Below are 137,267 nucleotides of genomic sequence, written 5' to 3'. Positions count from 1 at the left end.
ATTTGCATAAAAACATTTCCAGGAAGGAAAGGGGCTCGGTGGGAGTGAGGGATACCTTCCCCGTGTCCTGGGGGGCTGCGAACGCAGCATACCCAGTGGGCGGAGCCACAGTCCACCCAGGACGGCAAGAACCACACAACTAACCAAGTAACTAACGGCTTGAAACCAGGGTCAACGGGAGAGGGGGTCAAAGTTCGCTGCTAGATTTTGCTTCAGCTTAAAGATAAGCCCATACAGGGCCAAAAGGGGCAGCTGTCCTCCCCCAAGTCCAGGCGGCACGTCAAAACAGGGCGCGGGGTTTCAGCCCCAGACCTCGATGAGGTCCCCAGATTCCATGCCCAGATCAGCGGGCAGCTCCTTGCCTGAAAGCTTTGTCCCATCAAAGAAGAAGGAGAGCTTGTGGCCTGAGAGTCCCATGGCCTCCTCGTAGCGGGACATGAGGGTCTTGAGAGGAGAATCCTGGACAGAGAAGAAAAAAATGGATGTAAGAATTCGAAAAGATGGGGTGGAGGGGAGGGGAGGGGGTGCCTGGACGGCTCAGTCAATAGAACATGTGACGCTTGCTCAAGGGGTTGAGCCTCATGTTGGGTGTAGAGGTGACTTAAAAATAAAATCTTTAGGGGCGCCTGGGTGGCGCAGTCGGTTAAGCGTCCGACTTCAGCCAGGTCACGATCTCGCGGTCCGGGAGTTTGAGCCCCGCATCAGGCTCTGGGCTGATGGCTCGGAGCCTGGAGCCTGTTTCCGATTCTGTGTCTCCCTCTCTCTCTGCCCCTCCTCCGTTCATGCTCTGTCTCTCTCTGTCCCAAAATAAATATAAAAAACGTTGAAAAAAAAAATAAAAATAAATAAAAAATAAAAAAATAAAAATAAAATCTTTAACGGGTTGCCTGGGTGGCTCAGTCGGATGAGCGTCTGACTTCGGCTTGGGTCACAGTCTCACGGTTTGTGAGTTCGAGCCCCACATTAGGTTCTGTGCTGACAGCTTGGAGCCTGGAGCCTGCTTTGGATTCTGTGTCTCCCGCTCTGCCTCTTCTGCTCATGCTCTGTCTCTCGCTCGCTCTCTCCCTCAAAAATAAATAAGCATTAAAAAAACAAAAAACCTCACAATTAATAAAAAATTAATAAACATTACAAATTTTTAATTTAAAAAAATCTGAAGAAAAAAAGAATTTGAAAAGAGGGGCTGAGAACTCATAGAGATGGACAGAGGACTCAGGACAGAGAGGACAAGGGGACAAATCAAGTCAGAACCCACGGAGGGGAAGGCGAGTGGACAGAGAAGCTAGCACAGCCCGGTCCCTCTCTAGGGGACCGGGCCACAGAGGCTAAGGCTTAGGCTGCAGGCTCCGGGTCCGGTGGGTTCTGCAAGCCCCAAGCTCCTCACCTACCAATGGGGGCGTCTGTTGCAGTGAAGAAGACAGCCCAGATCCTAGAGTGAGGATGGCCCGAGCTGCAGGCCAGGCTCTCCCACTCGGCTCACGTGTGACCTTGGGCAAGGGCCCTGGTAAGTGTGAATGTGACCATTTCCCATTTCCAGATGGGAAACAGGGCCTTTGCGGATGTAATCAGGTGAAGTCAAGGGCACACTCGCTGAGGGTGGGTACCAGCGTCTGGCATCCTTGCAAGAAAACACACAGGCAGAGACACACAGGGAGGACACCCCGCGACGACAGAGGCAGACACTGAGGGAGGGGGCGGGCGCAGCTGCAGGCCAAGGAGTGCCCAGGACCGGCGGCTGCCTCCAGGAGTCAGGAAGAAGCAAGAAGCGTTTCTGCCCGGAGCCTCAGAGCACGGCCCCTGCTGAGCACTCAGCTTCGACTCCTGGCCTCTAGGACCGTGTGAGAATACGGTGGTTTTAAGCCACCCGGTTTGTGGCGTTTTGCTACAGCAGCCCCAGGAACAGACACTGCAAATTATCCCGCCTCTCTAGGCCCGTGTCCCTATGTGTTAAATGAGGGCAGCGACAGGGGTTTCCATGCAATGTCACCGTGAAGTTCACCAACACCCTGACTGGGAAGTTAATTATCTCTAGCGTGGGGACTGTCACTCAGAAGCCTGGCGCTGTTGTTCTGTTTCATTGGTTACCGTCCAAGGGTCCTTTCCATTTTAAGCAGGAGTCGGGAGACTAGAGCAGAGGTTCCCAGCACGAGGGGGAGCCAAGCTGAACAGTGGGCTCTCCCCACTCTCTAGGAACCCAAACTGCTCGGGACTCGGGGGGAGCCACCCGCTGGTAACCGACCAGAGAGACACGGTCGGCAGAGGAAAGGGTGAGGGGCCCGGACAGCCATCTCTCCCACTCACCGGAGACAGCGAGACTTCCAGCATCTGGTGTTTCTCCTTGCCCTGCACCCGCAGCTGGAGCAGGCGGGACATCTCTGAGGTCTCCGGAGAACTTGCTAGCACCACGCAGTCTGTGGGAGGCAGGATCGGGAAGCCAGGCTTAAGGGGGGGGACCGGAAGCAGGGCCCCCTCTGGGCCTTTTCCTCTATCCCCTCCCTGTGGCCAAAGCCTCCTCAAGGCTCCACCTCCCTGCCTTCCTCTCACCAATGATGTCAGCCACTCCAAGCTTTAGGGTCCTGGGAGTGGCAGTAGGGGACAGCTCTGTCTCTCCGAAGAGCAAAAGGATCCTGCTTGGGGACACCCCGAGATGGGTGGCCATGTGGTCCACCACACTCTGTAGGGGCTCCGACTGGCGAGGGGACAAGAAGCAAAGGAGGCCACCTCCTGACGTGCCCCGTCCCCCCCTCCCCCACCACGTTTCTGGCCTTTGCTACCCGCTGAGCTCCTCAGCTGGGAGTCCCATAGATTTACCTGGCAAAGTACAGAATAAAGTCACGTCCATATGGGGTTCGGGGAGGTAACACAAAGAAATGAAGCAGCTGTGGGAAAAGGGCAGGGGTGGGGAATGCGGCAAACTGGATCTCATACGCCCCCTCTAACAGGCCAGCTGTCCCCAGCTCTGGCTGATGGGTGCCGTGTGGGAGCATAGGCCAGTGCAACTACTCCTTCCTATTTAAGAGAAGCCAGGCAACTGGTCCTTGGGATGAAATCACTCATTGAGGTGGGTGGCAACGAACACACGTCTGAAAAGCATTCTGCGTCCACGAGACAAAAAAAGTAAGACGCGCTGTCGATAAAAGCCATGAGCTGCGTGTTCGCAAGGCCTGGCTTCGCTGCTTGCCTGACACGTCGCTGCTGCTCAATAAATGGTTATTTCTGTTGTCACTCTTGTTTTGGAATTGGGCTCATCCCTACAAAAATAGTCGTTTCCACCAGGAAGCTGGGGGAGCTCAGAGTGAACGGGTGACATCTGTGACTAACACAGTTTAAAAGCAGGCACCACGGGCGCCTGGGTGGCCCAGTCGATTGGGCGGCCGACTTCGGCTCAGGTCATGATCTCGCAGTCCGTGAGTTCAAGCCCCGCGTCGGGCTCTGTGCTGACAGCTCAGAGCCTGGAGCCTGTTTCAGATTCTGTGTCTCCCTCTCTCTGACCCTCCCCTGTTCATGCTCTGTCTTTCTCTGTCTCAAAAATAAATAAACGTTAAAAAAAAATTAAAAAAAAAAAAAGCAGGCACCAAGGGGCAGCACGGGGTCCGAGGGAAGGAACGGAGGAGGGGGCTACCAAGCAAAGCTTCTCAGGAGGCTTAAGTGGAGCCTTGAAGGGTGGGTGGGAAGTTTGCTGGAGAAGAGAGAGTGAGGGAAAGACAATGGAGACAAAGGGAAGAGCGAACCCAAGACGTGGGGGGGGGGGGGGGGGGGGGGGCGGGGAACCTGGAAGGGCACTGGCTGGATGGGGAAAGCAAGACACGGTCCCTTCTGCCCTGACACCACACTCGCCCACAGGCAGCTCCGGGGATCCCTCTCCCACGGCCCTTCAGGCACTTACCATCCTCATGGGCAACCTGATCACATCAGCCCGGCACCTGATTTTCAGTGGGAAGAGCCGGGGGCTCGATGGAAGGGTGGGACCCTCCACTAGGACCACCTCATCCTCTTGGTTCTGGTGATCTTGGCCCTGGCACTGCTTGGGACTCAGGCAGGAACGGAGATCTTGCAGGCGTTTGTTCACCTCCCTGGGGTGCAGGAAGGACGGTGGGTCAGCCAGGGCGGGCCACCCACCAAACCGCCCCTCTCTACCCCGGCGAGCCCCCTGCCCTTGGTACCTTAACTTCTGGAGTGCCCGAGTATGCTTCCTGCTTTTGGTTCTCGGAGGAGGCGGAGACAAAGGAGAGGTGTCTTGAAACCTACAAAGAGAAGCGAGGGCTGGGACGGAGGAAGAGGAAGGGACCCCAGTCCCATGTGTCTCCTCCTGAGCTACCAAGGAGGTAGCTCTTTGGTCCTGGGCACCAACATGGGGAAGTGGATTATCAAGAGGGAACACCTTCCAGTGACATCATCCTGTGGACACGGGGAGGTAAAGTCAGAGAAAACCTGAGCCATCATTTGTATACCCACGGGACCCAAATATTAGCAAGGAAAATGCCTTAATTTTTAAGGTAAATTGCTTTCCTTGGGGCGCCTGGGTGGCTCAGTTGGCTAAGCGTGTGACTTCGACTCAGGTCACGATCTCCCAGTTCGTGAGTTCGAGCCCCCCATAGGGCTGTCCGCTGTCGGCACAGAGCCCACTTCGGATCTTCTGTTCCCCTCTCTCTCTCTGCCCCTCCCCTACTTAAAATAAGTAAATAAACTTTAAAAAAAATGTTTACGGGGCGCCTGGGTGGCGCAGTCGGTTAAGCGTCCGACTTCAGCCAGGTCACGATCTCGCGGTCCGTGAGTTCGAGCCCCGCGTCAGGCTCTGGGCTGATGGCTCAGAGCCTGGAGCCTGTTTCCGGTTCTGTGTCTCCCTCTCTCTCTGCCCCTCCCCCGTTCATGCTCTGTCTCTCTGTCCCAAAAATAAATAAACGTTGAAAAAAAAAAAATGTTTACAAAAAAACAACTTCATTCCTCCCTGAGCCTCAAGACTCCCTCCATCCCTTCTCCTTACCCTTTCAGGAGCCACCCAAGGATCCTGCCCACCTCAGCCCACGCCTCCGGCTCCCCTTCTGCTCCTGGGGTCCCAGTGCCCCAGCCTCACTCACAGAAACGCCTCCTTTGTCTTCTCTTCTGCATCTCTACTCCTCAGCTTCTTCTTCCAGGGCGAATCTGGAAACGGGGCATCTTCAGCAAGCGGACTGCTACAATCTGCCATATCGGCCTCTGGGAACAAAGGAGGACAAGTGGAAGGGGTAGGCTAAGAGAGGGCAGCGAGAGGCCAAGGAGAGGCAAGTCAGGGGCTTCACAAGGTCCCGAGAAAGCTGGAGACTGAGGGGTCCCAAGAAACACACACACACACACACACACACACACACACACAATTATGCTGGGAAAGTGCTCAAGGGGCAGGAGTCATAGGGAAATGCCTGGTGCAGAGAAAACTATGAGCGGAGGTGGCTGAACCTCATGCTAAGGCACGAGCCGGCACGGAAGTGGGGACGATCGGAAGGTGGGCCACTCCAACTAAGTTATGATTAACTTAATCTCCTTTTTTGATCACACGCCGCCCACATATAAAATACGCACGATCTAGGAAATATGTTATTTACTTAATACACACGTGTTCCTTATGACACATGCACATACTACCGTGTATGTGACAGAACAAACTTCAAACCAGATGTTGGCAAAGGATGATTTTTTTTTTTAATTGTTCCTCTTATTTTCTTCCTGTACTGGATTGGATGGGCATAGACAGACCACGTAGGTATGGGGCAGGAGGCGGCATGGCACAGGGAGGTACGGAGCAGTATAGGCCCTCTGAGCCCAAGTTTCTCAAATTTCTTCCATGTGAGCATGATTACCACATTTTGTCATATCTCTGTAATACTTAGTATCTTTTTTTACTCACTCAATTTAACTACAACTCCTTATAACAGGAAACTAGAGGTTTATTCTAGAACACAGAAGCTCTTTTTTCATTTGTTTGCCATTAACCAAAGATCATCATTAACCATATAAATAAACCCTGCAAAAACAAAGCAGTGATAATACATCCTAGATCGGTGGTTCTCGACCAGAGGCAATTTGGCCTCCCAAGGGATATGTGGCAATGTCTCGAGACAATTTTTGTTGTCATGATGAGGAGGCGGAGGGAGTCGGAGTGTGTGACGCTGGCCCCTGGTGGGTAGAGGTCACAATGCTGCTACACATCCTACAATGCACAGGACAGGTCCCCACAAAGAATTACTCAGTGCAAATGTCAGTAAGGTCAAGGCTGAGCAACTCTGTCCTCGATAACTGTGGCAGCCGGTAGACACATGAGATTCTGCATTTCTGCCAAGCTCCCGGGAGACGCCTGGCGCACCTGGGCCTACATTTGAAGCAGCAAGGACAGAGGTACCTTTGCACGACTACGTTCCAGGTACCGTCCTAACCATACATGTAGCCCAAGAGAGAGCTCCTTATGTATACTCTCTAATTAATTCTCACCCAAATCCTCTGGCGTAGGACCACTATTACCCCTAGTTTTCTGGTGACGAAACAAGGTCGCACAGCTACTAAAAGGTAGAGCTGAGATTCAAACCCAGGCCAGCTGGTTCCTAAGTCAGCTGTTGATCACCCTACCATACTTGCTCCCGGTAGAGAAGGCCTGGCCCAAGGTCTGCATTTGCCCACTGGATCCCTTCCTCATTAAACTTGACTCCTATTCACTGCCTTTGGGTGGTTCGCAAAACATCACATCACTGAGGGAGGACCAGTTCTGATAAGATTCAAAGAACACCATGCTGGCTCCAGAGTGTTCCCAAGGAACTTGTTGCAGATGTACCAAGATGTTACAGATTCTCAACCCCTCCTCCTCCCCTGCCCCCAGGAACACAGAATCAGAATCTCTGGAGATGGCCTAGAAATCTGGAGATTAGCACACTCTTGTGCCTATCAGGCTGGGGGAAGGGCAGTTTGACAGCCCTTTCTGTGCCTCCTGGTGAACACTCATCTCATTTCAGGACAGAAGCTTTTGTCTGGCTAGGTTGAAGGAGTCATGCCTTTCCCTTGAGCCTCAGGAAAAAGATGAACCGCAGGAGCGCCTGGGAATTTCTGGCGTCCGTGGGTGGCTCAGTCGGTTAAGCGGCCGACTTCGGCTCAGGTCATGATCTCACGTTCTGTGAGTTCGAGCCCCGCGTCGGGCTCTGTGTTGACAGCTCGGAGCCTGGAGCCTGCTTCGGAGTCTGTGTCTCCCTCTCTCTCTGCCCCTCCCCTGCTCACGCTCTCTCTCCCTCTTAAAAATAAACAAACATTAAAAAGAATAATAATCAACCGCAGAGATGTAAACTCCAGGAAGCTTCCTCAGAGAGGCCAGCACTGGGCTCCTCTCTGGAAGTCTGCCCCTACCTTCCTCAGCTTCTGGAGGACAGAGTTTCAGGAGGGACAGGTGATCTGGGATGAGATGAAGGCTGCTTTTCACCTGTAAAGACAAAAGTGAATCAGTCCCAAGTCCTCCCTCTACTGAAAGGGAAACAGGATGACTCATCCCGTCCTCCAGCTCTCAAGTCCAAGTCCTCTCTGGGCGAGTTAGGAGCCCAGCTTCCACAAGATCCAAATTAGAGTACCCTTACCGCTACAAGCCCTTTCCCTAAGGCATTAGTTTTTCTTTTACGCCCTTACTAGGTTGCCAGCCATCCTGCTACCTTGGAATCCTGGGGAATCCCAGCTTCCTAGCTCACCCTCCCACCAGGGGACCCAGCTTCCTGGAGTCCCCAGTCTTCTCTGAACTTCCATGACCCCAGCTTCCTGGATCCTTTAGCAATGGGCCCCAACCTCAAAACCCAACATGCCCCAAATCCCAGCCCCAGGTCCTGCCAGCCCCTCTCAGAGGCATAAGGGATCCCGGCCCCTTAGCCTCTCTCTGCTTCTGACACTCCAGCTCCCGGGAATCCCAAACTCCTAACACACTCCAAACCTCTTCACCTCTCCAAACTGCAGAAACCTCAGGAACCCTGCATCTCTCTGCTTCCAAGGCCCCAACTCCCGCGTCCGTTTAGTCCCCCAAGACCAATCCCAGAAGCCTAATCTGAGCAGTCCCTAGACCCAGCCCTTCTGCGTTAGCCCTCCCGGGGACCGCGCTGCACCTTCCCGGAGTACACCGGAACAACCGGTGCCTCCCCCGGATCCAGCAGCAGCCGCCGCCGCCGCCTGACCGGGGCCCGCGGGGCTCCGGCGGGCGGTGCGTCCGCCCCTTCGCTGTCACTGTCGCTGTCGTCCCGGGGGGCAGCCGGCACTGGGGGCTCCGGGTGAGGGACTTCGACCGAGTCCGCAGCGCTGCGCGTTGTTGCGACCTCCAGGATATCTTCGTCGCTGTCGCTGACCAAGTCCACAAACACCGAGTCCAGGGTGGGCCGGCCTGGAGACCGAGGGACGCGAGGACGCCGGCCCCGGCCGCCCCGGGACCCGCGAGCCCCTCGGCCGACACCGCCGCCCCGGGATCGGCGGCCCCGTTTCCTCACCGGCTCCGCCATGGCACACACCAGCCGACCACAGTCCACCGCCTCTAGACGCCTCGCCCGGCCCCCTTCAGCGACCTGCGCTCCTCATTGGGTAAACCGTCTGCTAGTCAACACCTCTCCCTGCCCACACCCCTTGGCTCCTCCTCCCCGCCTTCTCATTGGTCGCTACATCCGCCCACCATGCATCCACCACTGAAACCAAGGCGCCAAAGATTCCAATCAGCCTCGGCGCAATCAGCGTGGCTTTCGATTCGTTCCGGCTCGCCCATTGGTCGTCTGCCTCTCTTCCTGACCAGCCCACTCCAGGCCCGCCCATTAAATCGACGCGTGTTCCTGGTTGGTGAGCGAGCGGGGCATCCTGGGAATTGTAGTCCTCAAGCCCTCCGACTACAAAGTGAAGGAAGACGGCCTCCGAATTTTTAGAAACCGCGGAATCAAGCTTTAGTCCTCTCCATTATCGCCGTTATCGTTTCCCGCAACTACGTTGTGGGCTAATTCCACTCATCGCCACCCGACACACGCGCCCCTGCTCCGTGCAGAACCCACCCGGTACACACCCCGGCCCAGCACTTCAACGCCACTCAACTCTGAACCACCTCCCACATCACACATAATCACACATACCCTCCCTCACACCCGACTGCCCCCACAGACGGGCTTCACGCGCAGTGTTAACACAACACACGCCCTCGCGCAACACCCGCCCACAGCACACACCTAAGCACAACACGCCTCGAAAACAACACCTGGTGGGACAAATCCAAGTGAAAAATGAGAGGCTTGATTCTCCCTGTTGAAAAGAAGGGGTGTGACTTCCCTCTCTCCCACGTTTGTTTCAGAATTTCTTTCATCGTCCTTTTAAAATGATTGTAAATCTCTATTGTGGCTAAATAAGCCTCTTGCAAGTCTCAAAACTCAGGACTCCCGGGGGCTGAAAGCCATCTTTTTGAAATGCAAACCTCCTAACGATAGATGATAGATCCAGATCTCCCAGTTCCTGGGAGAGGGATTAACAGCCTCACTTTGGTGGGGGCCTTGCTATGATATACTAAACTACCTCAGGTCAGTAACAGGCGAGAAGCTTGTTTCTCCCCTGGATATAAGCCAATAAACCATAATAAAGTTAGGATGAACTAGACAGGACTAAAGACGGCGGATTTTGAAATTTTTATCTTGAAAACAGGACAAGGGGTTGTACCTGCTTAGCTACCTGTAGAATTGCTTGTGTGAAACTGAAGGAAAACAACAACAACAACAACAAAAACACCTTATTCAAAATGAAGTTGGGGGACATCTGGCCAGCTTAGTGGGTAGAGCACGTGACTCTCCATCTCCATGTCCTGAGTTCAAGCCCCACGGTTGGTCGTAGAACTTGATGTGGGGCCACGAGCCTACAGGTCAAGAAAAGAATTCTTGAGATATTCTGGGTGCAAAGAGGTGCTTTATTATAGCAGGGGACAAGACCCGTGGGCAGAAAGAACTGCACTTTTGCTGTATGAAGCGGGCGGTTATATGCTTAATGCTCAAGAGGGAGGGGACATGCAAGTATTAGATCATAAATGTTTTCTTTGAATTTCTACTCATAAACCTCTCAAGATTTCTCTTATCATTCAGTTCGATATTAACTACGGGTAGGTTGTACAGGCAGTCATGAGACCCTTTAAGAATGTAGCAGCCGTGGGACACCTGGGTGGCTCAGTCAGTTAAGCTTCTAAGTCTTGATTTCGGCTCAGGTCATAATCTAACGGTTCATGAGTTCGAGCCTAGCATGGGGCTACTCGCTGACAGTGGGGAGCCTGCTTAGGATTCTCTCTCTCCCTCTCTCTCTCTCTCTCTCTCTCTCTGCCCCTTCCCAGGTCGCGTGTGTGCTCACTCACGCTCTCTCTCAAAATAAATAAACTAAAAAAAAAAAAAAAAAAAAAAAAAAAAAGAATATAGCAGCCAGCACGTATTTTAGCCTCATCAGAATTATGTAGGCTTTGGATCAGCCTTCCAGGCTAAAGTTGAACATTTTCTGTTTTATCCCTCATCAGAGCTTACAAAAAAAAAAAAAAAATGAAGTTGGGAAGCCAGAGTGGGGGAGCTCTCATATCCTACCACTCCTTACAGCCTTTTCCAGAACCAGCAAGAGACTTAAGTTGTATTTGCAAGAGGCAAGAGCCTACCCAGCAGGAGATTTTCTCCTCACCCAGCAGGAGCCCGGGTCAATGTGAGACTGGCACAACTCAGCCAATGAGAAGCCCCTATGCTTGGAACCCCCAGTTCAGTCCAATGAACTCTGTTTGTAACAGCCATTCTCCCAAGGCCCCCTCTTTTCCTCTATAGAACAGCGGTTCCTCTCCAGCCTTACATATAATTTTGTCAGAGCTTACAAGTCTTAAGTAGTATTTCTCTGCTATTCCTGAATAAACCTATTTCTGCTGGGAAAAAATAACTGACACTGTTACTCTCATTTTTAATTTATTTTTTTCAGACCGAGAGAGAGAATGAGCACGAGGGAGGGGTGAGAGAGGAAGTGGGGGAGAGGAAATCACAAGCAGGTTCCACATTCAGTGTGTAGCCCAACACAGGGCTTGCTCCCATGACCCTGAGATCATGACCATCGCCAAAATCAAGAGTCGGATGAGCGCCCTTAACAGTTTTATTCTTTAAAAAAAATATTTTTGGGGGCGCCTGGGTGGCGCAGTCAGTTAAGCGTCCGACTTCAGCCAGGTCACGATCTCGCGGTCCGTGAGTTCGAGCCCCGCGTCGGGCTCTGGGCTGATGGCTCAGAGCCTGGAGCCTGTTTCCGATTCTGTGTCTCCCTCTCTCTCTGACCCTCCCCCGTTCATGCTCTGTCTCTCTCTGTCCCAAAAATAAATAAACGTTGAAAAAAATACATAAATAAATAATTTTTTTTAACGTTTATTTATTTTTGAGACAGAGACAGAATGCGAGTGGGTTGGGGCAGAGAGAGACAGAGGCACAGAATCCAAAGCAGGCTCCAGGCTCCGAGCTGTCGGCTCAGAGCCTGACGCGGGGCTCGAACTCATGAGCAGTGAGATCGTGACCTGAGCCGAAGTCGGGCGCTCACCCGACGGAGCATCCCGGGCGCCCCAATGGTTTTATTCTTAAGGTTAACATCTGTAATGTACATACCATTCTGGTTTAATGCTTCCAGTAATAAAGTCTGTTTTCTGTCTCTATCACCTGGGTGGGGGGTTTCTGCATTGGAAGAAGATTTTTGTTTTTCCACACCAACACACCCACCGACAGCATCGTGCGCCTCGGGAGCTACATATCCTCCACACATCTACCTTACTGGCAACTCTTGGACATCATGCGACACTTCACACCTCCCACATCACCTCCAACCGTATGGCCCCTGACACCTCACCCGCGCCACACCGCACACACAGTACAGACACAAACACACACCCAGCAGGTGGTGCTGTCTACCAGGGGACAAAGGCACCTCGGACCCAGTAGACGGGACTCCAAGGACCTCGCAGTCCCAGGAGATCTTCAGCCACTCTTGGTAGCCAGGCTGAGGGCACAGAGATTGCACCAGAAACCCTTTGGCCAGCCTCGAGCCCCACCTCGAGGCCACTGCAAACTAGGGAGGCAGAGGGTAGACCTGAGGACTTCCCTCAAGCCTCCTTCTTCTCAAACCTTGTTCAAGAGCTATAAGTCGTCCAGCCCCTGCCAAAAAATTGGGTCCTGTGGATGTGGAGAAGCTTTGGAGTGTGACTTCCTCCTGGGCAAGGCCCTACACCGGAGGAAGCCTCCGTGCAAACGATCTTGGTGCCCTCTGGCTCCGGGCACACGGTAGGCCCCTAATAAATGCCGAATCATAATTAATATTCAGCATGCTTGCTATATAACCGTCATGAGCTTTACATCTAAGACACATTAAGGTAGGTAAATCACCGCTATTTTACAGACCTCCGAACCACAGCACAGAGCTTGAGTCACACAGCTAGAGAGGGGTGAGCTAGGGTGCAAACCCAGATAGTCTGACCCTTTAAAAAAAGAGGAGGGGGGACGCCTGGGTGGCTCAGTCTGTTGGGCGTCCCATTCTTGGTTTGGGCTCAGGTCATGATCTCACGGTTCCTGAGTTCCAGCCTCCCGTCAGGCTCTGTGCTGACAGCGTAGAGCCTGCTTGGGATTCTCTGTCTCGCGCTCCCTCTCTGCCCCTCCCCTGATCTATTTCTCTCTCTCTAAATAAATGAATAAACTTAAAACAAAAACAGATAGTCCGGGGGTGCCTGGGTGGCTAAGCCGGTTAAGCATCTGAAATTGATTTCAGCTCAGGTCACGATCTCAAGGTTCATGAGTTCAAGCCCCGCGTCAGGCTCTGCACTGAGCACGGAGACTGCTTGGGATTCACTCTCTCTCCCTCTCTCTCTGGCCCTCCCTTGCTTGTGCGCTCTCTCTCTCTCTCTCTCTCTCTCTCTCTCTCTCTGTCTCTCTCAAAATAAATAAAATAAACATTTAAAAAGTTTAAAAAAAAAAAAAGAAAGAGAAAAGAGCAGATGGTCTAATTCTGGAGCACTGGGCTGGAAGTGGCACTCCTCTGTTTCCCAACTTCTGTCCACACTTCCCAGGAGCGGCTCCAGCCTGTGTGCTCTGAATCCCAGGGCTTCCTGCGTTGTCCCTTCACTCCTCCTTCCCCACTTATTTCTGGAGCTCCTGATCTTTGCCGTCTCCCGGCTAGGTACCAGGGGCACAGAGAAGACCCCGGCATGGATTTGCCCTCGAGAAGGCAGGATGTTTTTACCCGGAGTCACGTGCTCGAATGCTTCAGGCACAGGCAGGAAAGTTCAATGGACTGAAGCAGGTGGATGAAAGGTAATAGGGAAGGGTGGGGATTATGGCGATTTGGAGAGCTTCTTTTGACTGAAGGGTAAGGTGGGTGTTTGAAGGCTGAGCTGGATCTGGATTTCTTATTCTTGCATTTTTTTCTTTGCCACAGAAACTCCATTCCAAAATGGATACCCCAGGTAATGCTGGAGGTACATATCCCACCTCCCACACTCCAAACATATACTATGCAAGATATAGGAAGTTTGCTTTTATTTTGAAGATTTTGTTTTTAATTTTTTTAATGTTTATTTTTGAGAAAGCATGAGCAGGGAAGGCGCAGAGAGAGACGGAGACAGAGAATCCGAAGCAGGCTCTGCCCTATCAGCGCAAAGCCCAGTGTGGGGCTCGAACTCACGAACCATGAGATCATGACCTGAGCTGATGTCGGACACTCACCCGACTGAGCCACGCAGGCACCCCTAAATATTTTATTTTTAAGTAATCTCTACATCTGACATGGGGCTCCGTAATCAAGAGCTGTGTCCGCTACTGACTAAGCCAGCCAGGCACCCCTCTTCTTTTTTTTTTAATTAAAAAAATTTTATTTATCAAACAAAATTTAATGTTTATTCATTTTTTAAGAGACAGAGAGAGACAAAGCACAAGCAGGGGAGGGGCAGAGAGAGGGAGACACAGAATCTGAAGCTGGCTCCACGTTCTGAGCTATCAGCACAGAGCCTAACGTGGGGCTCAAACTCATGAACTGCGAAATCATGACCTGAGCTGAAGTTGGCCACTTAACCAACTGAACCACCCAGGCACCCCTAAAAAAATTGTTTTAGATGTTTATTTTTGAGAAAGACAGAGTGTGAGCTGGGTGGGTCAGAGAGAGAGGGCGAGACACAGAATCTGAAGGAGGCTCCAGGCTCTGAGCTGTCAGCACAGAGCCTGACTTGGGGCTCGAACTAATGAACCATGAGATCATGACCTGAGCCAAAGTCAGATGCTCAAGTGACTGAACCACCAAGGCACGCCTTCTTCTTCTTTTGAAAATAGATATCTGAGCTCAACAGCAACACAATCTTCCTGGTGCTTGAAATAAAGAAGGAAATCAAAGCCACAATGCTGAGAGGCGGCTGAAGTCTAGCACTCCACGGGGACACCGAGATCCCTAGGATTGGGGTTTTCATACCCACAAGGGGACAGAGGTCAAGCTGAGGCCCCAGGGACAGCAGAGAAAGGAAACTGAGTGTCTTGCCCAAAACCAGGAGCTGAGAAAGGGCTGGGCACAGAAGACAGAAAAAAATCCACCCACGGGCCCTGGGATGCAGAATGGAAGCAAGTCACCCAACAGACAGTGGAGGGAAAAAGTCACTGCTGGCCCCCAGGCAGTGGGGCCCAGGAAGCTCAGGAGAAACATGAAGAAGTCAAAGAGACCTTGACATCACCATGGGGAAATTCAACCCATTATACAGATAATGGTAACCACACCATGCCCCCTCCCTAATGCTATTAGACAGTCGGGGAAACTGAGGGTCCCTGAACTTAAGTAAGTTACCTAAGGTCAGTTAGCAGGAAGTACTTAATTTCTCCATGACTCAGGCTTCCCAGGTGTAAACAGAATAATTTTAGCGTCCCTCCCTCAAAGGATTGTTGTAAGGATAAAATGAGATGCTACCTGTAAAGCAGTTATTAGCACAATGCATGGCACAGAATAATAGTGTTAACACACAGAAAGTAAGTTGTAAAGGTTGACAGATAAAGAAGGAAGACGGTCTCGAAATAACAAGGCATTGCGAAGAAAAAAACGGGTACATTAAGCGAAATTCTGGCAATAAAGTGTGTAAGTACTGAAAACGCTAGTCAGTCTTCTATAGCACATTGAACCTTCTGGAGCAGGAGAGGGACTGGGTCTCCAGTCTGGCACGGGGCTCCTCTGCCTCCGTCTCTGTCCCTCCCCCACTTGTGTGCCCGTGTGCGTGCGCACAGGTGCATACGCTCTCTCAAAAATAAATAAACGTTAAAAAAAATACTTTTAAAGATTAAATGAGTTAACTGGTGTTGGAACATAGGAGATGCTCAGTAAATTTTTTTTTATGTTTATTTATTTTTGAGAGAAAGAGCGTGCGTGCGGTCAGGGGAGGGTCAGAGAGAGAGGGAGACAGGATCTGAAGTAGGCTCCAACTGTCAGCTCAGAGCCCAGTGCGGGGCTCGAACTCAGGAACCATGAGATCATGACCTGAGCCGAAGTTGACGCTTAACCAACTGAGCCACCCGGGCACCCCAGGAGATGCTCAGTACATGTCAGCGATGAGTGCCAACTCCTGGATGGCTTTCTCTTCACTGGGCACCCCCAGCTGCTGAATGAATGGTGGCTAAACTGGATGAAGAGAGCGGCAGGCAAGTGAGGGCAACAGATGCAGGCCAAATCACAGGAGGGAAAAGGCCCCATCGTACCCAGGATGCAGCTCTCCGTCCTCTGCTGGATTCGAGAGGGGAGTACACACATCGTCACCTTCCCTCCCCCTCCCATACAAGGGCATTTACATCATAGGATTAGAAGAAGTCACTGAATTTATTTGGAGTAAGTAAAGGGAGCCAAAGTTTCATTGGTGCACACACACACACACACACACACACACACACACACGTGCGCTCACACACACAGATATACACATCCGAGTCAACGCTGCTCCAGAAGTCGACACTGTCTGCTTGGGGTCCCAGATTTCAGAATCCAGTATGGATCTCGGGGGCCTAAGGAGGCCCAGGCTATGTAGAAGAAATGGTGACGAGGAGGTTCCAGGAGCCCTTCCCCTGAACCCCAGGCCTCGGGAAACCTTTCCCCTCTCCCTCCCCGAGGACCACATCCACCCCTACTCCTCCCCCGCTTTCTCCCCCTTCCTTAGAGGGCATTTCCCAGCTCACCTGGAAGGAATCACCTAGTGCTCCAGGTGCCCATGCGGCCCCCTCCTCCCCATGCTGGTTCTGGCCCATTGGGATTGTCCATGTTCTCATAAGAGTCTGCATCTGATTAGGACCGGGAGGAGTAAGGTACAGGTGGAGACAGAGTAGACTGAGAGGGGGTAAGTCTCAGAGGACAGCAGGGACAGCAGGAGAAGCACCCACCTTCCTCATGATTAGGACCCGGCTGGGCCCGAAGGGAGCGGAGCTGGGGGGCTGCATACAGGATCCCTCTCATATCCTCGTAGGACTGGGACCCTGCGTGGGCAGGAGAGTTGGGAGGCCTAGCGCCATGCTGGGGGCTTGGGGAAGGGAAGTGTGGCCTGACATACAGAGGGAATCTGAGAGGCAGAGGAAGGTGGAAGGCTTGATCCGTGGGTACTAGGAAGGAGTGATTACGGTCAGGTATGGATTAGATTATAATCCATGTCAAGAACCCAACCGGAAGAAGTCAAAGTCAGAGTCACAGTCATGAGGAGGTTGTAGAGACAACTGGGGTCAAAGCTGCCGTTTGCGCTGGGGCTGCAGTGAGGTGGAGGTCAAAATCCAGGCTGGAATCAGATTGGGATCAGAGCTGATGTTCACAGTTGGGGATGGGGTAAATACTGGGATCAGGATTGGGGTGGAGGTTAAGGTTAGGAGTCCATCTAAGACCAGGATTAGGCCTGGGGTCGGAGTCAAGGTCAAGGTTGAGTGTGGAGTCAGCGCTGAGGCCAGGTCAACCCAATCTGGGCAAGGCAGGAGGGTCCCTAGCCATTTCTCACCAAGAGAGGTTGCCTCCCTGCTGGGATCCCAGGCAGACCCATGGGGGCTCAGGAAATCTAGAGAAGGAAGAAGGAAGTTATTCCTGTTGGCCTCCAGGTCACCCCCTCCACACACACACCCACATTACCCTGACCATCCTCACACATACCTGCTGTCCTGGCGACTGGCTGGGCCAGCTCTTCATCCTCGTTCTCATAAGACTCGGCTGCTGCAGGAAAAAAAGAGAACTCCAGAGACCACTCCTGCCCTGTAGGGGCGCCACAGCCCTCTGGGTCCTCCCAAGTCGCTGAGGCCCCGCAAGGACCCCAACTGACCGCTGGAGAAGGAGTCTTCATCCCCGGGACCCAAGGCGTCGTCCTCAGGGTTCTCATAGCCGCTGCCATCTGGTGGAGAAGGAAGGGGGTCCAGCGAGGGCCCAGAGCCCGCCGCTGAGAAGGTGGGGCAGCCGCGGGGAGCGCAGTCTTACCCTGGGAGAGCTGGTCCTGCCCGAGGTTGGAGTCATTCTCGTAGAACTCGGAGCCCTCCTCACTGTCCGGCTCCTCATAGGCTTCTCCTTCCTCTTCTTCTGGGCCTGGGGTTTGGGGACACAAGTGGGAACCGAGTCACAGCCCCCGCCCCCCCCGCTCCAGGCCCCGGTCCACTCTTCCTGACACAGACCGCTCCCACACGCTCCACGTGGGGACCCCTGCCCAGCCCCGCAATCACCTGCTGGTGGCGGGCTCCGGGGCCCCGCGGCTCCGACCTCCTGTACGTCGCTGCGCGGGTTTCCGTACGACTGGACGGCGGCCCCCAGGCCTGCAGCCCACCTTAGGGCGCGTCCTGGCGGGAGGAACGTTGTAACGGGGCGGGAGAAAAGAGATGGGGGCGGTCAAGGCTAAGGGTCTGCGAGGCTGGGCAAAGGAGAGGAAGCTGCGGGCTCGGCGGGGCACTGGAGGCTGTGCCAGCAGGGGGCGTGGCCTACGACTCCCGGGAGCTGCTGCTCTCGGAACTGGACCTCGGGGCCCGCGTCCTGGGGGCGGGGCTATTAGCCCTGGGGTACCGCCACGGCGCTAGGGGCGGGGCTCCAATCTGGGCGGGACCCCGCGCCCGGGGGCGGGCTTTTTCCTGAAGGCGGCGCTCGGAGCTCGGGAAGGCCGGGCCCTCAGGGGATTGGAGTGACCGGGGAAAATGGGTGGGGTTCTAGGAGTCAGAGAGCGGGCGGTGCCTCCTACCCGTCCCAGAGGTGGGCGTGGGAAGGGAGAGCACGTTCCCGTACTGATTCTGCGCCCCGCTTCCCGGGGAAGGCGTCACTTTGAAGAACCTGGCGAAGGAAGAGGAGTTGCACAGTGAGGCCAGGCCGTTGGAAGATAAGATGTAGCCACTTGTGTTTAGCTCCTGTGTTCTGGCACAGCCTATTGAGGGGTTTGGGATCACTCCAAGGAGGTCTTCACAGAGGAGGTAGCTTTGGAGCTGGGCTTTGAAGCTTGGGCAGTATTTCAACGGTAGAGAAGGGGGAAAGACGTGCTGAGCAGAGGAAACAGTAAGTGCAAAGCATAAAGCAAAAGTGCAGGAATGGGAGACTGCGGGTGCGCTCGCATCATTACCTTCTGGTGGGATCGGTCATTCGCTTTCTTTTCTTCCTGAGGATCAGGGCTGGTGGGAGTTAAGAGGAGTGATCAGAGGAGGCAGGGTGAAGTTTTGCGGGGCACCGGGGAGGCCACTTGGGTCCATGGAGGGGATGGGACTTCAAAATCCAAGGGGCCCGGTAACTTTGGAGGGCGGTTAGAGGAGTTGGGGACAGGACTGGAGGCCTGTGGGGAAGGTATGCGAGGGGAGAAAGATGGTTGGTTGTCAGACTGGCCAGTGTTGGCTGTCCTGAGGAAGATGGGGTGGGTTAGACAGATGGGCTGGGGGACACGACTCACCTCTTCGAAGATGAACAAAGCTCACCAGGGAACCCAGGCAGATGATCAGATAAAGTAATGGCACAACGGGGACTTTCCAGCCACCAGCCTCCAGCAGCCAGTGTCTTACTGATAGGGAGAAGCAGGTATGAGACGAGGGCCCCAGGCTGGCATCCTGCCTCCCAGCCTCGGGACCTCAAAGGACCGTAAATCTTGGGAACATGAGCAAGACACAGGTCCTCAAAATCACAAGCCACAAGGAGAGCTCTTCTCCCTCCCTCTGAGGTCACAGACTGTGCCCCAGAGCCCGACATGGGGCCTGGGGCAGAATCTATTGAACAAACCATGACTATAGTTAGACTCTATGTTAGGATTAAGGGGAGCATGTTAAGGACAGTCATTTTCAAAGTGAAGGACAGAGTCAAGTTCACAGGGTTAGAGGTGGGAAGCCACAGTGTGATGGGAGTGAAAGTTGAGGCTGAGTTTGAGAACTGTGGTTGGGGTACCGCAGGAGGATTGTATTAAGGGGGACAGAATCGGCAGAGCGCTTGTGACTGGGTTGATGGATGGGTGAGGAAAAGGAAAGGTACCCAGGTTCCTGGCTTTGGCCTGTGGGCAGGTGGTAGTGCCCTTCACTTACACAGGGACACCCAAAAGACTACACTCCAGGAAGATGTGGGGTTTGGCTTTGTGTCTTTTGAGCCTGCAGTGTCTGTGGAACCTCAAATGGCAGTTCCAGGAAATGGCTGGGTGTGAGGTGTATGGAGCCCGGAATCGAGTCACTAAGGCACGGTGGCCTAAGGACCCATGGGAGTAGAGGAGGGCAAACAGGAAGAATGGGTAGACCAGGACGAGAGGGTGCTGACGGTGCAAGAAGAGGCCTCAGAGCTCCAACGGTGAGGACTGGGGAGGAAGGAGGACCCTGTCAAAGCTTATGGGAAGGAGCAACCAGTAGGAAGAGAAGACCCAGAAAAGTCGTGATTTGGAAACAAGGGGGGACGGAGATGGAATCAGTGTTCAGTATGGAAGCTGGGGTTTGGGAAGAGTCTGGTACTAGCTCTCAGGTTGGGGCGCCAAGGTTGACTGGCTTCCAGTTGTTCCCAGTAGCCCCACACGGGTGCCCCACAATTGGGAGAAACTCTACCTGACTGGGCAGTGACCTTCAGCTGCATCTCGATGGTCATGTTGCCATGGTAACAATGATAGGTGCCAGCATCTTGAGCGGTCGCCTGGGGCAGCAACAGAACAGCCCCTCCCCTGAGGGTGTCTAGGACCCACATCTCTCTGACCGGGGCATCCTCCCTCAGGTTTAAGTGCAGCAATGAGATGTTATGCTTCTTGGGGCGCACGAGGGTCCAGGAGATGGGGCCTCTGGCCACGGAGGCAGGGGGCACCTCACAGGGCAGCCAGAATGTGGAGCCAGGGGCCACGGTGACGTCTGGGGCAGGGAGAGCCAAGGCTAGGAAAGTGTAATCCTTGGGGTCTCCTCCCTGCGCACCCTCCGGGTCCCAATCACCATCCCGCCTCCCTGGCACCCCCACTCCCTGGCATCTCCCCAGCACCTTACCTTGGTTGAGGCTCTGGTCCAGACCGCCCCTGGGCGAGGCACAGTCAGGGTCTGTCTCCCAGATCTCAGGGTGGCCTTTGGCCCACACGTACAGCTGGGAGCTTGTGGGGTAACCCTCTGAGGACCTGTTCCCCAGGCCACAGCCTGGGTCATTTAGGTATGAGGCATTCCAGCGGAACAGCTCCCCTGGGAAAAGACCCAGAACCAGATACAGACACATCCAGGAGAGGAAGAGAGACAGAGAGGGACAAAGACCCAGAGAGAGCCAGAGAGAGAAACGGAACTCAGAGACAGACAAGAGTGAAAGACATCTGGAACAGCTCAGGGTGGAAGTCACGAAGCCACAGGAGTTTTTAGGAGCCACCTAAAACCAGCTGCGTGCCTGTCCCGCAGACCCTCCGACCCCTCCCTGCAAATCTGTCTTCACTGCCGGACCATCCTCCATCCGTGGGGCCTCCCTCTTCTCATCCACCCCTCCCTGCCCTAGCCCAGACCTCACCGCTGCCCTCCACGCTGACTGTCCAGCCAGACTGCCAGGCCTGCTCAGAAGGGGGCCCCAGCTGGCACACGTAGAAGCCCCCCATCTGGTCAGAGACGTTGAAGATGAGGAGCTGGAGGCCCAGGGGCCCCTTCTGGATGCCCAGGTCTTGTGAACCTGGGTCCAGCTCTGACTGAGCCCCCTGAAACCAGGCCTGCTGCTCAGGGGGACCATCTGAGGGACCTTTGAGGCATGGCAGCTCAGCTTTGCCTCCCTCTGAGGAGAGAGAGAGAGAGAGAGAGAGAGAGGAACTCTTAGCCCCCTTCATTCCTCGCACTGGGTGATAACCCAGTGAACCCACAAGCTGGAAGCGGATGAGCTCAGAGTCCTTCCAACCCCTCTCTGAGTTTTACAGATAATAAAATGAAGGCTATCCAGAGAGGATAGTTACTTGGTCAAGGGCACCCCGGCAGACCCAAGTTTCCAGCCCCAACTCCTTCCATCTGTACCCTTTGGACGTACCTTTAGCCTCCACCAGCAGTGTTTTCTGGGGCCTGACTCCCTCAGGGGTGAGGAAGAGGAGGAAGAAGAGGAGAAGAGGAGGTGGCATGGCGGCCAGGCTCCCCGGGGCACCCAGCTTGGCCGCGCGGTGGATGCTGGGGGCAGGTGGGGGCCTGGGGGGCACTGAACCATGAGTGTCTGTGGGGGCGGGCAGGCGGGCAGGCAGTTCCCCCTCACACCCCCCGGGGAGGAAGGGGTGGTCACGCCTCCAGTCCCCTTCCCTTGGCACCCCTCCGGACCCACAAAACCTGTCTCTACCCTGACACACTTTTATTTTCATCCCGACACCTCGCACCATGTGAAATGAGCTTATTTGTGTATCCCTTTCTGTTCCTCCCACTAGAGTATAAGCCCTCAAGGCAGAGACTTGGTCCTGCTCACCACTGAATGCGCAGTGCCCTGGGACCGTCTTGGCACATCGCCGGCACCCAATAAATATTTGTTGAATTAAGTGGCTCCGGTTTTAGGGGCTCCCTCCTTCTCCCCCTCCCTCCTTCAACCTCAGGCTCTAAATCATTTCCCTTCACACACATACCCCATTCATTCATTCAGCCGACACGCCTTGGGCCTCCTTCCCACTCTGTACAGCTGGCCCGTCACACGTACTTTGGGATCTGGCAGACTTGACTTTGAATCCTCCCCGTCTACCACTTGGCTAAGTTCCTTCATTCATCTAAGCCTTAGTTTCTTTCTCCGTAAACTGGGGACAGTGATAGCACGATGAAAATCCTGTTTGTGAAGAGGCAACAGGACAGCATGCGTGCAGCATTTTTCGCCTGGCGCGTAGTAGGCCCTCAGTTAGTGAGAGGCAGCATCAGCCAGCGGCCAAGGGCGAGTGCCAGGTTGCTACTGCAGCTCCCGCACAGCAGTCCTGAGAGATGACTGGTGATCAGTGCCCCTTTGCTTCCTGGGGAAGAACTTGGGAAGCCCCTGCCTGCTTCAGCTATGGAAGGAACCCATTTAGAAGTGGGGAAATTGAGGCCCCCAAAGGGCAGGGTGTCGCCTGAGATCACACAGGGAGCCCTAGAACTCGGGAATCCTAACTCTTAATAAATCTGTGCTTCTGCCCCCCCTCCCACCCCGTCTCTCCCCTCCTTTCCTCTTCCTCCAGCTATCTGTCTCTCTGCATATGTGGCTGTGTCTCCACTTTCACTCTGCAGTCACTCAGGGAAAGGGGCCAGGGACCCAGGAGATCTGCTTTCTCAGTTGCCAGTTCCCAGGCTCGTCTCGCTGGGCGGCAGCTTCCTGTTTGCTTCAGGCGAACCCCAGGGGACCCTCCAGCTGGTAGGGCCCCACTTCCCTTTGGTCGGGTTGGGGTGGCTAGGAGGGGGAAGAGTGGGGCATTGGGGAATCGAGAGGGTGAGGAGGCTCCGTTCGCTAGCTCCTCACTAGCTCTCCAGCTGCCTCCCCTGCACTTTCCCGCTTAGGACACCATAGGGACGGGGCTGCTCAGTCGGGTAAACATCTGACCCTTGATTTCAGCTCAGGCTGTGATCTCACGGTTCATGGGTTTGAGCCTCGCGTCTGACTCTGCGCTGACAGTGCAGAGCCTGCTTTGGGATCCTCTCTCTCTCTCTGCCCCTCCCCTGCGCTCTCTGTCTCCCCAAATAAATAAACTTACATATAAAAAAAGAACACTGTAGTGGTGTTTCCTCTACCTAAAATAAACACTCCACACCAAAATAAACACTCCACACCATGGCCTCCAAAGTCTGAGTGAGGCTGCACCTGCCTCCATTTCCCATCTCAACCCTCTACTACTCTGTCCCTCGCTCCAAAGTCTGCACCTGCTGCTTTCCTTCCTGATCGTTCCTCAGCTTTTCACTTCACTGGCTCCTTTTTATCCCTCAGGCCTCAGATCAAATGTTATTTCCTCAAGGAGGCCTTCCCTGACCCTCCAGCTACCTTTGATTTCACACCCCTGTTTTATTTTTTTTTTCCCAGCGTTTGCCCCAATTCCCAAATATGCTTATTTGTTAATCTCTCAACTACTTCCTGCCCCAGACTGTTCACTCTTCAACAACAGGAATCTTTACTGGCTTGTTCCCTGGCATCTAGTAGGTGCTCATTAAGTATCTGTTGCATAAAAATGTGAAAATGAATGAAGGGAAACCAGGCCAGAAGGGGGAGCACTCCCGCCATAACCATTCTACCTCAATTGTAGGAAGCATTGTCAATTACAGACCCAAGGGAAGAACCCTCCACAGGAGAGAATCATCCTCACAGGCCCCAACAGGAAAAGATGTACATTACATCTCCTACAAGAAATCGACCATCCCTGCAACTCAGCCAAAGAGAAACCATTATCATCCTGAATTCTTGCTTTTCTCCAATGAATTTTCATTCAATACAACCCCTCCCAACTTTTTTTTTTTAACACTTATTTATTTTTTGAGACAGAGAGCGTGAGCGGGAGAGGGGCAGAGACAGAGAGAGAGAGAGTCACAGATTCTGAAGCAGACTCCAGGCTCGGAGTTGTCGGCACAGAGCCTGACGCGGGGCTCTCATGAACCGTGAGATCATGACCTGAGCTGGAGTCCGAGTCCGACACTTAACCAACTGAGCCACCCAGGCGCCCAGTTGGGATTCTCCCAACTTCTTCTTCTCCATAAAATAACATCCCTCTCCTGTATTTGCTGGGCTAGCATATGGTTTTTGCTGTCCCTTGCTTATCCTGAATTGCAGTTGTCTGCTATTCCCAAGTAAACCGTTTTTTGCTGGTAAGACAAAAACAACAAAAGGAAATTAGGAAGAGTAAAAGAAAACTTTCTCTTCACTTCTCTCTCATGCACTCAGTCACCAGGGCTAGTCCGTTTTCATCCTAAGTATTTCTAGAATCAACTTCCTCCTCTTTGGGGGCTCTTCCCTTCCCAACCAGAACCAATTCAATAGCCTCCTTTGTGAGCTGTCTTCTATCTTTTTGCTTTTTACCTATACTCTACACAGAAAGAACTTCCTTGGTATTAGTCATGTGCTCCTGCTCAATACCCTTCAAAGGCTCCCAGGGCCTCAGGATAAAATCCAAGCCTGACAGTTGACTGGAGCCTTATTTATAGTCCCCATTTCATTTCCTTCCCAAGATACTCTGCCACACACACAGGGAGTTTGAGGGCAGTAAACTGCTGGGGATTTATAAGCAGGAGTTAACCTGGCCTGATTTTTTTTTAATACTCTTTTTTTTTTTTAAGTTTACTCATTTTTGAGAGAGAGAGAGAGAGAGAGGGAGACAGAGAGAAAAACGCCTATGGGAGCTCAGCACAGAGCCCAATGCAGAGCTCGAACTCACGAACCACGAGATCATGACCTGACCCGGAAACCAAGAGTCGGACGCTTAACCAACTGAGCCACCTAGGTGCCTCCAGATTTTTTTTTTTTTTAAGTTTGTTTGTTTGTCTATTTAGTAATCTCTACATCCAACTTGGGACTCAAACTCATGACCCCCGAGATCAAGAGTCTCACACTCCTCCCACTGAGCCAGCCAGGAGCCCCTAACCTGGCCAGATTTGCATTTTCTAAAACTCCCCCTGGCTGCAGGGTGGAGGGGAGGCGAGAGGGAAGCCAGAGAGATCAGTAAGGAAAGTGTTCATTCATTTGTTTATTCACCAAATGTTTACTATGTGTGTTTTTTTTTTTTTTTTTCTAAATCAGGTGCTGTGCCAGGTGCTGGTGAAATACAAGGGACAAGACAAAGTTCCCAACCTCATGGAGCTTTGATTCAAGTTTTGGGGACCTGGAAGGGTAAAGGGGGACAGGTAATAAGTTAATCAATAAACAATTTCAGATGGTAAGAAATCATCTAATGGCAGACAGGTGATAGAGGGACCTACTTGAGACAGGATGGTGAGGGAAGGCCTCACTGAGGAGGTGTCTTCTGAGGTGGGGAACAGCTTGGTGTGTTCAAATAAGATCATGTTTAGTTTCATTAGAAACTGTCATATTCCTGGGGCACCTGGGCGGCTCAGTTGGTTGAGCGTCCCGCTCAATTTCAACTCAGGTCATGATCTCGAGGTTCGTGGGATTGAGCTGAACATCTGGCTCTGCGCTGAAGTGTGAAGCCTGGTTGGGATTCTCTCTCCCTCTCTCTTTCTCTCTCTCTCTGTCCCTCCCCCACTCTCTCTCAAAGTAAATAAAGAAAGAAAACTGTCACACTTTTTTTTTTAAGTTTGTTTAATCTCTACACCCAACATGGGGCTTGAGCTTGGGACCCCAAGATCAAGAGTCACATGCTCTTCCAACTGAGCCAGTCAGGCACCCCAGAAACCATCACACTCTTTTCCAGAGAGGCTACACCGTTTGCATTTCCCATCAGGAATGTAAGAGAACTACAGTTTTTCCATATACGTACCTGCATTTGGCATTATCACTCTTTTTAAATTTAATAAATTAAGCCATCCTGGGAGGCGTGTAGTGATTATCTCCTTGTGGTTTTAATTTGCATTTCCCTAATGGCTAACGATGTTGAACATCTTTTCATGCATAGATTTCCCATCTCTGACCTCAGCGAGATGTCTATTCCTGTCCTTTGCCCATTTTCACATCATAATTTTCTAGAAGATTTTAAACAGGGATGACATATCGGTTTTGCAAAGATCACTCTAATTGCTTTGAGAATTAACTGAAGGAGCCAAAAGGCGACACAGGGGAACAGTTAGGAGGCATTGCGGAAGTTCCGGAGATAGGTGGTGGGGCTGAAGAAAAAGGGAGACCTTCTGGAATATTGTCCTTTGGAGGTAGAGCTTCCAGGACTTGGAGGCTCCTGGAATGTACTCCACAGCGGGAGAAACGGGTTTGGGAGAACGGGAATCAGGATACTGCACTTGTTTGAGCTGCCGGTCACCCGTCACCGTCTAAGGGAAGATGTCAGGTCGCCGGTGGCCAAGTTCATAGATAAAGAGACCTTGATTTAGGCCAGTGGCCCAGGGAGGAGAGGGATTTGCGAGGCACAGGCAGGGGGAAGGAGGATTAGAAGGGGGATTAATGGTTGAGTATCAAGGTGGGGGTGGGGACGTGGAAGGTTCTGACTTCTCCAACGGATAAGGGGACCCCGGCGCCCAGAAAAGTTAAGCTGACCCAGCCCTGCCGCGGAGGTACAGGCAGGGGTACATTACAATTCGCTGTAACGTAAGCCAGGCATCGGCAGCAGGGGACCAGGGGCCCATCTAGGGGCTGGCTGCGGGACTCGGGAGACACCGCGAGAGCTTCGCCTTCTTTAGGCTGAGGCCGGCAGGCGTCTCCGAGGAGGTGTAACTTGAGCAGAGTTCCCAAGGTCACGCGGAAAAGCCAGAAGACCTTTGATGAAAGAACTTCGGGGTTTGAAGGACAAGCGCCCTTCTCGAACATCGCTGCCCAGGAAAGAAGGCGGGGAGGGGCGGGGCCTGGGGCCGCGGCCGGGCTCCGGCTCGGAAATCTTCGGCCCAGGCTCGGCAATCAACCTCCAGCGGCGGCCTGGGCCTGGAGCCCGGGGCCGATCCGGAAACAGCCGAGCGGATCCGGAAACAGCCGAGGGGACCCGGAAGGGGTGAGCGCCGTCACCAGGGAGTGCTGGAACCCGCCGTTTGCGCGGAGGCGATGGCGGCAGCTGCGCCGGCGGTCGCGGGCGAGGATGGCCGGCGACGGCAGCAGGGGGCCGGTACGTGAGGGCGCGTCCATGCACGCGAGGGGCGACGGAATCGGAGGCGGGGCCGAGCTCGGAGCCGGGGGACGGGGGTGGTGAGGGGAGCCTGGAGAAAGGGGCGGGGCCACGCCGCCGGGAGAGAGGGGGCGGGGCCTGCGGCCACCGGAGGAGGGGGCGTGGTGTGGCGGGGCAGTGGCAGGTGAAAGGTGGGGCTCGGGGAGGGGAGGGGCGGGGCCATTGGAAGGGAGGGGTCTAGCCTGGAAAAAAGGGAGTGGGCGGGGCTCCAAGCAGCACGTGGCACGACGAGGTGAGAAGGAGGCGGAGGAAGAGGCGGGGTCGGGAGCGGGGCGTGGCCAGGCGAAGGTGCGAGGATCGCGGCCCCGGGACTAGGTGGCAGGACTTGCAGATTTCCTAGTCTGGGGTATGGGGAACGTGGGAGTGATGGGAAAAGAAGTTGACCCCTGTCCTCCACAGCGCCGGACCCCCATTCCCAGGAGGGCGCGAAGGTTGAGGCCGAGTCAGAGGAGCTTGGCCGGCTTCGGGCGGAGCTGGCAGGCGCCCTGGCGGAAATGGAGACCATGAAGGCTGTGGCGGAGGTGAGCGAGAGCACGAAGGCGGAGGCTGTGGCTGCAGTGCAGCGGCAGTGCCAAGAGGAGGTGGCTTCTCTGCAGGCCATCCTGAAAGGTGAGGCAGGGACTCTTCCCAGACTCCTTGGCGGCCCCCTAAGAGGGAAATGCATGACAAGAAAGGGGTAGATAAGCTGTGGGGTAGGTTAGCACGGCTGCCGAGCACAGGACAGGCCTAAAGGCCCAGAGGAAGGGGTGCCCCTTTCTGATTTGGATAGAGGTCCTGCCTGTGCTAGAAGCAGTTCTGTGACTTCACTAAGTTTAGCTCCGAGTCTCTGCCTGCACCCTTGCCTGGTGTCATTTCTTGTCCCTCACCGATGACTGGTCAACCCTGAAGATGAGCAACTTTTCAGTTCCTGGAACCGGCCTCGTGTAAGCCCCTGGGCTTCAGACTCCTCTCTGGGCCCAGTCTCTGTGAGTCTAACCCTCCGGTTTCCTTCCTTCCTCAAGCACCGCTACATTTGCACTGTCTCACACATGTTCAGACTTCCCTCCCTCCCTCCCATTCTCTGTACTTGAGATGCACCAGCTCACCGGGCCCCAGATCTTCCAGCCTCTGTTCTTTTTCTTTTTTTTTTAATTTTTGTTTAACATTTATTTATTTTTGAGAGAGTGAGACAGAGCATGAGTGGGGGAGGGGCAGAGAGAGGGGGGCACACAGAATCCAAAGCAGGCTCCAGGCTCTGAGCTGTCAGCACAGAGCGGCACGCAGGGCTCGAACTCACGGACCGCGAGATCATGACCCGAGCGGGAGTTGGATGCTTACCCGGCTGAGCCACCCAGGTGCACCCCTGCCAGCCTCTGTTCTTATTTCCCCCTTCTCCTCTAGTCTGAGTCCAGAGTCTCTGAAATAGCCTCCAGCCCTGTCCCACCCCTCTGCTTCTGTGGCCCCTGCTGGAGTGAAGCTCTTGACAGCTCCCCTGGATGGTGCCCCGGCCTTCTCACAGGTCTGACTCTATAGTCTGGCCTTGACATTGACTTCCAGAGTAAACTTCCTAAAATTCCCATCTCACCTAGTCACTTCCTTTTCTTTTTTTTTTTTTTTAAAGAAATGTCATGGGAATGCCTACATTTTCTTTTTTTTTTTTCAATGTTTATTTATTTGTTTATTTTTGGGACAGAGAGAGACAGAGCATGAACGGGGGAGGGGCAGAGAGAGAGGGAGACACAGAATCGGAAGCAGGCTCCAGGCTCTGAGCCATCAGCCCAGAGCCTGACGCGGGGCTCGAACTCACGGACCGTGAGATCGTGACCTGGCCGAAGTCGGACGCCCAACCGACTGCGCCACCCAGGCGCCCCAGTCACTTCCTTTTCTAACAACCACTCCTGGCTCCAGACTTCTCTGGGGCGGTATTCCCTGCATTTCAGGCGTCCACATAGCACCTGTGTGCCATGGCTGTCTCATACAAACTACTCTGTCATCTACTTAGTATTCGTGCTTTAGATAGACCGTTTTGTAAAAACTTGCATACATTTATTTAAGTTTGCTTATTTTTTTTGAGAGAGAGAGGGAGCCAGAGCAGGGGAAGGACAGAGAGAAAGAGAGGGAGAGAGAGGATCGCAAGCAGGCTCTACACTGACAGCAACGGGTCGTGAATTCACGAAACATGAGATCATGACCTGAGCCGAAATCAGGAGTCAGATGCTTAACTGATTGAGCCACCCAGGCGCCATGCGTACGTTTATTTTAAAAGAAACTTCCATGATCCCTGGATGGGTGCCTGGGTGGCTCAGTTGGTTAAGCGTCCGACTTGAGCTCAGGTCATGATCTCGTGCATGGTTCGTGAGTTTGAGCCCCATGTCAGGCTCTCTGCTGACAGCTCAGAGCCTGGAGCCTGTTTCAGATTTTGTGTCCCCCTTTTTTTGTGCTCTCTCTCTCGAAATGTAAACATCAAAAAATTTTTTAAAAAATAATAAAAGAAACTTCCATGGTACCTGGTTGACTCAGTTGGTAGAACATGTGACTTTTTTTTTTTTTTTTTTTGAAGTTCATTTATTTCTTTTGGGAGAGAGAGAGAGAGCGAGTTGGGGAGGGGCAGAGAGGGAAGGAGACAGAGAATCCCAAGCAGGCTCCGTGCTTTCAGCACAGAGCCCCGTGCAGGGCCCGATCTGATTGCAGGAACTGTGAGCTCATGACCTGAGCCCATACCAAGAATCAGACGCTTAACCACCTGAGTCCTCCAGGTGCCCTAGAACATGTGACTCTTGGTCTCAGGGTTGTTTGAACCCCACGTTGGGTATAGGATTACTAAAATAAAAAAATAAATACGTTTAAAAAAAATAAGTAAGCAAAAAATAAAAGAGGGGTGCCTGGGTGGCTCAGTCAGTTGGGTGTCCAACTTTGGCTCAGGTCGTAATCTCGCGGTTTGTGAGTTCCAGCCCTGCGTCGGGCTCTGTGCTGACAGCTCAGAGCCTGGAGCCTGCTTCCGATTCTGTGTCTCCCTTTCTCTCTCTGCCCCTCCCCAACTCATGCTCTCTCTCTCTCTCTCTCTCTCTCTCTCTCTCTCTCTCTCTCTCTCCCCCAAATATAAATAAACATTAAAAACAATAAAAAATAAAAAATAAAATTTCCTGTCTGTATAAGAGAAACCAAGTGTGTCCTAAACATGGTAATACAGGTTTCCCCCACTATGAAAAAGTAGAACATTGCAATGAAAATTTTCTAAGCCAAAATAGCATGTAAAGTGAAGAAACAATTACCATTAATTGACGTGGAAAATTGTTCGAGTGGTCCCAGACCCCAAAAATAGCCCCTCTTAGGCTTTTCTGATACTGTAGGAGACGTTTGGCTGATGAATGCACAAAATAAATGGAGATAAAAGCACGGATGACCATAGACGCAGTTCGAAGCTTTGATGCCCCCAGAGGCTGAGTGTAGTGCCCTGGGAGCTTGCTGGGGCCACTCTTGCTGCTCCGGATACGTGCTGCCTCCGTCACGGATCCCTGTAAAACAAACACTACACGCTGTTTTCACTTTTTGTCTGTTTTCTTTGTTGATTTATTTTTTGTAAAAGTGAAAATCTTTGATTTCTCCTGGTAAAAGCAGGTAGTAATGTAGGATTATTGTAAAAACAAAGTGGTGTAATGGGAACTTTTGAAAAGTGGGGCACACCTGTAGTTGTCACGGTCGCGATCATCATCCTAGTTAACGTTTATTGAGCACTTACTATGGGCCAGGCTCTGAGTTAAGTACTTTTTTTTTTTTTAAGTTTATTTTTTTTGTCGGAGAGGGGCAGAGAGAGAGAATCCCAAGCAGGCTCCGTGCTGTCAGCACAGAGCCCGACGCGGGGCCCGAACTCACGAACTGTGAGATCATGGCCTGAGCCGAAGTCGGACGCTTAACTGACAGAGCCACCCAGGCGCCCCTCACATAAAAGGTTTTTAAAAAGCCTTTTTAAAAAACGCTTAAAAAAAAAAAAAATTAAAAAGTGGCCCCGTTCCACCCACCATCACCTCTACCTCCCACTGACCTGTAGGATAAATCCGAACCCCTTGCTTGGTAGGGCGGGCACGGTCTCAAGAGCCATCCCCTGCCACCCTGTCCCCGCTTTCCAGCACGTCTCTGCGGGGGCCTTCACCCCAGCTCTTGCGACATGCCCACCGTGCCCCCGATACACCATCTACTTTCCCACCTCTGAGCCTCTGCTTGCACCGGTGCTGTGCTAATGTGTCCTTCTTTCCGCCACCTGCTGGTGTCCTCTCGTGGCCAGGCAGGCGGAGTGAAGAGCTCCGTGCTCTAGGATCCACAAACCCCGGAGTGGTCCTCTTGGGGACGTTCTCCCGCTGCTTTGTCACTATTTCCGCAGCTTCCTTCCCCGTCGGAACGTGGGCTTCTGGCGTCCGGGTTTGTGATCGATTCGTTTCTCTAGTTCCAGAGCCCCACGCGGAGTCTGGTCCAGAGTAAGAACGTACTACTGTCGTTGGAGGTTGATCGTTATTGGTACATATTAACAGGAGTAGATATCGTGTCTTCAGCATTTGTTACGCACCGGGAGGAGGGCTGAACACCTTCCAGGTGTCATTTCATTTGATAACCCAGCAGGGTATTTGTAGTGTCCCCATTTTGCGGCAGAGGACCCCGGCGCAGAGGCTCATGACCCGGGGCCGTCTGTCCACAGAGCCCACGGTCTCCATCGCTCCGGTGAATTGCCTCGCAGCGAGCGGCGGTGATAGAGCACCCCCTCCTCACCCCCAGGGAGGGCCAGCGCGCTGACCGTCCCTCTCCGCTGCCCTTCCTGCCCCTCCAGACTCCATCAGCAGCTATGAAGCCCAGATCACTTCTCTGAAGCAGCAGCAGCAGCAGGACTGTGAGGAGAAGGAGCGGGAGCTGGGGCGCCTGAAGCAGCTGCTGTCCCGGGCTCACCCTCTGGACTCCTTGGAGAAGCAGATGGAAAAGGTTGGGGTGACCTCCCCCGGCCCCAGGATATGGAAAGATGTTGAGGCAGTCAAGGTGACCACGGGGCAAAGGGATTGTCAGGCAGATCATTGGGAGCAGGGCACCCAGTCATAATTCTGGGTGTGGCAGGTACTGGCTCCATACTTGGCAAGGTCCTGGCCCTGCCACTTTCAGGAGGGCTGGCCAGGTTTGTTTACTTCCAAAATGAAGGAGATCGTGTAGGCGGAAGGGAGCTGACACTTCAGGACAGCTTTCATACACAGGGCACTGTGATAACTGCGGGCCAGACCCCGTCTTTCCCCTGGAAGAGCGGTCCGTTAGACCCATTTCACAGATGAGTAAGGTGGGGTTTGAAGGAGTTCAGTGGGTCTCCCCAGGTTGTGCGCATAAACAAAGCAGAGTGGGAATTTCAAAACCTAGGCAGTCTGGTTCTAAAATGTTTGTCTAGGCGGTCTGGTTTTTTGTTCTTAATCTCTATGGCGCATCGCCCCCCCCCCCATTACTACTGGTGTCATTAACAGGGGGTGGGAGCTGATTTGCTGATCTTTCAAAGCAAATTCACATCGTTCCCTCATTTCATGCACGAGGAAACTGAGGCTCGGGAAGTGTAGTAACCGGCCTGGGTAGAAAGACAAAGATCAAAATAGGAGTCCAAGAAAGGAGGCTTGTGACGCACGGCTTGCGGGCAGAGGCTGCTGCTCGCGCTCGAGTGTTGCTAAGGAGCAGTTACACAGGGCGGTGAGGGAGAGGGCTCTGCAGGGTGGAGGCCTGGTGCGGCGAGCAGAAGCACGGGGGGCCTAGAGACATGGCAGTTCAGCCCCGGCCCGCCTCCTGCATCCTGCCTTCCTCCACCCAACGCATGGCATCCGCACAGCATATACTCCCGGGCTTCAGATGGGACCCAAGTGTTTTAAGTTTGGGCCACGCGGGCCTCCCCTGCCTGTGGCAACTGTTCCCGCAAGGGATTTGGAGGGTTAAGCTGAGCTTGCTTGAGACAGGATTTTGAGTGATTCAAGAGGTAGAAATGGCATGGATTGGAAGAGGGTGGGTAACCGGCAGATTTCAGTCTTGGACAGCTGGGTAGGTGACCTAACGCCCAGAGGAGGAGAAACGTTGTCATGAGTGGTTCAGATTTGGCTGTACTTGGATAGAGGAGCCTGTGTGACATTCAGGGATGGCCAGAGACCATTGCATTGGCTGTGCAGGTTCAGCAGGATCCCAAACCTGAAAGCAGACCAAAAAGAAATTGCTAGCAATGCGGGGGTGATGGGACTAAAGGACGTACTAGTTAGGATGAAATTTGAAAACCCAAACCAACAGTGGCTTAAATAAGATGGAAATTTATTTTCCTTACAGTCCACAGGTAGACATTCCAGGACTGATGCCAGGTCAACAAGTCACTAGGAGCCCAAGTTCCTTTTAGGTTACTGTCTTGCCGTAGGTAGCTTATTGCCTCATGGCCCAAGATGACTGCTGGAGTGCCAGCCATTATGTCCACATTCTAACCGTCGAGGAGGAGGGGGAGGAGTAAAGAAAAGCCCACCCTCTCCCTTTAAGGAGTTGCCCTGGAAGTTTGCGTTTATATCTCCTTTGCTGGAACTTGGTCGAGTGGCCATGCTTAGTTACAGGGAAGGTGAGAAATGTGGATGGTGTTGTAGGATTTAGGGCACGCGCCCAACTATAAATGCAAGCTTCTGTGATAAAAGAAACAACTGGAAATGGATGTCGGGGAAGGAAAGAATGAGCGAGTTGGTACCAGGAAGATAGTCGCGACTTTGGCTTCTTTACCTGCCGTGTGACCTGGGCAAGTCGCATAAGCTCCCGTAGCCTCTGTGTTTTTATCTTTAAAATGGGGAGGCCCGGCACCCTCTTGGGAGGATTAGAAGGGCTGACGTGCTTGGAGAGAAGGCTCAGAACAGACCCTAGGGGTCCAGTAGTCGGGAGGGGGACGGCTGCTGCCCAACCTCCCTTCCTCCAGGCCCACGAGGACTCGGAGAAGCTTCGGGAGATCGTGCTGCCCATGGAGCAGGAGATTGAGGAGCTGAAGGCGAAACTGCTCAGGGCAGAGGAGCTCATTCAAGAGATCCAGGTGAGGGGGCGGCCGGGGGGGTTGCTGTGGGAAGAGGGGGCGCCGCAGGACCCCGGCCCCCCAGCCTCTTCCCTGCCCCTTCCCCTAGAGACGGCCCCGGCCTCCCCCTTCCTTACACGGCTCCACGGAGTTGCTGCCCCTGTCCCGGGACCCATCGCCCCCGCTGGAGCCTCTCGAGGAGCTGAGTGGAGACGGGGGTGCGGCGGCCGAAGCCTTCGCCCACAACTGTGACGATAGCGCTTCCATCTCTTCCTTCTCCCTCGGTGGCGGGGCCGGCAGCACGTCCCTGCCCCGCAGCCGCCAGGGCCTGAGCCCCGAGCAGGAAGAGACCGCCTCTCTGGTGTCCACGGGCACCCTGGTCCCCGAGGGCATCTACCTGCCCCCTCCTGGTTACCAGCTCGTCCCGGACAACCAGTGGGAGCAGCTGCAAATGGAGGTGAGTGGAGGGGGCGGAGTGGGCTGCCCACGCGCTCGCATCCACCTCCCCCTTCCCCGGATGCTCCCCGGGCACCCCCTGTGTCCACCCCTGAAGCTCGAACTGGGGCTCAGGCAACAGAGGCAGGGTGGCCGGTTGAGAGATGCCCCCCCACCCCACCCCACCGAGATGTAGAAGGCAGGCCCGAGGGGCATGGTGAGGAGGGCAGGCCTCCGCTCGGAGGCTGAGACCGAGGCCGGCATCCGTGGCAGGGCCGGCAGCTGCAGAAGGACCTGGAGAGCATCAGCCGAGAGCGGGACGAGCTGCAGGAGGGTCTGAGACGGAGCAACGAGGACTGTGCCAAGCAGGTGGGTCCCGCTCTGCCGCAGCCCCAGCAGGGCCCCCGGCGGCGGCCTGCCTCCTGGCCCCGACCTCACCCTCACCTCCTTCCACCCACAGATGCAAGTGCTCCTGGCCCAGGTCCAGAACTCAGAGCAGCTGCTGCGGACCCTGCAGGGGACCGTGAGCCAGGCCCAGGAGCGGGTTCAGCTGCAGATGGTGAGGGCTGGGGGCCGGGCACGAGGGAGAGGAGTGTGACGGGGATTGGCCGAGAGGGGCACGTGGAAAGGTCAAGACACCTGTCCTGCCCCGCCCCCCGGCGGCTCAGGCTGTGCCCTGGAGTTGGTGTCGGTCAGGCGCACGAAGGGTTTCCAGGGCACCGGGCACTGCGGTCAGAGCAAGGGTTCTGCGTTCGCACGGGGCCCCCCACGCACCAGCTCAGTGATCCTGAGCTGACCCCACAAGCTTGGAGCCTCTGCCTCGGCTCCTTGAAATCGAGATGGTGGGACCTGGCGTGCACAGTCGTGCAGCTTAAAAGCAAGGTTTGCAGAACTGGATACTCCCCGAGTCCAGCCGGGAAACGTACGTGATTCTCCGGGCCAGGTGTAGACAGGAAGGCGCGCTGTGGCCGAGCCGAGAGGACCGCAAAGGGCACCGCTGCCCCTCGGCTCTGTGACCGGAGCCACATGGAAATGCGGGCTCGATGCTGCCAGGTTTTCTGATTTGTCCAGAGAAGCCAGAAGCCTGGGTATTTGCGTGCTGTCTCCTGACTTTTAAAGTTGACAACTAATTAAAAAAAATTTTGTTAACGTTTATTTTTGAGAGAGAGAGCGCGCGCGTGTGCATGCGCACGTGGGGGAAGGGCAGAGATACAGGGAGACACAGAATCCGAAGCAGGCTCCAGGCTCCAAGTTGTCAGCACAGAGCTTGACAGGGGGCTCGAACCCATGAGCCGCAAGATCATGACCCGAGCTGAAGTCAGACGCTTAACCGACTGAGCCACCCAGGCGCCCCTAAAGTTGGCACCTAATTGAAGCTTAAAAACAACCAAAAAAAAGTACGGACCAAATAAAACACTCGAGGTGGCCCTCCACTTGTGACCTCCAAGCCACCGAGGCAGGTGTATAAAGGGGATGCCTGGGTGGCTCGGTCGGTTGAGCATCTGACTCCTGATTTCGGCTCTGGCCATGATCTCACGGTTTGTGAGTTCGAGCCCCACATCGGGCTCTGTGCTGATGGCGCGGAGCCTGCTTGGGATTCTGTCTGCCTGTCTCTCTGTCTCTCTCTGCCCCTTCCCATTCACGCTCTCTCAAAATAAAAAATTAAAAGAAGAGTGTATAAGAAGCTTGGGGGTCAAAGGCACTTAATAAAGGGTGCTTCTTCCTTTCTCAGCGGCGGAGGGTGTCAGGAGGAGGGGTCAGGGTTTGGCCTCACGGGGCTCTGGTGACACCCTGTCCCCCTCATCCCCTCCTACTGACTATGCATCCCCAGGCAGAGCTGGCCACATCACACAAGTGCCTGAGCCACGAGGTAAAGCGGCTGACTGAGGAAAACCAAGGACTCCGGGCCGAGCAGCCGCTGTCTTCAGCCCCCCGGGGCCTGGAGCAGGATGAGGGTCACGAGGAGTCACTGCCCAGCTTAGTGCCGGTAAGGGGAGTGTGGGTGCTGACAGCCCGGGGGCCCCCTGCTGGCCCTTATCCTCCACGCATAGCAGAGCATTGGCCTGGGACCATCCCCCCTTCCCAGCCTCGGTGTAAAGAGAAGATGAGTTTGCAGAGCGCTTGACGTGAAGGAGGCAGTGATTTGACTGTTGTTGTTTTTTTTGTTTTTTTTTTTAAATTTTTTAATGTTTATTTATTTTTGAGAGAGAGAGAGAGAGAGAGAGAGAGAGAGAGTGGGGGAGGGCAGAGAGAGAGGGAGACACAGAACCTGAAGCAGGCTCCAGGCTCCGAGCTGTCAGCACAGAGCCCGATGTGGGGCTCGAACTCACGGACCGTGAGATCACGACCTGAGCTGAAGTCGGACGCTTAACCGGCTGAGCCACCCAGGCGCCCCTGGTTTGTTATTTTGAAGCGAGAGCCACAAAACTGAATTCATCGTCATCTTGGTTTATTACCAAGCTGTCTTCGTTGACCTGTGCGTGGCTCTGTGGACCGAGTTCATTAGGAACCTGAAGGTCACCCGGAACCCTTGCCCACCCTGAGAGCTACGGCCTCTATCTCCTTCCGTGCGCCCCCGTAAACCCCTGGGTTCTGTTTCTGCCGTCCTGACCTTTGATTGAACTAAGGGTAATCCTACAACTGGGTGTCCCCATGGGACTGTGGGGGACTCTCAGTGTCTCTGAGGTCCTGGTGGATCCCCTGTCGTTCTCTTGCTCTCTTTTGGTATCATTTTTGTTGTTCTACATGCGCGTCTGTCCAAATAGCGCAGTGCTAACTTTTGTTTTCTGAGCATTACAAAACGGTGTCCCGCTCTAGGCAATTTTCGGGAACTTTCTGCCCTCAGCGCCGCGCCGGCGGGTCCCTCCAGCCCTGGCGGTGTGGCCGCTGTAACGTGTTCACTGCCGGCTCTGTCTGTTCACTCTCCTTGGGAGCGGCCACAGGGGTCCTTTCCCCTTTTCAGTTCCCTCCCTCCGTTCCTTTGTCCCCTTCCCCGCCCCGTCCCCGTCGGGCTGCTGGCCCCTATGGCCTCTGGCCGCCGGGTAGGTGACCGGCCTCCCTTGCAGGAGCTGCAGCAGCTGGTGCACCACACGAGGCAGGAGGCGCGGGCCCAGCAGCAGGCCCGGGAGCACGAGGCTGAGCGCCTCCGGATTGAGATTGTGACGCTCCGGGAGGCGCTGGAGGAGGAGACTGCGGCCAGGGCCAGCCTGGAGGGGCAGCTGAGGGTGCAGCGGGAGGAGACAGGTGAGGGCGGAGGAGGGGAGCCGCCCCGGCCTCGCCCCCAGGGAGGCTGACCTCCCCACAGGGGAGCACCCGGGCACCAGTTGGGGAGAGAGAGGAGACCGCGTAAGAACAAGCCTTGACCTCTCTTTTTTCCTTTCCACGCAGAGGTGATGGAGGGTGAGTATGGGCTGGAGCCTGGCCGGGCGGGGGGGGGGGGGGGGTTGCGGGCAGGGCAGGGCGGGTGCGGGTCTGACGTCCGGCCCCTGCCTGACTTCCCAGCCTCCCTGTGCAGCCTGAGGACGGAGATGGAGCGGATCCAGCAGGAACAGAGCAAGGTGAGGCTGGACTCCGGAGCCAGACTCCATGACGGCGGGAGGGGCGGCAGCGCGGAGACCCCCACCGGCCTCTCCCGCCCTTTCTGTCGCCTTTAGGCCGGGTGGCAGGAAGGCCCCGAGGTAGCCACCGGGCTCCGGCCTCACAGAAGAGGTCAGGGTCAGGGACGGTGTGGAAGGGGCACCCCTGTCCAGACATCTTGTTTCCTTGGCCGCACGCCGTCCTATCTGGTGCCAGCCCCAGCTCTGCGTCCTGTCCCCCCAGGCCCAGCTCACAGACCTCCTCTCAGAACAGAGGGCCAAGGTGCTGCGGCTGCAGGCTGAGCTGGAGACCAGTGAACAGGTGCAGAGGGATTTTGTACGACTGTCCCAGGCCCTGCAGGTACAGTGTGTCCCCTTCCCATCAGGCTGGCATGATCCAGGTGGCTTGTTCTAGATCCTGCGAGGACAGCCTTCCAATTAGGGGAGTTCCCTTCCTCTTCCTGAGGCCGGCGTCCTCCTCTCCTCTGAGTTATTGCTCAAAAGAAATTGAAGGCCGTGCGCGTCTGTCTTTGGACACGTGGAGTCCTTGGCCCAGAGCCTGGCATGCCACGTGTGGCATATTGTGTCAGCCCCACCTGCCCAGCCCGCGCTGCATCAGGCCGCTCTGTCAGGACCCATTTCTTCCCTTGGACCCACTTTCACTGTGGGTTGGGAAGATGGGGCGCCTGGGTATACTGGTCCCGGGCCCTCGTCCCTTGGAGGGCTGGCAGGTGGGGCGGGGGCTACGTTTCCCCGCCAAGCACCCTTCTCCTGCCTCGCCGGACCCCACAGGTGCGCCTAGAACGGATCCGCCAGGCTGAGAGTCTGGAGCAAGTGCGCAGCATCGTGGATGAGGCGCCCCTCAGGGACATCAGGGACATCAAGGACACCTGAGGGGCTAGCACCCACCCACCCCGGGGGAGACTGCCTTTCCCCGCTCCTGAACCAAGAGGCCTGGGCTTTGGGGGTCTCGGGATAGTGTCTTCATCCTCTCCAAGCCTAGGCTTGAGGTGCCGGGGCCGCCGCTTCCCTGTCTCTCTAGCGCCTCCTCCCAGGGGTGGCTGGCCTCCTGCCCCCAAGGATGACACCTGGGTGGGAGTCCCAGCCCCCTCCGGGAACCAAAGGTGCAGGCTTAGCCCTGCGGCCTCCTGGCTGCCATGCTGCCTCCCGGGTCCTGGTCCTCCTGCCGCTGTCTCCTGAGCCAGAGTAATAGCCACATGGCTTCCCCGACGCACAGCCGAGCTGTGAGCGGCAGCTGGGGGCCTCTGGCGCGTGGCCGCGGGTCCCTCCACCCGTGCACCCCGGGACGGGCAGCTGCTCTCTGGACCGCATGACACTAAGATGCTTGTCCCCAGGGGCCCAACCCAGGCCCCAAGATGTGCACAGAGGCAAGGCCAGACTTTTCTGTCATTTATTTTCAATAAATAAGCAGCTCAGCTCAGTCCGTCGCCTTGTCCCTGCAAGCCCCGTGGGGTTGGGGAGGGGAGGTTTTCCAAGAGCGGGAGGGAGGGAAGGTGGGGTGTTGAGGGGGTTGGAAAAGTGAAAGGGACCATGGTGTTTATAAACAGAAAAACGTTGGGGGTGGGGGGACGGGGAGGGCACGTGGGAGTCTGTGCCACAGCTCTGCCTGAAGATGCGTCACTATCAGGGCGGGGAAGAAGGGGCAAAAAGGACTGATTACTTCCTTCTTTCATCTTCTGGATCTGGAAGGAGAAAGGGAAGGATGAGGCAGGGGGTGGGAGAGGAGGGGAAAAGTCCCTCCCGGGCTCTGTGTCCCCCGGCCCCTGGCACACTCACCTGGAGGGTCTCCCCAGCCCCCTGGACTCACCTGTGTCCCAGAGCCCACTCCTCCCCAGCACTGTAGCCCGGGCAGACAGCTCAGCGCCCAGCGCAGCGCAGCGCAGCCCAGCACGCACCGTGCTGCCCGAGGCGGGGCGCCGCCGACCTCACAGTGAGGGCAGCAGCCCGCCCGGCCCCGGAAGCATGGCAGCGGCAGTGGCAGCAGGGGCTCCAGGTGGAGCAGCGAGCGCAAGTGACCTCAGGCGCCACCGAGGGGGAGAGGGGGACGCGCGGGGGGCATAGCAGCTAGGGGCGAGGGCGAGAGGGGGGCGATACCTGTGACACGGTTCAAAGAGATGGAGGAGGGGGAAACGGGTTATCCTATGGCCAGAGAGGACAGAGAGACGGTTACGGAGGGCGGGGGCGGGCGCGGAGGGCCAAGAGGGCTAAGGGGGCTGCGGGTGCCTGCACAGGTGGAGGGGAGTGGGGGCCCGGGGAAGGGGCCAGAGCACCCAGCTGAGAAGGGTGGGGGGGGGGGGCAGGCGCCTTTGCGGCGCAGAGGGAGGGGCCGTGTGGGGCCAGGGGCGAACAGGGTGCCGAGGCGGGGGGCGTGGCTTACCCTCTAGGTAGTTCCGAGCAATGAACTTGAGGAGCTCATCGAGCAGGATGACTGGAAATGAGATCTTGAGGACCATGAGCCACTGGGTGCAGTCCAGGGCCCGGAGCTTGAAGATCATCTGGAGGGGGCGGGGGAGGGGCAGGCGGGGGTGGTGAGGACCAGCGGACCAGCGCTGCCCTCGGGAGGGAGGGGACAGCCCAGAGCCCCGGGAGGAACCACCCAGACCTGACGCCCTCCTCTGTCAGTGCCCCAGCCTACGAAGGCTCCCTGAGGGGCAGAGCAAGGTCCCTGGCAGAGGAGGCTCACCGGCAGAGGATCGACATAGAGGATGAGGAAGTGCAGGGACATGGACAGGCAGATGGAGCCCAGCAGCCAGATGTTCACCCAGGGCGGCATCCGCAGAAGGGACTGGTTCTCAGACAGGCTGTGAGGCGGAGGCCGGGTGGAGGCAGAGGGGAGCAGAAGAAAGTGGTGAGCAGAGAGAGGACAGGGAGGACGCGGTGGCCTGTGGGAGGCGGCAGGGGTGGGTGGGCAGGCCCCACCTGTTGAGAGCGTTGCACATTTCAATGGTAACCAGCACGGACAAGGCCATGGTCATGGGCTGGGGGGCCTCAAAGACCTCGCAGTCCAGGCCCTCAAAGTCGGGGTTTTCCTCGTTGCACTTCATGAAGTGAGTCTGCAGGGGGAGGATTGAGGAGCTGGGATCCCACAGAAGCCTCCACGCCACCCTCTTGGTCCTCACCCTCCTCCCGCCTCTGTCCTCCCTACCAGCTGGCTGTAAGTGACATGAGGCCCGTCATCTGCATACAGGAACCACCAGGCAGCCGCTCCCACAGTGGCCGCACCCACGTAGCCTGTGATAGAGACGGGAGAGGGGAGGCGTCAGGAGGGCTCCTGGCCATGAACAGCTGGTTGAGGAAGAGGACCCCTCGGGTTGGCTTCATCAGGGAGCAGGTGTCCCGGAGGGTTGGGAAGGATTGTGGGGTCCCGTCCTGCTCACCCCCGATTGCCATGTAGCGGAAGAAGAGCCAGCCACTGATGAGGGGCTCCTTGGGGCTCCGGGGAGGCCGGTCCATGATGTCCAGGTCTGGTGGGTTGAAGCCCAGGGCTGTGGCCGGGAGCCCGTCAGTCACCAAGTTCACCCACAGCAGCTGCACAGGGATCAGGGCCTCAGGCAGTCCTAAGGCGGCGGTCAGGAAGATGCTGCCAGAAGGAGGGGGTCACACGTCCATCCTGCCTCCGGACCTGGGGTCGCCCCCCACCCCCACCCGGCCCTGGGTTCCTCCGCGGTGCCCTCCCTGGCCGCTCACCAGACCACCTCGCCCACGTTGGAGGAGATGAGGTAGCGGATGAACTGCTTCATGTTGTTGTAGATGGCACGGCCCTCCTCCACCGCAGCCACGATGGTGGAGAAGTTGTCGTCGGCCAGCACCATCTCGGAAGCGGTCTTGGCCACGGCGGTGCCGGATCCCATGGCGATGCCGATCTCGGCCTTCTTCAGGGCAGGGGCATCGTTGACACCATCACCCGTCTGAGAGGAGAAAGCGAAGGTGGGACGCGAAGCCTGGCACACACCCCTCCTCCGGGGTTGACCCTCCCCTGTGCATCTGGCCAGGGCCCCCGCTTAGTCCCCCGGGGCCCCCAGCTCTCGAGACCATCATCTCAGGGGACTCTGTGCAGACTGCTCGTCGCCCATGCTCGTGGGCCCCGCCGCGCAGCCCTGCCGTCCCCTCACCATGGCCGTGATCTCATCGTAGGACTGCAGATACTCCACGATCTTCGACTTATGGGAGGGCTCCACACGGGCGAAGCAGCAGGCGCGACGGCAGGCCTCCCGCTGTTCCGCCAGGGGCAGGTCGTCAAACTCCCGGCCGGTGTAGGCTCGGTCGGCCACCTCCTCGTTCTCCCCAAAGATGCCGATTCGTCGGCAGATGGCAATGGCTGTGCCCTTGTTGTCCCCGGTGATCATGATGACTCGGATTCCGGCATCCCGGCACAGCTGAATAGAGCCCGTGACCTCCTTGCGGGGTGGGTCCAGCATGCCCACCACGCCGACAAATGTCAGGTCCGTCTGGGGAGACAGCAGAGAGCGACGGGGTTGGGGAAGGACTCGGAAAATGAGCCGGGGAGGAAGCTCAGGGGGAAATGGGGAGAAAGCTGACCCTGGGCCCGGTGTGTAAATCCCAGGGGGGGCCTCAGAAGCCCAGGGGCAAGAGATCCTCCCTGTTCACACGTGTGCCTGCAGGCCTGACGCCACCAAGCCCGTCGTCGCTGGCAGACCGCGTGCATTTCAGGGCAAGAACTCGAGCTGAGAGGACAGTGGCTTCTGCCCTCAGGAGGGCCACTCACTCTACAGCTTTGAGCAAATCCACGCTACCTGCTGGGCCAACGGGTCCCGTCTGGAAAACGAAGGGAGTGGACTTTGGTGCTATTGAGAGAGCCAGTCCACTGCAAGATAAGGCGCGCGCTTGCGCCACAATTCAGGTCTATGCCCTGCTTCTCGAATCAGGAATACCTCCCTCTGGAAACACATCGGCAGAACCGAGAATGCCCGGTGACCGAGTGGCTCTCTGTTCTGGCTGCAAGCGCCACGCCTCACTTCACACGGGTCCATGATCACAAGCAAAGTAGTACCGGACTAGGGGATTCCTAAGGTTCTTTCAGATTCTAGGTCCTGTCCTGTGATTCTAGGGCCCGTGCGAAGTAGGAAAGGACCGGGGCGGTGCAGGGGTGAGGCGGATGACTCTGGGGTGACGGGAGGCTTCGTCTGCTCACCTCGTACTCCATGAACCTGGCAGAGTCATCCAGGATCATCTCCTCTCGCTTCGGGGGGGTGTCCCGGGTGGCCAGGGCCAGGCAGCGCAGGGTATCCCGGCCGGTGCCCCACTCCTTGATCACGGACAGGATCTTGTCCTTCACCGGCCCTGTAATCGGCACGCGGGTGGTGCCAACTCGCACGTAGTTACAGCGGTCGATGACCCCCTCAGGGGCACCCTAGGAGACCAGAATGGCTCTCAGAGACTACTGTCTTTCTTCCAGGGCACAGTGACAGGGGGCAGGGATAGGAGAGGGCCTCGGGATTCGGAAGAAGAGGGGGACGGAGGCACATTCTGATTTCTGACCTTGACAAACATCTTGTTGCCCACGGCAGCCCGGGATTTGGCCGGGGAGCAATAGACAGACATGGACTTCCGGTCTCGGGAGAACTCCAGGGTAAATTCCTTCTTCATCAGCTGGCGGATCACCTGGGAGAGAGGAGACAGACAGGAAGAGGCCAGACGTGAGGCTGGTGGAATCAGAACGATGATGTTGTGCCTGAAGGGCAGAGTCCCAGACCTCTTAAAACACAGTCAAAAAGGATCTGGAGGTCAGAGCAGATCCCAGCCTGTCTCAGACTGCTGTCTCGGTCTGGTACCTACGGCACAAATAGAGAGAATTCCAAGGCTGCTGGGGCCACCTTCTTACAGCATCCAGTTTAAAGCCCAGCAGAAACAGGAGGGCACAATATGGCACTATCTGGTAGAACTTTCCGTGATGATGGGAACGTTCTGTAATCTGACCCGTCCAACATGGCACAGTTGAGCACGGTTATTGGGCATGGAAAATGTGGCTAGTGCAGGGGAAGAACTGGGTTTTTACTTTTATTTAATCTTAACTAATTCAAATGGAAATGACTACACGTGGGCTCCTAGAGACGTGTCATCGGACGACGCAGAGCCAGTAGCCTGGCACGCTGTAATAAGCACTCCACGAAATCAGTGAGAGCCTTTTTTCACCAGATGCATCATAGACACTTCAGAGTAAACCAGGAATGACAGTAACAATAAATAAGAGAGGAGCTGATGCTTATACTAAAGCAGCAATGAGCATTTCACATATACAAAAAACAGGAAAAAAGAATGAGTGAGGGGCGCCTGGGTGGCTCGGTCGGTTAAATGTCCGACTTTGGCTCAGGTTCGATCTCACCGGTCGTGAGTTTGAGCCCCTGCGTCAGGCTCTCTGCTGTCAGTGCAGAGCGCACTTCAGATGCTCTGTCCCCTCTCTCTCTGCCCCTCCCCTGCTTGCGCACACATGCAAAAATAAATGAACATTTTAAAAATATTTCTTTCAAGGGGTGCCTGGGTGGCTCTTTCAGTTGGGCGTCCGACTTCGGCTCAGGTCATGATCTCACAGTCCGTGGGTTCGAGCCCTGCGTCGGGCTCTGGGCTGACAGCTCGGAGCCTGGAGCCTGCTTTGGATTCTGTGTCTCCCTCTCTCTCTGCCCCTCCCCTGCTCATGCTCTCTGTCTCTCTCTCTCTCTCTCTGTCTCTCAAAAATAAACGTTTAAAAAAATTAAAAAAAAATATTTCTCTCAAAAGTAATTTTTCTCTCTCAAAAATAAACATTTAAAAAAAAAGGAATGAGGGATGCTGAAAACATAATATAGAAGAGGAACTTGATATACACATTAAGTAAATATTAATCCATAGAATGGAGTTTGTTCATCTGGACAAGGGGAAGCACTGCGATGGAGGGCCTGTGCTTTGTGTGCCCAGCTCCGTCCCTTCCACCTAGGGACACGCAGGAGGAAGTGCCATCCAGGGATGCTGCAGTTGGCGGTGGAAAGTCCAGGGGCAGGAGGTTCCACCCAGAGCCAGCCTGGCCAAGGAAAGCTGTGGAGAGGCCGTCTGCTTGTGCTGACTGGGGTCCCGGCATGGGGCACAAGGCCCTGCCGGGCCGGACCGGGGGCCTCTGTGTCCTGAGGTTCCCTGGGTCCTGGCCTGTGCGAGCTGGGGTGAAGGAGGACCCCACGGGAGGCAGCGCGCAGACTCACTGAGTTGCAGGCGTTGGCCCGCTCCACTTTCGAGAGGCTCCTCACGTCTGTGCTGAACACATTCATCTTCTCCACCAGGGTGGTGAGCGCCGTCTCTGTTGCTTCACCCACCTTCTCGTAAACACCTTTGGCCTGAGAGGACAGAGGAGGAAGGGCAAGTAGGTGCCCTGCGCTCCCGGCCCCTCGCTCCCACCTCTCGCGCCCGCCGTCCCCCTTCCACCCAGGCCAGGACAGGACTCGGGACAAGGCAGGCCCTTCCCCTGTGGCCTGCTGAGGAGGCCTGAGTCAGTGGGAAGGGGGTGGAGGGGCTGCCTCTGGCGTGGAGAGGTTACCTCGTTGAAGTCCAAGGAGGAGTCATTGCAGAGGGCACAAATGGTGGCCAACTCCACCAGCCCATCATACTGCCCTGAGCGGACTGGCTTATCATTCTTCAAGCTGGCAGCGGGGCAGGGAGGAAGGAAGGAAAAGAGACAGGGAGAGAAATACAGGGACTGAGATGCAGAGAGAACGTGGGGAAAGCGGCGAGGGACAGTCAGGGACACGGCGACTGACATGGAGGTCAGGTGGGAGAGAGAACAAGGTTGGGGCAGAAGAGGAGACGAGAAGGAGGACAAAACTCGAGGCAGGGCCCCAGGGAGAGAAGTGGAGGGTGTGTGTCTGGGGGGTGGCGAGAAGCTAAGGGGAGAGCTTTGGGGGGACTTACACCTCTCCTTCTGGAGCGTAAGTGGAACCAGTGATGGAGAACTCATTCAGGACACAGATGTTTCCGTCCACCTTGTCGATAATAAACATCTACAGGGAGAAGGGCAGGCGCACAGAGGTCTGTCACCATCCCCGAAGGCCAGTGCCCTGTCCCATGCTCACAGACTAATGGGAGACTCCTGGCTGCTTGCCTCCCCTCTCCTGGTACTCCCTTGCCACTCTTCTCCGGGTTCAGCGTTAGTGGCCCCAAAATAAGTCATTGGTTTCTGCAGGCCACCACTGGAGGCTCCTTCAGATCAGTTAATAAAAAGCGACCTGCACGGTAAAAGGTGCTTGCGGCCAGATCTTCCAGTTTTGCAGGAAGAGCCAGAAAGTCAGGTTATTTTCCTGTGCCATCTCCAGACTTTCAAATGAGGGCAATCAATTCATTTTTAGGGAACAGGACAGGAGCCCAGTTGCAGAAGCCTGCGGTCTGGCTTTGAAGCCTGGGCTCTGGAAGGTCCCAGAGAGGAGCAAGCCTGCTCTGAGCTATAGCCAGTGGGGAAAGGATGGGGCTAAAGACGAGTTCCGAGATAAAGCGGTTCTGTGGTCAAGTTAAGTTTGCAAAACTCTGGGTTAAAGAAAGCGGAATCCACCCTCTTGACGGTCAGCGTTCTCCAAGGCTTTCAAATGCCAGCAAGCATGTGGGTGTCCCCAAAGGAGCTAAGGGTACAGCTGTCCTCGCCCGACCGCACGGCCCTCGATTCTCAGAACAATTTATTCTTCCTGGATATGCCAGCCCCCGGAACTCTGCTTAGAGCCGGGGTTCTCTGCCTGGGGTCCGTGAATGAGACCCCCGACCCCAACCCTCTGCCAAGAGGTCTGTGAACTTTGATGGCAAAACAAAAAACAAAAAACAAAAAACCTCTCTTATTTTCTGACATTGAGCATTTCCTTCCAATTATGAATGCAGGCAACGGACCACATCAGTATTAGCAACAGCCGTGCCTTTGCCACCAGTGTGATCACAGATACTTTCCTATCACGCTGCATTGCTGCAGAACCCTCACAATAGCATCTCTGCTCATCGCGGCTTCCTGCTACTTAATGCGTTAGTTCCAAAGCCTGTGTGTGGCCAAATCACAAATTTGTTTTTAAAATGTTTTGGTAACTGTATTGCAATCACCGGTTTCCCTGTAACCCGATGCATTTTTTTAAACAGAATCCTATGTATTTTCTTTTCTACATCTCAACTGTTGTCCATACTGCCAAAGAGTCTGAGGTACAGAAAAAAGTAAGAGCCCGGGGAGCCTGGGTGGCTCAATCGATAAAGCGTCAGATTCTTGGTTTCGGCTCAGGTCATGATCTCGTGGTTCGTGAACACTGACAGTGCAGAGCCTGCTTGGGATTCTCTTTCTTTCCCTCTCTCTATCCCCCACCACCGCCCCTCCCCTGCTCATGCTCTCTCTCTCTCTCTCTCTTTCTCAAAAGTAAATAAAGAAAAAAGAAAGAAAGGAAAAGAAAAGAAGAGAAAAGAGAAAGAAAAGATTAAGAGCCCTGGTTTAGGAAATGCTGCTCAAGATTCGTGTGGCCATGGAGGACCATTCTAGCAGGTGGGGTGAGCAGAGGGGTCTCTCTCAGCCTTTTTCGCAGCTGGCCGATCACACTCTACCTGCCCTCTGAGCATTTGTTTCCCCGGCCAGAATGAGAAGCTGCCAGTGAGGAAGGGGTAACCCCATCTTTGAAGGGCTCATTTCATCCCAAAGGCAGTCTTCGGAGAGGGAGCTGCCCCCCCTTCCCTGACCTTGCAGACAGACATCTGGTTGGTGGTGAGGGTGCCCGTCTTGTCGGAACAGATGACGGAGGTGCAGCCCAGAGTCTCCACGGAGGGCAGGCTCCTCACGATTGCATTTTTCTTTGCCATCCGCCGGGTGCCCAAGGCCAGGCAGGTGGTGATGACCGCAGGAAGGCCTGTGGAGAGGAAGAGGAAGGAGTGAGGACTCAGTGACAGGGGAGAGAGGGAGACCTTGTGTGGTAGGCTGAATAATAGCTCCCAAGGCAATCAGGTCCCGATCCCTGGAACCTGTAAACGTTACCCTACTTGGAAAAGGGGTCTTTGCAGATTAGATTAGCAGATGGGAGGAGAGAGAGAGAGCTCGCCATACCTTCTGGGATCGCGGCCACAGCCAGGGCCACGGCAATCTTAAAGTAGTAGATGGCACCCCGCAACCAGGAGCCGCCGTGGACGGGATCGTTGAAATGGCCGATGTTGATGAGCCAGACGGCCACACAGATGAGGGAGATGACCTTGGAGAGCTGCTCCCCAAACTCATCCAGCTTCTGCTGCAGAGGGGTTTTGTCCTGTTCCGTGGCGGCCATCTGGTCACGGATCTTCCCAATCTCAGTGCTCACACCAGTAGTGGCCACGATGCCTAAGGCCTTGCCAGCTGCGATGTTGGTACCCTGAGAGGGCGAATGAGAGGCGAGGAATCAGGCGAGAGGAGACCCTCACGCTGCATCCTCCGAACTGCAGGCCTCATCTCTTCTCATGCCGCCATGTCCCTCCCACACCAGGGCCTCTGGCTGGAGCACACGACAGCTGGCCCTGCATGGCTCACCGAGAAAAGCATGTTCTTCTTATCCTGGTTGACAGCTCGGGGGTCAGGAACAGGGTCTGTGTGCTTGATGACAGATACGGACTCGCCTGTGGAGAAGGAGCCAAGGGGTTTTCAGATGACATCATGTCCTTCTCCCATCCTTCCCGCCCCTAACTCCCGCCCTGCTTGGCAGGACGGGGCCTGGTAAGGACCGAGCAGCAGTTCTGGGGGAAGTCTGAACTCTGGAAAAAGCGATGGGAAATCCATCTCACTTAGAGTAAAAGTTGACCTGAGTCCCAGCTTAACCACTTACAAGCTGCATAAACTGGGATCTCTTAACCTCTGTTCCTCCGTAAAATGGAGGCAATATATATCTAGACTTCGGAACAGGGTCTTGGCGAATGTCGAACCAGCTGACGTATGTGAAGGTGCACAGTCAACGACAGAGCACGTTCTTGGGAAGGAGACGTCCCTACCGTGCCTCCCTCACCCCACTGGGCAGGGGCTCAGGGAGTGCCCCGGGCCGGCCCATCCTTGCCTCTTTGGCCCACAGGGAAAGCTCACTGGCTCTTCACCCTCCCTCTCCCAGTGGAGAAACAGAAGCAGCTGTGGTTTTAACCATCCAGACCCTCCGTCATGTCCTAGAATATATGGTTCCTCACTTGGGGGCTTTTGAGGGAACGGGAGAGTTCTCTGGGTGTCTGAATGCCCATGAGGAAGGACGGGGTCAATGACCATCTGGAGAGTGGACCATCAGCATAAACATCCTGCCCTCTCCCATGACCCCTTGTTTCAGGATTGCAACAGTGAACAAAGCTGAGCCACTCTGAGTGGGTCGTGTTGCTGGGTGTTCTCTGTCATCCACCCGGAATTTCCTCCCTGTGTGTCCCCTCAGCTCCCCACCTCATCAAATCCTCCCCCCGCCCCTGCATGAAGCATCCTCCCACCCAGGCCCCCGGACCCGTCAGGATGGACTGGTCAACCCGGAGGGTGGTGGATTTGATGGACAGGATCCGGATATCTGCAGGCACTTTGTCGCCCACTGTGGGAAGAGCAGACAAGAGTGAAGTCAGTTGAGGAAGGAGTTTTCTTCCTTCCCAAGAAAAGCCCAATCTTCGTCTGACTACCTTACCTCGTCCTTCAGGTCGCCAGGGCTGGGTGCCCACACTGAGCTTGTGTCAGGCCCTTGGTGTGCGTTGCTGAAGCCCTAGCAAGCACCCCCCCCCCTCAACATTCATTCCAATTGCCCCCTTGTCGCTTTTCTCCCCCTGGGGCTGTGAGCCCGTGAGTGGGCCCTGGGCACTGCCTGGCACATAGCACGTGCTGGATAACGTGCACCGAGTGGCCAAAAGGAAAATTAGGAATGGTCCAGTTGTGTAACGGGACAGCAAAACAGAGAGGGAAACAAGAGGGAGAAAAGTGAGGAGAGAAGGGCAGGAAAAGAACTGAAGAAAACGGCAAATTTGCGGGACGCGCATCCGGGGGAGCGAATGCCATGGAATCACGGGGCAGGGGAACAACAAGAAACGGGAGAAAACATGGAAATTGAGAAAATCAGTGTCAAGCAGGACAAAAGCTGGAGCAAGGGGGAAGGGGGAGAAGGGAAGAAGCAGGAGGAGAGGGAGGAGCCGCAGGGGCAGAGGGCGCAGGTTCAGCAGGGCCTGGCGGAGGCCGCAGGACCGCGCGCACGTTAGAAACCCGCCAGGCCCTGGTCTGAGCACCTGAGGGAAGGCAGGAAGCCTCGGTGAGTGAGCTGGGGAGATGATGGGAGAGCAGGGGAGGTCTGCAGGAAACAAGGAATAGGGGGTGGGCTGGGGAAAGCCGAGCTAGCAAGCGTGGGGGCAGGCCACGGGAGATCCACGGGGGTGGGTCAGTACGGGAAACCACCTCGTGGGTGGGCTGACAAGGCGGGTAACGCCCCCCTGGACTTCAGGGCCTCTGGGGAGGCTAATCACCCCCCAGAGGCTCTGCTAATCCCGCCTGGTCCCACAGATGGTACTGGGGACAGGGTTCGCGGGGCCGTTTCCCTTTCCCTGTTTCTAGGGTCCCTCCTCCTATGCCGGAGGAAGCTGACGGAGGAGGGAGGAGGTGGCCACGGAGTTGGGCGGGACACCCTGTCACCCAAGCCCCAGCGATATTTATAGACGTTCATGGCGCTGACTCCAAACTGTCACCGTGGCAGGGCGGCCCTGTAATGGCGCAGCGGGGTCTTCAGCCCGCCCTCCCTCCCTCTCCCCAGGTTGCCCATGGTGGCAACTTGGGAGTCTTGTGGAAGGAAGGAGGCCTAGATCCATCCCCCTATGCCAGGGCCCTAGAGATGTGGGAAGGCCTGTGCGGGGCCAATATAAAAACCGCTGAAGGGGGCAGAATCCCAGTAATCTTAGCCACCCGGCCCCCACCCCTCCCTGGTCAGGCATTAAGTGTCCCTCACCGGAGAGGCGGGGCCCCTCCTTGAGCTCCCTCCTCCCAGGTCCCGTGCTCCCTGCTGGGCCCTGAGTTTCCCTTACATGGTTGGGGGCTTGAGCCTTCGGCACCCCCCCTCCCTTCTACCCTCACTCCTTCCCCTTCAAGAGGCCTCAAGGGCACTGAGAGGTCAAGATTTAAAGCTGACCAAGCTTGGGGGTGGGTGGAAGGAGTGGGAAGCCAGGCTTCGGGAGGGGGGTGGAGACGGGGCCATTGGCAGGGACTAGGTTCCACCTGTTGCTTGCAAGTGCTGGGTGAGAGGAGGGGGAGCAAGGGGTCCGCCTGCAGCGTCAGGGACAGGACTGGCTGTTCCTGCTGAGACTCTGACGGGGAGGGGTGCTGTGGCCACAGTGCCCTGGGGTGACCTCCTGAGGAGTCTGGGAAGGAGAGGCAAAGGTTCCACCATCCTGGCTACCTCCCGGACACCAGAATCAGGGGCCCCCACCCTCAACATACACATCCTCCCTGTCTTGAACTCAAGGCCTCCCTTCCTGGACCACTCACTCCCATCACTCACCAGCCACCTCCACAATGTCCCCGGGGACAATGTCCCGAGCCTTGATCCTCTGGACTGTCTTGCGGTCAGCCCGGTAGACTTTCCCCATCTCGGGTTCATATTCCTTCAGAGCCTCAATGGCATTCTCTGCATTACGCTCCTGGAGGGACGGGGTGGAGGAGAGGAGGGTCATCAGAGGGAGGAAGGTTGTAGAAGGGGAGGGGACTGGCCGGGGAGGATTAGGGGCAGGGGCCAGAGTCCTCGGAGAAACAGGGACAGGACAGAGGAAGAGCAGGTTATGCAGCCCTGACTTCTGGCACAGGGGAGTAAGACACACCTACCACGTGAAGGTAGGTGTGTGTGTCGAGGAAACTGTCACTTATGGCTGAAAACAGGTAAGGATGTTCAGAGGAGAGAAGAAAAGAGAATCAAAGAAAATCTGAAAGCAAGGGGCAGGAAAAGTAGAGGGTGGTAAGGTAAGAAGGAAAATCAAACTGCATTTATTGAGCTGCTACTATATGCCAGGCACGGGGCTGGCTACTTCACACTCATCCTGGTACATTTCACCACAACTCTGAGGGACAGGATTGTTAACCCCACTTTATGGATGAGGAAACTGAGGCTGAGAGAGGTGAAGGAACTTGCCTGGGTTATCCAGCCAGCAAGTGACAGTGGGAACACCAGTCTCCCCACCCCCCCCCCTCTTTCCCACACTCCATCCCCTTTCCAAACCTGGCATTAGAAACAGAGAACAAGGCAAGCCCAGAGGAAGTGACGGAGGAGGAGGAGACTGGGAGGGAGGATGGCTTCATGTTTAGTGTCAGGATGTAAGGACTGAGGCGGGGTCACTGCTAACCTGCCAAACCCCCACGATGGCATTGGCAATGAGGATCAAGAGGATGACAAAGGGTTCAACAAAGGCAGTGATGGTTTCTTCACCTTCCTCGAACCAGGCCAGCACCTGGGAGCAGGGGAAGGGAGAATAACAGGTGATATAGCCCCCCGAACACATAAAGAAAGGCAGTGAGGCTGCAAAAGTGTGCAGGAGGCAACAGGGCTGGGCATCACGTGGGTACCGCAGCCCCGCATGTCTGAGGTCCTACGCGCTCCAAAGTGCAGACTCACAGGGGCACAGCCACTGCTGTTATGCAGCGGGAATGTGCAGGTGTAGACGTGTACAGCTCGGGGTTTAACTGGGAATGCTTTCGGATTTCCCTGGCCGAGCTGTTGGCCTGGAAACAAAGCTCGCAGGACACCCAGGCCAGCGACCGCCCCCCACAACCACATCCATCCCATGGGAGACAAAACTCCACAGGGAAAACCCTGTGGTCCTCGCAGACGCTGCCCCCCCCGCCCCCCCCCCCCGCCAGCCCTCCCCAACAGCCCAAGGCAGGGAAGCTCCAATTTCATGAGGGAGCAGGAGGGGGGATAGTGTTACGGGGCCTCCTGTACACACCCCACCCCAGCTGTTGCCACTGCCGGGCAACAGCTACAGGCAAATGTCAAGGAGCAAATCTGAGAAGGGAGAAGGGAGGCCCTGCCAGCTAGTACTCAGGGGCCTCTAGGGCCTCCATGACGGAGAGCAGGGGACAGGGAGACATCTTGGCCCCCAGTCTTGTCTTCCAGCAGGACTAAGATGTTAAGGAAGAAACTCTAAAAGATGGGCTGCTGGAGTGCTCGGTGTCGAGGGGGGCTCCTGGGCCAGACAGGTGTTGGTCCTGCCGCTAGGAGGGGCCCGGCGAGGGCGAGTAAGGTCAGGCCAGCGGGGTGAAGGGGGGAGGGGGGGCCCCAGGAGTCCCAGTCTGGACAGCGGCCGGCAGCGAAGCCCGGAGACAGGTAAGGGGTCCGGCTGGGCCTTCTGGCACATCTGGGGGCACCCTCACACCAGCAGCTCTTTCCCGCCTCTGGGAGGGAGTCTTTGCCCTGACCAATCGGCGCCGAGAGGGTGGGGCAGGGGGGCCAGGAGGCTCGGGGATTGGTGGAGCGGCTGTGCGCCCCGGGGCATGCCGGGAGCGGTGGTGGCCTGAGCGCAGCCGTGTCTGAGCCCTGAGCCGGGGAGCGGGGAGCCCAGCGTTTGGGGGGGGTAACCCGAGCCCTCGAAGCCCTTGAAGCTGCGGGGGTGGCTTAGCTTCAGTGTTTTGGCCGAGAACACCCTTAAAGCTTAAAATAAAACCTGCCTGTGGGGTGTGGGGAGGACCGAGGCGTATGCGCATCAGCACGCCCCCCCCCCCCATACCCTCCTCGGCTCTGGTTTGGGGAACAGGATGCCGAGGGCTTGGACCAGAGGGGCCGGAGCCCCCCCACTCCGCCCCCCGCCCCCCGCAGCCCCGTGGATGCTCCAGATCCCCGACCCACACCCCGGCCGGCCCCAGATGCCCTCCCACACTTACGAAGGAAATGCAGGCGGCCAGGAGAAGGATCCGCACCAGGAGGTCTTCAAACTGCTCTATCACCAACTCCCACAGGGACTTCCCTGGGAGAAGAGGCAGGGGAGGGGGCCCCCACGGTTAAGGTCTGGTGGATGAATGGCTGGGACTCCAGGTGCAGGCTGGGATCCAGGGGCTGAGAGTGGCCTGATTTCCACAGCCTAAGCAGGAAGGTTCTGGGGGTGATGGGCAAGCCGCTTGGTACTGAGAGAAGGACTGAGGGAGCTCGCCAGGAGTCCAGAAACAGGCTCCCCAAAGTTGTGGTTAGTTGTTCAAGGGCTGGAGGCCTCACAGAGAAAGTACCGGGACTCTCCTGCCCCCAGCCAGCCTTTATTTAACCTTTGGGGAGGGTATTTGCCCCAGGAGTCAGTCGGGAGAAGGTGGAGAGAAGGGAGTGGGGGGTGTGGGGAGGAGTGTCATTAAGAGAGTCCAGAGATTCCAGTAACTTACCTTCCTCAGCAGGGAGCTCTACCCAGGGAAAAAGAAGAAAAAGACACATTCATTTGGGGCTCAGTCTAATGCCCCCCCCCCAGGATTCTGTGGCTAAGGTAAGAGAATCAGGTCACCAAAAGGGCATCTGAGGTTCACCAAGGTCATCCCAGAAAACCTCCCAAAACTCTGAGCCTCAGGGACCCTGTTTTGTCAGTATCCTCTTAACCCCTGCAGTCACCGGACACGGCCAACCTCTTCCCTGAGGTACTCGGGAGGGAGAGACTCCAGTGTGTCTAAGTGTGTGAGTGTGTGTCTATGTCTGTGTTGTGGGGGAGCAAGAGGGCGTTACCAGCCTTTCATCTAAGAGACACTTACCATTGGGGCCGTATTTCTCTAGGTGCCGCTTCACTTGGTCCGGCGTCAGGCCTGTAGTCTCGCTCACCCCAAAATAGGCCAGACATTCTTCTGTGGTCTTGGAGTGTGCAGCCTCCATTGTGCTCCCTTCCTGGGGGCCAGGGGGCGGTGTGCTCCTTCTGGGGAGTTCTCACGCGTTGGGGGTCTTCCTCAGTGCGTCCAACTGCCTGTTTGTCTGGGTTTCTTGTTTTTTCTCTCCTGCCCCCCCCCAGGATTTTCTTCCCTCCACGAAGCTCTGACCCCCGTCCCACTTGCAGCAGCCGGCCACCCCCCCAGCCCCCAGCTGGTCCTTATGAGGGAGTAGGGGGGGCCAGGCTCCCCCCGCCCAGATCAGGGATTGGCTGGCTAAGACTCCGGCAGGAGGGGTCAGAAGAGAGATATTTCTGCTGACAGAGGGGGAACAGTGGGGCTGCAGCCTGAGATGTCACTCATGAGGGAAGCTAAGGTGGCCCCAGCCCCAGGGAAGGGGGGGGGCAGGGAAAGACTTCACTTTCTGTCTTCTGCGGACCCCTCCCCCAATTGCCTGGACTTCCTTGGTTGTAGCGAACTTCCTGTTCCAAACTCATGCCCCCAGTTCTTCCCCACTTCTACCCTCAGGCCTCCACCCTTCTCTTTCCCCGACCCCCATCCCGTTCCACCCGCTCTCAACCTGTTTCTATTGTGACAGTCTCCTTCTTCCTCACCCAGTCTGCAGATACTCCAACCTTCAGGGGACTGGAGAGGGGGACAACATCCTTTTGGGGGCCAGAGGAAATGGTTCTAGAGGGACAAGGGGAAGTAGGGAGGGGAGAGGGTCAAGGGGACAGGGCAGAAGATGGTAACCCTACCCTCGGGAGGGGTTGCTGCAGCCATCAACAAGGGATTTAGTGTCCAAGCCCTGGTGAGCAAAGCCAGGACTGCCTGTCTCTCCCCCAAACTACCCCCCCTCCCCATTGCTCTAACTCAGCCTCTGGGAATGTAGCCTTCGGGGGCCCCCCCATCCCTGATAGGGAATCCCCCCCCCAAGAAAATGGGATACCCAGACAGCCAGGTAATCCAAGAGGCTACAGAATGTGCTGATGGCAGAGGGAGAGGGATAAATGTTTCAGGTTGGGGGCGGGAGTCACCCCCAGTCATGGAATGAGGGTCACCTCATCCCCCACTGGATTCTTTAATTCAAGGGGCTCACATGGCAGACCCCAGATGATGTGTGGTCTGCACTCCCCCCGACCCTGAAGTATCTCCTCCAGGGGAGAGAGGATCAGAGCTGCTCAGGTGCCGGGCACATCCCACAGGAAGAGGCATGAGGGAGGAAGGGGTGTCAAGGGAAGGGGGCTGGGAAGCTGGATAGGGTAGAGGTCCCAGACGGAAGGAATGGGGAGGGGGTAGCTCGATGGGGACAGGTCTAGGGGAAATAAGGACAGAACAGAGCTGGGGAAACAGAGACAGGGCTGCCCGGGTCAGAGGGAAGTCTGAGGAGCAATGGGGAAAAGGGACAGCAGGGAGCTGGCATGCGGCAGCCAGGTGGGTGGGGGCCCAGGGCTGGGTGCAAAGCCACAAGTTGTTGCTGAGCGGCTGGCCTTGGTGTCAGCTTCCTCATAGAAGCAGCTGCTCTGAGCCCCCCACCCCCACCCCTGCTCCAGGACGGGGGCGTCTTTTGGTTGCTACCAGGGCAGCTGCTGGAGGAGCAGAGGGTAGCCTGGGCTGTGGGCAGGGGAGGAAAGGAGGGCGGAGAGAGGAGAGAGGTTCAGTGAGAGTAGCAGTGGAAGGTCAGGGAAGGGAAGAAGGAGCCTCAAGTCCTTCCTGCGTCTAGGCCTCCGGCTTCCTAAGATGGACAGTCAGCAGTCCAGGCCACTGAAAGGGTTCTCCAGGCTGCTTCCCTCCCTGGCACTCAAGTTCCTAAGCAGACAATGACAGAGGAGACGGCGAGCAAAGGAAAGAGAAGCCTCACTTTGGGGGAGCGGGCTGGCCAGCAGGGGTGGTTGGCACTTAAGGATTTAGCCCCCCATACTTCTCCTCTCTGCCTGGACTTGGGGGGGAGGGGAGCCTTCTGGGTGAGTTGAGGACACGGTGCTCCTTCTGTCCCCCTTTTCATGGTTCTAACAAACCCCTCCCTTAAGCTGTGACCTGGGGATGGGGGCTCAGACAGTGGGGTCACATCCACAGGCACCTCCATCTGGCCCAGCACCCACCTTCTTAGGCCAGAATCAGGCTCAGCATCTGCCAAGCCTTTTGGTGCTCTCTGGCTTCTCCCCGCCACCACCTGGAGAAGTGACAGGGGCACAGTCTTAAAGGAGCAGGAATGCCCAAACATGGAGAAGGGGGGGGAAGACTGGAGGGATCGCAGCTTCGAGGGAGTTGAGAGCAGGAGGCCGAAGGGAGGAAGGCTTTACAGGACACTGCTGCCAGCCGGGCCCTTTAAGGTGACTCCTACCTCCCCCAGCTTCCCAGAGGGAAAGCTGAAGCCAGAGAGGGAGAGCCACACGACAAGAGCTGCACAAGGCTGGCCGTCAGGGAGCCTGGGGGTGCAGACCCGGAAGGCACTGGTTCTCTTGGATCCCTCCCGCTGGGGTCTCCAAGCCCACGGTTGTGGGTGTGCCTCCCCTCCTATGAGGGCTGAAGCTAATGGGAGAGGCCTGGTTCTGAAGGACAGGGACACAGAGCCTGGCCACTCCCTGACCGGTCCCAAACTTCAGCTCAACCATCCTTATAGCAAGGCTAGAGGGAAACAGTCTCTGAGGCTCTTCCAGCCAAGACATGCAGGTCCTGGAGTGCGGGGTGCTCCTTGTCCCCCTCCCCCACCCACTTCAGAAGGCAGGTTCCTGACGCTGGCGGGGTTTAGGGGGAGGGGGAGCCTCATAGCACCAGTTGCTGCTAGATTAGGAGGGGATCATGTCCTGCTTACCCTGGGGCGCCACAGCCTTCACTCACCACCTCACTTTCCAGAATACAGCACCCAGATGTCCATACCATCCCCTCCTTTGCAAGGTCAAGTCTATCCCCAGTCTCCTGAGGCCAAGGTTTGGGGGAGCCCCAGGGATTAGACAAAACTGGGAGAGCCAGCAGGCTTCCCCCAGCTAGCCCCCAGCCTGGGTGGCCTGTGAGCCCAGCTGTCTCCTGTCCATCTCCAAACAGGACGCAAGGCCCAGAATAGCAAGGTCATAAGCATGGGTAGGGCCTCCTGGAGGTGGGGGAACGGTGGCTGAGGGGCGTGAGAACGTAGGCTCCCTGCTTCCCCGGGGAAGGAAGGTGAGAGGCAGCGCTGGGTGGAGGTGAGGAGGGGAGAGGGCGAAGCACAACAGGCGGGATTCTTCGGAACCCGGCCCCTCCTTGTGGACACCCACCACCCACAGGGCTGCAAACCCATGGCTGCAGTTCAGCTCAGAGAGCAGAGCCTGGGTTTAATGGGGGCGCTGCAAGGAGTGAAAGGGGTTGCAAACCCCTGCCCACGGGGCTGGGAAGGCCACGTGAGTGAAGTGGGCCAGTAGGGATGGAGCAGATGTGGAAAGAGAGCGGAGGAGCACGTGAGGGTGGATCTTTTGATTTTCTGGAGAAGCCAGTCATCTGAACTTGTAGGTGAAATCCCAATGGAAACACGATCCAGGCCAAGCAAATCGGATCAGCAGCTCCAACCCAAACGAAACTTCCCATTTTACAGGTGAGGACACTGAGGCCTGGAGAGGCTAACACCTGGCCTAGGCCAAACAGCAAAGGAGAGGAAAAGCTAGGAGTGAAAGCCAGTGCTCTCTGTCATCTACCCCCCAGCTTCCCAGCCTGGCCCCGAGAAGGGGAGCAGCCAGCCTGCCCTGGGCCCCTCTGCACCCAACACGGCCACTGTGCCCCAACCCCGCCCCCCCGATCTCCCTCTGCCTGCTCTCTCCCTCGGGTGGGAAGCCTTAACTGAAGAACTTAGAGCAAGAAGGGTCCCTGGAGGTTGCCGATCCTGCTGTTCACTGTCCGGCCCCGTTAAGAGAACTTGGCCGCAAACCCCGAGAAGCACTATTGGGCTCCGCACTTACCGCTCAACAAACAGGACCGCCCACGGAGGAGCAATGGGCCGAAAGCACAGGGCTGGAGGGCAACAGGGACTTGACCTGACGCAGCCTTCTGGCCTCTCAGCTCTGGAGCGGCCAACGCCGAGTGGGCTGCTTTCCTGCCCCACCTGCCCCAGCCCCCGCTGCAAACAGTGGCCACAGCCATCACGACGGAACTGAGATAAACCCTTTTATTTATTTATGCTTCTCCATTTTGTTTAAAACAACAACAACAACCACCTTAATATAACGGACAGCCCTTCCCCCTCACCCTTCCTCGGGCTGGGGGGGTGGTTAATGGGGAAAAGGCCCCCAGGGGTGGGGCTGACCATAAGAGCCCCTCAGGGAGGTAATGGAGCCCAAATCCCCTGCCCAGGGGATGGGGCACCTGTAGTGTACGAACCGGGGAGTTAACAGGGCTCTTGAACCTCTTCTTGTACCAACATATATGCCCTTGGCCATCAAGGGTCAGGAAGCACGTGGGGAGGGGATTCCTACTGCTCCTCTACATCTCTGCCCAGCCCCAATCTCATGAACTAAGGGCTGGGGAGCAAGAAGAGTGGAGAAAGAGCGGGGTAGGGTGTCTCACACGAAGGAGTACTGGTTATTAATGGCTCTGGGATGGCCCCCTTCTTCTCCATCGCCCCCTAGTGGTAACTGCTGCAGCTGCACCATTGGGGTGGCCCCGGGGTCCCCACCAGATCCAGCGCCTCCCGGGGCCTCCGTGCCTGGTGCTACGGCCTCTTCCAATTCAACCACGGGGACCAGCTCAACCACGGGGACCAGCTCTTCCTGGACCCCTCCACTGCCCGCTTTCTCTTTCTCTTGCCTCTCTTTGGCTGCTGCGGCTGCTGCTGCCGCCACTTCTGGCGCCCCCGACGCCTCTTCTGCCCCAGGATGTGGGGGATCTGTCCATGAAGGGGGTTCAGGGGGCTGGGGTGGGTCATGGGAGGTGTTCGGTTCTGGATAGGAATGGTAAGAAGACAGACTGTGGAGGGGAGGCCAGCTCTTGCGGCGGCCTCCCCTGCACTCATCCCCCCAGAAGCCACGTGCTATCTCCCCCACATCCCGTCTCCTGAGCAACCCCCCCGTCCATGGAAGATGGATCATGGGCGGCGGTGAGAGGAGGACCACACTTACACACAGTCACTCGCTCCGAAGGGCATGAGGGTGGAGGAGGCATCGGGGTAGCATCGATCTCCCTCGCACACCCCTGCATGGCTCCCGGCCTGCTCCCGGCCTGGGGGAGGGGGAGGGGCAACGTGGGGACAGATGGGACGTTGGGGTGGGGAAAAGGAGAGATCAGACAGGGACGTCAGACATCGAGGGAGGAGGGGGGGGGGAATCAGACCGAGCCATCCCCCAGGAGGGCAGGCCCAAGGTGAGATTGTGACAAAGGGCAAAGACAAGACTGGAGAGGACCGATCCAAGAGACACACAGATGATGGAACAGAGGGGTCTGATGGAATGGGGATGCACCGGCCCAGCTTCTGCTTCCTCCCGGCTCCAGTGAGGAACCTCTGCCTCCCTACGTCCTCAGTGTCCTGCTTCCCCTCCGAAAGCCCAACACCCAGGAGCCTGCTCTGCCCTACTCTCCCTAACGAAGCCTCTCCTCCTCACAGCCCCCCGCCCCATCTTGCTGGCACACACACCTCCTCGCTTCTTGGGTGCACGGGCACCTCCTCCCCTGCAGACCTGCTCTGCTCACCCTGCTGTCGCTGGGAGGACACGACATAGCTGACAAGAACAACGTCACTGGAGCCTCCAGACTCCAGAGGGATGGGGTGCACTCGGAAATGCTCGAGCATATCGAAAATGGACTGGAACCACAAGTGCTGGACCCGGCACTGACCCTCCTCGTTCAGCGACAGGCGCAGGTGCTGAGGGCAGGATGAGCAGAGTGAAGCGGGAGCCCCTCTCCCCTGCACGGCCACGTTCCCCCACTCCACCCGCGGGCTCACTGCGTGCCGCACGGCCTCTTCCTCACTCACCTTGGCCTTGCCCTGGAAGTTGAAAGTGAGGACGTATTCACCCCGTCTCGTCTCACTCTGACGTACCAGGAAGACGCCATGGGAGCCGGTGCCTCCGGCCAGCACTAGCTGGGCGGCCTTGAGTCGAGAGAGCATCCCGTGGAACCAAGGATACCCTGAGAGGGGCTGGTCCCCTTCACCTCCCTCTGACTCCCCCTGGAACAGGAATGATCCTTCAGGAAGGAGAGAGGGAGGGAAACCGGGGTGTCAGGGAAGCCTCCCCCATCCTGGGAGAAGAAAAGCCTTGCTTTCCCCTCACATGTCACCTCCCTCCCCCGGGTCAGATCCTTCAGGATCCCGAGAGGAGAGTCTCCCGAGGGCGGGCAACCGGGCCTGGACGCAGACACACACTCTCACCTCTGGTACCTGTGGCCGTCTCCGGAGTGTCCAGGGGTGGGTAGGGAGCTGAGAGGGGATGGGCTGTGCCTGCTGGGGGTCCCTCTTCGATGGGGATACGGGGGGGCAACTCTGGGGGAAGCAGTTCCATGGAGTCAAAATGGGAGGCGGCGATGGAGGCGGAGCTGGGGGAGATGGACGCCGAGGGGCGGTCTGAGAGGCCCCCGTAAGCCCCTGGAAAACAAGGGAGGAGGGCCAGGTTGAGAAGCCGAGAAACTACTCTTTGCCAGGACTGGCCGGCCACCAGCCAGTCTGTCCTGCGCGCACCGGCACGGTCGGCCGGCCGGAATCCCGGGTCCTTCTGTCGGCGGCGGCCGCTGCTGTTCTGCCCCTCCGGCTCCCGACTTCTGCCTCAGGCCCTGCTGAGGGACCACAGACGGACCGTCCGGAGGGCCTGGAGTCCAACGCGCCTCTAGTTTCTCTGAATCGACCGCTGAAATGACAGCGACTGTCGCGGAGGTGGGCGTCGCGAAGAATCCCTCGGATATTTCCGCATCACATAGGGTCCTTTTCCGGCCTTCAGGACCAACTCTCCAACCCTCAGAGACGTCAAGAGATCCTCCTACCGATCTGCCCAACCTAGGCGACCTGACCTTCACGTTAACTCGTGTCCCTGTGCCCTCCATGCCAGCCTGAGCATCCTGTCTGATTTGCCCAGGGCTCCCGGGCTCCCCCGCCCCCACTGCAGGGCTGTGCTCTTGCCCTCTGCCTCCTCCTCCAAGCCCTGTTCTTTCCTCTCACCTCCTCTGTGTAGTATCCTGTCTATCCCACCTTCCCCGACTCTCCGCTTCCTCTGAGCTCCCGGGAAGCTCTCTGCCTGTGCTGCTCAGAGAACACTAAGTACAGGCTCTCCGTGTTAGCGTCCTGCTTTCCAGAGGGAGCGAGAGCCCACGGAAGGCAAGAAGCTCGTCTCGGGCATCTCCGGGCTCCCCTATCCTGCCCCGGAGCCTCGCACAAGGTCAGGGAGGTGGCAGGGCATTGCTGAATGTCTGCTGGTGGCAGGCCCGAGCCCACGGCAGTGGCGTACGTTGTCAGCGCTCAGAAGACAGGTGTAGTGGTGCAGGAAGCGGACCGGCGTGGCCCCCGTCTTTGTCAGTGACCCTCAGGTGACCTCAGAAAAGCCATTTCCCCTCCCTGGTCTTAGCTGCCTGAGGGGTCTGGAAACGAGGAGATTGGACCTAATGACTCGTAAGGTCCATCCTAGCTCCAACATTCTTTAACCCATTTGTTTCCTCAGTGATCACAGCCAGGCACCATGAACCCTACACCCAGAACAGAGGAGCAGGAGAGAGAGTATAATGGAGTCTACAAAGGTGAACTGGGCCAGGCAGATGCATGTCTTTGGGCGTGCCTGTGTGTGGGTAGGGCCTGTGCATCTTTAGTCAGGCCAAGAAGTACAGAGTCGAGAGAAGATCTCGTGCCGTTGACACGTGTACAGAAATGCACAGTAAGAACAAAACAAAGATGTGTACAAAGTGTTCCGGGAGCTCGGAGAAGGGAACCACTATGTCCAGCCAGAGTGGACATCTGCACAAGGCTTACGGAAAAGGAGACAAGGCCGGACACGGAAGGCCGGACGGGAGTTCGCCTGGGGTTCGTGCGAGGCGGCGATGGTGACGGTTCTAAGTGGCAAACTGCGGTGTGGCACGTACGGGGACAAGGGACGGGCAGTCGGTGGGTGACAAGAGGCGGCTAAGGGGTGGGACTGGGGTGCGCGGTAGAGTCGGGAGGGAGGGCCTGGGCCTGGCACGGTGGGGTTCTGAAGTTCACAGCGCTCTAAGGCTCCGCCCTTACCCTGCGACAGGCGGTCATTGCTCTCGCTGGGTCCCAGCAGCAGATCCTGGCTGGGCAGGCTCTCTGAGTGATTGAGGCAGGGCAGCTCCAGGCTGTCTGTGTTCTCCCTCGTAAGGAATGAGGTCCCAGGGGCCAGGGGGAGGGTCATGGGGCGGGGACTGGTAGCGGGGCAGGGTCTGCAGAGACAGGGAAAATGGTGTTGTGAGGCAACTCACCAGTGACAGCCCCAAGGCTGCTCCCCACCCCCACCGGGTCCCCTCAGTGACAACAGTCAGGCTCCTCACTCACCCCGGGCTCAGGCATTCTTGGATGTCAGACACCCAGGCCTTCACATGTAGAGCATCAACTGTCTCCAGGATGTACTCGGAGGGGCCTTCCACCTATGGGGACAAGAGGAGGCCCACGGGCCACTTCCAGGTCCGGAGGCCCTTAGCCACCCCTGCTGACAACAAGAACACCCTCCCCCCCTTTCCTCCTCCCGGAGGGGCTACTGCCCCAGACACACTCTCGAGGCCCTGGGCAACATACAGGCACCTCCGGTCACCAAGTTCCTTGTTTCAGTGTGCTGTCCTAGCTTTCTCCCCAGAACAAGCGCTCCCCGAGGGGGCAGGAGCCCAGAGCCCCTACCTTAACCACAAACGTGTTCTCCCGGTCAGGCATCTCCAGGGCTGTGGTTGTCCGCACGTCCGTGATGGTAGAGCAGGGAATGCTGAGTCGAGGCCGAGACGCCTAAGTTGGGAAAGAAAGCAGGAGCCAAACTTTCGGTGGGCAGGGACCCCCTTTCACTTCCCTCCAGAGACCCATCTTTCCTCCCAAGCCCTAAGGGAGTCAGACAAAGGACCACAGCACTACTTTTGCGGTCCTGCCCACAGCTGCTACCCCAGGGCCAGGAGCTTTAGAAACCAAAGCGAGCAGGGCTATGCGTGTGGGCTGTCCCACTCCGGTGGCTCGATCGCCCCGCTCCCGGTGGGTCCCCACCCTCCTCGGGGCCTCACCTTGGGCGGTACAAAGAACTCCAGACGGCTTCCTCCTCCTCCTTCTCCTTCACTTCGAAGCAGTAAGCGACACTTCTGCCACTGAGGCTGCCCTCCTCCCCCTGAGGTAGGCCCAGCTGCCCCTCCTCCCCGGCCCACTCCGGCTGGGTCCGGGGCTGCCTCTTCAGCCCCCATGAAACTCAGCAGCTCTTCCCTCTGCACCATCCCTGCTCCATCCTTCAAGGCCCCCCCACCCCGACTGAGTCTCAGCCTCTCAAATCGGTGAGTCCATCTGTCCCCGGGGGATGTTCCATCACTAACCAGTCCCCTGCCAATGGTCCCAGCCCCACCAGAGGAGTTGGAGTTGCTGTTTCCACCCAGGACTGGGGGGCCCGATGAGGTCTCGAGGGGCCCAGCTGGGGAGGGTGGGTCAACGGTCCCCCGCCACTGCAGGATGCCGCGGACTGAACCGCGGACCGAGCGACCCACGGAGCGGAGAGAGAAGCGTTTCTTTAGCTTCGGCTTCGAGGAGGTCGTAGAAGAGGAAGAGACTGAGGAAGGGAGGGGGCCGGCCAGGTCCTCAGATGATCGAGAAGGGCCCAGCACAGCCAGGGGCCCGCCCACCCTGCAGCTCTCAAGGGACAGGTCGTGTGGCGGGATCTCCACACCGGGACTCAGGGGAGCCAGGATGGGTGGTGAGAGGGAGCCGGAGGCCCGGGCCACCTCAGCTTCAAAATGCTGCAGGAAGAGCTCAGCAAAACGGCGGGAGAAGGCAGCCTCAGCCCCGGGCCCTGCATACTGGGGGTGGGAGGCCAGGTAGAGGCGAAAACGGCGGGCAAAATCCAGGGCGGCAGCCCGGGCGTGGGACTCACAGAACTCCCGCCAACTCGGGGGAGGGGGTGGTGGCAAAGGGGGAGGGGAGGGGGAGGCCCCGTCCTCCGGGGAAGGGGCACCATTCATGATGGTCCCCAGGAGGTGGAGAGGGGGAGCCTGTGGGGAGGGGCAGCAAAGAGGGAAGCGGCCAGAAGACACGGGGTGAGCGACAGCAGCTGCAGAAGGAAGAGAGGCACATACACCGAGTCACTGCTGAGGTGGGACTGGGGGCAGAGCCCCACCCCGAGCGGACTCCCCACTCTGGTCTGGACTCCTCGGAAAGCAGCGGGGAACACACCACACCGCCTCCCTTCCCTTTCCCAGAGCCTCACACCCCACACACCCCATTCAGCTGGCTCCCCGGGGGGAGGGAGGTGCACCTGCCCCGCTGCCTTCCCAACCCACTTCCCCTGGTTCTGGTTCCAGGAGCGACACGCGGCCGCAAAGCACCTGCCTCTAAAAAGGAGTCGTTACCACTCACACCACCTCCCTTCTCCAAAACAGGTCCTTCGAGGTTTATCACATGCTTCCCATGTGTTCTTACCTTTCCCTGCAACAGGCTTTAATAACCTTGATAATAGGTGAGGAAACCGAAGCTCAGAGAAGTCTCAGAACTCCAAGTCTACGGTTTTGCCCACTGCATAGTCCTCGTCCCCAGGGACTGGCTGGACCAGCCTGTCACAGCCCCTCCCTGCCCCAGCTCTCAGGGAGCTAGGTCTGCAGCACTTAGAGACCCTGCCTCGCGCGTCCTGAGGTCCAGCTCTGGGGAGGGAGTCTGCTCAGTCAAGAGGCGGAATGGATGATGGACTCAAACCAGAACTGTCCTGAAAGCGGACCCCAGGGCCCAGCACCCCAGCACGGTGTGACAGAGGCTTGGAATGGCCACAGCCCAGTTCTTTGTGCCTTCAGCCTGGGGCCCAGAAGCAGCAGCACCAGGCAGCACCAGGCGGGGGAAGACTGTGGGTTGGGTCAGGGCAAGTCTTTCTTGGCCACAAAGTAAATAAAACATAACAGGGAGCTGGGGCCCTAGGGTTTCTCACTTCCTCTTCTTTCACTGGGGAGGGTGCCCTAAAGGCTGGTGAGCCTGGTGGTTAAGGCTGTGGGACGTGGAGTTGGACCTGGGATGAAATCCCAGCTCGGCCACCTACTAGCTGCGTGATCTTGAACAGATCCTATATCCTCTCGGAACTGCGGGCGTGTATCTATAAAACAGAGCTCATGATCCCTAACTCCTAGACTCGCGGGGAAAATCAAACGGAACCTGTCAGGGCTTGGCAGAAAGCAAGCACACCACAAATGCCTGCCCCGTTATTACTATCTTTATGGGTTCCAATTTTTCCAAGAGAGAAATCAGAGAAAGGAAGAGGCTTCCCAAGCTCTTACAACTAGCAAGTGGCAGAGCTGGGCCTGGCATTTATAACCCATGGCTCTTTGTTAGTGTTCCTCCCCCATATTACGTTGGATGATGACTGGCACCAGGGCTGCGGGGAGGACAGCTCAGGAAAGTCTCCCCAAACCTCAGACTCCTGCTCAGACCCACAACCAGCGACCCCTCCCCTTCCTCCTTGGCCTAGATCCTACACATTCAGATGGCTCCAACCACAGGGACAATTCCAAACCAACGAGAAGCCAGGAGACGCAAGAGTCATGGAGCACAGGGGAACCGAGCCAAGAGGTGCAGACGCAGCAGGGAGAGCGATCTCCAGGCAGTGGCCACCTCGGCTCACACAGGCCCGCCCAACCCTCTGCACCACTGGCAGACCCGGCCCCCTTCAGGCCCGCTGACCCTGCGGCTCCTGAGCTGGTGACTCAGTTTCTCTTCTGCCAAGCAAGCCTCAGACACATTCCCCCGGTGCACCTGCCTCTGGGCTCAGTTCTGAAATTTCCCGAAGGGCGGGTGGTGGAGGGTGCAGGCTCCGCTCCCGGCTCGGACCCTCTGGGCCCGGTGGTCAATGCACTCCGACCCGACCCTACTCCCTGGACACCCTCGACCCGCCCATTCCCCGGGGCCGCAGCCGCCTCGGGACCAGCCCCGTCTGCTGCACTCTCCGGGGCCGAGCGCCCCTCCTGCCTCTGCCCCCACCCCCCACGCCCGCCCCCACCCAGGGCTCCTCTCAGGCGCCGGGGCCGGGTCGCGGCGAGGGAAGAGGTACTTGAAGAGGGGGGGTTCCGGTTCCGGTCCCACCTGCATCTCGGTCCCCGCGGTTAGCTCCGGCGGCGGCGGCAGCTCCCGCTCCCTGCCCCTCCCCCCGCACTCCGCGACTAGCTCCCAGGCCGCTTCTGCGCAGGCGCCGGGACCCCTTTTCCCGTCACCGAAGGAAGCGACCATAGAGAAGAGCTGCGAGAGGGAAGGGCACCTATACGCTCAGTTCCGCCACCTTCCTAGTCCGTGCAAACCCATCGAGTGCTCAGAGGGGGGTGACCCTCGGACGGCTGAGGGGCTTCTCCGCTTGCTCCTAAAAGGGACCCCGAAAGCAATCATGGGCAGGGGGTGGATGCCACCAGGCGGCCTCTCGAAGGAAAGTCGGGACAAAGGAAGAGGCTTCAACCACGAGAAGCCACCTTAGGGGATAGAGTCTCGAGGCCCTGGTGCAGGCTAGAGTAGCCACCGGGTACCGGAAACCAGCGAGATGAGGAGGCCCTTTCCAAGGCCAGCCGCAGCCTAGAGCGTCTGGCCCTGCGGCTGCGGGGTTCGCAGACACCGCCCCCGCGGAGCCGGGCGAGGGAAGACGCGGGTGACCTTGGTTGAGGCCCCGAGAAGAGGCGGAGCCTGAACTTAGGACCTTGGCTTCCCGGAGGAACGAGACTGGAGGTCTAGGAGGCTCCATCTGAGAGGAGAAGTAAAGATGAAGGGCAGAAATAAAGACATCACTTTGGACATGCTTGTGGGACGTCGCGGGGGGCAGGTGGACATACAGTCTGGAGCTCAGGAGAAACATAAAGACCAGACACAGAAATGGAGAATCATTAAGGTATAGAGAGCCGTTGAAATCATAAGCACAATGAGATCAGTCATCTCAGGTCTCTCGCTGACCCAGCTCCAACTGGCCTACCTAAGCAATAGGGGAATCTTGGCTGAAGCGATTGAAAAGAGCGGCTCTAGCTTCTTCAGGGACAGTTGAATAAAAGAGCCAAAAGATAGGAGAAACCTGTGGTTCTTCTCTAGGCTGTTCTTTCCCCATGCACTTGACCTCACTCGCAGGCCGGCCTATCTCAGTGGTAAAATGGCTTTCTTTGGCTCCAAACTTAAGTCCTAATAGCTAAGCAACTCAAGTAGAAGCAGCCTGCTTCTTTTCTGAGATTTGCAATCAAATTTCCAGAACTGACCTTAGCTGATTGGCTTGGATCAAATACTCATCCCGGAACACAAGAGACTGGAGATGGATAAATCCCCTGACTCACACAAGAATGTTTATTCAAGGCTGAGGCTGCCAGATGGAGTTGGAAAAATTCGTTGTAGAAGGCAAGTTCCTGCCTCGCCAGCTGTACTCCCCCAGCTCTGCCTCTGCTCTAACCAAGCTGACATCAGCCCGCAGGTGGCCTTGGCTAAGGTCTTCATTGCTGTCTCTGTCCATGCATCTTCCCAGTTCGGAGGAAGATGTCAATTCCTCCCTCCTCCCTGAAACCCTTACACACACTTCCTCTGTAATTTCCAGTGTCTGTAGTCTCTGAGGTTTCTCCCCGCCGTTTCTAGGAGAGAGGCACAGTTGAGGAATGCAGAGAGGCAAGGGTCTAGTGATGATGAGTTAGGTTTGGAAATGTGTCTCAGTTGTCCGATAAAACTTTCTGCAACGACAGATGTTCTGTATCGACACTATCCAGTGTGGAAGCCACTAGCCGTGTGTAGCTATTGAGCACTTGAAATGTGGCCGGTGTGACTAGGGGATGGAATTTAAGTTTTAATTAATTACGGTAGCCACATGTAGGTAATGACGACTGTATTAGTGCAGGAGCCGTCAAGGACAACTAGGCGGAGCTGTCCAGCAGAGATAGAGCTACTACAGTGAGCTGCATAAAGCAGTTTGGTGGCGATCAGGAGTGAGTAGTGGTTGAAGCCACGGACATCAGTGAGAGTGTGCAGGCAATATCGGGAGAGAGAATAGGGCCCCAGACCTAATTCTGGAAAACTAGCCGCACTTAACAGGTAGGCAGCGACACTGGAGTAGAAAGCGCCGAGATGATGTCTTAGGTCACGTTTCCCAGAAGCACACCTTGAGAGGAGGATTTGTGTGCAAGTGATTTAGTCAAAAAGTGCTACCGGAAGAAACCAGTAAGAGTGGGAGAAGTGGGAGAGGGAAGGAAAGGAAACCAAGCAAACGTATGACCTCGGGCAGAGAGTAGTTCAACTTGATCCTGCAGGGGAGCTCTGGATGAAGGTTATGCCTCAGATTTGTCCAGAAACAAGGGACATATACCCACGTTCCTCAGCTTTTGACAAAGGGATACTCCTGGAGACATCAGTTTATCAAGGCGAAGCCCCCAGTGGCCTGAAAGTGGGCAGAAAGATCTGTACTTTTGCTGTATGACGGTGGTGTTTATATGCTTAGTGTTCAAGGGGGAGGGGGTGTGCAGGGAGTATCAGATCACAAAGGTTTTCTTCGAATTTCTACTCGTAAAACCACTTTCGCAAGATTTCTCTGGTGCTTATCATTCGGTTCAATATTAACTATCGGTGAGATGTGCTGACAGTCACGAGACCCTTTAAGACTATAGCAGCCAGCACGTATTTGATCCTTGTCAGAACTCTGCAGGCTTTAGGTTAGTCTTCTAGGCTGAAGGTGAATATTTTTCTGCTTCTCTCCCTCGGCAACTTAGCGACTGCTCAGCAACTTCGGTGAGAGGGATTTTAGGGAAGCGGGAGAAGCAAAAGCCAGGTGGTGGTGGATTGAGGAGTGAAGGTGAAGAAACAGGAGGAGGACTATGGAGAGCCGAGTCCTGAGGGATGCCTGATTACACGGAAAGTCTAAAGGGAGAGGATCCAGTAGAAAGGATAGTAATTGGAGTGAGGTTTGGGGGACGGTAGAACAGTAGGACCCAGGACCCACGTTAAGCCAAAGTATTCATATAAAAGGGAGAAGCACTTCTTCTGCAGGAACAGAGGATGTGATACTCAGGATGCTTTTAGCTACCAGTAACAGAGCACCCCCCCCCCTCCCAAGTCAAGGTCTCAGCACGAAAAGAGGAGGAGCTTACTGGTTCACAGAATTGAGAAATCAGAGGTGGGATGACTTCGGGCATGGCTGAAGCCAGAGGCTCTTATAAACGTCCATTTGAACTTGGCCTCAGTCTCCTAGCTCTGTTTTCCTCTGGACTGTCTTAATCCTTAGGCAGATGGTCCCCTCATGGGTGGCCAGATGGCTCCCAGCAGCTCCAAGCGTACTTTCTACTAGCTTAACAATCGTCCTGGGGAAAGATCATAGCTTTCCCAATAGTTCCAGTAAACGCAACAGGGTTGAGTCCCATCGGCTCAGCTTGGGCCACCCAACGACTGTCTGCTGTAGAGTGAAGAATTTGGTTTTTGTCCCAGCTTCCCGGCACAGAGCTTTTTTTTTAATTTCTAAAAAACATGTGTTTGTTTATTTATGAGAGAGACAGAGAGAAGGAGAGAGAGAGAGAGAGAGAGAGAGAGAGAGAGAGAGAGAGAGAGGCAGGGAGAGAAGGAGACAGAATCCCAAGCAGGCTCCACAGAGCCTGACGCGGGGCTTGGACTCCTGAACCACAAGATCATAACCTGAGCCCACATCAAGAGCTCAACCGACTGAGCCACCCAGGCACCCCCTGGCACAGAGTTTTTGCTAATGAGGTAACTGATGGCAAGCCCCTAGATAGCTTCAGGCGCTAAGCTGGTCACCAGAAAGACTAACTTTGTGATTAGAGGCTTGGGATTTTTAAAAGTTCGTTTATTTATGTAAATAATCTCTACACCCAACGTGGGGCTCAAATTCACTCCCCCTCCCCCAGACCAAGAGTAACATGCTTTTCCGACTGAGCCAGCCAGGCTCCCCAGAGGTTTGGGATTTTGAGGCAGCTGGACCCCTGCCTTCCCTGGAGATTGAGTTCAGTCACACGGCGAGGACTTCATCAATCACGTCTAAGAAATGAAATGAAAAACTCTGGGCACTGAAACTCAATGGGGCTTCCTGGTTGGTGACCACATTGATGTGCCGGGAGGGTGGCATGCCCTGGTTCCATGGAGGGCACGCAAGCTCTGCCTGTGGACCCTCCCAGACCTCACCTCACTCTACGTGATCTTTTCATCTGGCTGTTGCTAAATTGTATTCTTTACTATAAAACTGTGATCGTAAGTGTTTTCCTGCATTCTGTGAGTTGTTCTAGCAAATTATCACACCTGAGGGGGGTCATGGGAAACTCCCGCATCTGGAGCAGGTTGGTCAGAAGTGAAGACGGATGGGACTCCCCTTGCAGCTGGCGTCTCAAACGGGGACATTCTTTTTTTTTTTTTTTTCAACGTTTTTATTTATTTTTGGGACAGAGAGAGACAGAGCAGGAACGGGGGAGGGGCAGAGAGAGAGGGAGACACAGAACCGGAAACAGGCTCCAGGCTCCGAGCCATCAGCCCAGAGCCCGACGCGGGGCTCGAACTCACGGACCGCGAGATCGTGACCTGGCTGAAGTCGGACGCTTAACCGACTGCGCCACCCAGGCGCCCCACAAACGGGGACATTCTTGTGGAGGAGGGAGCCCTTACTTAGCTTGTGGGGTTTGAATTAACTTTGGGTTAGTTAGTTCAGAGTTAGTCCCAGAACTGAACTTCAGCACACCAGTTCGGGTTGAAACAAAAATACTAACCCTGAACCAACATTTGTGATCACAAGGGTAGATGATGCTGATTGGTAAAGTGCTGGATCACGGACCCGTCGTCTGAAACTGGGATGGGCTGAGCACTGCGGAGTGTGGCTCTTCAAAGGAAAGCTATGGTCTCTGTCAGAAGGGGAAGTGGTTGCTTGGGGGATTCTTCTGGAGGTCATCTTGACCCTAGCGCCCCCCTGGCGCCAAGAGATGGGGATTTCTCCTATTTTGTCCTCTTTCCTGGGATGTCAACTTCAGCTTTGGTGCTTTGGTCAGGACCTCCTGCCCCTCCACGTCATACTGTGCTCAACCAGGGTATTTTGACAACACAAAGTACTCTCGCTTCACTTAGGCTCTGCCTCTGAACCCACAGGCACCATTCCCCTCGCTTCCGCCAGTCTTTCTCCTTCTAGTTTCACGCTTCAAGGGGTGGCCTCCTGGAGGAAGCCATGCACAGCCAACCCAGCTAGGCCACCTCTGAAGTGCCTTCTACTCAGTAGCTTTTGTGTGACATGCACAAAGCACTTGCAACCGGAATGTCTCCAGTCGCATCTGAGTGACAGGGGTGTGATCAGAATTCGGTGTCTGGAAGGAAATCCAGGGCCAGGAGCGGGGTGGGTAGTGACTGGAAGCAGAGAGGAGGCTGGTGCTGACCTGGCCAGGGCAGTACAGTGGGGTTAGAACCAAGGAGAACGTCCAAAGAGATCGCTGAGGAGGCACTTCCAGGCTGGCCGGTGGGGAAGACTGAAGAATGCCCTTGAGCTTCCAATAGGTCTGTTGAATGGCACTAGGACAAAGTTCTAGGTCCTTGTGCCCCATCTGTCACTGAGTTGCTGGCTAGCCTAGTACTTATTTCAGTGACATCAGACCCCACGCTCCCTTCAGAGGTTACAGCTGTAAGAAATCCTATAGATTGTAAAATTTAACTTCATCACTCCATCCCCATTTTATAGATAATAAAGCAAGAGCTTCAAAAGTTGCAGTGGCTCACCTTTAACTTCAGCGTGAACGTGAATTCATAACTTGCTTGCCACTGAAAACGTCAGGACCCTTAATAAGCCCAACGCAAATGCTCAACTGAAATAATTCAACACATAATTCCTTCAACCAATGGTTCTTCACCTGCGTGTCAGGCACTCTTCTTGGGGTAAAAAAGCAGCTCTTACTGTCATGACCTGGTGAGACAGAAAACAACATCAACCCCACAAACCAACCAACAGGCAAACTGAGAAAATAATTTCAGATATTTAGGGGCTATGAAGAAAACCAAACAGGACCACTGATGTAGAGGGGAGCTGGGGGCTACTTTAGATAGAAAAGGTGACAGTTGGGGCGCCTGGGTGGCTCAGTCGGTTAAGCGTCCGACTTCAGCTCAGGTCACGATCTCGCGGTCCGTGAGTTCGAGCCCCGCGTCGGGCTCTGGGCTGATGGCTCGGAGCCTGGAGCCTGTTTCCGATTCTGTGTCTCCCTCTCTCTCTGCCCCTCCCCCATTCATGCTTTGTCTCTCTCTGTCTCAAAAATAAATAAACGTTAAAAAAAAAAAAAAGGTGACAGTTGAGGGGGACCATAATGGCGGAAGAAATAGCCTGGGGAGAAAGCTACAGGGAAGGACGCTGCAGGAAGAGGAAACAACCAGTGCAAAGAGCCTGAGGTAGAAACAATCGTGGGAGGTCTGTGGAACAGAAGAATGGCCAGTGTGGCCAGGAGAGAGGGTGAGGGAAATCACAGGAGACAGGCTCCAAGAGATGGGCCACAGGGAGGAGTTTGGATTATTGATTTTATGACAGCTTTATTGATATATAATCCCCCCACCATACAATTTGGCCATTTAAACTACGGGTTGGGATTTTGTTCTAAGTGTTGTAAGGAGTCATGGAAGGGGGGTTAATTTCTGATCCGCATTTTATTTAAACTTTATACATTTCAAAGGGAATCTTTATTTTTATTTATTTTTTAAAGTAAACTCTATACCGTGTGGGCCTCGATCTCATGACCGTGAGATGAAATCAAGTCACGTGCTCTACTGACTGAGCCAGCCACGTGCTCCTTCCGATCCACATTTTATTATCTTTTTTAAATGTTGATTTCTTTTGAGAGGGAGAGAAAGGGTGCGAGCAGGGAAAGTGCGGAGGGAGAGAGAGAATCCGAAGCACAGAGCCTGAGAGAGAGAATCACAGAGAGAGAATCTGACAGCACAGAGCCTGACCCAGGGCTCGAGCTCACGAACTGGGAGATCGTGGAGCTGAAACCAAGAGTCGGGACGCTTAACCGACTGAGCCCCTCGGGCACCCCCTGATCCACATTTTAAAGCCTGGTCTGACTGCTGTGTGGACGGTGGATTGGCCAGATATTGAGGGGAACGGGAGCTGGGAGAGCCATTGTAGAGGCCAGTGAGCTAACCTAGGTGACAGATGATTCTGGACCGAACCACAGTGTCAACAGTGGAGACAGACAGAAGTGGTCACCTTCAAGGTATGTTTTGGAAAGATGACCAGCAGGACTGGGTTAACGGGTTAGATGTTGGGGCCGAGGGGAAGGAAGAAAAGTGGTGCTGTGTGTATTCAGATGTGTAAGCACACAGCCTGGGGAGGGCGGAGGGTCGTGTTTTGGACACGTTACGTTTGTAGCACCATGTGGTGGCACCCTTGGAAGAAGCCTCATCCGTGGTTCAAGTGCAGTCATTCAGAGGCCTACAGGGGCCAGGCAGAGGATACAGAGATAAAGGAAGCCCAGTCCTGGCCCTATTCAGGCCACTCAGTCTCAGAGAGGGGAAACCAAGAATTAGGCCTCAGGGTATTAAATGCTGTGAGACAGCTTATCTGTTAGGATGTATTTGAATGTAGACCACAGATGACTCTGACACAGTCTGACTTAAATAATAAGGACATTAGTCATCACACCTCAAGGAGTCATCTAAAACCCTCTGCCTTTTGCCCTCTTCTGGATTTTGGCTTCATCACTGACTGGAAATAAGGGCAGAGTAGTGCCAGGCTTCACATCCAGACCCAGCAACACCCAGAGTCAGATGGCGGTCCCTCTCTTCAGTGTCTCCTTAAGAGTGAGGGGCCCTTGGGGCGCCTGGGTGGCTCAGTCGGTTGAGCGTCCAACTTTGGCTCAGGTCATGATCTTATGGTTCACGGTTTCGAGCCCTGCGTCGGGCTCTGTGTGATAGCTCAGAGCCTGGAGCCGGCTTCGGATTCTTGGTCCCCCTCTCTTTCTGCCCCTGCCCCACTCATAGTGTCTCTCACAAATAAAAATAAGCATTAAAAAAAAAAAAGAGGGACCCTTCCCTGGAAGCCCCCCAAAGGAGATTCCTCTTACCAAACGCTGGCCCCAAAGAAGTCACCCCCTAAACAACCTCCCCGGCAAGGAGAATAGGACCACCAGAAGCAGACCTGTCAGGATTTATTCCCGGAACTCGGGGAAGGGCCACCTTCAACAAAATCAGGGCCCTGCCTGGAGGAAGACGGAAAAATGCTGTTAAGCGGGAGCTCCAACGTATAGATTGCTAGGGGGGGCCCAGAAGGCCATTTGATTTCAAGCGTGTCTTTTTAGAGTTCAACATTCTGCACAAAGAATGCAGTTTCTCTCTCTTTTTTTTTTTAATTTTTTTTTCAACGTTTATTTATTTTTGGGACAGAGAGAGACAGAGCATGAACGGGGGAGGGGCAGAGAGAGAGGGAGACACAGAATCGGAAACAGGCTCCAGGCCCCGAGCCATCAGCCCAGAGCCCGACGCGGGGCTCGAACTCACGGACCGCGAGATCGTGACCTGGCTGAAGTCGGCCGCTTAACCGACTGCGCCACCCAGGCGCCCCACAGTTTCTCTCTTTATAATCATACAAAAGACACGTCAGAAAGAGAAAAAACTTTCTCTACGCAAATTCACAGCCTCCTGAAGTCCTGATTGTTTTCCACTTCCTTTGTCGCTGTCCCCGCCGCCCCCTCCTCCCAATGCTGTTTTTCTATGGCAGCCAGCCTTCCACCTTCATTCGGCACCACTCACGAGCACACTCCCAGGTGGCTGGCTCCCCACATCTCTGCAAGTCTGAGCCCACTCTATTCCTACTTCATCCAGTGGCTATACCAGACTCGTGCTCCCATGTCCCCGTACTGGACAGCTGTGTCACAGAGTGACACAGCTCACGTGTCAGCGAGCACGGCTGGACATCTGGGGAAATTCCGTGCTCGCGCTCCTGCTCTCCATCAGAGTCGGGCGACATCTCTCAGGCTCCTCTGATACAAGAACTACAAGAACACTGACCTATGACGATCTAGGCTTCTCTGGCCAGACACCTTCAAGTGGGGCTTTGAATCTGCCGGACTTTGGGGGCAGGAGGGTTGGGAAGTCGGACGGGTCACTTTCTTGAGGCAGAGGTGGCTTTGGTGCCATGAGCAGGAGGTGTCGCAGACGAGTCTCAGTCCTGGCGTTTAGAGTTTGGTGGCAGTGGCAGTAATAGCTGTCTTACCAGGTTCCGTAAGTTCCGTAAGGGAGCTGTTGCTCCGGCCTGTCCCACGATTCTGTAAGCTGCCCCAAACCCTTAAACACGTCCTCCTTCTGAGCAAACCAGCCAACGTAGACTCTGTTATCTGTAAATCAAGACTCCTAACTATTGCAGAGGATGCTACAGTCAACAGCGGGACAAAAGGTTTTCTCCCTCTGGACTCTTCCGAGCATGGCGTTTTTCAAATTTCAGTCATTCGTGCACCGCATTCGCCCAACTCTGCCATGCATTTATGCTACCCATATTACTTACCAACACTGGCTTTTAAGTTGACTCATTTTCTTAAGCGCAGTATTTGCTACCTTTTTTTCAAACTAATACATGTTCAAATAAACTAAAATAGAAGGGATCCGTTCAAATACCACCCCCCCCCCCCCCGCCCCAGTCTCATATTCTGATAGTGGCCAATAGTGTCTTAAGAGACATTCCTAGGAGAGGAGTGAATGAAATACAGATAAAGACAAAGAAGCTCTTTTAATTATGGCCCCGGGCCTTCCTAAGTGGAGCTGATGGGTTGGAGGGCCAGGACAGATGTCTTAGCAAGTTCTTCATTTTATTTGAAAAGTATATTGGCAGTTAAAGGACAGTACAGTGGTTAAGTGCATACTTTTCTTGGAGTTTAGCGGTATTGGGTTCCTAAATCACCCTGAGGCTCAAGTTTTCTCACCTGTAAAACGGGGGAAAGAATGGCTTCAACCACAAGCGGTAACACTGGGAATGCTGAATGTGAACCAATATAAAGCATTTGCACAACGCCTGATCCACACAAAGCTCTAGTTCTGAGTTTCCCAAACTCCTTTGAGCTTGGGAAGCTGTGTGTTATAAATCAAGAGTTTCCCCGTCTGTGCTCAGAGACCCTCTTGAATCATAATTTTTCAGGGAGGAATTAGGAAATCTATTTGAAACAAAACCCGTCAACTGAGCCTTAGGATCCGATGAGTTTCGGAAACATCAATCAGGGTTAAGCAGCTGCTGTTATCATTGCAAGGTGACGAGATGATAGATGTGAAAGCTAAAGGTCATTTGCTAGCCTTGCACTCACTCAGTCAACAGAAATTCACTGGGCACTCACTGGGTGCCCCGCCCCGTGTCAGGTGCCAGGGATACCGCAGGAACATGACAGGTTACCCTTACAGGCACCTGAGGCCGGTTCCTCAATCTTGGCATCATTAGTAAAACTGGATGAGTGGGTGGGGCGAAAATCAAGGGAATTAGCTCCTGGCCTGCTGAGGGGCTTCAGGGGTGGACGGCAGAGCTGTCCCCGCCAGCTGTGTGACCCAGGCGGGCAGGGATTTGAGGGTCAAGGACTGTGGGACCTGGAGGCCCCTGGACCGTATTTCCTGCTTCCTGTCCAGCTCATTTTCTCAGAGCCAGATGTCAGAATCTCCCCATGAAGTAGATCCTACTGTTCCCATTTTACAGATAAGAAAACAAAGACTCGGCGGAGAGATGTGTCACACTTGCGCCCCACCCGCGAAAGGCTCCCAGGCCCACCTCTCTTCGCCTGGCCGCAGGGCCTGGTCCTACCTCCGGCGGCGGCGGCGGCTCAAGGGCCGCCAGATCTCTCGCCAGACCCCCGCAGTGGGTCGGACTCCAGGGGGCTTTGAGCCAGGCCGTTCCCGAGCAGGCCGCGCCGGGGCCGCCGCCGCCGCCGCCTCCGCCTCCCGGAGGCCGGCACCCTCGCTCCAGACCCGGCCTAGCCCTACGGGACTCCCACCACCAGCGCAAACACAGCACGCCCCACCCGGAACTACAACTCCCGTGAGCCTGCGGGGCTCTGGTGCGCGACCGGACGCTCCACGTCGGTCCCCGGCGCCGCCAAAGACACCTGCGTTGCCCCGTCAGTCCGCGAGGTTCGAGGTCCGCGAGCCTTGTGGAAACCGTCTCCCTCCCTCCCCGCCCGCGAAACACCAGCACCTTCCGGGCGTCGCCTTTGGTCCCACGCCCGGAAGTCGTAAAGATGGCCATAAAAACTGGAGGCTAGAGGGACCGCGGCTTGCCCTCCCTGTCTTCACTTCCGCCGGAAGTGACCTCCGGTCTCCCGTGCCCTTTCCTTTCTGCACGCGCGGGCGCCCTGGACCGGGTACTCCGGGCGCGAGTACGACCACAATGGCGGCCACCACCCTGCTGCGCGCGACGCCCCTCTTGAGCGGTGAGGGGGCGGGGAAGGCGATGGCGGCCCGGGACGCTTGGGGCGTCGTCCGGAGTGGCCGGGCTCGGACCCGCGCTCTGATTCCAAGCTTCTTCCCCGGCAGGTCTCGGCACCGGCCCGACCCCGCTGTTGCAGGGTCTGTTGCGGCCGCTGAAGGCCCCGGCACTGCCCCGCTTGTGCCGCGGCCTGGCCGTGGAGGCCAAGAAGACCTACGTGCGCGACAAGCCCCATGTGAACGTGGGCACCATCGGCCATGTGGACCACGGCAAGACCACACTGACCGCGGCCATCACGAAAAGTAAGCGGGGTTGGTTAGGGACGTCCGGCAACGCCCTCTCTGCTGGCGGGACCTGGAGCCGGGGAGGTGCTGTTGGAGGTGGCGTGGCCCCAGGGGCCAGAACTTGGGCGAGCCGTGGGCGGGAAGATGCAGGAAACACATTCCCCCTGCACACAAAAGTGTTTGTGATGCAGAAGTTGGGGAGCCCGAGTGGCTTCTTTCTAGCCGTGGCCGGTGCTCTGTAAGCAGAGGCTTTTACCCTAGAGAATTCGCAGGGCTGGACCTTGAGGCCTTTTAACGTTTCTTTCTGACCCCAGTTACCTCTGCTCAGTTGCTGAGGGAGGGGGTCAAGGAAGTGTTATTCCCCCAGACCGTCCTTTGTGTAGGTGGAGATTCAGGGTGTGGCTTGAGCCTTGCCTCTACTCCTGGAACTTTACGTGAGAGGTTTATTCTCTTCCTTCCCCTTAGTTTTAGCCGAGGGAGGTGGAGCCAAGTTTAAGAAATATGAAGAGATTGATAATGCCCCTGAAGAGCGAGCCCGTGGAATCACAATCAATGCAGCTCACGTGGAGTATAGCACTGCCGCCCGCCACTATGCCCACACCGACTGCCCGGGTCACGCAGATTATGTGAAGGTGAGAGAGTTGCTGGGTGTGGGGCCAGGGGCTGTCTCCTGCCAGGAAAAATGTTGGACTGGTGGGGGAGGTTAGGATATTCAAGGTGTGTGGGTTGAGGTCACGGATATCTGGGCACGCCCACTCCAAGGTGGGTGGCAAGGAGATGGCAGAGAAAGGTGGGCCTCAGTTCCTAACCGGTGTGCTTGGCTAGATGGACGTGGAGCTGAGGAGGTCCTTGAACTAGGCTGTTTCCTCTCCTACCCAGAATATGATCACAGGCACCGCCCCCCTCGACGGCTGCATCCTGGTGGTGGCGGCCAATGACGGCCCTATGCCCCAGACCCGAGAGCATTTATTGCTGGCCAGACAGGTACTCAGAGCCTGGGGAGGGGTGGAAAGAGGAAGAGTGGGGAGTTGGTCCATTCAGGACACCATGTCTCTCTGTTTCCCGTCTACAGATTGGAGTAGAGCACGTTGTGGTGTATATAAACAAAGCAGATGCCGTCCAGGACTCTGAGATGGTGGAGCTGGTTGAGCTGGAGATCCGGGAGCTGCTCACTGAGTTTGGCTACAAAGGGGAGGAGACCCCGGTCATCGTAGGCTCTGCCCTCTGTGCCCTTGAGGTGAAGGCGGGCTCAGGCAGGGGCTGCTGGTGGCAAAGGATGGGGCTGGAGGGGCATCCGGAGCTCTGCTGGGAGTCGGGGGAGTGTCTCTTAGTAAGAGAAGCAGAATGAAAATTTGAGTCCTGTCACCTCCCCCGCATAGCAACGTGACCCTGAGCTAGGCCTGAAGTCTGTGCAGAAGCTGCTGGATGCTGTGGACACTTACATCCCAGTGCCCACCCGGGACCTAGAGAAGCCTTTCCTGCTGCCTGTAGAGTCTGTTTATTCTATTCCTGGTGAGGACCGTGTGTTCACTTGCACTCCTCTCTGGTGGTAGCCTGGCCCCGGGTCCCTGAGGTGTCGTGTTCTGTTTCTTCCCAGGCCGGGGCACGGTGGTGACAGGTACACTAGAGCGTGGCATTCTGAAGAAGGGAGACGAGTGTGAGTTCCTGGGACATAGCAAGAACATTCGGACCGTGGTGACAGGTACAGGAAAGATGCCTTGGGACCCCGGGGGCTGGCTCCACGATTTCCCCTTGTAGCTCCTTGGTGCCTTCCCTCCGTCCTTGATCCTCCTCCTTCCTAGGCATTGAGATGTTCCACAAGAGCCTGGAGAGAGCAGAGGCAGGCGACAACCTTGGGGCCCTGGTCCGAGGCTTGAAGCGGGAGGACCTGAGGCGTGGCTTGGTCATGGCCAAGCCAGGGACCATCCAACCCCACCAGAAGGTGGAGGCACAGGTGAGGGCTCCAGGGGATGGTGGGCATCACTGAGCCAGACTGTCCTCTGCAAAGAGGCAGTGTTTCCAGCCAAGCACAGCTTTACCCTTGCTGCTCTCTCTTCCAGGTTTACATCCTCAGCAAGGAGGAGGGTGGCCGCCACAAGCCTTTTGTGTCTCACTTCATGCCTGTCATGTTCTCTCTGACTTGGGACATGGCCTGTCGTGTCATCTTGCCACCAGGGAAGGTATAGTGCATATAGGGAACGTGAAAGAGTGGCAGAGACACTCTTCATACCAGCTCTACCTCACTCGTGGTGCCAAAGATGTGACAACACGGGTGACTTTTCCTTGACTGGTGTAGATGAAGCTAGTGATAGATGGGTCTGACCCAATGGGTTTAGGAGAAGTCTGTCTTCATCTAGTATTGCCTGGGTGAACTTAGCCATGCTACTAGCATTTACCCACAGAAAGATCTCCCAGGAAAGCATTCTCCCTTGAAGAATTATATACTGTGCATAACAGCTCAGAGAAGTCTTGTGACTAAGAAGCCTGCATGGCCTAGTTTCCTTTCAACATTGGACCTTAGGAACACTGGTCACAAGTCCTTTGGTCTTCAAATATGTTTACCTCTGCTGGTGGCTGGAGTGAAGCTGTCCCCAGAAAGGATCTCCCTGCTGCCATTTCCTGTAACTTTTAACCTTGGTAGGCAGCAGTTGGGGGAAAGGTGCCCCGAGGGCCGTGCCTGAACCCTGTCTCTGCCCTGTCCAGGAGCTTGCCATGCCCGGGGAGGACCTGAAGCTCAGCCTAATCTTGCGGCAGCCCATGATCTTAGAAAAAGGCCAGCGTTTCACCCTGCGAGACGGCAACCGGACCATCGGCACTGGCCTCGTCACGGAGACGTTGGCCCTGACTGAGGAAGACAAGAACATCAAATGGAGTTGAGTCTGGACTCTGCTTAGGCTCTCTTGAGTTTGAGGCTGCACTGGCCAGCGTTCTCTCCTGCTTCGATGCCCCCTTCCCAGGGCATGGGCTGCTGCCTAGCAGTGCAGCTAGACGGACACTTCTCATGGTCAGGAGGGGCCCACGGCCTGCCAGGTGAGGTAGGTCAATAAACTGTTCTGTGAATAGGGAGGTTGTGTCTCTCGTGTCCTTGGTCTAAGTTGGAGAGGATGGAGGAGTATAAACAGGGAGCCTGGGACACATGAGCTCGTGTGCTGCCCTTCAGTTCACGTCTGTGGTACCGTTTTGGAAAAGCTTTGCGTTTTCAAGTGATCCCAACCACTGGGACGTAAGGAGAGGAGGAAAGCTGGTCTAGCGAACTGGGTAGGATCGTCTAGCAAAGTGCCGTGGCAGGATACTGCTGGCTGTCCTGGGGGAGACGCAGCATGGGTTCGGCTGAGGTGCCAGACACACCTCCCGTGCCTGGGGAGTAGTTACTAGGCTGTTAATGTCTACCTGCCCTCGTCTAAGCGCTAAGATACTGGACGCTGCAGCTCACCTCCAGGACCAACACCCAGCACCTAAGGAGGTCCCTGAACTAGTCTGTGTGCTTGATAGGTTATCCCCACTATATATTACCAATTCCACACACAGGACAATCTTCAATTGGAGGTTTCATTGTATAACTTTAAAACCTTCAAAGATGAAGGTTTAGAGCATGTACCGAGATTTAAAATTGAGAGGACTTTTTACCAGATAAATGGGGAGTAAAATGCTTGAAAACTTGAAATGACTGACCAGGATGCTGACCCCAAACAAAAAAGGTTAGCTTCCAACAGGGACTAACGGGCACCCCTTTTAGCCTTGCTTCCTGACAAATGAGCCTGTTCCGCACTGACCAGCCTTCCAGAGTGGGGAGGTTCTTAGGCCCAACCTAAGAGCTGTTTTGAGAGTCACCATCCAACCTGTGACTTCACAGCACGGAAGTGGGCTCAAGAAAAGGACAGCAGCAAAAAGCACTTCACGAGAAGTTCTGTCCAAAGATAGGGCAGGTTTGCTTTAGTCAGTGAGCAAGGCTGAAAGGTTTCCCGGGATTCCTGGTGGGACGAAGCAAAGTTCTCTTCCCTGAGGAGGACCACCCAGCACCCACAGCAATTCCATCTCGGTACTTCGGAGACTGGTCTCCATCTGCACCGGAGACATTCTGAGCTCATCTGGCTTTCTGCTGCTGCCTCTTCCATCAGTGCCCCACCCCCAACCACAATTGCCATCCCTTAAGAGAGCTCTTCCACTGGGGACCCCCACCCCTGCACATCTGTTTTCTATTTACCTCTATATACCCACATCATGCCCCCCAACTACCAGGTTTCCAACCCTCACACCCTGGATCTGTAGCCTGGTATGTAATCCTTTTCCTGCCCTGCTCCTCAGCTCACCTTCTCTGGCTTTGGTCCCATCTGAAACACCCCTGCCTACCCACGAGTACTAGTGCCACCTCCCTGATGCTCTAAGGAGGAAATGATTTTCAATTAAAACAGGTGCCTGGGTGGCTCAGTCAGTTGAGCACTGGGACTCGGGACTTCAGCTCAGACCACGATCTCATGGTTCAGGAGACTGAACCCTGTGCTGATGGTGTGGAGCCTGAGATTCCCCCCCGCCACACACGTTCTAACCTTTTAGAAACGTGAACTTAAAAACTACATACAAACCTGAAATCTCAAGACAAGGCCAACATCAACATGAGAGAACAGTCCCCGGGAGGCTGGGTGATGTGTGGCAGTGAGAGGCAGAAGGACCAGCACCCACAGACTGTACTGCTACCCACACCCACTGCTGGGAGCCACCTCATGACACCTAAGACTTGACAGCTGCTATCTTACTCTTTTTTCCAGAGGAAACCATAGGCAGGTTAAGTTAGTTTAAAATTTTATTTTTTTTAATTTTTTTTTTAATATTTTTATGTAATAAAAAGTAAAAGTCCTTGTCCAACCATCCTTGTAGGGCATCTGTCTGTCTGTCTGTCTCTCACGCCGGTCACTCAAGTTAATGGGGAAGAAAGAAACAGGGGGGCCCAAGTCTGAGGTTATAAATAATAGAAAATAAAAGATCTTCCGTCTCCAGCGGGGGATAGATGAGAGGATGGGAGGGCAAGATGGGGTGGGGATGGGCAGGGGCAGAGCAGGAACCCCCCACCCCCGCTGGACCCTGGCCCTGCCCACTTCGAGCCCCGCCCCCCCTTCAAGGTGCTTGGCAGGAATTCCCCAGCTCCCCCGGGGTAAAGGGGGGTTTGGGGGGCTGGGACTGGTCCGAGCTGCTGGGGGAAGAGACATAGATCACTCTTCCCTCCACTCATGGAGGTCTCAGGTCGCGGCCAGGACAATCTTCAGTTCCCCGGGGGGTGGAAGGGGAGCTGCTGGGAGGGATGAGATTGAACTGGTTGGAGGGGAAAGAGAAGAGAGCAGGAGCATTAGAACCCAAGCAGCTGTCCCTTCATCCAATGCCGTCCAGTGTGGGGTGTGGGGGGAGTGTGTGGGTAGGAGCGGCCTCCTCAAGGTGTCTCATGGGGCTGTCAGAAGCACAGATCAATCGCTGTTTCCCAGTGAGCCAGAGCCCTTACTCGTGTGCCCAGCTCAGCCCCCCACACCCCAGCCTGGCCCTGTCTGCTGCGCTGACCTTACCTCGGCTAAGTCAGGAGACAGTCGGGGTCACTGAGAGCTGGGGAGGCAGTGGGGAGGGGGGCTGCTGGATCACAACTGAGCGAGGACGGAGGGAAGCAAAGGACAGAGCCAGGAGCAAGCCCCTGGCGGCGGCGACTGTGGCTTCTGCCCACCCTACATACTTCACAGACAGGTGCAGGTCGGCGGGCGCCCTGTGGGACAGCCCTGCCTCCAAGACCCCTCACTCCCCTCCCAGAACCCGTGCATCCTGCCCCACCTGCAGCCCATCAGCTCTTCCATGCCAAATTCCCCCAGCTAACGAGAACTCACGAATCCTGTCATCGGCTCCTCCTGGAAATCCAGGCGCCTGGCCAGGCTGCTCACCTTGGGGGTGTCCGATGTAGGGGTAGGGTGAGGGTGTGGAAGCTGAGAGTGCAGGCACCCCACTCTGGGGCACCGCGCCTTGGGGGGGGCCCCCATGGCTCTGGGGTGGGTGCAGCAGCATCACCTGGGGCGGGTGGGGAGCCCCAGGGTGAGGGGGCGGGGCTGCTGTGATTCCAGTTTGGACATGGGCCTGCAGAAAACAACAACAAAAAATCCCAGCTGGGAGCACCCCAGAAGCTACACACAGGCTCCGAGAAGCCTGGTGTTCAGACCACTGAGGAAAGGGGCAGCAGGATAGCCCCAGGACCCGGGTCCTGATGGCAAAACGGACCCATAGAAAGCAAGTCCCTTGGGCTCTTACCTGGGTAACATGGGCCATGTTGGTGAAGCCGTGGGGCAGCTGCTGGTGGGCATGGATGGCATACACAGCGGCTGGCTGGGGGAAGCTGCTCTGAGGGGACTGGGCAGAAGGTCCCGGTGGCAGAGAAGGCGGCGTGCCTGTCAGGGCCCCTGGGTGGTACAGATTCTGCTGTGGCTGTCCACTGCCCAGGTGTGGGGCCTGCCCCGCCTGGTGCTGTTAGGGGGAGGGGAAGGGTGAGTGCCACCCCACTCCTCGGGTACCAGGCCTACCCCCCCACAACTCCCGACCCTGCTTGAAGGGAATGAGCCCCCGGCTCCATCCCCCTCCTCCAGCCGCCCACTCCTGCCCCAACCACTTGGATCCCCCATGGCAGGCACCTGGACGGGACTGGGGGCCGCATGCTGGGACTGCGGCTGGCTCCCAGTAGGCGTGGTGGCCGGCTGCGGCTGGTGGGCATGGAGCTGCGTAGCATGGTGTGGATAGGACTGGTGAACGGTGGCTACAGCAGGAAAGAGGGAAGGGATCAGCGCCAAGCACACCGGAGAGGACTAAGGAACAGTCTTCGGGAAAGGCACAGAACTCACCATACAGGGCTTGGGGGGTGGGCTGCTCTGCAGAAGGGTACTGAGGGGTGGAGGACGACACAATGGCCTGGGGATGGCTCCCCGACGTCAGCATGCGTGGGTTGCTCTGAAGCATGGGGGCGAACACCGGCTGGAAGGACAAGAGAGGAGCGGTGGGCATGTCGCGCTGCCCGATAACCTGTACACGGCACGACTCCGGCTTTGCCGCAACCACCTTGTTTAACGTTCACAAGGGTGCAAAGCAAGGAGACGCCGTTTTACCTGCGCTTTAGAGAGTACCAGTGCTTTGCTACGGGTCCTGCCGGAGCCAGGACCGAAACCCGAGTGACCCTCAGCTCTGTACTCCCGTCTCCCTCCCGTACCTCAGTTACCTGCGAGGGGTAGTGGGCCATTGGCTGCATCATGGCAGGCTGGCCCGGGAACTGCTGCGGGGTGTAGGGGATGTAGGAAGAGTACGGTGTGGCAGCCACAAGAGGGGGGCCAGCGGCGGCGGCGGCCTGCATCATCGGAGGGGCTGAGGCTGGCTGGTGTTGGTCCGAGCGCTGCGGGGGCAGGGAGCCTGGGGAAAGGGAGAGAACGCCAAGCTTAAGTTCCATCTGCCAGGAGGCAACGAGGCAACACCACCCCCCTGCCGCCGAAGCAGCCCTGCCAACTCTGCTCACCTTTTGCTCCCCGGTACTTGCCCTGCTGTCCAGGCACGGAATTGGATACAGGATATGGATACATCTGAGGTGCCTACGAACAAGGATACAAATGAGGCTGAACAGCTTGCTAACAAATGCCCAGAACAGGCCTGGCCCGGTCCTCACCAGCCCAGCCAAGCCTCTTAGCCTAGACTCACTCGGTCTCTCCTCTTACCTGAACAGCTGGTCCCATGTGGATCTGAGGTATGTAGGAAATGTACTGGGGGCTATAGAGCCCACTCTGGCCTGCTGTGAGCACCGGGATGGAAGGAGTTGAGTGAGTCCGGGGCCCCGGAGAAGTCGGGGTACTGGTGGATTTATTCTGTAGTAAGAGACAACAGAGGATGCGTGCATTTTGATCTCTGTATGCCCCTCCTGGGCTTATAACAGTAACGGAGCGCTGCACGCCAGATACACTCTACCCTTCATCTTGCTTAAGCCTCACGCTGAACCCCCTGAGACGAGTATTCTCAAAATACAGGTGAGGAAACAAAAGCCAAAAGTTAAATGGCTTGTCATTCAAGCCAAAATCAGGGATCTGAATGAAACCTATATTCAGAACTAGCCCAACACACATACTCCCTGAGCTAAACCCTAAACACATAAAAACCTGCCACACATATCGTGACCCCTCGCCCCCAACCCTGACACGTTTGCCCTAGAGCAGCCCTACTTTCACGACCTCTCTCCCCATGCTCTCTCTCCCCACTCCCAAGCCTCCCTCAGAGAAACCAGTCCACCTTCGCCCATTCCATCTCACCACAGACAGCAGAGGCTTTGTGGGATTAAATTCCTTGGCATTGGGGTTCAGCGTGGACTTCTTCACTTGTCTGTGAGAGAAAAACAAAGTCAATCTTCACAGTTTGCTCATCTCCCCCGACACTGCCCAGCTCCCCATCCTACTCACTCGGCAACAGGGCCCTCATCCTTGTCATCTCCCTTGATGAGGCCCACCGGGGGGCTGCCAGTCTGGCTCGGGCAAGGTGGCGGGGGCTGCTCTGGCCCCTCGGTGGCTCCTGCCGGCGGCAGGGGTGCTTTGTCCTCCTTATCCGATACGGACTCCGTCTTGGAGGAGACTGGGGACCCCATTGGCTCTGAAGTCAATAGACCATCAACCTCCTTCTCTTTCCCTTTGGCCTCCTCCTTTAAGATCCGGGGAGGAAAAGGATCCAGGCTGGTCTCAGGGGAGCTACTGGACTGCAGCTGGAAGGAGAAACGCACACATACAGTGCCCAGACAGCTGGTCCAGACCCCAGGCGTGGCTTCCTTCCTTCCTTCCTCCTTGCTTGGTCTCATCTCTTCTATTCCACCTAGTCCTGTGCCTCTTCTATAAGCCCCCTCACCCTCCCTCCATCCTTACACCCTGGCTCACTCCCATACTCCTCTCACCTTAAACTGGGCCCCAAACTTTCTCAATTCTTCCAGTTGAAAGCGTTTCTGTTCATTCTGAAGGCCAGGGACTATGAAAAACAGTGAAAAAGGAAAAAATACGCATTTCTTTTTTCAAGGTGGCTACAATGCCAGTAGCCCAAAGGACGAAGAAAACAAGAAAAAAAAAAAAAAAAAAAAGGCTTGAGAGTTCTATAGAACAAATTAGGATCACATGACTGACAAGCTACTGTTTCCCAAACCCCAACAAAACTCTTGGTACTAACTGAGGTGCTCTCGTAATTAAAAGGACACTTAGACCTCAGCGGGGGGTGGGGGGTAGGGGGTGGGGGTGGGGGTGGAAATCCTCACCTTTCCCAGCTATCCGGGACAGCTCCTGGGATTCCAGAGTTCTCCCAGGTTCCTTGGCTGGAAGTTCTTTTACTGAGCAAGAAGAGACACATGCCTGAAGGTCCTTCTGTCCAGAACCACACTTCACATTGTCCACAAGCCCTCAACCATGTGGCTCTTACCATCTGTGGGGGCCAATGAGATCTTTGGAGAAGCTGGGGAAATGGAGCCTACTCCAGGATCCACAACTGATGATGTCACAGGGATGGAAGCTGAAGAGGTTGGTACTGCTGAGCCAATGGGGGGCTCAGGACAGGAAGCCGAGATTGGGGCAGGGGCAGCCGACTTGGGAGAGCGTGGGGGATACATCCGGCCCACTGGAAGAAAAGGGAAAGCTGTACAATGGTTACTGCTGGTCAGTGCACAATGGGCATAGGGAACCTACTAGAAACACCAAATCAAGTTTATCTGTTTTTTTAAAAATTATTTGTAATGTTTGTTTATTTTTGGAGAGAGAGACAGAGCATGAGCAGGGGTGGGGCAGTGAGTGAGTGAGTGAGAGAGTGAGAGAGTGAGAGAGTGAGAGAGAGAGAGGCAGAACTGGATCCGGACTCTGAGCTGTCAGCCCAGAGCTGGATGAGGGGCTTGAACTCAAGAGCTAGGAGATCATGACCTGAGGTGATGTCAGATGCTCAACCGACTGAGCCACCCAGGCGCCCCCACCCCTTTTCCTTTAATATGCAAGGTCAAACCTAAATTCCTAGAAGAGCAAGGCAGGTAACCTAATCAGGTAAAACAGATTCCTGGGCACCATAAAAGATTAGAATGTTTTACAGGAGCAGACTCACTGTGCAGAACTTTCTGTATTTCCAAAGAAGTTGAAAATTTTCTATTTCTCCTGTCTTAAAATGCTGACAACTGGGACACCTGGGTGGCTCAGTCAGTTAAGCGGCCAGACTCTTGATTTTGGCTCAGGTCATGATCTCATGGTTTGTGAGACTAGGCCCCTGAATTTGGCTCCATGCTGACAGCTCAGAGTCTGCTTGGGATATTTCTCTCTCTCTTTTCTCCCCTCCCCTGAGCATGCTCTCTCTCATTTAAACATTTAAAAAAATAAGTAAAATGTTAACTTAAAAGTTTGTTACTGTTATTTTTTAAAGTAAGCTCTATGCCCAATGTGGGGCTTGAACTCACAACCCTGAGATCAAGAGTCACATACTTCTCTGAGCCAACCAGTCACCCTGACAACTAATTTAAACAAAAGACATCTGACAACCAAACACAAACCATGGATTGCTACATTGGTATTTCTACGGGAGGGAAACAAATTTCTTTTCTAAAAAGCATAAATTCAAAATCCCCAAAACATCTCTTTCATCTGGGAACGGTCTCCCAACCCAGCTTTCCAACAACTGACATTTACATCCCCCACAAATTTTTATTTCTTCATATAACACTGCTGAAATTTTACCTGCAGGAGGAGGTGGAACAGAAGCTTCTCCAGAGGGCCTACTGCTGGGTGAAGACAGAGTCTTGGCACCACCTCTCAGAGGCCGCTGTGCCTTAGGGGACATGCGGGAAGGGCCTATTTTTTTTTTTTTTTTTTTTAAGATGGGGAAAAAAGAGGCAGAGTATCTGCTATTACATTATCACCAACGCATCACCCTTCCAACCCACCTATCCTTTCAATTCTCCTTCCCACTTCCTTCCTCTCGGCTTCCCTACCACCGCCCCCTGCCCCCCAAAGCCCGCTTAACTCACCTCCATTGATACCACGTGTCTCAGAACCTGGGCTGGGGCTGCTATTGTCAAGATGGTGAGGGCCACGAGGTGGCAAAGAGCTAAGGCCAGGGCGGCCACCCCGGGAACTACTGCATCGAACTCCTCCCCGGGGACCTTCCCGAACTCGTTGGGGTAGAGGGATATACTTTCCCTCCCTAGGGGAGAGAGTTCAAGCAAGGTCGATTAGTCATAAAGCCCACACATTTTGGAAAAACGAAGTTTTCCCTCCCAAAACACACGTGTACATGTATACACACACACATACCCTGCCTGGCTCCGGCTTTTTGCACTGCCCCACCTGAAAATCTGTTCTAGTTAAATGTTCTGTGGCTATAAGGTTTGTGATCTTATGATGTGCCAATCCCTGACCTGACCAACCTGGCCAAAGCTCCACATTCTACCATCCTGACCTATGAGAAAAATAGTATCACGTTATAGTTCAAGGTACAGCTTTTACAGGTTACTGTTACTGGACATCATGTACACTCTGATTTCATTTGCATGAAGGGAAGAATAAGACCTACAAATGGATTAACCTACAGAGCAAAAAAGGGAAATCAAACTCATTTTTTCCTCCCTAAACCCACAAGCTTTAATCTTTGTTACCTTGAACAAATTACTTATCTCCTCTAGGCCTCACTCTTACACCTGAAAATTGGGGAAAACTACGTACTAACCTGTATCTTACATGGCTGTGAAACTTAGAAAGGAGTGTACAAAGCTCTTGGCCCCAGCCCTAGCCCGTACAGAGCCCCAAACAGACCAGGCCGCCCCCAGCAATCACCTGGATGCCAGGCTGGGGCTCTCCCGCCCTGAACCCTGCCGTTGGACTGCACTGTGCTTCTCTTCCTCAGTGCGCCCATCATCGTTCTCCATGGCGATCCGCAGGCGGTACTGGGGGCTTGATTCAATCTCTCGAGCCAATTGGGCCGCACGCAGCTCCCGCTGACGAAACTCTTCCGAGTTGTCCTTCTCCAAGGGCACCCTAAGAGGACCACCACAGATCACCACCACCCCAGTGCCAGGGGACAAGAGAAGAAAAAGGAAAAACGTTTCTATCGGTCCTATCACCAGTTCAGGCGTGTGGATGTTTAATCCCTTCAACAACTCAACATATTTAATGGGCATCTACTAGGTCCCAGGCAGAGCAACAAGGCCTATCTCTGAACCTGAGGAGTATTTACACGCACATATCAGTATGTTTTAAGTTCTAGAAGAAAAGCATGGATAAACGGACAAAAAAAGCAGTTAATTCTACCAACGAGATGGCCTGGTATTTTGAGGGGACAATATACAAGACAGATTAGGAGTGGGGAGAGGCCATCCTAGATACTCAGAAAAGAATGAACAAATGCCACGCCCCTAAGCCTCAAACTGCATCATCTAGGAAGTACCAAGACACTCACGTATAAGAAGAAAGACTGCTATCATAGGTGGTCTTCACACCATAGTTCTCCTCGTTGAACTTGAACATTTCATTGGGGTCCCATCCGTTGGACTAAGGTGGGAAGGAAGGAGAATGTTTTAAAACCCAACAAGGAAAGCAACAATGACCTGTCATACTCCTCCACCAGGCTGAAAAAAACAAAGATCTGACCAAACCAGGCGTGGAAAATAGAAACAAGGCTGGCAGGAATATCAACCAGTACTAGCAATTGTAGGACAAACTGCTAACAACTAGTAAAACCAAGGTCTTACAGGACCTAACAAATCCCTTACCAGGTTAATGTCCCAGAAAAATTTAGCGTACGTGCATGGGGACACATGTTCTAAAGTTCAGCAAGGCACTATTTCTTTTTTTTTTTTTCATTTTTGAAAGAGAGAGACAAAGCCCGAACAGGGGAGGGACAAAGAGAAAAGGGGAGACACAAAATCTGAAGCAGGCTCCAGGCTCTATCAGCACAGAGCCCTATGTGGGGCTCGAATGCATGAACTGTGAGATTATGACCTGAACCGAAGTCAGACGCTTAACTGACTGAGCCACCCAAGTGCCCCTGTAAGGCACTATTTCTAACAACAAAATAACGAGTCAAAACACCAACCAGTAAAAAAAAAAAAATACATTCTGTTGTATATATATCCATGTATACGTATATAAACAGAATAAGACAAAATCACTAAAAGCATTGAGTAGATCATGAAATAACTCAAACATGAAATAATTCAGGAACGGAAAGGGAAAGAAAATTCTTGTATGGATTACCTATAGCATCATAATGCCTTAACTCATGAGGAATTTTAAATGATTCATAGTAGTGCTTGTTTTTGGAAGGGACATGGGTCCACACGGTCCTCAATCTTGTCTATACTTTGTTAGAAAAAAAAAAAAAAAACACCTTCAAGCAAACGTTAATAGTTGTCAATCGCAGATGTTGGGAGAACAGGTATTTTTGTTTTATTTTCTGTACCTTTCCATTTGGAATCGGACTGCCGACAACAGGCAACAGTAAGAAGATTTTTCTCCCCTTCCCCAGAAGCAACTCTTGGTTCTACGACATCACAGTCAACAACCCACACTCAGACAGTAGAGTGACCCAGCTCTCGGGTTCTCAGGGAAGGGGACCGTACCATGTCAGACTCGAGGTCATAGTCATCACTGTTGCTGTCACCCCCTTCCCAGCGCTGAAGCACCTTCTCTTTGTGCTCCCCATTCACTTTTGAGTTCATGGCAATGGCTGAATCCGTAAACTTGTCTGTGGGGGCAGAGTTGAAGATCAGGAGTCAAGAGATACTTCATAGCCTTCTTCCAACACCCCCTGCCCCCAATGAGTAGTTCAGGAGCAAAGAAAAGTTTGCATGTGTCAGAGGGGGGTGAGGGTGGATGCAGCATAACAAGCCACATCTTAACTGTCCAAAAGAAGCAAGGAGTTAAAAGCAAAGCAAGGAAAACGTGAAGAACTACACCACAGGCCAGAATTCATCCACTGCATCTTAGGTATCAAGATACAGTTTCAAAAAGAAAAATCTGGCCATCCTCCTCAAAAAAAAAGATGTTTGTAAAGGGGGAAGAAGAACAAGTCCTTAACGTAACTGCTCTATGCCCTCTACTCAAAGAGTGGGTCTGGCATAAAAACTCGACACGGTACCTTTAGTAGCATAATTGAAGTCAACATTTCGGAAGTGGACAAGCATGACATCACTTGGCTTAAACACCATGGTATCCACAATGTCTTCCCGACAAGGGCCACCTGCTGGCTCAGATGCTTTCCGGTGTACAGCATCCACGGCTAGTTCAAACTATAAAAATCCCATTTCCCAACAGTAAAGGGTCAATATCAAGAAATGTGATGGTCAAAATAGGACTATTTTTCTCCTACCCTTTCTAACCTTTTTCCAACACCACAGTCACACAAATAGTCTTCTGAACATTAGCCACAGGACTAGTATTTTAACACTAAAGTACCCAGCCCTCAATTTTCCAATCCACATTTTTTCAGTGCTTCCAGCACTACTCTGGTACAGGCCTAGAGAAATGAGTAGCACACACCACAAGCCTGTCCAACACCACTCAACTCACATCTTCAGTGAGTCTGTTTCATTCTCCTTACATGCCACTGCAAAAATAAGCTAATTTGAGTCCACTAACCTTTGAGCTCAGAGTCTTGAAGATACCTTCATACGTGGTACCATTCTTCACCTTCACATCACAAGTGGAGCCCTGGAACAGAGGAATAAGAAGAGTGTCTCCAGCAAACTGGCGTACTACATCCCTCAAACAACCTACGGGCTAGGAACCCACTTACCACAACAGCTGTAAGAAAATGCAGCATTCTGGAATTGCTGTAAACACCCTCGAACACCTGTCAGTAACACAGAAGAAATAGACACTTGACACCTCCCCTTCCTTCTGAATATCCACACTCCCCTCACATCATTTCTTATTCTGAGCCCAGCTATTTGTGCACCTAATCTGTCGGATATGCCCACATGTACCTCTGTACTTTGGGGTGTGTGTGTGAGGAGGCACTCACCGGTGACTGTGGGGGGCCCTTTCCTGTGCTTTGTCCCCTATGAGAGGAAACAAAAAACTAGTTAAAAATGTTTAATCCCTCTTATACGATTTATTTCAAAGAACGTGGTATCCGACAATCACATACCCTGTGAACATGCCTATTTAGACTACAAACCAATTAACAAGATTTTCAAACTCTCATCTTACAGAGGAAGAAAGGCATAGACAGTAAAAGCCAGTAAACACATTTCCTCCAAATGCCACTAAAACAGACCTCAATCAGCAATGGTTGTCAATTCAACACAACCTTCTCACCTCCAAGGGGCCAGGACTACAGGCTTCCCCCCAAAACGCTACAGTAATCGTTAACCAATAATCCACCCCAAACATAAAAGTGAAAGCAGATTCAGAACTACCCAGTTTACGCACGTTACCTCTCAAAACAGAAAAGACAATCATTTTCACCAGCCTTACGCCCCAAACTCTGGGAGGAGGGTACTCCTTTTAGGACCCACCCTCCTCTCGACCTCTTTTACTCATTCAATATTACCCGCTCTGGGAGGGGTCACTGATCGCCCGGTAACCCTGCTCTTCGCTGGCTGATGTAACCGGCGGTTGAGGAGGGCGATGAGGGGGCCGTTGGCGGGGCTGGGGGACAGCGCAGCCGCAAAAGCCATCCACCGGGAGGCCTCGCCCGGCCTGCGCCTGCGCATTAAAGCCCACGGGCTTCCAAAATCCCCCCTCCGCGGCCAGAACCCACTGCGCCTGCGTGTACCGCCACTCTCAAGTCCATTAACCCACACGCAGAAGCAGCCGAGTGGGGTGCCCACCACTCATCCGCGAACACCAGGCGAACCCCGCCACGCACACTCCCAAACCCTGCCCTGTAGGTTACCCGCGGCTCACGAATGCCCGGGTCATAAGACAGAACATCCGCGCGCACGTACGGGAAGAGCGCGCGCGCGCTGGAGGTTCCCTGCCCGCAGTCCTCCCACTTGTCCCTCCTTCCGTTCCCCCGCCCACCCCGCTCCCCTCCTACTGGCCAGACCGGGAAGGAGGTGGTAGCAACCCGCTCCCAAGTCCCTCCCTCCCCATTGGCCAAACTGTGGGCCGCGCGCCCCCCTCCATTGGCTACGGCCGGGGACCCCTTCCCGCAGCTGACTCCCCATTGGCTGAAGCCGGGGACCGCGAGACCCTTCGTGGTAATGGAGCCGGGGACCCCGATCACCTCTTCACCCCCCCAACTCCTCGTTCTGACGGCGCTGGCGGGATGCGCCCCGCCTGCCCTTAAGGCCCGAGCCCCGAGCCCTGACTAGGCTCTGAGAGCTGAGCACGGCCCTTAAATGTCCCGGTGGCCGCCCGGGGACCCCTTCCCTCTGACCTGTTAGGACCTGAAGGGGCCCACCCCCAGCCTCACGGGAATTCCTCACTTTCCCCGGGCGCCCCTCAAAGGTGGCCAGGCTAGGTACCCGCCACGCGCGGTGTCCTCGGGTGCCGGCCGCTGGGCCGGAGCCGAGCGGCCGCCGCCGCCCCACAGCTTAGCCTCCAGCGCCCGGAAACCCACCCCTCCTCACCTGGCGCTGCCGATAGCCGCTGCCCCTGGCCTTTCCTGATGTTGCTGCGGCGGCGGCGGCTGCGGCGCCAAAATGCCCTCGGCTCCCCGGCGGAGCCCGCTCCCGGCGGCTGCTGCAGGCCCCAAGCAGGGAGTAGCGGCCGCGGGAGGCCCTGGGGGAGCCGAGGTGGAGGCCAGGGGCCCCGGGAGGCCGCCGTTGGGAGGGCTGGTGCCCCCGGGAGGCCGGCGGGCCACGGCCTGTTGCGTGGGGGGCGGCTGCTGGGGCTGGGAGGTCTGTTGTGGCGGCTGAGGCTTCAACATGATGGCAGCGTCCGGAAGGGGAATTAGGGGGAAGGGAGGGAGAGAGGAGGCTGGGGCTAGGCCCCCGCCGGAGAGCGCGGGAAGCGAAGGGGATTGGGAAGCTGGGGACCCGCCGTTGGCGGGCGGGGGGAGCCCCGCGGTGTCGGGGGTGGACAGAGACGACCGCGGCTCGAGGAAGCGCCGCGAGGCGGAAGGGGAGGGGGGTCCCGCGGGCCGGAGGAAAGCGAGAGGGCGCGAGCCGGCCTGGCGCGCGTGCGCGTCGCCGGGGAAAGAGGAGGAGCGCGCGGGCGGGAGCTCCCGAAGGGGGAGGGGCGGGCAGGAGGGAACGGCGGCGCGAGAGGTCCGCGCGCACCGGGGCGGTTGGCTCCGGGCGGGAGAAGAGAGAAAAAGGCGAATCTCGCACCCCTAGCCTTTGGAGTGGGGAAGGAGCAGCGCGGGCGCTCACGCGCGCCAAAGATTTAGAATCCCTAGGTCTCAAACAGCCCTAGGGGTTGATGCCCGCTGTCGCTTCACAATGAGCGTGTGAAGCGCTAGGGGAGGAGCCGAAGTAGCCGAGAGGAAGGAAGAGCCGGCCGCCCCGCCCACGCCGGTGGCGTAGCGTCAGGATGCCTCCGCATTTGTGTGAGATGTCACGACGTAGCGTGCAGTTCTTCCGCCATTTGGGTGCTCGTGGGCGGAGTCTAAGTGCAAAGAAATCCCGGGTATAGACTAGCGACTACCCCTGTTCGGGGGGTGGTGGTGGGCTTCTTGAGGATCTATTCTTGACCTTGTCTGCTTTAAATAAAAGACTGATAGACACTCAGCATGCTGTAGATAAATGTATGCTAAATCCTGAAGTATTTTAAACGTAAGTGATTTAAAACCTAAATGGGTTCTCCGTGCCCTAGAATGAACCCTTAAACTGTAGTGATGGAGAGAATGTTTGAAGGTCAAAGTACTTAGGGTCTAATTCAAAATTCTTGATACTCACCTCTGCGATGAAGCCAGGCTTCATCCATTCAAAATCAGTTGGGCATTAGGACATTAGGCTGGATGCACTGGATACAACTGTAATTTGACCGCTTCGTGTCTTCAAGGAGTTTAAGCTAGTTGTAGACCCAGACAATTAGATGAGATCTATCAGGTGAAGCGTATGAGCACAGATAGGAGTTACACTGAATCCAGCGTTGGGTGATGAATTGCTAGGCAAGGGGAATAGGATGTGGTGAGATAAAACGTCAACGTGGCAGGAATACAAAATTAAAGACGTTTTAAAAAAATGAGACCTGGGACAAGATTTTAAAGAGACTTGGACATTATGCTCAAAGTAGTGGGGAGCCTTTCCCAGAAAAGGAAGAGACCAGATTTACGTTTTTAGAGGAGTACTCTGCAATGTGGAGAACGGAGTAGAGCAGCGATGAGTCTGGTCTTAATCCCAGTGAAACTTTCAGTATCTCAATCTTCCTTCACTCCAGGCATTAGCATTGGAAGCCTTCCCACACCCTCTACCACAAACAGGCACAATATCTAGCTAAAAGTCACCCTTCCTTTTTAGGAAGTATGCCTTCACCCGTGTCTCACTCCAGGCATCGAGTGTGTTAGGTTCCCCCTCCTATGTGCTTGCCAGGCAAATTGCTCCGCTTCATTCTAAGACCTCCTTTAATTCTGTCTCGCTTGTGTCCGCTCCCTAAGAGTTGGGATCCTACTCTTACTGTACCTGCAGTGCCTCGCACAGTACAGGTAGTCAATTGAATACTTATGAAAGAAATGGATCCGAGTGGTAGCTTAAAGACTATGTCTCCTGGATGCCTGAATAATACAGATCTGGCGTTTTCCTGGTAACACTGGCACCACTGGGTGCCCTGCCACCTCTCCAGCCTCTTTATGGGCACTTCCGTCTCCTCCACCTGCATCAAGTTCTAAGTTTTAGCCTCATGAAACTCCCATTTTCACGACACACCTTGCTCTTTTCCAACTCTTCCTTTACTTGTGCTGTTTCTTCACCTACCTTCTCGTTCGTCAAGCTCAGGTGTCCATTCTTTTGAACAGCCTGTTACCGACTCACTCCTTCAGGCTCTCAGAGTACTGGCATGGTTTTGCTTATACGGACCCCGAGGTTATAAAGGGCAGGGACTATATTTATTCATTGCCCTATCTTTCATGTCTAGCTCAGTGGCTGGCACACAGTTACTCAAATTATTTGGTAAATGAATGGAACGTTGTCTTACTATATGCAATTTAGAAATTATATCACTGTGATTTGATATGGAATGATTTCCAGGAAGAAAGCAAAGTTTATAGTCTGTGCTACCTCTTGTTCACAGAAGGGAAAATAAAGAAACAAATGTATCTGCAAATGTTTGCAAAGGAAAGCACAAAAAGTATAACCCCCAAACTAATAAAATCGGTTACCTAATGAGGGTTCCCGGGTTGTTGTTTATGTTCTTGTGGAAGGAAACAACAGAGGGCGCCTGGGTGGCTCAGTCGGTTAAGCTTCCGACGTTGGCTTAAGTCGCTATCTGGCGGTTTGTGAGTTCAAGACCCATGTTGGGCTCCATGCTGACAGCTCAGAGCCTGCCTGCTTCAGATTCTGTGTCTCCCTCTCTCTCTGCCCCTCCACCGCTCACACTCTGTCTCTCTCCCTCAAAAATAAATAAGCATTAAAAAAAAATTTTTTTAAAGGAAAACAACAGAGCTCTGGAGAGAGGAAGACACTTCTTTGAGTATACTTTTTCATATAACTTGGACTTTTCAAATCATGTTTAATGGTCAACACTTTCTTTTTTTAAAACTTTTCTTTCTTAAGTTTACGTTGAGAGAGAGGCAGAAGAAAGCATGAGCAGAGGACAGGCAGAGAAAGAGAATCCTAAGCAGGCTCCACGCTCAGTATGGAGCCTGACGAGGGGCTCCATCATGAGTTCATGACCTGGGCCAAAATCAAGAGTTGGATGCTTAACTGGCTGAGCCACCCAGGTGCCCCAATTTTTTTTTTAATGTAAGCTCTACGCCCAACGTGGGGCTTGAACTCACAACCCCGAGATCAAAAGTCTCATACTTCATCGACTGAGCCAGCCAGGCGCCCCTAATGGTCGACCTCTTCAAAAAGTGAAATCAACAGAGATGGACGGTAGCTAAAATCAGAATATAGACATAAATAAACGATCCCAACTCTATTTTAGATGAGTGAAAGCGACCCACTGAAAGAGGAAAAATAGAACTAATTCAGGTAACTTTCAGGCACTCTCTGCCTACAGAAAAAAGAACTGCAAACCTTAAGTTCTTCTTAGTAGTAAGTTTGCTATAGTGATAGTGGCATAGCAATTCTGAAATTACCTTGGGTATGGGGATTGAACATGCAAGTAAACAGACATTGCTGAGAAGGAGGATTATCATGCGGAAGTAGGGAAAAGCAAATACGGAAGGAAATAAGTGAGCAAAACTTTAGTGGGGCTGGATCGGAACAGGAAATATCAGTATAAGATTTACGGGGGAAAAATAGATGATAGATTGACTGATTTACACATACCTAGTTCCCAGATCTTGGCTTCTAAATATTCCACAGAAAGATCCCAGGTCCCAGGGCCCTTTGAAGCTTCCTTCCTGATTCCAGCTTGGGGAGGAGCAAGGAAGATACCAAGGGAGTTTGGAATATTTTGTTGTGTCAGGAAGTAAGTACTAAAAAAAGTATTAGGGCATTAAAGGGACATAGGAACCATCGTGAAGAGGCCAAACCTGACACAGTTTGAGGATCCACAATATAGAAGTATAGTAATAGGTTATAACCCATTGAATAAAAGAGGAATCCATACATCCATACTGTTAATAGGTATAAATATACATGCATACACACACAAAAAGAAACATACAGGAGAAATAGCAAGACTGTATTCTTCAAAACTGTTCCATGGCATGAAAGACAAAGAAAGGTTGAGGAACTGTTCCAGGTTAAAGAAGGCTAAAATGACTAACAATAAATGAACTAGAGGGGCGCCTGGGTGACTCAGTCGGTTGAGCGTCCGACTTCGGCTCAGGTCATGATCTCGTGGTCTGTGAGTTCAAGCCCCGTGTGGGGCTCTGTGCTGACAGCTCAGAGCCTCTGGAACCTGCTTCGGATTCTCTGTCTCCCTCTCTCTCTGCCCCTCCCCCACTCATGCACGCGCGCGCGCGCGCTCTCTCTCTCTGTCAAAAATAAATAAACATTAAAAAAAAAAAAGTGAACTAGATCCTGGCCTAGATCCAGGAAGAAAAAAAAAACTGCTATAAAAGACATGGAGAAAATGGACAAATTTGTAATATAGACTGCATAATACATCCAGGATAATTTCCTGAATGTGATAACTATTGTAGATGTGTAAAAGTATCTTCTTAGTAAATATGCACTTAAGTATTCTATGGGGTAAAGGAATATGATATATCCAACCTGCTTTCAACTGGTTCAAATTATGTGTATGTATTTGCTTTATGTTCACACAAAAAATGATGAAGCAAATATGGCACAATGTTAACTAGTGGATCTGGATAAGCTTTATTTTTCTTTTTTGTTTATTTTAAGATTTTATGTTTAAGTAATCTCTACACCCAATGTGAGGCTCAAACTCACAACCCCAAGATCAAGAGTTGCATGTTCTGACTGAGCCAGCCAGGGGCCCCATTCCGGGTAAACTTCATACTGAAGTTCGTTGTAGTAGCCTTTCAACTTCCTTGTAAGTTTGAAATTATGTTCAAAATAAAGAATGTACATATAAATAAGTAAATGTCATTGTAACACCCCTAAAGTTAGGGAAAGGAGTGAGTAAACCACGTAATTATATCTACTAAACATCCACAAACTCATTGATGAGTTAAGCGAGGAGTTTTCAGTTCTCAGGAATACCCTTAGGCACTACACCAGTGTTCATGGCATTTTATCCGCGTGTATCTGAGAAGTAGTCCCAGTTTGAGGCTCAAATGATACTAGGACTCCATTCATACAAAACAGTGAGGGCATATTCCTCACTTAAGACATGTCAGAGAGTGGCTGGGGCAACGAGATGAGATGTTCCTTATGATGAAAATTCGACTCTATCTCCCCAACACACATCCTACAAGGACACTCTTCCCCCATAAATGCCAAAATGTTTTTCAAGAAGAGACAGCATCTGGTAGCAGAAACAATACAGGCCTAACAGGATATGGCCAAGAAGAGAATTCTAGCTCTGCCTTTGTCTTTTACTAAGTTTACCGACTACAGCAAGTGATTGGACCTCTGAGGCCGCGGTCTCTGTCTAAAAGGAGAGGTCAGAATAGACGAAGGGTACCAAATTCAAATGCCTACATGAGAAAGCTGGTAATAAAAAAGAGTGAAGCAAGGAGGCACCGTGACAAACTGGACAGCATGCGCTCTCTCTAAAAGGGGTCCCTGAATGGCTCAGTCAGTTAAGCCTTTGACTTTGGCTCAGTCATGATCTCACGGTTCATGAGTTTGAGCCCTGCACTGGGCTCCCTGCTGATAGCACAGAGCCTGCTTTAGATCTTCTGTCCTCCTCTTTCTGTGCCCCTCCCCAGGTTATGCATGTGCATGTGAGCTCTCTCTCTCTCAAAAATAAACATGTTAAATAAAGAAATAATGAATGAATGAATGAATGAATGAATGAATGAATGAATAAAAGAGATACCTGCTTCTCAGTTCCAATCAACTTCTGCCTGTAGGGTTGTGTTCTAGGATTGCCAGAGATCTTGACATGGAACGTTCTCCAGAATAGATCACATGCTAGGCCACAAAACAAGTCTTAACGAATCAAAAAGATCAAAGTCATACCATGCATATTTTCTGACCACAACACTATGAAACTAGAAGTCAACCACAAGACAAAAGGTCTGGAAAGAGCACAAATCTGTGGAGTTTAAATAACATGTTACTAAGCAATGAATGGGCCAACCAAGAAATCAAAGAATAAATAAAAAAATTACATGGAAACAAATGAAAATGAAAGCATAATGGTCCAAAAATCTTTTGGATGTAGCAAAAGTGATTCTAAGAGGGAAGTTTATGGCAATATAGTCCTACTTCAAGAAGCAAGAAAAATCTCAAATAAACAACCTAACCTTACACCTAAAGGAGAAGGAGGAGGAGGAGGAAGAGGAAGAAGAAGAAGAAGAAAAGAAGAAGAAGAAGGACGATGACAATGACAATAACAACAAAACTCAAAACCAGCAGAAGGAAGAAAATAATAAAGATTAGAGCAGAAATAAATGATATAAAAACAAACAAAAACACCCACAATAGAACAGATCAATAGAACACCCAGGAGCTGTTCTTTGACAAGATCAACAAAATTGATAACCCCCTAGCCAGACTTATCAGACAGAGAAAAAGAGAAAGAGAGAGAGAGGACTCAAACAAACAAAATCACAAATGAAAGAAGAAAAATAACCAACACCACAATTTCTCAGAAATACAATTATAAGAGAATATTATGAAAAATTATATGCCAGCACATTGACCAACCTAGAAGAAATAGATGAATTCCTGGAAACATAAATTACCAAAACTGGAGCAGGAATAAATGGAAAATTTGAGCAGACTGATTACCAGCAATGAAGTTGAATCAGTAATCAAAAAACTCCCAACAAACAAAACCCCAGGACTAGATGGCTTCACAGGTTAATCCCACCAACCATTTAAGGAAGAGTTAATGCCTATGCTTCACAAACTATTCCAAAAAAACAGAAGAGGAAGAAAAACTTCCAAATTCATTCTATGAGGCCAGTATTAGCCTGATACCAAACCCAAATAAAGACACCACGAAAAAAGAGAACTGCAATGTCAGTATCTCTGATGAACATGGATGCAATAATCCTCAAGAAAATACTAGCAAACCAAATCCAACAGCACATTAAAAAAACTGTATGCCATGATCAAGTACATTTATTCCCAGGATGCAAGGTGGTTCAGTACTCACAAATCAATCAACATGATACATCACATCAATAAGAGAAAGGATACAAACAATATGATCATTTCAATAAATGCAGAGAAAGCACTGGACAAAGTACAACATCCATTCATGATAAAAACCCTTAACAAGGTAGGTCTAGAGGGAATGTACCTAACATAATAAAGGCCATATATGAAAAACCCACAGTGAACAGAGTTTTTCTCCTAAGGTCAGGAGCAAGACAAGGATGTCCACTCTCACCCCTTTTATTCAGCGTAGTACTTTAGTAGTCTCAGCCATGGCAATCAGACAGCAAAAAGAAATAAAGGACATCCAAACTGAAGTAAAACTTTCACTATTTGCAGATGACATGATACTATATATAGAAAAGACTCCACCAAAAAATCACTAGAACTGATCGATTCATTCAGTAAAGTCACAGGGAACAAAATACATGTACAGAAATCTGTTGCATTTCTATACGCTAATAATGAAGCAGCAGAAGGAGACATTAAGAAAACAATCCCATTTACAATTGCACCAATAATTTAAAAAAAAAATAGCAGGAATAAACTTACCCAAAGAGGTGAAAGGCCTGCACTCTGAAAACTATAAAACGCTGATGAAAGAATTTGAAGATGACACAGAGAAATGGAAAGATAGCCCATGCTCATGGATTGAAAGAACAAATATTGTTAAAATGTCTATATTACCCAAAGCCATCTACAGATTTAATGAACTCCCTATGAAAACACCAACAGCATTTTTCACAGAACTAGAACAGACAATCCTACAATTTGTATGGAACCGCAAAAGACCCCAAACAGCTCAAGGAATCTTGAACAAGAGAAACAAAACTGGAGGGATCACAATTCCAGACTTTGAGTTATATCACAAATCTGTAGTAATCAAATCTGTATGGTATTGGCACCACAATAGGCACATAGGTCAATGGAACAGAATAGAAAACCCAGAAATAAACCCACAGTTATAAGATCAATTGATATTTGACAAAGCAAGAAGGAATGTCCAGTGGGAAAAAGATAGTTCTTCAACAAATGGTGTTGGGAAAACTGTACAACATGAAACTGTACAATGAAACTGGACCGCTTTCACCACACACAAAAATAAACTCAAAATGAATTAAAGACGTAAATGTGAGACCTGGAACTATAAAAATCCTAGAAGAGAGCACAGGCAGTAATTTCTCTGACATTGGCCATAGCAACATTTTTCTAGATGTTTCTTCAGGCAAGGGAAATAAAAGCAAAAATGAACTGTTGGGACTTCCTCAAAATAAAAAGCTTCTTCACAGCAAAGGAAACAATCAACAAAACTATAAGGTGAAAAAAGCAAAAACAAAAAACTCCTAACAGGCAATCTACTGAATGGAAGAAGATATTTGCCAATAACATATCCAATAAAGGGTTAGTACGCAAAATATATAAAGAACTGATAGAACTCAACAGCCCCCAAGCAAATAACCCAATTAGAAAATGGGCAGGAGACATGAACAGACAATTCTCCAAAGAAAATATCCAGATGGCCAACAGACACATGAAAAGATGCTCAACATGATTTATCATCAGGGATTCGCAAATCAAAACCACAATGACATTATCACCTCACACCTGTCAGAATGGCTAAAATCAAAACCACAAGAAACAACAAGTGTTGATGAGGATGTTGAGAAAAAGGAACCCTCCTGTACTATTGATTGGAATACAAACTGGTACAGCCACTGTGGAAAATATTAAGGAGCCTCCTCAAAAAGTTAAACATAGAGCTACTCTATGATCCAGTAATCGCGCTACAAGGTGTTTACGCAGAAAATACGAAACACCAATTCAAAGGGATATGTGCACCCCTACATTTACTGCAGCACTATTTACATCAGCTAAATTATGGAAGCAGCCCAAGTGTCCATTGATAGACGAAGGGATACAGAAGATGTGGTACACACACACACACACACACACACACACACACACAGGAATATTATTCAGCCATAAAAGAATGAAATCTTGCCATTGCAACAACATGGACACAACTAGAGAGTATAATGCTAAGTGAAATACGACAGAGAAAGATAAATACCATATAGTTTCACTCATATGTGGAATTTAAGAATCAAAACAAATGAATAGAGGGAAAAAGAGAGAGACAGAGACAAACCGAGTAACAGACCCTTAACTATAGAGAACAAACTGATGGTTACCAGAAGGGAGAGGGGTGGTGGGATGGGTGATGGGGATTAAGGAGTGCACTTCTGGTGATGCGCACAGGTTGATGTATGAAACTGTTAAATCACTCTATGGTACACCTGAAACTAACAGAACACTGTATGTTAACTGTACTGGAATTAAAATTAAAAACTCAATGAAAAAAAATACCTCACAAAGATAAAAGAAAAGTATACTCTCAGGAACTTGGAAATAACCACAGGTTGAGACCATGGATCAGCTGATCCCCTTGTGAGTTGGACTTCAGCTAAGAATCCATCTATTACCTGACCACCTTCAGCCCCTACCTTGATTGGTGGGCCATAGCACCATTGGATCCCCCAAGGAATTAGCATCAATTCAGAGCCAGTATCTAGTAATTCTCAAAAGGTCTGGGTATTTTCTTTCCCCTAATACACAGTTACTCCAACAAACCTCCACAGTTCCTTTCTCAAGGAGATGTAATCTCCCTTTTAATCAAGGTGCTCTGAGTCTATGCTGACTTAGGTCTAGAAACTGGGAGAGAGACTGTGGCTTCCCAATGTAGTGACTCAAGTTAGATTTCTTGGCTACCAGAGCAAAATTTTTTTTTTCTGTTACACAGATCAAACAACTTTTTAGTAGGCTGCTCATCCTTTGGTTCTTAAGAACATGGTGACCAATCAGGCACTGCCAAAGATTGCTGTGGGCCAAAGTCTTCTGATTACTGGTATGTCCCTGCTGCCCTTTACAGCAGATGTACCCATCATACCTTTGGTGGAAATATACTGTCTATGGCCTCTGCTACTTCAGGTTCCTGTCCTCACCGAAATCAGGGAGCCCACGTGATGAACCCATTGCGTGGTGAATCCTCTATGGAATACCTGGCTTACACAAACACAGAGCAACAACAGAGATTTTTCAGTGATGCAGGCACTTTCCTCACCGGTGTATTTCTCAATGCCTTAGTGAAGGAAATATCTTCTAGGAATTGTCGTGGAATGCGGTTAGGAGGGAGGTATGTTGATTGCACGTGATAAGTCTACTCCGATACTCCTATCTCGCTAAGCCTTTGGATTCTTTATTCCACATTATGAAGGGAGCTCGGGCATCCCAACTCCATTACGGTAGGCCAGTGCTGAGTTTAAATTTCAGTCAGCTTACCAAGTAAACTGTTAGGACCACTTCCATCTGCATGAGTCGACACATCTCCAGACTCTCTAGTAAGTGCACCCACATCAAAGAATTTGACCCAACCTAGTGCTCTATTTTGCTCAACTTGGCCTAATATCCTTAGGATCCCCTTCCATACATATTCTCCAGGTGTTTGCTGATATGTCTTGGTCAAGTCTTGTCCTTTTACTGTGTAAGTTATTTCCTCCTAAGCTATAGTGTGTACCTAAATCCTCTGGACTCACTGAAATCTGACCCTTATTATGGGTCTAATGGCATCAAGAAGGGGTTGTGATGGTTTAGAAAAAAAATTTTTTTAAGTTTAGTTTAAAAAAAAAAACTAAACTTATTTTGAGAGACACAGAGACAGCACAAGGTGGGAGAGGGAGAGAGAGAGAGAATCCCAGCAGGCTCCATGCTGCCAGTGCACAGCCTGACGTGGGGCTCGAACCCATGAAACCATGAGATCATGACCTGAGCCGAAGTCGGAGGCTCAACCGACTGAGCCACCCAGGCGCCCCGGGAAATAATCTTTGATAACATTTTTTTTTTTTACATTTCTATGATTTTTTTAAATTTTATTTTTTAAAATTTACATCCAAATTAGCATAGAGTGCAACAATGATTTCAGGAGTAGACTCCTTAGTGCCCCTTCCCCATTTAGCCCATCCCCCCTCCCACACCCCCTCCAGTAACCCTCTGTTTGTTCTCCATATTTAAGAGTCTCTTGGGGCGCCTGGGTGGCTCAGTCGGTTAAGCGGCCCACTTCGGCTCAGGTCATGATCTCGCGGTCCGGAGTTCAAGCCCCGCGCCGGGCTCTGTGCTTACAGCTCAGAGCCTGGAGCCTGTTTCAGATTCTGTGTCTCCCTCTCTCTGACCCTCCCCCGTTCATGCTCTGTGTCTCTCTGTCTCAAAAATAAATAAACGTTAAAAAAAAAATTAAAAAAAGGAGTCTCTTATGTTTTGCCCCCTCCTTGTTTTTGTATTATTTTTGCTTCCCTCCCCTTGTGTTAATCTGTTCTGTCTTAAAGTCCTTATATGAGTGAAGTCATATGATATTTGTCTTTCTCTGACTGACTAATTTCGCTCAGCATAATGCCCTCCAGTTCCATCCACGTAGTTGCAAATCATGTGACTGTTTTAAGGAGGATGAACATCTTCTTCCAAGGAATCTGTTCCAGGTGAGGTTATCATGGAGTTTTCAATAATCTCCCCAGATACTGGAAGGCAAGATACTTCTACTGGCAAGCACTCAGAAAACTGATTTTCAGCTTCATCATGGTTCAATAAGACGTTCCTATTCCAGGTTTCAGGATCCCATTTTTTTTAATTTTTTCATTTTTATTAAAATTGTTTTAAATGTTTGTTTATTTTTGAGAGAGAGACAGAGCATAAGCAGGGAGGGGAAGAGAGAGGGAGACATGGATCTGAAGCAGGCTCCAGGTTCTGAGCTGTCAGCACAGAGGCCAACGTGGGGCTTGAACCTACGAACCGTGAGATCATGACCTGAGCAGAAGTCAGATGCTTCACCGACTGAGCCACCCAGGTACCCTGGGATCACATTCTTTCACAATCAGTGCCCAGAAGTTCACATAAGAAAATTGTAAGACTGGGAATTTAACTGTTATTATAATTCATTAACTCACAGAATTCGTTTTTAAAATTTTTTTTTAAATGTTTATTTACTTATTTTTGAGAGAGAGAGGGGGAGAGAGAGAGAAAATAAAACGAGCCCACAGATGGGAGAGGGGCAGAGAGAGAGAGACACACAGGCAGAATCCAAAGCAGGCTCCAGGCTCTGAGCTGTCAGCACAGAGCCTGACGCGGGGCTCAAACCCACGAACTGCAAGATCATGGCCTGAGCCGAAGTCGGATGCTCAACCAACTGAGCCACCCAGCCACCCCACAGAATTCATTTTTAAAACCAGCTTAATTAATCCATAAGTAAAATACAACATATTGAACACATACCAAGTGAAAATTTTGATATATTTTGACATATTCATATACCTGTGAGACCATCACCACAGCAGAAATAGTGAACACATTCATTACTCCAAAAGTTTCCTTGTGACCCTTTGTAATCTCTCCCACCTGCTCCTCGCCACAACCCCCCATCCCCAAGAAACCACTGATCTGCTTTCTGTCACTACAGATTATTTGCGTTTTCTAGAATAGGAGTCGGCAAACATTTTCTGTAAAGGGCCAGTAGTAAATATTTTAGATGTGGACAACAGGCAAAAATGAAGATATTATATAGGTACTTGTATAGCAAGAGAGAAAAAAATTTTATTTGTGAGATTAAGAGAACAATAATTGAGTCCAACTTTTGTAATACAAATCTACTAATGAAAAGAAGTTTCTATAACATTTTATTTAATTGATGTTCAGACTCAGTGTTCCCTCTCATCAAAATCTATCACAAACATTTATCTGTTAAATCTGATTGGTAACACAATGTTAAAAAATGTCTTCCACACTGGGGCCCCTGGGTGGCTCCATTGGTTAAATGTCTGACTCTTGATCTTGGCTCAGGTCTTGATCTCAGGGTCGTGAGTTCAAGCCCTGGACTGGGCCCCATGATGGACGTGGAGATTAGATGTTGCCAAATACAGATGTCAATTCATAAGTATATGATTTTACTTCATCATATTCATCATTTGAAAAACAATTATAGAATCCTATTAGAGTGTTCATCGGCTATTTGCTGTTTAGCATTTCACCACACTGGAGTTTGATCACTTCCAACTGAAGGTTAAGTGGAATTGCCTCAATTACACAAGTGGATTTTGAAATATGGAAACTTGCTTTGTACTTGTTTTGAAGTCCTAAAAATGCTGCTGGAATTGTAGTCTGAGTTTGGAAAATAAAGCTACTACAAATGTATGTGGGCATGGAGATCTTTTTTACTTTTTACTTTTTTACATCATGTGTCTAAAGCAGCTTGACGTTAGTTGTAATTCAAACAATATTATCAAAATTACTTCATAGCAATATAAGTTATGTATATAGGTGCTATGTTGCCTTATAATTGTAGGTCGAGTTCATTGAGAAACCTTGTCAAGTCTGCAACAAAAGCTAGTTACCAAGGCCATTCAGTGTTTGACAGTAATGGCTGGGAGTGGGTCTTCTCATTCAGAAACATTTCGATCTGAACCTTGAGTTCAGGGGGCGCCTGGGTGGCTAAGTCAGTTAAGCACCAGATTTCGGCTCAGGTCATGATCTCACAGTTCGTGGGTTTGAACCCTGTGCTGGAGTCTGTGAACTCCAGAACCTGGAGCCTGCTTGAGAGTCTGTGTCTCCCTCTCTCTCTGCCCCTCCCTGACTCGCACTCTGTCTCTCTGTCTCAAAAAGAAATAAACATTACAAAAAAGTTTCTTTAAACCCTGAGCTCAAAACACCCCACTTTGGTACTGCTAAGACATCAAATTGCTATGTGGTAGGGTAAGTCAGAACATTCAGCTTCTATTTCTAACAAAAATTTATAATGGTTAAGTCCACGAGAACAAATGAAATTCATGTAATAGATTCAAATAATTTCTGCAAAGTATCTACTGATGAATAATACAATTAATAATTACAGGCTTTAAACACCCTTCATTATCACAAGGTTTGTAAATTTATTTGACGAAGACCTTTTCAACTCCACGTGTATTTTTATCAGCATTGGTGGTAACACATCTTAGCAGGTTCCACTTCAGTTTGTAATGAATTAGCGTTTCCTCAATTTCTTTAAAAATATTTTTACCTGTTATTCCACCCAGATTATTCATAGAAGCTAATTCTTGAATCACTTCCAACTCACCACTGATTCCTCAACTAAACAACACCAAATAAGTAGTATTGGTAACATCTACTAAGTCATTAAACGTCTGGAAGAACCACTTGAAATCGTTTGTTTTGTTTTTTTTTTTAAACATTTTTAATGTTTATTTATTTTTGAGAGAGAGAGGCAGAGCCTGAGTGGGGGAGGGGCAGAGAGAGAGGGAGACACAGAATCCAAAGCAGGCTCCAGGCTCCGAGCTGTTGGCACAGGGCCTGATGTGGGACTCGAACTCATGGACCTGAGCCGAAGTCAGACACTTAACCGACCAAGCCACCCAGGAGCCCCTGTCTTGTTTTTTAATTGTTATTATGTTGCCTTCGATTTTCTAACTGTTTGAGCAACTCTTCTCACTTAATGGCTAATAGTCTCAAAACAAGTTTATTTTCTCTGGCTATTTTTCTTTGGCTATTTTTGTCATCAAATATGGTTTAATGAATAAACTACTTGGAAACTGTGGTTGTAGTCTTCTGCATTTTTTATTTTTTACTTTAAATTCTGCTAAAAGCTACTTTAAGTTTTCTTTTGTTCCCCCTAACTATTGCTTCTCTGTGAGTTAGGAATATTACGACGAGTATGATGAGTACCCGATCTGAGAAGTCAATGTGCATTGTTCTTTTGGTTTGTTTTTTTGTTTTTTGTTTTTGTTTTGTTTTTGAGAGAGCGAGTGAGAGAGAGGAAGCACGCGTTTGCATGTAAGCAGGGGGAGAGCAGAGGGAGGGAATCTGAAGCAGGCTCCAAGCCCAGTGTGGAGCCCAAGGGAACGTGGGGCTCTATCTCACGACCGTCAGATCCTTGACCGAAGCTGAAATCGACAGTCAGCCACTTAACCGCCTGAGCCATCCCGGCATCCCAAGGTCAATGTGAATTGTGTTCTAGCACCCCTGCAGAGTCACTAAACCATAAACACAATGCGTTGCCACCTAATTCAGGAACAAAATAATCTGTGCTTGAGTGCCACCTTTTTTCTTATTTTGACTTGAACTGGTAATTTTTTGAAGAAAAATCACAGTATGGCACTGGAAACCCTTGTCACATTAAACTGTGCCACTGTGACTTGCAGCACCTCTAGGAGCAGCTGGAAGTGACAAGAGTGCCAGAACACTCTAGTCTCTTTCCCAATTATTTAATTAAACTATTGTAGCTCAACAGGAGCAATAGACAATAAATAAACTAATGGGTGTGTGTGTGTGTGTGTGTGTGTATTCTTATAAACTTGATAGACCCTGAAATTTGAATTTCATGATTTTCACATGTCATTCTTATTTTGCTTTTTTCCAACCAGTTAAAACTGCACAAATCATTCTTAGTTCACAACCATACAAAAGCAGGCAGGAAGCTAGATTTGGCTTACAGTCCGTAGTTTGCCAACCCCTGATCTAAACACTAATGAATTGGGGCGCCTGGGTGGCTCAGTCGGCTGAGCGTCCGACTTCGGCTCAGGTCACGATCTCGCAGTTCGTGGGTTCGAGCCCCGTGTCGGGCTCTGTGCTGACAGCTCGGAGCCTGGAGCCTGCTTCCGATTCTGTGTCTCCCTCTCTCTCTCTCTGCCCCTCCCCTGCTTGCTCTCTGGCTCTCAAAAAGAAATAAACACTAAGAAAAAATAAGCAGTAACGAATCACAAATGTACATCTCAAGCTATAATCTGTACCTTGAACTTCATGCTTACATAGTCAAGTGTCCGCTTACATCCTCAGTATATCGTATATCTCAAAAAGAAGCCATTCATGGCACAAAAACAGACACATAGACCAATGGAATAGAATAGAAACCCCAGAACTAGACCCACAAAAGTATGGCCAACTCATCTTTGACAAAGCAGGAAAGAACATCCAATGGAAAACAGACAGCCTCTTTAACAAATGGTGCTGGGAGAACTGGACAGCAACATGCAGAAGGTTGAAACTAGACCACTTTCTCACACCATTCACAAAAATAAACTCAAAATGGATAAAGGACCTAAATGTGAGACAGGAAACCATCAAAACCTTAGAGGAGAAAGCAGGAAAAGACCTCTCTGACCGCAGCCGTAGCAATCTCTTACTCGACACATCCCCAAAGGCAAGGGAATTAAAAGCAAAAGTGAATTACTGGGACCTTATGAAGATAAAAAGCTTCTGCACAGCAAAGGAAACAACCAACAAAACTAAAAGGCAACCAACGGAATGGGAAAAGATATTCGCAAATGACATATCGGACAAAGGGCTAGTATCCAAAATCTATAAAGAGCTCACCAAACTCCACACCCAAAAAACAAATAACCCAGTGAAGAAATGGGCAGAAAACATGAATAGACACTTCTCTAAAGAAGACATCCGGATGGCCAACAGGCACATGAAAAGATGTTCAGCGTCGCTCCTTATCAGGGAAATACAAATCAAAACCACACTCAGGTATCATCTCACGCCAGTCAGAGTGGCCAAAATGAACAAATCAGGAGACTATAGATGCTGGAGAGGATGTGGAGAAACGGGAACCCTCTTGCACTGTTGGTGGGAATGCAAATTGGTGCAGCCGCTCTGGAAAGCAGTGTGGAGGTTCCTCAGAAAATTAAAGATAGACCTACCCTATGACCCAGCAATAGCACTGCTAGGAATTTATCCAAGGGATACAGGAGTACTGATGCATAGGGCCACTTGTACCCCAATGTTCATAGCAGCACTCTCAACGATAGCCAAATTATGGAAAGAGCCTAAATGTCCATCAACTGATGAATGGATAAAGAAATTGTGGTTTATATACACAATGGAATATTACGTGGCAATGAGAAAAAATGAAATATGGCCTTTTGTAGCAATGTGGATGGAACTGGAGAGTGTGATGCTAAGTGAAATAAGCCATACAGAGAAAGACAGATACCATATGGTTTCACTCTTATGTGGATCCTGAGAAACTTAACAGGAACCCATGGGGGAGGGGAAGGAAAAAAAAAAAACAGGTTAGAATGGGAGAAAGCCAAAGCATAAGAGACTGTTAAAAACTGAGAACAAACTGAGGGTTGATGGGGGGTGGGAGGGAGGAAAGGGTGGGTGATGGGTATTGAAGAGGGCACCTTTTGGGATGAGCACTGGGTGTTGTATGGAAACCAATTTGTCAATAAATTTCATATAAAAATAAAAAAAAAAAAAAGAAGCCATTCAAACCCATCGTCCTAGTCATTCCCCCCCCCCCAAATTTCATCATGAAAAATTCCAAAAATACAAAATGACTAAAAGGAATTTATAGTGAACATCTGAATACCCACAGACAAGGTTCTATCATTAACATTTTACTATACTTGTGTTGGTATAACACCCTAGTATAAGATACATACCTAAAATCAGAATGGCTGGGTCACACGGGATGTGTACGTTCACTTTGTAAGAAACTGCCAAACCGTATCTACTCACAGTTCCAGTTGTTCCACATTCTTGTTGATGCTTGATATGATCAGCCTTTAAATTTTAGTTATTCGAGGGGCGCCTGGGTGGCTCACTCGGTTACGTGTCCGACTTCACCTCAAGTCATGATCCTGCTGGTCCCCAGTTTGAGCCCCGCGTCGGGCTCTGTGCTGACGGCTCAGAGCCTGCAGCCTGCTTCGGATTCTGTGTCTCTTTCTCTCTCTGCCCCTCCCCTGCTTGTGCTCTGCTCTCTCTGTCTCAAAAATAAATAAAACATTAAAATTTTTTTAAATAAAATAAATTTGGGGTGCCTGGGTGGCTCAGTCAGCTAAGCGTCCAACTTTGGTGCAGGTCATGATCTCTTGGTCTGTGAGTTCAAGCCCCGCGTCGGGCTCTGTGCTGACAGCTCAGAGCCTGGCGCCCGCTTTGGATTCTGTGTCTCCCTCTCTCTCTGCCCCTCCGCCGCTAGCCTCTTTCTCTCTTTCATAAAAATAAACATTAAACAAAAAATTTTTTAAAGAATGTCTTTTGAAGAGTATACATTTTTTATTTTGATGAAGTCCAATTTATAATTTTTTTCTTTCATGGATTGTCCTTTTGATGTTGAATCTAAGAAGTCTTTGCCTTAATTGAAAGTCACAAGGATTTTTTTCCTGTTTTTTTTTTCCTTGGAAGTTTTATAGTTTTAGATTTTACATTAAGGTCTATAATTTTGAGTTACTTTTTATCTTATTATGTTTAAAATTTTTTTAATTTCTTTTTTAACGTTTATTTATTTTTGAGACAGAGAGAGACAGAGCATGAACGGGGGAGGGGCAGAGAGAGAGGGAGACAGAATCGGAAGCAGGCTCCAGGCTCTGAGCTGTCAGCACAGAGCCCAATGTGGGGCTCGAACTCACGAGCCATGAGATCATGACCCGAGCCGAAGTCAGACGCTCAACCGACTGAGCCACCCAGGTGCCCCTTATCTTTTTTTTTTTTTAATGTTTATTTATTGTTGAGAGAGAAACAGAGTGTGAACAGGGGAGGGACAGAGATAGATGGAGACACGGAAGCCAAATTGAGGTACTTTTTGTATATGGAATGAGATATGGATCAAAGTATTGGGGGGGGGATATGGATAAATAATTAATCTAGCACCACTTGTTGAAAAGATACCCTTTCTCCATTGTATTACTTTAGTGCCTTTGTCAAAAGTCAGTTGTCCATATATGTGCGTGTTTATGTCTGCATTTCCTATGCTGTTTCACTGATCAATTTGTCTGTCTTTACGAGACTACACTGGTTTTGATTACTGCAGCTTTATAATAAGACTTGAGATTGTTATAGTGGTAGCCCTCTACTTCGTTCTTTTTTCAGAGTTGTTTTGACTATTCCCTAGGTCCTTTGCGTTTCCATATACATTTTAGACATAGCTTGTTAATTTCTACCCCCCCCCCCGCCCCCCCCTCCCGCCGCCCAAAAAAGTCTGTTGGGATTTAGTTTGAGATTGCATAGACCAGTTCCAGAAGAATTGTTGTCTTAACAATATTGAGTCTTCCAATCAATGAACAAAGGAGGGCTCTCTTTTTGTCGAGATGGTTTATCTGTCATTTCTCTCAGACATACTTTGTAGTTTTCAGTGTTACACGCCTTTCACATCTTTTGTTAAGTTTAGCCCTAAGCATTTCATTTTTGGTACTTTTGAAAATGTTTTTTTAAAAATGTCAACTGTTGTGTTTTTTTAAAAATGTCAACTGTTTGTTGCTACAATATAGACGTACAAGACGTACAAGCCACCTGGGTGGCTCGGTCGGTTAAGCATCCGACGTCGTCTCAGGTCACGATCTCATGGTTTGCAAGTTCGAGCCCCACATCAGGCTCTGTGCTGACAGCTCGGAGCCTGGAGCCTTCTTCGGATTCTGTGTCTCCCTCTCTCTGCCCTCCCTCCCTTGCTCACGCTCTCTCTCTCTCTCTCAAAAAGAAATAAACATTAAAAATTAAAAAAAAAGAAATACCACAGATTGTTTTACGTTGGTCTTGTAGTCTACAACCTTGCTACACTCACTTATTGGTTCTTGTAGTACTTTATGCAGATTTCATTGGCCCCTATACATAGATGATTGGGTCCTCTTTGAAAAAAAGAATTTAATTTCTTTCTGAGAGGGTAACTCTGGTCCTTGCTACTTCATCTTCATTGGAAGCAGAAATCCTCCAGGCAATTTTTATTTTGGATTTTAAGCAAAATCAGCCCCGGGGCTAGAAGAACTATAGTCATTTTAGGGCCGTATGGAAGCTCTCTGGTTGTGAGACCGTGGCAGGGATCTGAGCGTGAAAGGACCTGAATTTGTCCTTTTCCCTCCGGAAGCGGACAGTGCACTTTGAAGAACCCACTGCGCACTACACATCTCATAGTTATCATTACTGATGTGACCGTCCAGTCCAACAGCCACGTGGGCTCCCAAAATACATGCCTGAGTCACTCATCAAAGAAGCCACAGGTGACAGTTTGATTAATTGTGACACCACTGTACGCCATGGATTACTAATATCCTATCTCCCGTTTTATTTTTTTTATTTTTTTAATTTATTTTTTTTAACATTTATTTATTTTTGAGACAGAGAGAGACAGAGCATGAACGGGGGAGGGGCAGAGAGAGAGGGAGACACAGAATGGGAAGCAGGCTCCAGGCTCTGAGCCATCAGCCCAGAGCCCGACGCGGGGCTCGAACTCACGGACCGCGAGATCGTGACCTGAGCTGAAGTCGGACGCTCAACCGACTGAGCCCCCCAGGCGCCCCTCGCTTGGTACTAATTCTGTATCCGTCAGGATTCAGTCAGGAGGCAAAAACAGTAATTTGAACAGGGAAGTTTTAACACAACGGATGATGAGCTATTTACATGGCATTGCTGCTAAGTACAAATAAAAGAGAACTCTAAAAAGTTAGCATAGGGAGAGTACCCAAGAAAGTAACAAACTTAAAAAGGGGCTGCCCGGCGCAAAGCTGGGATGCAGACCTTATTGGAGAGATCTGACTGCAGGACGATGGATGGTGCGGAGAAGTTTGCGGGTCCGTAGCCAGTCAGTGGAGGCTGGTGGCCGGGGAACTGTAAACAGGAAACCCTTGCACCCAAGTGCCGGTGTGCTGAGGCTGTCAGGCAGGGAACCACCAAGTGGGATTGGCAAGCTGGAAGCTGAATGTCACCGGGTGTCCAGTGCGGCGCTGCCTGCCACGGTCAGCAGAGAAAAACAAACCAAAAAGACCAAACAAAACCCATAGAAGAAACACGAAAAGCCCCTTCTTCCCACAGTGTTCCTCTACCGCCCTCTACTGGCAAGCCGAAATGTTTACCAGTTCCAATTCCAGAAGCAAGCAAAGCAACTAAGAGGCAATAAACTGGTAACTGGCATACTGTGCTTGATAGTCGTTGTACTTTTCACCAGTACGGACGTAGAGTTAAAAAAAAAAAAAAAAAAAAAAAGGACAGGGGCACCTGGGGGGCTCGTTCGGCTAAACATCAGACTTCCGCTCCGGTCACGATCTCACTGTTCGTGAGTTCGAGTCCCACGTCGGGCTCTGTGCTGACCGCTCAGAGCCTGGAGCCTGGATTCTGTGTCTCCCTCTCTCTCTCTCCCTCCCCAGCTGGCACTCTGTCTCTTTCTCTCTCAAAAATAAATAAACATTTAAAAAATGAAAAAAAGAAAGACCGTTTCACTTAAGAATGTTGTTGGAGCAGCAAAAACTATCGATTTTATTAAATCTCCACCCTTGAATTTATATCTTTTTAATATTCTGCATGTCAAAATGAGGAGTTCAGATAAAGTACTCATAACGAACAATGGTTATCTCAAGGAAAGACACTTGTGAGATGGGGTTGTGAGTTGTGCTAGCCGTTTTTTATGGAGTACTATGTTCACTCATTAGAATGAAGAACAAATTATTTTTATTCAGATTTGGGTATTGGCAGGCTGTATTGTATTGTATTGTATTGTATTGTATTGTATTGTATTGTATGTTAATTCCAGTATAGTTAACATACAACGTTATATTAGTTTCAGGTGCAAAATGTAGTGATTCAGCAGTTCTATATGTTAGTGCTTATCACAGTAAGTGTGCTCTTAATCCCCTTTGTTTATTTCCTTCAAGCCCCAATCCACCTCCACTCTGGTAACCACCAGGTTGTTTAAGAGTCTGCTTTTTGGTTGTCTCTTTTTTTAATTCGTTCATTTGTTTTGTTTCTTAAATTCCACATATGAGTGAAATGATATGGTATTTATCTTTCTCTGACTGACTTATTTCACTTAGCATTATACTCTCTAGATCCATCCATGTTGTTACAAAAGATTTCGTTCTTTTTCTTTTTTTTTAAGATTTCATTCTTTTTTATGGCTGAGTAATATTCCATTATATGTATATATATATATATATATATATATATATGTATGTATACACACACACATACATACATACACATACTGCATCTTCTTTATCCATTCATCTATTGATGGACACTTGGCTTGCTTCCATAATTTGGCTATTGTAAATAATGCTGCAATAAACACAGGGGTGCATATACCTTTTCGAATTAGTGTTTTTGTATTCTTTGGGTAAATGGCCAGTAGTGCAATTACTGGATCATAGGGTCATTTCATTTTTTAATTTTTTGAGGAAGGTCCTTAATGTTTTTCACAGTGGCTGCAACAGTTCGTATTCCCAGCCAGTAGTGCGGGAGGGTTCCCTTTCCCCCCCCCCCCCACATCCTTGACAACATTTGTTGTTTCTTGCGTTTTTCATTTTAGCTAGTCTGACAGGTGTGAAGTGATATCTCACTGTGGTTTTAATTTGCATTTCCCTGATGATGAGTGATGTTGAGCATCTTTTCATGTGTCTGGTGGTCATCAGGATGTCTTTGGAGAAATGTCTGTTCATGTCTTCTGCCCATTTCTTAACTGGATTATTTGTTTCTGGGGTGTTGAGTTCTACAGTTGTTATATATTTTGGATGTTAACCCCTTATCAGAGATATCACTGCAAATATCTTCTCCCACTCGGTAGGTTGTCTTTTTGTTTTGTTGATTGTTTCCTTTGCTGTGCAGAAGCTTTTTATTTTAATGAAGTCCCAACAGTTTATTTTGCTTTTATTTCCCTTGCCTGAGTAGACACGTTTAGAAAAATGTTGCTATGGCCGATGTCAGACAAATTATTGCCTGTGCTCTCTTCTAGGATTTTTATGGTTTCAGGTCTCACATTTATGTCTTCAATCCATTTTGAGTTTATTTTTCTGCATGCTGTAAGAAAGTGGTCCAGTTTTATTCTTTTGCATGTAGCTGTTCAGTTTTCCCAACACCACTAATTGAAGAGAACATCTCATTGCGTATTCTTGCCTCTTTGGCCATAGATTTATTGATCATGTAATCATGAGTTTATTTCTGGACTCTCTATCCTGTTTCATTGATCTTGTGTCTATTTTTTGCGCCAGTATCATGCTGTTTTGATTACTACAGCTTTGTAGGGTGTCTCAAAATCTGGGATTGGGAAACCTCCAGATTTGTTCTTTTTCGAGATTGTTTTTGCTATTCGGGGTATTTTGTGGTTCCATACATATTTTAGGATTTGTTCTAGTTCTGTGAAAAATGCTGTTGGCAATGTATTGCATTAAATCTGTAGATTGATTTGGGTAGTATGGACATTTTAACAATATCTGTTCTTCCAATCACTGAGCAAGGAGTATCTTCCCATTTGTTTGTATTATCTTCAATTTGTTTCATCAGTGTTTCAGAGTTTTCAGAATACAGATATTTCACTTCCTTGTTTATCCCTAGGTATCTTATTATTTTAGGTGCAATTGTGAATGGGATTGTTTTATTAATCTCTCTTTCTGGTACTTCATCATTAGTGTATAGAGATGTAACAGGTTTCTGTATATTGATTTTGTATCCTGTGTTACTGAGTTCACTGATCAGTTTTAGTAGTTTTTTAGTGGAGATTTTAGTGTTTTTTATATATAGTATTATGTCATCTCTAGCAGACGCTTTACAAAAATGAATTAAGTAAGCCTGTCACGCCAAGAGAAAAAACTGACAATGTTTGTTGCCAGTGATAAAATTCTACCTTTTAAATGAAAATATATAATTTTTGAAAACTTACGCCTGTAATCAAGATCCTGACAGCTTCTCAATACATTAAGATTTTTTTCTCAATGAGATTGGTGGTAAAGACAGACAACTGGAATTTCATATAACAGAGTAGGATATATTCATTGATATGATTTCACATTCCACATTTTTTTAAATTTTTTTTTCAATGTTTATTTATTTTTGGGACAGAGAGAGACAGAGCATGAACGGGCGAGGGGCAGAGAGAGACGGAGACACAGAATCGGAAACAGGCTCCAGGCTCCGAGCCATCAGCCCAGAGCCCGACGCGGGGCTCGAACTCACGGACCGCGAGATTGTGACCTGGCTGAAATCGGACGCTTAACCGACTGCGCCACCCAGGCGCCCCCCACATTCCACATTTTTAACGAATCTTAAAACAACCCAACTCTGTCAACTTTTGGTGTAGTATCAAAAAAGTATATCCATAATTATCTGAAAAATAGTCTTCCTTTTTCCAGCTATATATTTGCATGAGGCTGGATTTCTTTGTATATTTCAACCAAAACAATGCATCAAGCCATACTGAATGCAGAAGCAGTTATGAGAAGCCAACTTTCTTCCAGTCAGGTCAGACATGAAAGAGATTTACAAAAATGTAGAACAAACTTTCCTTCTCTGTAAATTTGGTTTTTTCTTTTGGAAAACATTGTCTTTTCATTTAAGGCCACGGTATTTATGTTAATGTAGTTTGTTATTGGCATTTTTAAATGAGAGACTAACATTTAAATCTTCATTTTAATCTCCAGCAGGATGAACATCATGGCTACATGATAAACTACATAACCTGAAGTTTGTTCGGGTTCCTTAATAAGAGTATAAAGGTATCCTTGGAGCACTTGGCTGGCTCAGTCAGTAGAGCATCCAAGTCTTGATTTCAGCGTCGTGAGTTCAAGCCCCATGTTGAGCATGAAACCTGCCTATATATATATATATATATATATATATATATATATATATATTTGTCCTGACACACACAAAAATTTGAGAACCACTGCTACAAGGAAGGTGTCTGGTGAGCATTAAGTGTTCAATGAGTGGTGTATTTTCTGTACATTTGGCAATAAAGCAAAGGAAGGAAATGATGGAAGCTAGAGCTGGCATCAGAGCTGAAAGGATACTTGACAGTTTACAATCTTGACCGCTCATGTTTACAGACCACCGGAGAATGAGAAGTTGTAAGTAAAGAAGTTATCGTGCAAACATCTCACCCAGACCGTCTTCTGTCTCCCTCCTTTCCATGTTCTTTATCTTCTGTGACCTCTTCGTTGGCCTTTTCATATCTTCTTTGACCTCTTCTGCCATTTCACTGAACTGCTTTGCACTTTCTCTGAACTTTAACCGTAGTAGCTGCTGCCGGGATGTCCTATGGCTGGGTGGACCACGTGACAGGTAAAAAGTCAGGCCCTTGATCTTAGGGCTGTAGAATCAGGCTTAGAGCAGCTCCAGGTCAAAGGTGCTTTCCAGGTCTGTGTGGGGAATCCAGTGCTGATCACCCTTGGCTGTTCCTTCCTACCCCACAGCCACCAGGCCTGAAGGCCCCCTACTGCATAGAAATCTTCGAAGTGTCAGAGAAGAGTGGTATTCTCCCTTGAAGATAGCTGGATTGGGAGCAGAGAGATGGTGGGGGTGGTGGGGAGATGGGGGGACAGCCAGAGGAATATGAAAAGGGAAGATGGATTATTATTACAAACATTCCCATCCATTTGTCTGGAACACCTTTCATCTCAGATGCAGACAACTCAGGAAGAGATAGGGTTATGTGGAAGTTGACGGCAATGAAGAGAAAGACCTAAAAGCTTACTGCATTCTGAGTATCAATAGGGAAGTGTTGCCTTGCAAATAGAACCTGGGGGGACGCCTCATTACGACTGTTCTCCTCCTTCTCCAGAAATTAGGCCATAATGTGTAGGCCATATGGGGCATGACAGTGTATCTGGAGTAACCAGACCAATGATGTTCCTTCTACTGAAGGGACACATATGCAGCACAGAGAGGCCCCCAAGGGCTCATGAATGTAGCTTTGTAAGCTACAAAGCTGAATGGGAAGGAGGAAATAATGAGTCAGGAGAAAGAAGGAAAAAGAGACAGGTTGAAGAGGTGTGAAGAGCGAGAAAGGCTGAAAAATGAAAAGTAGAGAGTAAGAGATAGGGAGAAGAGACAGAATTGTGAAGAAGAGGGAGAAGGAGCCAGCACCAGTTACAATCAGTTCAGTATTCCGATTTCAAACCCTTCAGAGTAAAGAGAATATGCTATGAACAACCGCATGCCAACACGTGGGATAAGCTAGATGACATGGACAAATTCTTAGGAACATACAATCTACCAAAAATGAAGGAAGAGCAAATCTGAATGGACCTGTAGACAATGAGATTGAATCAGTAAGCAAAAACCTCCCAGCAAAGAAAAGCCCTGGGCCAGATGGCCTCGGTGGTGAATTCTGCCAAACATTTATAGAAGAACTAACACCAATCCTTCTCAAACTCACCTACTTGTCCTGGCTAGAAACTCGAGTTTTAATAGAAGGGGTAAGAGGAGATATCCGTGTTTTATCCAGGAGTTTACGGTTAATTTTCTGGGATTTTCTATGTAGACAATCATGTCATCTGCAACCAAGATAGTTTGTTTCCTCCTTACCAATCTGCGCACCTTTCTTGTCTTGTCTTACTGCACTAGCAGTAAGAATGTTGAATACTAGTGGTGAGAAGGGACATCCTTGCCTTATTCCAAGTCTTAAAAAGGAAATCACCGGGGCGCCTGGGTGGCTCAGTCGGTTAAGCGTCCGACTTCAGCTCAGGTCACGATCTCACGGTCCATGAGTTCAAGCCCTGCGTCGGGCTCTGGGCTGATGGCTCAGAGCCTGGAGCCTGCTTCCAATTCTGTGTCTCCCTCTCTCTCTGCCCCTCCCCCGTTCATGCTCTGTCTCTCTCTGTCTCAAAAATAAATTTTAAAAAAAGTTAAAAAAAAAAAAAAGAAATCACCTACTTTATCACCATTGAGTATGATGTTAGTTATAGATTTTGTTCTCCTGTATCCCTGATCTGCTGAGAATTTTTTTTTTTTAATCATGCGTAGGTGTTGGATTTTGTGGAATGCTTTTCCTGTAGCTATTGATAGAATCTTGTGATTTCTTCTTTATCTTGTTGATGTGATGGATTACATTAATTAATTTTTGAATGTTGACTCTGGCTTGACTCTCTGGAATAAATCCTCCTTGGTCATTATGTGTAAATTCTTTGTAAACACTGATGGATTCAATGTGCTAATATTTGGATGAGGATATCTGCATTCATGTTCATGGAGATATTAACTTATAGTTTTCCTTTCTCGTATTGCCTTTATCTGGTTTTGGTATTAGGATCTCCCTAGAGTTTGCGTATACAGTTGCAACTAATCTAGGTTCATTTTTAAAAAAACGTTTATTTATTTTTGAGAGAGAGAAAGAGCGCAAGTGGAGGAGGGGCACAGAAGAGAGAATCCCAAGCAGGCTCTAAGCTGTCAGCACAGAGCCAGATGAGGGGCTCGAACCCATGAACTGTGGGATCATGACCTGAGCTGAAGTCAGACACTTAACTGGCTGAGCCATCCAGGCGCCCCATCGGCTCATTTTTAAATATATTCCTTCATGGACAGTCAAATATCTTACAGTATTCCTCCCTTCCATCCTTTGTAACATTCAATTTCCGTAGCTGTCATCATCCAACACCTGATTGCTATTACCATTTAGAGCAAAAAGTTACTTATTAGATAAATTAAGAATAAGAAATATAAAGGTTTTATTTTACCTTCATGCATTGTTTCTCTAACACTCTTTTTTTTTTTAATGTAGATCTGAGTTTCTGACCTATATCATTTCCTTTTCTTTAAAACACTTCTTTTAACCTTTCTTGCAAACAGGTCTACTGGTTACAAAATTGTCTCAGTTTTTGTTTGAGGAAAATCTTTGTTTCCCCCTCATTTTTGAAGGATAATTTTACTGGATATAGAATTGTAGAGGTTTTCTTATTTCTTTTGGTGCTTTAAATATTTTACTTCCTTCTCTTCTTGCTTACATGTTTGTGAAAAAAAAACAAAGGTCTGATATAATATTTATTCTCGTTCCTCTATATGCAAGGTGTTTTATTTCCTCTGGCTTTCTGCAAGATTTTCTCTTTGTCTTTAGTTTTCTGCAGTTTGAATATGATATGTCTAGGTGTAGAATTTTTGAGACTTATCCTGGTGGTTGTTCTCTGAGCTTCCTGGATCTGTGGTTTGGTGTTTCATTACTTTTGGAAACTTCTCAGCCATTAATCAAATATTTCTTCTGCTCCTTTCTTTCTTCTCCTTCCGGTATTCCCATTATATGTATGTTACACCTTTTGGGATTGTCCCAGAGTTCTTGGATAGCCTATTTCTTTCTCTTTTTTTTCCATTATTTTTTATGTTCACATTTGTTTGGGAGGCTTCTACTAACATATTGCTAAGCTCACTGATTCTTTCCTCAGTTGTGTCCCGTTTACCAATGAGTCCATCAAAGACATTCTTCATTGCTGTTTAGTATTTTTGCTTTCTAGTATTTTCTCTTGATTCTTCCTTAGAGTTTTAATCTTTCTGCTTATGTTACTGATCTTGGATGTTGTCTACGTTTCCCATTAGAGCTCCTAGCATATTATAGTTATTTTAAAAACCTGGTCTAGGGGCACCTGGGTGGCTCAGTCAGTTAAGCTTCTGACTTCAGCTCAGGTCATGATCTCACTGTTCATGAGTTCGAGCCCCGCGTCTGGCTCTCTGCTTACAGCTCAGACCCTGGAGCCTGCTACGGATTCTGTGACTCCCTCTCTCTCTGCTCCTCCCTCACTTGCACTCTTTCTCTCTTTCTCAAAAATAAATAAACATTAAAAATTTTTTAAAAATAAATAAATTTTATTCAAGAATTTTAAATAATGTTTATTTATTTTTGGGAGAAAGAGAGAGACAGAGAGAGAGAGAGAGTGCTCGAGCGGGGGAAGAGCAGAGAGGGAGACACAGAATCCAAAGCAGGCTCCAGGCTCTGAGTTGTGAGCACAGAGCCTGACGTGGGGCTCAAACCCACAAACTGCGAGATCATGACCTGAGCTGAAGTCAGACGGTTAACCCACTGAGCCCCCCAGGCTCCCTGAAACTCCTTCTTTGATAGAGTCTAGCCCGTACAGTTCTTTCAACTATAATCTTCTGTTACTGTATGGGAGTCTTCTTGATGTGGTGGCAAGGAATGGGGGGGAGGGGAAAGCAATCTATAATCCTGTGATTTGTAAATACCACAGTATTTTAGTGGATCTGTGCCCCTGGAATGTGATATTTACAAATGCTTCCCAGCTTTTTCCCCTTCTTAAATGAGACAGCATGGCTAGAGAGGGCTGGGGGTGGATGTACCCCTTCCCCATACAGGTTAGGCTCTGATAAAGTAGCTTCCCTTGAGGACAGATAGAGAACAGAATGCCCTGGAACTAGCTATTTTTTTCCCCTCCACGAGGATGCTCCTGGAGGTAAAAGTCAATAGTGTGAGGGTCCCCTAAGACTGAGTCCCTGGGAGTTTTTAACTCTCAAACTAGTCCCTCTTCATCCTCTACAGGCTCACAGATTGCAGTGTGTTTTCCTACCGGTTCCTGGTTCCAATTCCTTCTGCACCTGGTAAACTGGGATTCTCTGTATTGCCTGTCTTTTCAGTTTTCAGACTGTTGCTTTGCCTTGTGACTTCCATTCTCTGATGCATCTAAAAATGGTTCTTCGTTTTTTGTTAACTTTCTTTTTCTTTTTTTTTTTTTTTTAGAGTAAGAGAGAGCCCAAGTGAGTGACAGGCAGAGAGAGAGAATCCCGAGAGAGAGAGAGAGAGAGAGAGAGAGAGAGAGAGAGAGAAAGAGTGGGGCTCACCCAAAATGGGGCTTGTGTCTTACCCGAAGCTGGACTCGAACTCACGAACTGTGAGATCATGACTACAGCCAAAGTCAGATGCTTAACGACTGAACCACCCAGGTGCCCTGTTCAGCTTTTTGTTGTTGTTGTTGTTGTGAGATTGAAGTGATAATTCCAAGCTTTTTACATGTTGGAGTAGAATATAATCCTTTTTAAGTGCTGCTGGATTCTGTTTGCTGATATTTTTTGAGGATTTTTGCATCTATATCAATAAGGATATTGGTGTGTAGTTTTCTTGTGATTGTGTCTAGTTTTGGTATCAGGGTAATACTGGTCTCAGCATAAGTGAGAAAGTGTACTTCCCTTTTTAAACCATCTTAATCGTTTTTAATCGGTGTGCAGTTGGGGCACCTGGGTGGCTCAGTCGGTTAAGCGTCCGACTTTGGCTCAGGTCATGATCTCACGGTTGGTGGGTTCGAGCCCCGCATCGGGCTCTGTGCTGACAGCTCAGAGCCTGGAGCCTGTTTCAGATTCTGTGTCTCCCTCTCTCCCTGCCCTTCCCCCACTCGCGCTCCGTTTCCCTCTGTCTCAAAAATAAACAAACATTAAAAAAATTAATCGGTGTGCAACTATCACCACCATCCTCTCTAGAACTCTTTTCATGCTGCAAAACTGAAACTCTGTACCCATTAAGCAATCAGTTCCCATTCTCCCCTTCTCTCCAGCCCCTGGCCACCACCTGTCTCTATGAATTTGAACATTCTAATACCTAATATAAGTGGAATCATATAGTGCATGTCTTCTTATGATGGCCTTATTTCACTTACTATAATAACCTCAAGGCTCAACTCACGTTGTAGCATCTGTCAGAATTTGCTTCCTTCTTCTGGCTGGATAATATTTCATTGAATATACAATATACATTGCTTATCTACTCATGCCCCTCTAGGCACCTGGGTTGTTTACATTTTGCCTAATGTGAATAATGCTGCTATGAACATGGATGTACAAAGATCTCGTTGAGAGCCGGCATTTCTGGGGGCATATACCTAGAAACGGAATTGCTAGATCATACAGTAACTATGTCTAATTTTCTAAGGAACTGCCATACTGTTGTCCACAGTGGTGGAACCATGGTACATTCCCACTAACAATGCCTGAGTGTTCCAATTTCTCCACATCCTTTCCAACACATTATTTTCTGGTTTTGTTTTATTTTTTACTATGTTTAAATGAGTTTTTTCTTTCTTTTTTAAAAAAGTGTTTATTTATTTATTTTGAGAGAGAGAGAGAGAGAGAGAGAGAGAACAGGGGTGGGGGGCAGAGAGAAAGGGAGAGAGAGAATCCCAAGCAGCCTCTGTACTGTCAGTGCAGAACCCAATGCGGGGCTCATTCTCACGAACCGTGAGATCATGGCCTGAGCGAAAACCAAGAGTTGGATGCTCCACCAGACTGAGCCACCCAGGCACCCCGAGGAAATTGTTTTCTTAATTTCTTTTCTGAATTGTTCATTGTTAGCGTCTAGAGACACAACTGATTTTTTTTAATTAAAATTTTTAAATGTTTATTTATTTTTGAAGGAGAGAGAGGTAGAGTGTGAGCGGGGGTGGGGCAGAGAGAGAGGGAGACACAGAATCCAAAGCAGGCTCCAGGCTCTAAGCTTTCAGGACAGAGCCTGATGTGGGGCTTGAACTCACACGCTGTGAGATCATGACCTGAGCGAAAGTCAGACGCTTAACAGACTGAGCCACTCAGGCGCCCTGAGACACAACTGATTTTTGTGTGTTGAGTTTGTATCCTCCAACTTTGCTGAATTGGTTTATTATCTGTGTTTACTAGCTTAAACTCGTGTGTGTGTGTGTGTGTGTGTGTGTGTGTGTGTGATCTTTAGGGTTTTCCACATATAAGATCATGTCATCTGCAAATAGAGATAATTTTACTTCTTCAGTTTAGATACCTTTATTTTTCTTGACTAATTGCTCTGGCTAGAATTTTTTTTTTTAATGTTTACTTATTTTTGAGAGAGAAAGAGAAACAGCATGAGCTCTGTTCTCAATTGATGCACAGAAAGCATCTGAAAAAATTCAACACTCTTCCATGATAAAAATAGTTCCCAAACTAGGAATAAAAGGAAACTACTTTAATATAATAAAAGCCATATATGAAAAACCCACAGAGAACAGCACAGTCAAGGGTGAAAGATGGAAAGCTTTTCTTCTACAGTCTTGGATAAAGCAAGGATGCCTGCTTATGCCACTTCTAATCAACATGGTATTGAAAATTCTAGGGGCGTCTGGGTGGCTCAGTTGGTTGGGTGTCTGACTTTGGCTCAGGTCATGATCTCGCAGTTCAGAGTTTGAGCTCTGCATCAGGTTCCGTGCTGCCAGCTCAGAGCCTGGAGCCTGCTCCAGATTCTGTGTCTCCCTCTCTCTCTGCCCCTCCCCCACTCATGCTCTGTCTCTCTCTATAAAAAGTAAATATTAAAAAAAATTTTTTAATCTATTGAGATTTAATTTGTGGCATAACGTTGGTCTATTCTGGAGAATGTGCCATGTGCACTTGAGAAGAATGTGTACTCTGTTTTGTGGAGTAGAATGTTCTGTATATATTTGCTAGATGTAGGTGGATTATTGTGTTGTTCAAGTCCTCTGTGTTCTTACCTATCTTTTGTCTGGTTGTTCTATCCATTCCTGAGAGTGGAATATTTAAGTATCCAACTCTTGTGGAATTGTCTATTTTCCCCTTCAATTCTGTCCGTTTTTACTTTATATATTTTGATGGCCTATCAGGTGTGTAAATGGTTATGTTTATTACATTTTTTCTGTATTAGCCCTTTTATTAATATATAATATCTTTCTTTGTCTCTTGTGTTCTTTTAAAATTTAAAGACTATTTAGTCTGGTATTTGTCAAGTTTTCATCCATTATTTCTTCAAATAATCTCTGTGCCTCTTTCCCTGGTCTGCTTATGAGACTCTGACAACACATATGTTGGTCTGCTTGATCATGACTGATGCACAGAACCCTGAGACTCTGTTCACTTCAATCTTTTTTCTTTCTGTCCCTCAGACTGGACAATTTCAAGTGTCCTGTCTTCAAGTTTGATGATTATGTTTCTGTCTGTTCAAATCTATGCTTGAATCCCTCTAGCGAATTTTTCATTTTAGGTATGTAATTTTCAGCTCCAGAATTTCTTTTTAGTTTCATTTTAAACCTATCTTTTTATTGACATTTACATTTTGTTCATACCTCTTTTTTTTTTTTTTTAACTTTCCCATGTCTCTCTTTGATTCTCTGAGCATCTTTAAGACAGCTGTTTTAAAGTCTTTGTCTAGTAGGTCTTCTATCTGGTCTTTCTCAGGGACAGTTTCTATTGGTTTCTTTTCCCCTATGAATGGGCCATACTTTTGTTAGTTTTTTTTAAACGTTTGTTTGTTTTTTAATGCTTATTTATTTTTGAGAGAGGGTGACAGAGAGACAGAGCGTGAGTGGTGGAGGGGCAGAGAGAGAGAGGAGGCACAGAATCCGATGCAGGCTCCAGGCTCCAAGCTGTCAACTACAAATCAGACTCTTCTTTCCTAGAGTTTGCTATTTTTGCTTTTTGCATCCCATAGGCTGTCTCTGCGCTGAAGATTAGACTGAATTGTAAACCTAAGGTCTCTTCAGGTCTTTTCTGAGTCTACACCTTTCTCTGGGCATGTGTGATGACTCTCTAATTTCCCTGTATATATGGTTGGTTTTGGATATCCTAGTCTTTAATGTCTGGCTCCCAAAAGAAGAAGACAAAAATAAAAGGGAAGAAAGGGTACCTTTGCTTTAAAAGGTACCCCTAGAACTCACTTCAGCCAGAGGGAGAGGGACTGGCAACAGTGATTGTGTGTGTGTGTGTGTGTGTGTGTGTGTGTGTGTGTGTACACGCATCAAAGGCTGCCTGCCTCTGGGTTTGCACCTCTATGATTAGAAGCAGCAATCAGTGACGAGAACACAGATACCCCTTTATTTGAAGGACAGGACTGCCCAACCTGGCTTCCACAAGCTGCGTGTGAGTTGTTCCAAGAACATGTGCACCATTGCCTGCAACAGGATTGGGGGTTGGGCAGCTGCTATCAAGGTAGGAGCTGAAATGGATTGAAATTAAATACTACCCAACACTTCCCCCTGGATTTGCAAGCCTTCAATAGACTCCAGTTCTAAACTAGTCACATCAGACAGACTCTGCCAGTACAACTGCTGTCTAGTGGGAAGACGGATTCCTGGTGTTTGCTATTCTGTTGTCTTCCTCCCTCTTTCAATTCTTGAAGAGCATGTGAAGGATTCATGTTAATTTTTTTTTAATGTTTATTTATTTTTGAGACAGAGAGAGACAGAGCATGAGCAGGGAAGCGGCAGAGAGAGAGGGAGACACAGAATCTGAAGCAGGCTCCAGGCTCTGAGCTGTCAGCACAGAGCCCGATGTAGGGTTCAAACCTGTCAACTGCGAGATCATGACCTGAGCCGAAGTCAGACACCCAAACAACTGGGCCACCCAGGTGCCCCTCATGTTAATTCTTTAAATGTTTGGTGGAATTCATAATGAAGTCATGTGGCCTGGGCTTTTCCTTGTGTTAAGTTTTTTAAAATTACTAATTCAATGAATGTCTTTACTTGTTATAGATCTATTCAGATTTTGTATTTCTTCTTGACTTAGTGTCAGTAGTTTGTGTTCCAGGAATTTGTTCCTTTCATCTAGGTTACCTAATTTGTTGGTATACAGCTGTTTATACTAGTCCCTTATAATCTTTTTATTTCTGTTCTTCTGGTAGTGATGTCTCTTCTTTTGTACTTGCTTTATAATTTGAGCCCTCTCTTTTTTTCTTGGTCAATCCATCTAAAGGTTTGGCAACTTTGTGGATTTTTCAAAGGATCAACGTTCAGTTTCACTCATTTTCTCTATTCTTGGTTTCATTTACTTCCGCTCGTCTTTCTTATTTTCTTCCTCTGCTTGCCTTCGGTCTATTTTTCTAGTTCTTTCAACGTTTTTTTTTTTTTTTTTTTTTATTTATTTTTGGGACAGAGAGAGACAGAGCATGAACGGGGGAGGGGTAGAGAGAGAGCGAGACACAGAATCGGAAACAGGCTCCAGGCTCTGAGCCATCAGCCCAGAGCCTGACGCGGGGCTCGAACTCACGGACCGCGAGATCATGACCTGGTTGAAGTCAGACGCTTAACCGACTGCGCCACCCAGGCGCCCCTATTTTTCTAGTTCTTTAAGGTAGAAGTTTAGATTATAGATGCAAGATCTTTCTTCTTTTTTAAAAATATAGATGTTTACCACTATAAATTTCCCTCTAAAGCCTGAGTAAGATGATTTCCCTAAGTTTTGGCATGTTGTATTTTTGTTTTCATTCACTTCAAAGTACTTTCTAATTTTCTTTGTGATTTTAAATTTGACCCATTGATAGTTTTAGGAGTGTATTGTTTAATTTCTACATACTTGTGAATTTCTCAAAATTCCTTCTGTTCTTAATCTCTGATCTAATTCCATTATAGTTGGAGAACATACTTTGTGTGATTTCAATCTTCTTAAATTTATTAAGATTTGTTTCATGGCTTACTCTATGTTCTTACATGCAGAATGATCTAAGAGTACTTAAGAAGGTTTATTCTGCTATTGTTGGATGGAGTGTTCTACAAATGCTTAGGTTCAGTTGGTTTATAGTGTTGTTCAAGTCCTCTATCTCCATGTTAATCTTCTGCCTAGTTATCACATACGTTGTTGAAAGTAGGGTACTGAAGTTTTCAACTATTACTGTTGAGCTGCCCGTATCTCTCTTCAGTTCTATTAATTTTTGCTTCATGTATTTGAGGGCTCTAACATTAGGTGCTTGTATGTTTTTTAACTGTTAGGTCTTCCTAATGGAAACACCCTTGTCTGTAGTAACAATTTTCCTTTTTTTTTTTTTTTTTTGAATTTTTAATGTTTATTTGTGTGTGTGTGTGTGAGAGAGAGAGAGAGAGAGAGAGAGAGAGAGAGAGAGAGAGGCAAAAAGAGACGGAGACACAGAATCCGAAGCAGGCTCCAGGCTCTGAACTGTCAATACAGAGCCTGACATGGGGCTCGAACTCATGAACTGTGAGATCATGACCTAAGCCACAGTCGGATGCTTAAACGACTGAGGCACCCAGTCGCCTCCCAATTTTTTTCTTAAAGTGTATTTTGCCTGACATTAGTAGAGTCAGTCACTCCAGCTTTGTTCTGCATTGCATATCTTCTTTTACTTTCAACCTGTTTGTGTCTTTGAATCTAAGTAGATCTCTCAAAAACAGGATACAGTTGTATCATCAGTATGTTTTCATTTAATTATTTATTTGAATTTATTTTTTAATATATTTTGACTTATTTTCTTCCTTCCCTCCCTCCTTTTCTTTCATATATATATGTATATATGTGTGTGTGTGTGTGTGTGTGTATATATATACGTGTGTGTGTATATATATATATATATATATATATATATATATATATTCATTTACATCCAAGTTAGTTAGCATATAGTGCAATAATGACTTCAGCAGTAGATTCCAGTAATTCATCCCCTATGGATAACACCCAGTGCTCATCCCAACAAGTGTCTTCCTTAATGCCTCTTACCCATTTAGCCCATCTCCCCACCCACAGCCCCTCCAGCAACTCACAGTTTGTTCTCTGTAAAAGTCTCTTATGTTTTGTCCCCCTCCTTGTTTTTATATTATTTCTGCTTCCCTTCCCTTATGTTCATCTTTTTTGTATCTTAAAGTCCTCATATGAGTGAAGTCATATGATATTTGTCTTTCTCTGACTAATTTTGCTTAGCATAATACCCTCTAGTTCCATCCATGTAGTTGCAAATGGCAAGATTTCATTCTTTTTGATTGCTGAGTAATGCTCCATTGTATATATACCACATCTTCTTTATCCATTCATCCATTGATGGACATTTGGGCTCTTTCCATACTTTGGCTATTGTTGATAGCGCTGCTATAAACATCGGGATGCATGTGCCCCTTCGAAACAGCACACCTCTATCCCTTGGATAAATACCTAATAGTGCAATGGCTGGGTCATAGGGTAGTTCTAGTTTTAATTTTTTGAGGAACCTCCATACTGTTTCCCAGAGTGGCTGCACCAGCTTGCATTCCCACCAACAATGCAAAAGAGATCCTCTTTCTCCACATCCTTGCCAACATCTGTTGTTGCCTGAGTTGTTATTGTTAGCCATTCTGACAGGTGTGAGGTGGTATCTCATTGTGGTTTTGGTTTGTATTTCCCTGATGATGAGTGATGTTGAGCATTTTTTCATGTGTCTGTTAGCCATCTGGATGTCTTTGGAAAAGTGTCTATTCATGTCTTTTTCCCATTTCTTCAATAGATTGTTTCTTGGGTGTTGAGTTTCATAAGTTCTTTATAGATTTTGGATACTAACCCTTTATCTGGTATGTCATTTGCAAATATATTCTCCCATTCTGTTGGTTGTCTTTTAGTTTTGCCTATTGTTTCCTTCACTGTGCAGAAGCTTTTTATCTTGATGAGGTCCCAATAGTTCATTTTTGCTTTTGTTTCCCTTGCCTCTGGAGACACTTTGAATAAGAAGATGCTGAAGCCAAAGTCAAAGAGGTTTTTTGCCTGCTTCTCCTCTAGGATTTTGGTGGCTTCCTGTCTTACATTTAGGTCTTTCATCCATTTTGAGTTTATTTTTGTGTCTGGTGTAAGAAAGTGGTCCAGGTTCATTTTTCTGCATGTCACTGTTCAGTTTTCCCAGCACCATTTGCTGAAGAGACTGTCTTTATTTCACTGGATATTCTCTCCTGCTTGGTCAAAGATTAGTTGGCCATACATTTGTGGGTCCATTTCTGGGTTCTCTATTCTGTTCCACTGACCTGAGTGTCTGTTTTTTTGTCTTCTTTCTTCCTCTTTTTTTTTTTTTCTTTTTCTTTCCTTTTTATTTTTCTCTCATAGGCTCCATGCCCAACGTGGGGCTTGAACTAACGGCCCTGAGATCAAGAGTCACATACTCTACTGGCTGGCCCGGCTAGGCACCCCTACCAGTATGTTGTTAAAGCTTCTCAGGGGATTCTGTTTTTAGAGTGTGGAGAATGTGAGGCCTTGCTGGTGGGGAAGACTGAGAAGGGCTGTGAGGGCAGAATGGATTGGTTAAAGCAGAAGCTGCTGTCATATGGCCTTTTGCTGCTTTTAGAAGAGTGGGCCTTGGACTCTGTGAGAGAATACCACCTCCTGGAAAAATAAAGATGGCCTGCAGGATGAGAACAGAAACTAGCTCAAGGATTTCTCAAAGGCAACAAAATATGCCCTTTTATGCCCTCAAACTTGAGGGGAATTGGCGCCTGGTGGTTGGATCTGAAGGCATCCAGAGTCCCAAAGAGGGGATCATCTGGATTGTCCTGGAAGTCTCTTTCTCACATATTCTGACTGCAGGTATGTTCTCTAGAGCACAGAGGTGGCCCTTGCTTCCCCTGGTCTCTTGAGCATAAAGTCCTTGTTCATACGTGTCCAGAGGGCCCAGATCAGGGACTAACACAGAGACAGTGCACAGTCCATATTTAAATGAATTACATTCACTGAATTTCTCCCCAGTGCCTTCCTTCCACAAAGACCTACATGAAAGCCTCGATAAATTGTGGTTGAATGCTTGACAGTAACTACATGATGGGAGCAGAATTCACAGACCAAGAGCCCCAGAACCAAACTAGCCAACGGATGTTTTGTTTGTCCTACAAAATTTATTCATCAGCAAAATGCTTTATAAAAATCCAACATATTGCGATCAGAAGATGTCACAATAAAATCTAGATTTCTGCTTCCCTTGAAAAAACCAGCTCTGGCAACACCAGACCTATGCTGAGGGGCTGACTCCTGAGACAGGGCATACACTCTCCAGTTTGTCACGTTCTCCGTCAACACATCAGTTGCCCTTTCTCATTTATCTTGTTCTGTTGCATTACTTCCTCATGAATGGTCCCAGTGGGCACTGAGTTGTGATCCCTAGACCAGGATAAAGGAATGTCTCTCCCCTGACTCCACTAAGACACTGACTGGGAAGTGAAACACCAATCCCAAAGGTGGTTACCTCAGGTCTCAAGGAAACAAGGTTTCTTATATGTGACTCAGAGCAGAAATTCCAGTAGCCAGGTCAGAACTCTCCCTAGAAAGATCCAGTGACTCCTCTCTAGAGGTCAACAAAACTCATGTGTGTACCTCTTGCTGATCCACGCCACCTGCTGGCCTGGGGACCTGGAGTACAGGGGCTCAGCAGACCTGGAGGGAGGGGTTCTATCTCTCCCTCAAAGGGAGTGTAGTTCAGATGCCACACACTCCAGAAAACCTTCCTTGGTCAAATGTCCCTCATTACCCAGGCCACACTTTCATCGGTTCATCAAAAACTCAGACCTTGCCATGACAGGATAATGAAGTGCAGAGGCCAGTCCTGGGTCTCAGCCCATCTGGCTCCCTCTCTAGATCCCTGGGGAACCCTGGGCAAGTCACGTGACCTTCTTGAGCCTTGGTTTCCCTTTAAAAAATGGCTTTTGGGGTGCCTGAGTGGCTCAGTGGGTTGAGCATCTGACTTTGGCTCAGGTCATGATCTCGTGGTTCATGAGTTCAAGCCCCCATTGGGCTCATTGCTGTCAGCGCAGAGCCTGTTTCAGATCCTCTGTCCCCCTCTCTCTCGGCCCCTGCCCCATTCAGTCTCTCTCTCAACAATAAACATTAAAAAAATGGATTTTGGTGAGGATAAAAAGAGATAATGCTAAAAATTAGATAATATAAGGTGGAAACAGCCCAAATGTTTATCAGTGAATAAATGGATAAATGAGTTCTGGAATATTTGTAATAAATGGAATATTATTCAGCCACAAAAAGGAATGCAGTCCTGGCACACGCTATGTGGATGAACCTCCAAAATACGTGAAGCAAAAGAAGCCAGTCACAAAGGGATATGAAGGATCCAGAAGAGATAAATCCATAAAGACAGAATAAGGACAGACTGCAGGGTTGGGGGTGGGGAGGGTAGGAAATATGGTGAGAAACTGTTTAACGGATAAGGGACTTTACTTTGGTACGATGGCAGCATTTTAAAACTAGATACAGATTCACATTGTGAATATACTAAATGCCACTGAATTCTTGCTTTAAATGGCTACTTGATGTTTTTCATCTCAATTTCTTGTAAAGTAAAAAAAAAAAAAATTTTGATCAGTTTAATGGAACATTTTGTTTTTCTAAGAAATTTTATTTTTTAATATATGAAATTTATTGTCAAATTGGTTTCCATACAACACCCAGTGCTCATCCCAAAAGGTACCCTCCTCAATACCCATCACCCACCCTCCCCTCCCTCCCACCCCCCATCAACCCTCAGTTTGTTCTCAGTTTTTAAGTCTCTTATGCTTTGGCTCTCTCCCACTCTAACCTTTTTTTTTTTTTTTCCTTCCCCTCCCCCATGGGTTTCTGTTAAGTATCTCAGGATCCACATAAGAGTGAAACCATATGGTATCTGTCTTTCTCTGTATGGCTTATTTCACTTAGCATCACACTCTCCAGTTCCATCCACGTTGCTACAAAAGGCCATATTTCATTTTTTCTCATTGCCACGTAGTATTCCATTGTGTATATAAACCGCAATTTCTTTATCTTTAATGGAACATTTTGAACACGAAGTTTTTGTTCCTGCATGTTGAAAAGTATTCTCTTCATCTGAGAGATGAGGAAAGTGAGATCTGAGAAGGGCAGGTTGGTTCCCGCCTCTACGACAAGGTCTCTGCCTTCTCCCCGCTTACTTAGGCTGTGAACCCGTGGCACAGAGCCACCTGGTCACTGTTGGGTTACACTGCACCTCTGGCTGAGACTTTGCACCTGTAGGGGCTCTACAAGCGATTATGAATGTGAATGGCCGGTTGCAATAGCCACGTAATTGCCTCCTTCCCATGAGGGCCTCTATCTCAGCACTGGATGCTCCTGAAGGTGTGAAATACCACTGTCCCTGCCAACGCTTCACTATGCCTTAGACTGGACTCATGCAAGGCATGCCATCTCATTTATATTACACAGCGATCCCAATAGACAGGTATGATTCTTGTACAGATGAAGAAGCTGAGGCTTAAGAGGGGAAGTGATGTGGGGTGCCTGGATGGCTCAGTCGGTTGAGTTTCGGCTCAGGTCATGGATCTTACGGTTCATGGGACCAAGCTCCACACTGAGCTCTGCGCTGACAGTACAGAGCCTGCTTGAGATTCTCTCTCTCCCTCTCTCTCTGCCCCTCCCCTGCTCTTTCTCTTTCTCAAAATAAACTTAAAAAAAAAGAGGGAAAGTGATTTGCCCAAGGGCAGTAGCTTATAAGGGAAAGAGTTGGAATTTGAACCCCGATGACTTAAGTCCTGTCCTTTGGCTACTATGCCCTCTTACCTCCCCAAACAGAGGATTAGTTAGAATTTTTAAAAATGGGGGGGGGAGGCACCTGGGTGGCTCAGTTGGTTGAGCGTCTGACCTTGGCTCAGGTCATGATCTCGTGGTTTGTGAGTTCGAGCCCCACATCTGGCTCACTGCTGTCAGGGCAGAGCCCACTTCTGATCCTGTCCCCCTCTCTGCCCCTCCCCCACTCGCTTGTGCTCTCTCTCAAAAAAAAGTTCATATTATGTCCACGAAGAACAAAACACTAAAGCAATACAAAGTGAACACACACACACACTCACTCTCTTATATTCTATATATATGGAAAGAGAATTATTCCAATTTGGTAATAAACTAATACACACACCAGAAAAAAGACACCAAAATGTTAACGGTGCTTATAACCTCTGGGTAGTAGAATATGTATGCAAGTTACAAGCGATTTGTCTCCATACTTTCTAGTATTTTCCATGTTTCCTACAATAAGCAAGAGTGACTTGAAGGTCAGGGGAAAAATGTTTTCCACTCAACTATCACTCAGGATGCATGTGTAGGTTAGTGGGGGGTCTTCCATACCTGCAGACTGCATGCCCTTCCTAAACAGCCTCCATACCTCTGGCAGCCCCAGAGCCTGGACTGAACTCCAGCAGGGGCGTGACATTTGTCCTCCAAACTCTTAGCTTTTAACTGGCCACAGCCTTTTCCCTCTGCCTGACCTAGTCTTTGGAGCAAAGGTTTGGACTTCCTATTCCAAATA

General features: G+C 51.2%; 7 protein-coding genes and 1 long non-coding RNA gene across 47 annotated transcripts in view; 3 read left to right on the top strand and 5 right to left on the bottom strand.

Moving 5' to 3' along the window:
- Positions 1 to 8,554, bottom strand: part of NFATC2IP (nuclear factor of activated T cells 2 interacting protein) — a 10,161-nt gene extending 1,607 nt beyond the window's left edge. Inside the window, exons 1-8 of one of the 2 annotated variants that reach the window (XM_045047695.1) lie at positions 8,103 to 8,554; positions 7,366 to 7,438; positions 5,079 to 5,196; positions 4,164 to 4,244; positions 3,887 to 4,073; positions 2,545 to 2,689; positions 2,302 to 2,411; positions 363 to 459 (exon numbers count right to left, since the gene is read on the bottom strand). In XM_045047695.1, coding sequence (XP_044903630.1) covers positions 363 to 459; positions 2,302 to 2,411; positions 2,545 to 2,689; positions 3,887 to 4,073; positions 4,164 to 4,244; positions 5,079 to 5,196; positions 7,366 to 7,438; positions 8,103 to 8,489 — 1,198 coding nt within the window. In that variant the 5' untranslated portion in view covers positions 8,490 to 8,554. Of the gene's footprint in view, positions 460 to 2,301; positions 2,412 to 2,544; positions 2,690 to 3,886; positions 4,074 to 4,163; positions 4,245 to 5,078; positions 5,197 to 7,365; positions 7,439 to 8,102 lie in introns of both variants that reach the window. The other variant, XM_023246509.2, reaches the window with a different exon arrangement.
- A 7,264-nt stretch (positions 8,555 to 15,818) lies between these two features.
- On the bottom strand, positions 15,819 to 21,602 carry CD19 (CD19 molecule). Of its 8 annotated transcripts, none has more exons than XM_006942207.4 (15): positions 21,442 to 21,602; positions 20,941 to 21,195; positions 20,442 to 20,627; positions 20,019 to 20,312; positions 18,896 to 19,003; positions 18,575 to 18,623; positions 18,203 to 18,291; positions 17,697 to 17,810; positions 17,458 to 17,562; positions 17,306 to 17,374; positions 17,140 to 17,199; positions 16,991 to 17,047; positions 16,392 to 16,484; positions 16,191 to 16,292; positions 15,819 to 16,034 (listed from the first exon to the last, which is right to left on the bottom strand). In XM_006942207.4, exons 1-14 carry the CDS (start codon positions 21,527 to 21,529, stop codon positions 16,201 to 16,203), a joined length of 1,659 nt encoding a protein of 552 aa, XP_006942269.2. In that variant the 5' UTR covers positions 21,530 to 21,602; the 3' UTR covers positions 15,819 to 16,034; positions 16,191 to 16,200. The 8 variants fall into 8 exon arrangements, with proteins under 8 accessions (XP_006942269.2, XP_044903759.1, XP_003998787.2 ...); XM_045047824.1 differs by having other exon boundaries at positions 15,819 to 16,019; XM_003998738.5 differs by having other exon boundaries at positions 17,140 to 17,196.
- Positions 21,603 to 25,995: 4,393 nt separating this feature from the next.
- Positions 25,996 to 39,635, top strand: RABEP2 (rabaptin, RAB GTPase binding effector protein 2). Its single transcript, XM_003998735.6, has 13 exons — positions 25,996 to 27,109; positions 27,569 to 27,778; positions 31,968 to 32,116; positions 34,095 to 34,205; positions 34,294 to 34,641; positions 34,893 to 34,988; positions 35,080 to 35,178; positions 36,451 to 36,606; positions 37,685 to 37,862; positions 38,007 to 38,018; positions 38,121 to 38,176; positions 38,439 to 38,555; positions 38,987 to 39,635. Exons 1-13 carry the CDS (start codon positions 27,049 to 27,051, stop codon positions 39,086 to 39,088), a joined length of 1,695 nt encoding a protein of 564 aa, XP_003998784.1. The 5' UTR covers positions 25,996 to 27,048; the 3' UTR covers positions 39,089 to 39,635.
- ATP2A1 (ATPase sarcoplasmic/endoplasmic reticulum Ca2+ transporting 1) lies at positions 39,590 to 55,196 on the bottom strand. Of its 2 annotated transcripts, XM_003998733.6 has the most exons (23): positions 54,876 to 55,196; positions 54,519 to 54,536; positions 54,033 to 54,115; positions 52,499 to 52,603; positions 51,664 to 51,802; positions 49,645 to 49,725; positions 48,705 to 48,790; positions 48,252 to 48,549; positions 47,891 to 48,057; positions 46,109 to 46,197; positions 45,738 to 45,840; positions 45,406 to 45,537; positions 43,715 to 43,837; positions 43,368 to 43,586; positions 42,328 to 42,663; positions 41,903 to 42,123; positions 41,593 to 41,795; positions 41,361 to 41,446; positions 41,135 to 41,268; positions 40,899 to 41,016; positions 40,593 to 40,710; positions 40,310 to 40,354; positions 39,590 to 39,897 (listed from the first exon to the last, which is right to left on the bottom strand). In XM_003998733.6, the coding sequence occupies exons 1-22, from the start codon at positions 54,991 to 54,993 to the stop codon at positions 40,350 to 40,352; spliced, it is 2,982 nt and encodes a 993-aa protein (XP_003998782.1). In that variant the 5' UTR covers positions 54,994 to 55,196; the 3' UTR covers positions 39,590 to 39,897; positions 40,310 to 40,349. The 2 variants fall into 2 exon arrangements, with proteins under 2 accessions (XP_003998782.1, XP_003998783.1); XM_003998734.6 differs by lacking the exon at positions 40,310 to 40,354.
- On the top strand, positions 53,177 to 59,127 carry LOC109495210. The gene is made up of 2 exons (XR_002150502.2): positions 53,177 to 54,616; positions 58,552 to 59,127. It is a non-coding gene; the product is annotated as an uncharacterized LOC109495210 (long non-coding RNA).
- Positions 59,105 to 67,575, bottom strand: SH2B1 (SH2B adaptor protein 1). Of its 10 annotated transcripts, none has more exons than XM_019820735.2 (9): positions 67,180 to 67,575; positions 64,143 to 65,170; positions 63,775 to 63,876; positions 63,436 to 63,527; positions 63,148 to 63,323; positions 61,315 to 61,527; positions 60,919 to 61,130; positions 60,636 to 60,807; positions 59,105 to 59,889 (listed from the first exon to the last, which is right to left on the bottom strand). In XM_019820735.2, the coding sequence occupies exons 2-9, from the start codon at positions 65,079 to 65,081 to the stop codon at positions 59,513 to 59,515; spliced, it is 2,283 nt and encodes a 760-aa protein (XP_019676294.1). In that variant the 5' UTR covers positions 65,082 to 65,170; positions 67,180 to 67,575; the 3' UTR covers positions 59,105 to 59,512. The 10 variants fall into 10 exon arrangements, with proteins under 10 accessions (XP_019676294.1, XP_019676295.1, XP_019676296.1 ...); XM_019820736.2 differs by lacking the exon at positions 67,180 to 67,575 and adding an exon at positions 65,539 to 67,071; XM_019820741.3 differs by lacking the exon at positions 67,180 to 67,575 and adding an exon at positions 60,068 to 60,167 and having other exon boundaries at positions 59,736 to 59,889; positions 61,324 to 61,527; positions 64,143 to 67,072.
- Positions 67,576 to 77,743: 10,168 nt separating this feature from the next.
- On the top strand, positions 77,744 to 81,807 carry TUFM (Tu translation elongation factor, mitochondrial). The gene is made up of 10 exons (XM_003998729.5): positions 77,744 to 78,461; positions 78,565 to 78,759; positions 79,207 to 79,373; positions 79,621 to 79,725; positions 79,814 to 79,978; positions 80,121 to 80,253; positions 80,339 to 80,443; positions 80,544 to 80,695; positions 80,802 to 80,921; positions 81,445 to 81,807. Exons 1-10 carry the CDS (start codon positions 77,759 to 77,761, stop codon positions 81,616 to 81,618), a joined length of 2,019 nt encoding a protein of 672 aa, XP_003998778.4. The 5' UTR covers positions 77,744 to 77,758; the 3' UTR covers positions 81,619 to 81,807.
- A 1,717-nt stretch (positions 81,808 to 83,524) lies between these two features.
- Positions 83,525 to 96,120, bottom strand: ATXN2L (ataxin 2 like). Of its 22 annotated transcripts, none has more exons than XM_023247084.2 (24): positions 95,312 to 95,882; positions 93,757 to 93,793; positions 93,529 to 93,585; positions 93,372 to 93,443; positions 92,872 to 93,022; positions 92,354 to 92,478; positions 91,192 to 91,283; positions 90,570 to 90,770; positions 89,765 to 89,940; positions 89,475 to 89,588; positions 88,186 to 88,398; positions 88,025 to 88,096; positions 87,674 to 87,744; positions 87,192 to 87,487; positions 87,045 to 87,114; positions 86,460 to 86,606; positions 86,264 to 86,336; positions 85,973 to 86,160; positions 85,602 to 85,731; positions 85,395 to 85,516; positions 85,018 to 85,230; positions 84,603 to 84,846; positions 84,294 to 84,453; positions 83,525 to 84,025 (listed from the first exon to the last, which is right to left on the bottom strand). In XM_023247084.2, exons 1-23 carry the CDS (start codon positions 95,608 to 95,610, stop codon positions 84,299 to 84,301), a joined length of 3,318 nt encoding a protein of 1,105 aa, XP_023102852.2. In that variant the 5' UTR covers positions 95,611 to 95,882; the 3' UTR covers positions 83,525 to 84,025; positions 84,294 to 84,298. The 22 variants fall into 22 exon arrangements, with proteins under 22 accessions (XP_023102852.2, XP_023102851.2, XP_023102860.2 ...); XM_023247083.2 differs by having other exon boundaries at positions 83,525 to 84,048; positions 95,312 to 95,881; XM_023247092.2 differs by having other exon boundaries at positions 83,525 to 84,048; positions 84,294 to 84,330; positions 95,312 to 95,874.
- Positions 96,121 to 137,267: the final 41,147 nt, after the last annotated feature.

The sequence above is a fragment of the Felis catus genome, chromosome E3 (assembly GCF_018350175.1).
Source record: "Felis catus isolate Fca126 chromosome E3, F.catus_Fca126_mat1.0, whole genome shotgun sequence".
In the NCBI taxonomy this organism is placed as follows: domain Eukaryota; kingdom Metazoa; phylum Chordata; class Mammalia; order Carnivora; family Felidae; genus Felis; species Felis catus.
This window is presented reverse-complemented; position numbering and strand designations above follow the sequence as displayed.

Bases quoted from the DNA above. Each gene is read 5' to 3' on its own strand.
- ATXN2L (XM_023247084.2), bottom strand. From the start codon at position 95,610: ATGTTGAAGCCTCAGCCGCCACAACAGACCTCCCAGCCCCAGCAGCCG. The intron at 93,023-93,371 runs GTTAGTGGACTC...GGATTTTTATAG, and splicing joins TCAAGACTCTGAGCTCAAAG to TTTGAACTAGCCGTGGATGC. The intron at 86,337-86,459 runs GTAAGAGGAGAG...CCTTGTTCGTAG, and splicing joins ACATGGGACCAGCTGTTCAG to GCACCTCAGATGTATCCATA.
- ATP2A1 (XM_003998734.6), bottom strand. From the start codon at position 54,993: ATGGAGGCTGCACACTCCAAGACCACAGAAGAATGTCTGGCCTATTTT. The intron at 42,124-42,327 runs GTGAGGGGACGG...TTCTCCTCTCAG, and splicing joins ACGATGAGATCACGGCCATG to ACGGGTGATGGTGTCAACGA. The intron at 41,269-41,360 runs GTAGGGAGGACA...CTCCCCCTGCAG, and splicing joins ATGTCACTTACAGCCAGCTG to ACTCACTTCATGAAGTGCAA.
- SH2B1 (XM_019820735.2), bottom strand. From the start codon at position 65,081: ATGAATGGTGCCCCTTCCCCGGAGGACGGGGCCTCCCCCTCCCCTCCC. The intron at 63,877-64,142 runs GTGAGGCCCCGA...TTCCCAACTTAG, and splicing joins AGTTCTTTGTACCGCCCAAG to GCGTCTCGGCCTCGACTCAG. The intron at 59,890-60,635 runs GTGAGCAGAGCA...ATTCCTATCCAG, and splicing joins GTCCTCCCAGCGACAGCAGG to AACCGAACACCTCCCATGAC.
- RABEP2 (XM_003998735.6), top strand. From the start codon at position 27,049: ATGGCGGCAGCTGCGCCGGCGGTCGCGGGCGAGGATGGCCGGCGACGG. The intron at 34,989-35,079 runs GTGGGTCCCGCT...TTCCACCCACAG, and splicing joins ACGAGGACTGTGCCAAGCAG to ATGCAAGTGCTCCTGGCCCA. The intron at 35,179-36,450 runs GTGAGGGCTGGG...ATGCATCCCCAG, and splicing joins AGCGGGTTCAGCTGCAGATG to GCAGAGCTGGCCACATCACA.
- TUFM (XM_003998729.5), top strand. From the start codon at position 77,759: ATGTGTCACACTTGCGCCCCACCCGCGAAAGGCTCCCAGGCCCACCTC. The intron at 80,444-80,543 runs GTACAGGAAAGA...CCTCCTTCCTAG, and splicing joins CATTCGGACCGTGGTGACAG to GCATTGAGATGTTCCACAAG. The intron at 80,696-80,801 runs GTGAGGGCTCCA...TCTCTCTTCCAG, and splicing joins ACCAGAAGGTGGAGGCACAG to GTTTACATCCTCAGCAAGGA.
- CD19 (XM_006942207.4), bottom strand. From the start codon at position 21,529: ATGCCACCTCCTCTTCTCCTCTTCTTCCTCCTCTTCCTCACCCCTGAG. The intron at 21,196-21,441 runs GTACGTCCAAAG...CTCTCTCCTCAG, and splicing joins ACTGCTGGTGGAGGCTAAAG to AGGGAGGCAAAGCTGAGCTG. The intron at 17,563-17,696 runs GTGATTGCGGGG...CCCAAACCCCAG, and splicing joins CCGGAGCCCGCCACCAGCAG to GCCCAGAAGAAGAGGAAGGA.